Source organism: Leptodactylus fuscus, chromosome 2 (genome assembly GCF_031893055.1).
Source record: "Leptodactylus fuscus isolate aLepFus1 chromosome 2, aLepFus1.hap2, whole genome shotgun sequence".
NCBI classification, from domain to species: Eukaryota; Metazoa; Chordata; class Amphibia; order Anura; family Leptodactylidae; genus Leptodactylus; species Leptodactylus fuscus.
The window spans coordinates 261,589,059-261,733,237 of NC_134266.1; the positions used below are offsets into that span (position 1 = coordinate 261,589,059).

The window sequence follows — 144,179 nt, forward strand, 5'->3', positions numbered from 1 at the left end:
TGTACAAGCTCACAGGGACAGGGATTTAACCCTTCCCAGTACAAGAGGCTAACTCTTCAAAGTGTCAAAGTGGTCAAGGATGTCATGAATTCTGATGAGTAAAAAATGTTAATACTTCACGATATCCTCTAGAACAGCGATTCTCAAGGCCCAGTATACGTAGCCCTGAAGGTAGGATCAACTATACCAAGGGTACATGCAGTGAGAGCCTCTCGTCCCTAATGGTAGTTTGCAGGGTTCATCACTCATAAACTACAATTATATTCTGGGCTTCAGACCCCGGGGAGGTGATCAAACACCACAAACAATGTTATTCACAGAATATTTTCAGCATAGCTCCCAACCGTCCCGGATCTGGTGGGACAGTCCCAATTTTACACTGCTGTTCCATCATCCAGGATAGCTTATGGTTTTTCCCGCTATGCCCCTGGAGTGTTTTGTTGTTAACAAACTTTGTTAGGGTAAATACTAATTGGTATGACACTGACACTGGTGCCGGGGTGTTGGACCACTACAAATATAATACAGATAGGTCACAGCTGACTGACACTGGTTCCGGGGTGTTGGATCACTACAAATACAATAAAGATAGGTCACAGCTGACTGACACTGGTGCCGGGGTGTTGGACCACTACATATACAATAAAGATAGGTCACAGCTGACTGACACTGGTGCCGGGCTGTTGGACCACTACATATACAATAAAGATAGGTCACAGCTGACTGACACTGGTGCCGGGGTGTTGGACCACTACAAATACAATAAAGATAGGTCACAGCTGACTGACACTGGTGCCGGGGTGTTGGACCACTGCAAATATAATAAAGATAGGTCATTAGTATGTGGTCGTGTGGTTGATATGTTCTCTATATACAGTATGTACAGTATAATGTGCTGAATGCTATATGTTGTTCCTTTTACCTGGCAGATATACTGTGCACTTTGTCCCCTCTGACCTCACTCTCTATCGACCTGTTCCTTTTATATGTATGGCTCCATTTTTCATGCTGCTAATGATTTACTGTAATAAAGATAGAGCCCATAGTGCACAGCAAGTTATTGATAATACAGTTACTATAGTAATTGTACATTCTATACAGCTGGGCTTTTACACTGAAAAACAGTGTTACTCACCTCCCCTGAGCTCCGGTGCGACTACATGTTCTCTTCTGGCCTCCTGAGTGATGTCACAGTCCTCAGCAGTCTGTGATGTCACTCAGTAGGCCGGAAGAGACTCACCTCCCCTGGGCCTCAGTTAATTGTATGTGTAAACAAGAAGCACAGGATGGGCCATTCTCTTTTAACCCAAGGGTAACAGTAGATGGGGTCCTTTAGTAAATGAACAGGGGGAAAGGTAATGTAAAGAAGACAAGAGATTGGGGCAGTGGACAAGAGAGTAGCTCGAGGGCAGATGGGGCAGAGGACGGGTGTTTTTTTGTATTTTTCCTCTCTACTCACCCTCCTCCACCATCCAGCAATCCAACTACTACACAGTCTATCAAGCTATTGCTGATGAGGGAGGGGTGTAGACTGTAAATGTTATGGAGGTGCCGGAGAAGAAATTTTGTGGAAGTAGAGTCCAGCACTTGGCCAGCACTACAGGAGGCTCGGTGGGCGCATCTTACTGATATCAGAGCTGGGAGAAATTCAGGGATTTCTGAGAATAGGAAAAGCAACTCTTATGGTAAAATCTGGTAATACAGCAGTGAGCGAGCCAGAAATGAGCAACTGGGGGTTTTCATCAGGCTCCGGCTCTATGCCATGCACGTAAGCCTCTGATTCTGGGTTATAATGTGTTGTGTAGCAGAAGCTGGGAGGGCTCCTCTGCCTATGGGCCTAGTCCTGGTCGCATACCTTGCAACAGTGATAGACACACCCTTGCTTACTACAAAGTATATACACATATATTGAAGAGCCCATCTCTGTATTGTGACATCACTGTGTTTATTATCCCTGTACTGCATACCTCCCAACCGGATTTCTGCAGGACATTCACGATTTCAGTGACATGTCCCGCGGTCCTGGTTGGAGGGAGGTATGTCCCGATTTCAACTCAGATCTGCGTCTGGAGGACGCAGATCTGAGTTGAATACATACGCGGCTAAAGCAAGGAGCTGTCAGAGCTCAGCTCCTTGCTTCGCCACTGCACTCCGGCTAGTGGCTGTGTAGATGCGATGTGATGATGTCACATCACGCCTACAACTGTGTTAGTGAGACTGCGGAGAGAGCGGAGGGGGAGTGAGGAGAAGGTAAGTGTAATGTGTACACATTGAGGTGGAACATGAAACTGGGGGCAGATGAAGGAGAAGACGGCATGACATTGGGGACAGAGATGGGGGGACATGAATCTGGGGGCAGAGATGGGGGGGACATGAATCTGGGGGCAGAGATGGGGGGACATGAATCTGGGGGCAGAGATGGGGGGACATGAATCTGGGGGCAGAGATGGGGGAACATGAATCTGGGGGCAGAGATGGGGGGACATGAATCTGGGGGCAGAGATGGGGGAACATGAATCTGGGGGCAGAGATGGAGGGGACATGAATCTGGGGGCAGAGATGGAGGGGACATGAATCTGGGGGCAGAGATGGGGGGACATGAATCTGGGGACAGAGATGGGGGGGCATGAATCTGGGAATAGAGATGGGGGACATGAATCTGGGACAGAGATGGAGGGGACATGAAAATGGGGGCAGAAATGGAGGGGGGACATGAAACTGGGGGCAGATGAAGGGTGTATATGAAACTGGGGGAGAGATAGAGGGGGGACATATAATTTATGGGATTATACTGTGTGCAGGCACATGAAAAATGAAAGAATGGGCGGAGTCAACATAAAAGTGGGCGGGGATATATATGCCACGGCGCGTGGCACATTTTGTCCCTCTTTCGGTTTTCAAAAGTTGGGAGGTATGGTACTGTGACATCACTGTGTGTATTATCCCTGTACTGTGACATCACTGTGTGTATTATCCCTGTACTGTGACATCACTGTGTTTATTATCCCTGTACTGTGACATCACTGTGTGTATTATCCCTGTACTGTGACATCACTGTGTGTATTATCCCTGTACTGTGACATCACTGTGTGTATTATCCCTGTACTGTGACATCACTGTGTGTATTATCCCTGTACTGTGACATCACTGTGTGTATTATCCCTGTACTGTGACATCACTGTGTGTATTATCCCTGTACTGTGACATCACTGTGTGTATTATCCCTGTACTGTGACATCACTGTGTGTATTATCCCTGTACTGTGATATCACTGTGTGTATTATCCCTGTACTGTGACATCACTGTGTGTATTATCTCTGTACTGTGACATCACTGTGTGTATTATCCCTGTACTGTGACATCACTGTGTGTATTATCCCTGTACTGTGACATCACTGTGTGTATTATCTCTGTACTGTGACATCACTGTGTGTATTATCTCTGTACTGTGACATCACTGTGTGTATTATCTCTGTACTGTGACATCACTGTGTGTATTATCCTGTACTGTGACATCACTGTGTGTATTATCTCTGTACTGTGACATCACTGTGTGTATTATCTCTGTACTGTGACATCACTGTGTGTATTATCCCTGTACTGTGACATCACTGTGTGTATTATCTCTGTACTGTGAAATCACTGTGTGTATTATCCTGTACTGTGACATCACTGTGTGTATTATTCTGTACTGTGACATCACTGTGTGTATTATCCCTGTACTGTGACATCACTGTGTGTATTATCTCTGTACTGTGAAATCACTGTGTGTATTATCCTGTACTGTGACATCACTGTGTGTATTATCCCTGTACTGTGACATCACTGTGTGTATTATTCTGTACTGTGACATCACTGTGTGTATTATCTCTGTACTGTGACATCACTGTGTGTATTATCCCTGTACTGTGACATCACTGTGTGTATTATCTCTGTACTGTGACATCACTGTGTGTACTATCTCTGTACTGTGACATCACTGTGTGTATTATCTCTGTACTGTGACATCACTGTGTGTATTATCCCTGTACTGTGACATTACTGTGTGTATTATCTCTGTACTGTGACATCACTGTGTGTATTATCCCTGTACTGTGACATCACTGTGTGTATTATCCCTGTACTGTGACATCACTGTGTGTATTATCCCTGTACTGTGACATCACTGTGTGTATTATTCTGTACTGTGACATCACTGTGTGTATTATCCTGTACTGTGACATCACTGTGTGTATTATCCCTGTACTGTGACATCACTGTGTGTATTATCCCTGTACTGTGACATCAATGTGTGTATTATCCTGTACTGTGACATCACTGTGTGTATTACCTCTGTACTGTGACATCACTGTGTGTATTATCCTGTACTGTGACATCACTGTGTGTATTATCTCTGTACTGTGACATCACTGTGTGTATTATCCCTGTACTGTGACATCACTGTGTGTATTATCCCTGTACTGTGACATCACTGTGTGTATTATTCTGTACTGTGACATCACTGTGTGTATTATCTCTGTACTGTGACATCACTGTGTGTATTATCTCTGTACTGTGACATCACTGTGTGTATTATTCTGTACTGTGACATCACTGTGTGTATTATCTCTGTACTGTGACATCACTGTGTGTATTATCTCTGTACTGTGACATCACTGTGTGTATTATCTCTGTACTGTGACATCACTGTGTGTATTATCCCTGTATTATTAGTGCCCCATTCACATAACTAAATTCAGCATAATGATATATGATGCGGCAAGCTCCAGATTTAGCTCCAGCGTACCGTAGTCACACCATTGTGTAAGTCCAGGTCAGTAGAGCTGCAATAGTTCTGAAGCTTCCACCTTCACAAAGATCATTTCATTATTGACCACAGTGTCTACGGACGTTAGCCCTGATCTTGGCCAATACTGGGGGGTGCCAGATGTCAATCACTCATGTCCTTCCCCAGATAATGGCGGGCGCACATAAAGAGACCATCAAAATGCTATACAATGCTGAACTTTCCACTGCCATAAATGTGAGATGCATGGCTCCATGGCGTTATTAGGCGTGTTATATAGCTAGCCATAAAACCTGCTCTATGCTGATGAAGCCCGAGAGGCTGAAACAGATCTTTATTCAGATGTGTGTCTTAGGTTAGCTAATAACCAAGTCACCCATTGTCTTTGTAGCGCCATGTTTGCGGAGAGCTATTTGCATTCTATTCTCAGGGTGCATTGTCAAAAGACTCCCAACCATCCCAAAGGAGAATCAGTATTCACGGAAGGCTCCTCATGTCGGGTGATTTATGCTCTAGGAGACATTTACATTTAGGTTTTTTTCTTCTTCTACAGAAGAGAGATGTATTCTTGGTGCGTCTGCCCGGGGTTCGCTGATGCTGGAAAGCGGCAGCGCGGAGACAGCAGATTTATGTTATTTGCTCTGTCAATTTGTGGTTGTGAGACAAACTAAACACGCACTAACTTATTCTGTCCTGTCGTGCGGCTTTCCCAGGCGCGGACGAAGCATCAGAGGGAAGAGAACATTTTTGTTTGCTGTGGAAATTTTTAAACAAAAACAAGAATATATCGCCCTGGTTGTAGGAGGAAAGATGGAGGTGGGGAGAGATGACCACCAACATGGTCAGCTAAGGTAGAGAAGACAGGACTAGGACAGCGTGTAGAGGGGTTGTGCGAAGTGTCGGAATGGGGTTCCTAGGGTCCTTGGGGAAGCTCAGCCCCCTTCCCGTGACAGGGGTGAAGCTGCAATACCAGAGTAAGGTGACATGCACAGGGCCACGTGCGCAGGGCCGCCATCAGGAATTTTGGGGCCCCAAACAGCCTAAGTGTCTGCCCCCCCCCCCCCCCCCGCTGCCGCCATTTTAAAACTACTTTATTTTGCGACAAACCAATTCTGTATTACATTTACCTTTATTTAGCAGCTCTACAAGGCTTAATCAGGCCCCAGTTCCCTCTCCGCAGTGCCACACACCCGATGCCCCAACAATCCAACTCCCCCCCCCCCCCGTCCACCTTCTAACATCTTTCCACTGCCCCCTGTACCCATACCTCCCAACTTTTGAAGAACCAAAAGAGGGACAAAATGTGCGGCGCGCAAATTTAGCCCCACCCACCGTTATGTTGACTCCACCCATTCTCATTAATTTTTCATGTGCCCGCACACAGTATAATCCTCCTACAGTCACCCGTACATTATATGTCCCCCCTCTATCTCTCCCCCAGCTTCATATACACCCTTCATCTGCACCCAGTTTCATGTCTCCCACCCAATCTCTGCCCCCAGATTCATGTCTGCCCATCCATTTCTGCCCCCAGTTTCATGTTCCGCCCCTCCATCTCTGCCCCCAGTTTCATGTCCCCTCCATCTCTACCCCCAGATTCATGCCCTCCATCTCTGCCCCCAGATTCATGTCCCCTCCATCTCTGCCCCCAGTTTCATGTCCCCTCCATCTCTACCCCCAGATTCATGCCCTCCATCTCTGCCCCCAGATTCATGTCCCCTCCATCTCTGCCCCCAGTTTCATGTCCCCTCCATCTCTGCCCCCAAATTCATGTCCCTCCATCTCTGCCCCCATTGTCATGCCGTCCTCTCCATCTCTGCCCCCATATTCATGTCCCCTCCATCTCTGCCCCCATATTCATGTCCCTCCATCTCTGCCCCCATTGTCATGTCGTCCTCTCCATCTCTGCCCCCATATTCATGTCCCTTCATCTCTGCCCCCATTGTCATGCCGTCCTCTCTCTGCCCCCAGTTTCACGTTCCACATTACACTGACTGACTTACCTTCTCCTTCGTTCCCTCGCAGCTCTCTGCGCGCCTCTCTCTCACTGGCGCACAGTTATAGACGCGATGTGACGTCATCACATCGCGTCTACAAGCCAGTAGCGGAGGCGGAGAAGCGAGGAGCTGACACAGGTCAGCTCCTCGCTTCAGCCGCATATGTGACAGCGAGAGAGGCGCGCAGCGGCTGTCACGGGATGGTTAGAGTCTATACTATAGGCAATGTGTAATATATATTTCATGTGGAATGTATTCTCTAACCTGTTATATACATCAATGTGTAGTTGGCTGATTCGGGTCTAGTGTGTTAGCACATTGTATGCAAATACCTCTAACTAGTGAGGACAATGGGTGGAGATAATCTGATCAGTGTCTCCAAGAAGATGTTGGATGGTGCATTGTCCATAGTAGACAGGGAGTCTGCTCTCCTTGGTATAGGTGAGGGGGGAAGGATCTGTGACTCAGCCCTTCCCACCCACAGATATAGGTGTAACAGTTTTAGTATATAGTTGTAGCTGGAGTTAGTATGTGTTAGCCGGCCTGTGCACAGCTCTGCAGAGAGCCAGGATATAGTTACAGGACCAAGGAACCAAAGTTATCATTGGATTGTGACTTCTGTGGACTTATTGTTATTACGGTTGATGTGACCGCCGCCGGCTACTAACTTTGTGGATTACAATAAATTGCTGTTGTCTCCCGACCTCTTGCGTCCCTGTTGATTCAAAAGACCATCCGGAGGAAGACGTATACCTTTGCTCCGTGACAACTGGTTGGCAGCGGTGGGATCAACAGCGGACAGCGAGATGGACTACAGCAGCTCAGCGATTAATGGAGCCACAACCTCAGAATACAGGAACTGGACTATGGCAAGTCTACAAGTAAGGGCCCAGGAACTAAACCTGAGTTACCAGGGAAGAACGAAAGAGCAACTGATCGAGGCACTGGAGGAGATGACCCTGCAAAGCGACCATGAGGAGGGCTGCCCCCAGGAGACTGGAGAGATACGGGAGTGGCAGGTACAGACCCAAAAGAGCAGATGGGTTGTTTTGTATGAGGAGGAATTGGCAGTGCTGGGGCTAGAAGCAACTGCAGAGCAAAGGAGTAGAGCGTTACAGAGGGCTCAGGAAACGGAGAAGGAGGAACAGAGAATGGCGCATGAAAAGGAAAGAATGGCGCATGAAAGGCGAATGGCTGAGATAACTAAGAGGAATTATAATCAAACGCCGACCCCCAGCCCAACAGTGAGAGAACCACCATATGTCTCCCATAAACACTTCAAGACCTTTGATGAAGCGGCTGGGGATGTTGATGGATATTTTCAGGACTTCGAACACCAGTGCCACCTGATGGAAGTCCCAGAGAAGGATTGGGTCCGGTATCTGGTGGGGCACCTACGAGATGGGGCTGCGGAAGCTCTCAGAGCCATGGACCCTAGTGATCAGCGGGACTATGAGGCCATTAAAAGAGCGGTGCAGAAGTATTATGCAGTCACTCCAGAGACCTACCGAGTTCAGTTCCGCTCTTTGTCTTACAATGGGGGAAGCTCCTTCCACATGTTCGCCCACAAGTTGAAGCAAGCATGCAAGCGCTGGCTAGAAGGAGAGGAGGCTGTCACAGTCGATAAGATCCTCCAAGTCATACTTAAGGAACAGTTCTTTTCCCAGTGCCCCGCTGAGATCCGTGAGTGGGTGCTGGAACGGAACCCAGCCACAGTGGAGCAAGCTGCTTCTCTTGCAGATGAGGGCCTGACCATCAAGCCGCAGTGGAAGAGGTTGTTTGCAGAGGAGCGGAAAACTACCACAATCCCCCAGACACCCTTCAGCCAGCCACCCACCTTTCGTGTCCGGCCTCAGGATTACAATTCCCCCTCTACCCTTGTCCCAGCCCATCGGCCTCCAGCTATGAACAACCCTGTCCCTAGACAACGACCTACTGGAAGAATGCTAGAGCGCAGATGTTTTGGGTGCGGGCGGCCTGGACATTTGCAAGCTAGTTGCCCTGTTAACATGGGGGCACGGGCCACCGTGGCATCCCGGCCTATTCACTACCTGGGAACCACTCCTAGGACAGAAAGTTTGGCCCCATTTCCAGATGACTCCATGAATGACACATCTGTTCCACCTCCAGGGGTCTATGGGATTCAGCCTTCCGCCACACATCCCGCAAACCTTCAGCGGAAGCACGTGCAGGAGGTCCTACTGGATGGCCGAACAGTTGTTGGATTCCGGGACTCGGGAGCTTTCCTAACGGTAGCGGACCCCCGAGTTGTGCGACCCGAGGCCCTAGAGGAGGGCCCTGGCATTTCTATCAAGTTGGCAGGGGGTACTCAAAGACGTATTCCTAAAGCTACCGTGGAACTCGACTATGGTTATGGACCAAAACGATGCACAATTGGTGTGATGAGCGGGCTGCCGGCCGATGTTCTGTTAGGCAACGATGTTGGAAATCTACAGTGCCACTTTGTGGGAGCAGTGACCCGAAGCCAAGCTCAGAGAGACGCCAACATGGATCGACCGGATTTTCTGCCAGATGCCAGCCCTTCAAACCTACAACTTTACCATTCAGTACCGCCGAGGGAACCAACACCAGAACGCAGATGGGTTATCCCGGCAGGAGGACATATGAGCTATAGAGACTGATGTGCATTCCCCAATTTACCTGTGTAGGCCAATTGTGTCATGCACATGTTTTGAGAGGGGGAGGGGTTGTCACGGGATGGTTAGAGTCTATACTATAGGCAATGTGTAATATATATTTCATGTGGAATGTATTCTCTAACCTGTTGTAAACATCAGTGTGTAGTTGGCTGATTCGGGTCTAGTGTGTTAGCACATTGTATGCAAATACCTCTAACTAGTGAGGACAATGGGTGGAGATAATCTGATCAGTGTCTCCAAGAAGATGTTGGATGGTGCATTGTCCATAGTAGACAGGGAGTCTGCTCTCCTTGGTATAGGTGAGGGGGGAAGGATCTGTGACTCAGCCCTTCCCACCCACAGATATAGGTGTAACAGTTTTAGTATATAGTTGTAGCTGGAGTTAGTATGTGTTAGCCGGCCTGTGCACAGCTCTGCAGAGAGCCAGGATATAGTTACAGGACCAAGGAACCAAAGTTATCATTGGATTGTGACTTCTGTGGACTTATTGTTATTACGGTTGATGTGACCGCCGCCGGCTACTAACTTTGTGGATTACAATAAATTGCTGTTGTCTCCCGACCTCTTGCGTCCCTGTTGATTCAAAAGACCATCCGGAGGAAGACGTATACCTTTGCTCCGTGACAGCGGCGAAGCAAGGAGCTGACCTGTGTCAGCTCCTCGCTTCGCCGCCGGCTACTGGCTTGTAGACGCGATGGCTGAAGCGAGGAGCTGACCTGTGTCAGCTCCTCGCTTCGCTGCTACCGCCGGCTACTGGCTTTTAGACACGATGTGATCACATCGCGTCTACAAGCCAGTAGCAGCAGCGGCGGCGAAGCGAGGAGCTGACACAGGTCAGCTCCTAGCTTCAGCCGCATGTGTGTCAGCGAGAGAGGCACGCAGCGGCGAAGCGAGGAGCTGACCTGTGTCAGCTCCTTGCTTCAGCCGCGTATGTCTTCAACTCAGATCTGCGTCCTCTGGATGCAGATCTGAGTTGAAATAGGACATACACAATGACTGCTACGGGCGCCAGGGGGCTGGCACACGGTGGCGGGCCAAAACCGGCCCCCCCCCCATTTTTCAATTTGGCCGGGCCCTTGACGCCAGTACCAGTAGTACTGCCCTATCGGCGGCCCTGCACGTGCGTGTTGCCGGACCGTGATTGAACGCACCGCCACCGTATCCATGGCCTTATTCATTGAGGTCAGAGGCAATGGTCTGCAAAATGGACAGGAATAGGACTAGTCGTAAGTTTTGCTCGCGGTCCCATACACGACTAGCGTGCTCCCTGTGCACAAGATTGTATGTCTCCTTCTGTCTCTACCCCCTTCCCTCATAGACTGTAAGCCCTCGCGGGCAGGGCCCTCTACCCCACTGTGCCAGTCGGTCATTGTTAGTATTATATCTACCTGTATATTCTGTGTATTGTGTGTAACCCTCAAATGTAAAGCACCATGGAATTAATGGTGCTATATAAATAATAATAATAATAATAATAATAATAATAATACTACTAATGTATGAGGCCTATTGCTAGGTTCACACTAGTGTTTGGGTTTCCGTCCATCGGGTCCACTTGAGGACCCGAAAAACGTAAATCCTATACACTTAAAAATTGGTTACCCACGGTCTCTGCCTGGTTTATGCCGAAAACGGCAGAGCGAAAAGTTCTACTTAGGGTAAGTTCACACGGAGGTTATTGGTCAGGATTTTGAGGCCGTATCCGGTTCAAAATCCTGACCAAAAAGACGCTCGGGAGTTTTTTCCGGGAGCCGGAAAAAAGATACGAGATGCTCATTCTTCAGGCTGTTTTGCCTTGTGATTCGGCCTGAAGACACTCCCTCCCTCAGACTAGGCCCATTCATTGGGACTAATCCGGAGCCAAGTGCGTGGCTGGATGCCGTTGCAGTGCACTGGCTAGCAGTCGCGGCTACCCGGTTTTTGGAATAGAACCAGAGGCGGCCTAGCTCTAACTAGCAGATTGCATGTCCTTTGTATACGGATGGGAGATAATATACCGTAAGGTCGTACTGCAGTAAAACATCACATTGCACTTCTAATAAATAGATAATACTGTATATAAAGTTCCATAGTGGAAGTATAAAAACAAATCAACTCTAAAAATAAAGGACTGTGAAATCTGATAAAAAGTCACAGAGTTTTTTTGAATAAACATTTGTTATATAAATGTCACTAAAGCCATAAACATACAAATCCTTGGATTCTGCAGACTCATATGATCTTGCAAAAAAGCTGAGCCTCATATAGTACTGTCGTATGACTGGTAGAATGGTAAAAATGATTGGGGTCCTTAAAGGGGATGTCCAGGAAATGTGGGTTGTTTTTTTTTTGCAAGGGGCCCGGGGAAGAAACCGGCTTGTCCTGTACTGGCTTAGGTAAGTAAATATGCCGCCCTCCCTGGGGCTCTGGCATAGCGCCGCCTGAAGCAGTCGCTTCAGGTCACCTCATGGGAGGTGCGGCGCTGAATAACATAGATTTGTTATGCTGAGTTCACACTGACTTTTTTGGACTGGATTTTGATGTGGAAGCCGCCGCAGAATCTGCCTCCAAAAAAACACTAGCCGCGACTGGATGCCGGTACAGTGCACCAGCATCTAGTCGCGGCATTCTGCTCCGGATTAGGCCCAAATGAATGGGCCTAGTTGGGAGGTAATCTCGCGCCACAGACGCCGCGGCTGATTCAACCGCGGAATCCGCGTCATGATCGGGCAACTCGCTTTTTTTTTCTGCTCGCAGAAAAAAGATGTGAATGGCTCCCACTGAAGTCAATGGGAAGTGTTTTTTGGAGGCGGATTCTGAGGTGGATTCCGCGTCAAAATCCTGTCCAAAAAACTCAGTGTGAACTCAGCATTAGAACACAGGTAGAAGGGACTACAGTGCTCAGACTACACAGACTTTACATGTTGTCTGATACCATGGAGACATATAGTCTACATAGCAGCTGTAGAAGCAAAACGGTAAGAACATTTTATTCAGCATCTACCACAAAGTTGCTTCATTTTTCATTATATTTGCATTCTCAGCCACATAACCATCAAGTTTCGTAACATTCCCCATTGGAGCTGTAATGGCAGCCATACTGTAATGGAAGACCTATTGTAATGGCAGCCATATTGTCTGTTACTATGTTTTCTATAAACAAATATAACTGGAACGGAATTCCTGAATAGAACTTTCAACAGTTTACTTATAGGTGACACATTCAAGATCTAATATTCACTGGGGATATTCTTTCATTTGTTTAATTTTTGAAGAAAAAAAGTATTTTAAAAATTTCTTTGGTCACATACACAGTCCAGTCATATTAATGTGACCACCGCCAACTTTTGACATGAACATTAAATAACCAATCGCAGAAGGCGCGTGTCATCAGCCATCTGGGTGCACTCATCATTGTGGAAGGCACGATGGATCATCACAAGTATGCATCTATCCTTGCGGACCATGTTCACCCCTACATGCGAAGTGTTTTTCCTCAGGATGATGGCATCTACCAGCAGGACAATGCGACGTGTCATAAAGCTCGCAGTGTATGTGTGTGGTTCCAGGAGCACCAGGATGATTTTACCGTACTCCCTTGGCCAGCAAATTCTCCGGCTTGAACCCAATCGAGAATCTGTGGGACCACCTCGATCGGGTTGTTCACGCCATGGATGCTCAACCGCGTAACCTAGCGCAGCTGGCCACAGCACTGGAGTCTGCATGGCTCAACATCCCAGTGACCATCATCACAACATCCCCTCTCTTCCTGCACGTCTCGCAGCGGTCCGCTCTGCCAAAGGGGGTTATTCTGGATTTTGACAGGCGGTTACATTAACTTATATTATTACACCTATATTTTATCAGACACATACTTCTCTTACTCATCTTGTGATAGACAACTTTTCATACACAATTTCCTCTATGAAGGCAGATAGATTTTAATAGGTCCATTTGTGGGGTTTGATAGAATTTACTAATGTGGATTATCTGGCACAACCCAAATCCAATGACCAAATAATGAGACATGTAACGAACTGTCCATCCGAAATAAATCAGTGTCAGTAGGGGACTAATCCGCCATCACATATGATCCTGAATTATGACAAGTATTTCACAATATGTTGTTTACGAACGTGTGTCACGTCAGTCCCTCCAGGCAGGACATGTTATTACACACATAGGCTTAGAATGTTCTTCAGCTCAATGGCGAGAATTAGCAGCATCAAAGAGATGGGAACATGTTAATTTTTAATGTTGGAATTCAGGCGGCTTTAATGTAGTCATAACATCTCATAATGACTTCTCCAAACCCTCCCCAAACCTCTAAAAGTATCCTACTTAATAGGTGATAGCTTGATGGGCTATGAACCTGATTGTTCTAGAACATTAATGGCCATGGTGTAAATAGTCCGTAAGCCCAACTCCGCTTGTAAAATACATTTGTGCATAGAATAGTCATGGGATACCTGTATTCATGGAGCGATCTTACAAGATGTTCCCTTGCATGGGCATTGCTAGGGTTTGAAAGTTCCTCCATTGGTAATTGAGCTCCCAATAGTTATAATGATCCCGCAGTAAAAATGGTCTCCCAGTTTTCTCAATAACAGTCCGTGGAGTCTCATCTTCCTCTTAGTTGGTGGCCGCTATATGGGGAGGTGGGGTGGGTGGTTTGGGATATAACAGTCCGTAGAGTCTCATCTTCCTCTTGTTTGGTGACAGCTGGACACGTATTGGGCAGCGATCTCCACAGTGGCCTCTTCTTCTCCCAGTAGGATGTAGAGTTTCCTCTTCTCGTCTGCAGATATGAAGTCTGGGATGTGGGCAGAGAGTCTTTGGTAGTAGACAGCCCTCACAGCTGAGTATTTGGTGCAGTGTAGCAGGAAGTGGGTCTCGTCTTCTAGGGCCCCCTGGTCACAGTGCTGGCACAGTCTCTTCTCCCGTGGCTTGTACGTCTGCCTGTATCGCCCCGTCTCCATCTCCAGGTTGTGGGCGCTCAGTCTGTACCGGCTCAGGGTCCGTCTGTGTTTGGGGTGGTGTATTCTCTCCAGGTAGGTGGCCATGGTGTAGTACCTTTGCAGTGAATGGTACACGGTGAGTTTCTTGGAGTTATTTATTGCACTTCTCCATTCCTCGATGTACCGCTCTCTGTCTCTCTCAATGACTCCTTTTATTTGAGCCTTGTTCAGGGCATGTTGGGGGTTTTGGCTTGGCAAATGGCTGATGCTTGGTTGGGGGGGATCAGTTTTAGTAACATTGCCCACAATAGTTCCCTATTAGTAATAATGCTCTCCAATGTGCTCCCATTAGTAATAATGCCGCCATAGAGCCCTCAATAGTAATAATGCTCCCTCGGTGTATGCCATTAGTAATAATGCCCACACCTGTAACAATACTTCCTCAGTGTGCCCCCATTATTGATAGTGCCCACATAATAATGATACCCCAGTATTCCCCTATTAGTAATAGTAACTCTAATAGTTATAAAGCATCCCTTATAGTGCTCCATATTAAGTACACCACCTTCAACCAACAAAAGGAAATACCTCCAATTCCATTACACCCTTTTCTTGCCTTTGGCCTGCGCTTCCTGAGAAGACCTGGATCGGGTGGCCATGATGATGTCATCATGCTGTCTACGCTGTTGATATGCTGTCATAGGCTTGAGGACTAACGTGGCCGGTATGGAGGGGCAGGGAGTCATCAGGACTAAAATACCTCCTAAGCTAATAATAGTGACATGGGGTGGTCTTCAATAGGAGCAGAAACAAATCTTTGTGGTGACAAACTGATGAAGTAATGCAGAGAAAAGCAAATCATCTTTTTCTGGATATGCAAAAAAGCCTACAAGTGCATTGAGGGAGGAGCCTGATTTGCCATATTTGCCTATAGATAGCCACAGGTGCTTTAGCTATCCTCTGAAATCCATGCCCGATGCCACCAATTTAACCATGGCTGATATTTTCAGTCTCAGTCTGCCTCACTCCTGTTTGTTCAAGTCTAATCCTGGGCTGATTTGCATGGTCAGAGAACTAAAGGGGTTTTGCCATTACAGACACTCATCTCCTATTCACAGCATAGGGAATAAGTGTCAGAGCACTTGGGGTTCTACTGCTGAACCCAGGGCATCAGCACCCGGCCTACCCGGGCAAGTGTTGGGGCCCCAAGCTCCTGAGCGGGCCCACTTGGCATTGGCGCAGGGTACAGGGCCTGCAGCCAGCTGGAAATGGCTAGGATACTGGACCACCATGATAGCGGCCCGGGAAAGCTTGGTTCCCCGACAGCTGTACATACTGCTAATGGAGAGGGGCCTGGTGATCGGTGCGCCCCTTTCCAGTAGATACCAGCCCAGGGGAGGTAAAAATAAAAAAAATTATTATATTCACCTGTTCTGGGCTCAGCATCCTCTCCGGAGCTCTTCAGGCATCCTTGCTCTTCTTCTGTCTTGCGACTGAGGTCCCGCTCCTCTGGCCTCACTGTTGGAGCCTGTGATTGGGCCCCAACAATCACATGGTTGCGCTGGAATAATTATGTCATCGCGCCCCACGTGACCGCTGAAGCTCAATCCCAGGCCCCAACAATGATGTCTGGGGAACATGACCTCAGTCGCAAGGCAGAAGAGTAGCGAAGATGCCCCGGCTAGTTGAGGTAAGGTGAGTAAAAATGTTTGTTATTTTTAATCACTTCCCCTGGGCTTCTGATTATTATACTCGGGGGTTTGAGGTGACCCCAAAATATAATAATAGCACCAGCTCTAGGAGGGGCTCTTGGAAGCATATAATACTGTGTGGGGGCCACTGTGGAGTATATAATACTGTGTAGTGGCCACTGTGCAGCATATAATACTGTGTGGGGGCCACTGTGATGAATATAATTATGTGTGGGGGCCACTGCACAACATATAATACTGTGTGAGGGCCACTGTGAAGCATACAATACTGTGTGGGGGCCACTGTGCAGCATATAATACTGTGTGGGGGCCTCTGTGGAGAATATAATTATGTGTGAGGGCCACTGCACAACATATAATACTGTGTGAGGGCCACTGGGGAGCATGTAATACTGTGTGGGGGCCACTCAGGAGCATGAAATACTGTGTGGGGGCCACTGTGGAGCATACAATACTGTGTGTGGGCCACAGTGGAGCATATAATGCTGTGTGTGGGCCACTGTAGAGCATACAATACTGTGTGGGAGCCACGGCGGAGCATATAATGCTTTGTGGAGGCCACTCCTAAGCATACAGTACTGTGGGGGGCCACTCTGGAGCATGAAATACTGTGTGGGGGCCACTGTAGAGCATACAATACTGTGTGGGGGCCACGGCGGAGCATATAATGCTTTTTGGGGGCCACTCTGGAGCATACAATACTGTGTGGGGGCCACTCTGGAGCACGTATTACTGTGTCGGGGTCATTCTGGAGCACTTAATGTAATACTGTGTGGGGACCATGATGGAGCATATAATACTGTGTGGGGGCTACTATGGAGTGGCACCATTAGTAGTATCAGGCCTGGCTCACATGGTGGAATCTGGCACTGATTTTGCAGAAGATTCCTCCCTCATTCTGCCTCCTATTGAAACTAATTGGAGCAGGAAGCTGGAAAAAAAAGTGTCCTGCTGTATCTTGCTGCAGATTCTACAGCTGATCCGGAGGTTGTGGCTTGAGATGCTTCACTGGTTAGACTCATTCACTGAGTGGTGGAAAGCTGCAACAGAATGCTGATACCGCACATCGTGAGCCTCAAATTCTTCTTTACTTTCCGATGTCCGAAAAGGATGTATTTACTTCTACAAGATTGAACTGTATTAGGCTGCATTCACACTACGTAACGCCAGCGTGTATCACAGCCGTACACGCCGGCGTTACAGCAGGGCTGCCGGACACTTCCCATTCATTTCTATGGGAGCCGGCATGCGAGCGCTCCCCATAGAAATGAATGGAAAAAAGCAGTCCATTAATTTCTATGGGGAGCGCTCGCATGCCAGCTCCCATAGAAATGAATGGGAAGTGTCCGGCAGTCCTGCTGTAACGCCGGCGTGTACGGCTGTGATACACGCTGGCGTTACGTAGTGTGAATGCCCCCTTACAGTGCACTCCAATAGGTCCACCTCAGCAAAAAAACACCAAATTCCGCTTTTTTTTTTTTGCTGCAATGTGCTTGAGTTACTCTTAAATTGGCCCACTGGGGCTCTGTCACCCAAAGGCCCACACAAACCTGGAGCCGGCCTTTGCTGAATCCCTTAACACAATACACAATACAATAACACTTGTGCATCATTCATGGAGTTGAAGCAGGTCAACTTTCAGATCCTTATTCTCCTGATCGTTGGGGGTCCCAGCAGTCAAACCCCAAGCGATCTGACCCTCACCAAGGGATGAGTTTCTGGAATGACAAAACCCCTTTAAAAGACATGGACGTTTCTGACTGCCTGTAGCCACCACTAGAGGGAGTCTAAGAGCTTCCTGCATACTGTTTAATCATGTGTATGCAGTAAGTGGAATGCTCCCTCTATTGGTGACTGCAGGCAGTGCAGGGATGTAGCTGTTTGGGCTGCATAAACAGAAATATCACTTACGCCCTGATGTCTGAGCTTGGGGCAACGTCACAGACAGCTGCAGTAGTCCTTGTGTATGAAGCTCTTTCATTCTAAGGACTCCAGTGTATTTCTAGCATCGTATACATACAGTCATAGCCGTACACTAGACTGAACAGGTTACATAGCCTGTGGCACCTGCAGGTTGTCTCACCGTTGTTTTACGTGTACTTTATGTGGAATAATTACATTGTTCTTGCTGATAGAGCATTACTTTTACTGGTGTGAACCTGGTGACAGCAAGGATTTACAGAGACGATACATGGCTTTGAAGGATACTGTTTTTTCAGGACTTGGCTACTGTTGTCTTTGACTCATTTTATGGGTCACATCCCCCTGGTATTCAGCTAAACTCATCAGTTCAGGCAGTCAAAACTCACAGTGAAAAAAATATTGTATTACATAGTGTCCCTTTAAATGAATGATATTGTGGCTGTATCTGCAGCCATAACTATCCTGTGGGTGCTGGATATGCAGGGAACATTGTAATGGCATTATTATTACTATTGTCCATAGCAGACTTACAACAGGGTTACAACATCCAGCGTGCCCCCCCTACCCCCTGTAGACCCCATAGTATAATAATTGGAGACCCAGTGGGGATAAAAACATAAAAAACACTGTTACTTACCTCTCCCTGGCTCCGCTGCACTCTGCCACTGTCGGCCATCCTCAATGACGTCCTAGATGTCATGTGACCGGGGACTTGGACGCAGGCCCCGGTCATGTAACATCTGGGACGTCACACAAGGAGGCCCGGAGAGGTAAGTAACACTGTTTTTTATGTTCCCTTACCTCTCCTGGGCCTACGATCATTATACTCGGGGGTCCGAAAAGACCCCTGAGTATAATGGTGCTTGTGGGGACCATGGCCGGGTAGTTATGGTCCTGTCTGCGACCCAGTTGCAGCCATCAAAAGAGCCACATCTAGCTTGCGAGGCATAGGTTCCCGACCCTTGCTATATGGATGGAGTAATTAAATGGCGTGGCGAGGATCCAGAAGGTGGTGCAGGCTGCAACAACAAATGCCAAGGCAGAAGTTGTATTAGCTGTGATGGGTTGGCGGGCTAACAGATCCTGGATCCACGCCACCTACTTCTAACCACTCCATTATAGAGTCAACCCATTGGCCAATGCATGATGGGACCTCAAGGACCAGAAGTCCAGGCAACTTACTGCACCCTTGCAGATCAGCAGTTTGAAAGGGCCACAGTACTCTGCCAATCACTACAGCCTTCATTCTGTACATTGGTCTGTCTACCTTAGTGTGTTGTGGTGGCTTGCGGTATTGCAGCATTGAACTATTCAAGTGGACAGAACGAAATTGCAGCACCCTGCGCCACCACGACTGAGCAGGCAGCGTGCTGGTAGATGGATCAATGTAAATGGTGGGGGTGCTGAGTTGGACCGTGGCGGCTAACCTGCCACCACTATGCCATGTATGTCCCCGGCCTCAACGGTATGTACTAGCTATATCCTAGAGACAGGGGTGTAACTACAGGGTGCAGAGAGTCCTGGGCTCAGGAGTCTTAGGGGGCCAAATAAACACTGGCATCAGTATTGAGATTGCAGCTTCCATCTGGCCCATAAACCAAGGAGACCCACAGATGACTCCGACCAAACTATGGTGGATTAAACTCCTTAGCACCATACCAATCACTATCAAGAATTCTCTGCAGGGAGGAGGTAGGGGCCCCGGACAAAAGATTGCATCGGGGCCCACAAGACTTTTGTAATGCCACTGCCTAGAGACCTCCATCAAGTGTGTTCTTGTATCTCCTCAAGTAACACCAGTGATGTCAGCAACACCATGTCTGTTTTTATGATGTAATAACATCTCGAGCCACAGCGCCCCCTATAGGCCAAACATTCATTCTTGGTTTCATCTCCAAAAAATGCAGCAAAATCTGCAACGTGAAGCCTCGGCCAAAATCAGTTTATTTCTGTTGAAATTTCTATAACTTCCCCATTTTTTTGCCTAATCCGCTGCACCGCTCTTCAGAGGAATGGGACTGATTTTCTGCTTCCAAATCTGCCGCATGTGAACACCTTCTTAAAAAAAGTTTCATTAAACAGTAACCACCGAGGTCATGGCTAACGTTGCAGAGCCAAAAACAAAGACCCCCCGGGGTACTCGAAACCTATCACTATGGGACCGGACAGGTGAGCACATTATTTTTTTGGTTTTTTTAACCCTTATGCTCCAGATTTTTTTGCAATACGTCTTATCCGGGACCGTAAAACCTCCTCAGAAATAATGGCAGGCACCCCTGGTCCCTGTTTGTCAGTCAGGAGCCTTGGAAAGCTGGGTGACCATGGATGAGCGCCCGTATTCCTTGTCAGTCAGCTTTCCAAGACGCAGGAATGGCATGGAAATTTTTATTTTTTTGGCTTTTCAAGGTTTCATCAGTCATTAATCCCAATTCATCCTTGTTTACTAAAACTTCAGTGGTGTTATTCTGCACACCCCCTCCTCCTCCCCCCAGCACTGCGCCCCCTCCTCCTCCCCTCAGGCACTGCACCCCTTTTAATCACTGTTCTCTTTGTCCTGCAACTAAAAGCTCAGTGGGCGTGGCTTTGCCTGTTTTCGAGTTTTTCCTATTGGCCAGGACGCCGTTCTTTTTCCTCGTCCGCTCATTGGCCCGCTGGAGTAGTTACCAGGGGGCGTGACGCAAGTAGCGGCTTGGAGGTGATTGGTGGAACGGAACGTGAAGGCGAGGAGGCGGATCCCGGCGGAATGACAGAACCCGAGGTAGAACATGTAGTGGGCGGGGTTGTAACTAGGTGGGTGTGGTTATTTACTTAATATGGTATTGTAGGCGGGGCTGTGGGTGTGGCCTAGACGTAGTTTATAAGTATGAGCACTGTGTAGGCGTGGTAAAGCGTGTCAGCCCGTCCCCTCCGGCCCCTGTCACTCAGTCTAGCCCTCCTCCTCCTCCTGTGCCCGGTCTGTGCTCTCGGGTCGGCCCGCAGTGCACAGCTCGCCGGCTGCTCTCTTCTCCCCGAGCCACAGCTGGAGCACCGGGCGGGGGGGAAGGTGACACCATGAACGGAACCGAGAGCAGCGAGTATGTCATCTGCAGCAACTGCCACAAAGTGCTGAGGAAGGTGAGAGCCCAAAACTCCTGCAAAAGCAGCTCAACCCCCATTGAACTGTCCTAAAGAACTTCTGCCTAGTAGCAGCACAAGTCCTGGCATATTCCTGCAGAGGGCATGCTGGGACTTGTAGTCCTGCACTGTATTGTGGCCACCTACAGCTCGCCCTAGACGTCAGGTCCACCGTAGCGCCCTCCGTCATCGCCATTTTCATCGCCGGTGGCAATTTTTGCAAAAATCGGGTAACGTTTCATTGGCCAAAACCGATCAGATTGTAGTCCATTGCATGTCGGGGGAGTAAACAACACAATGGGGGTAAAATATCGAATTTTTGCAAGACCGGTTCGCCGAAATGACCGTAATGTCCGCCTTCCCGTGCAAAATTCTCTGAAGAATTATCATTACGTAGGTAACGGTAACCATTACCAAACGGGAATAAAAATGCCTATTCGTATGCAATGGATATTTTTTGGTCTTGGCGATCGCCACGGGCGCTATTTAGCGGTATGTCTATGGCCAGCTGTATACCTGCCGTATATTACATGTCGTGTGTGACGCCATCCTGTTGCTATGTGAAAATGTCTTCCTTCATCCAAACTACCCCCCCCCCTTCCTCCTATAAACCGAAATAATCCCCTACCGACCTTGGTACCCTGTTGGCACCCTGTGGGCACGGGCAGATTTGCAGCGGTCTGGTTTGTATGAACTGCGTAGAACCAGCTCGACCCATATTTGCAGCCGAGACGGGGTTAATGTTCCATTATGGAGCGGTGCGCCATGATCTATACGTTATATGCCAACGATTCGCATTTTGCACCCCTATAAAATAATGGAGGAAGGGGGTGGTATTTGGGGGGACGTATACTGCTATGTTAAGGTTGCGCCCTCACTTGTATATTCTTGTATGACATGTGTTTGTGATCCGCAGAGCTTGCATTCTAATTTGGATTACCTCTCTTTAGCCCAAGGTCACCGGGAGTCGGCAATGGGATTCGAACCGGCGACCTATCCCTAGGACTATTTGCATGTATCTAAGCTGCGGCTTTGTGAGCGCTGGTGTTCTGTGACAGTTATGCAATGGTCATGGCTTAATCCGCTATGTGACATCGAGATGTAGCAGAGCTGAGTTAGTGCTTACGGTATGGTAAGGGGTTAACTAGCACGCTCAGCTCTGCTACATCTGTAGAGTGCCGTTTATCTCACCCTCCGGCTGTCACAGAGATTGCAGCCGGCGCTGTTGTTTCGATGATGAGGTTGAGTCTTGTTTTTCTGAGATGTCAGGTAACATACCCGCTCGCTACACGCTCCCGTCCATTATCCTGCTTTCCCGAGTGCCTGACGCGTTCTTGTCACTTACCGTTTTTTTTCCTCGTATACTTTGCAGGACTTGAACATTTGCAGGTACAAAAGGGAATTTACCTATAAAATAAAAGATCCTTGAGTCGTCCTCTACTGCGAAAGAGAAGGGTTGTCACCAAATTTATGAGTACCCAGGGGTATGCGGCTGTCTATGACGTTCAGAACTGTAGGAAAGCTGGGTGACCACTATAGATCACCCAGCTTTAGAGTTACAGATATAGGCTTTGAACGGTAAAGGGCGATTCCCTGGAAATTTTAGGATTCCGAGACATCTTTCCATGGACTCTAAGGGTTAAAAAAAAAACATGGCTGCTTTTTAAACCAAAACAGCACCTTACCTGTCCGTGGGTTGTATCGGATATTGCAGTTCAGCTCCTTCAAAGTGAACGGGTTGAGGCGCAGTACCACGAACAACCTGCAGACAGGTGTGGCGCTGTTTAAGGAAGCAGCCATGTGTTTTTAACTCTGTACACCCTGTTTCCGTACAGCGATGGCTTTCGTATTTACAGCGCCTGAATTCTACGGAACAGGTGACGAGTCTTAAAAGGTGGAATTCCCCTTTAAAACCTTAAGGGATTGTCCAGAGTTCTGTAAAGGTCAGTCAATAAATAATGAAAAATTTTGCAACTTTTTTTGTTTATAGGCTTTGTGTTTCAGTTCCTACATTTTTAAGATTTCCGCTGGCGATAACCGAGCGGGAACAAACCAGAAACTTGTTATATCAGATCGGGTTAAGGGTATAGTCACACACGGCGGATTTTGCTGCAGAAATTTCGATGACTGAAAATCGGTTCCATTGATCGGAACGGGGCTGTGGCAGCAACTGCGTAGGTTCCTGTGAATTCCGTGCAGGAAAATGGGAAAATCTCTTTCCCTTAACCGGGACCGTTGCAGCATTTTATCCCACAGTGTGTTCTTAGACTTAAAGGGATTCTACCATTAAAACCTCTTTTTTGTGGATAAGACGTCGGAATAGTCTTTAGAAAGGTTATTCGTCTCTTACCTTTAGATGTGATCTCCGCCGCGCCGTTCCTTAGAAATACCGTTTTTTTTACCAGTATGCAAATTAGTTCTCTGGCAGCGATGGGGGCAGGCCCCAGCGCTGAAAATGCGTGGGAGCTTCCCCACTGCAGCTTGAGAACACGATACTGCGACGCCTCTACCTTCGTCTGGATCCTCCCCTTCTCTGTCGTCTTCATCTGACGCCTGCGCAGTTGGCTCTGCCAGTGACACACCAGCAGAGCTGAGTGCGAATGCCGGCTGGCGGACATTTTTGGGAGGCCGCTCCTGCATTGAACTACAAGAGCAAGAACGGCCTCCCAAAAATGGCCGCCGGCCGGCATGCGCACTCGGCTCTGCTGGTGTCTCACTGGCAGAGCCAACTGCGCAGGCGTCGGATGAAGACGACAGAGAAGGGGAGGATCCAGCCAAAAATAGAGGCGTCGTAGGATCGTGTTCTTGAGCAGCAGTGGGGACACCCCCATTGCATTTTGAGTGCTGGGGCCCGCCCCCATCGCTGCGAGAGAACTAATTTGCATACCGGTAAAAACCGGTATTTCTAAGGAACGGCGCGGCGGAGATCACATCTAAAGGTAGGAGACGAATAGCCTTTCTAAAGGCTATGTCGACGTCTTTTCCACAAAAAAAGAGGTTTTAATGGTAGAATCCCTTTAAGAAGCTGTTCACACTCAGGAATTTAAAATGGTCTTCCGCTTCAAATTCCTTATCAAATACCGGTACTGTAGAACATTTGTCGTGAAGAACAAAATTACAAAGGTCTCTTAAAGGTAGTGTGTCACCAGACACCAGCCTATCAACCCAGCCCTGCAGATATATAGGTTAAGGTTGTCTCTTAAATGGAGTGTGTCACCAGACCCCAACCTATCAACCCAGCCCTGCAGATATATAGGTTAAGGTTGTCTCTTAAATGGAGTGTGTCACCAGACCCCAACCTATCAACCCAGCCCTGCAGATAGACAGATTAGAGTCACCTGATTCAGATGATGTTTCCCCCTTGTGAACCGCAGCCTCCGTTGCCAAGATATCACTATTTGAACCTGAGCTCTATAGATCGATAAGGGCGCCGCCATTACTATAGAGCTCATTTGCATATTGATAAAACAGCCATAACTCATCAATGGAGGCACCGATTCACGAGGGGAAAACACCGTCTGATTCAGGTGACCCTAACCTATCTATCTGCGGGGCTAGGATAATAGGCTGGGGTCTGGTGACAATCCCTTTAAATTTTATATGGTGTGAATATTATCCAGGAGTGAGGCTCAGGGAGGTTCGGGCCTCCTGCACGCTACAAAACATTCCTGCACACGCTGGCACAGTGTTCGGATCTTGTTTATGTCCGTGGTACTTGCTCAGACACATCCTAATTACCTTCATTAATTTCTGATGACTGTTTTTGGCTCATTAGTCACCATGGAGATTCAGATATTGTTTATTTCACACGTTTGCGCCCGAACCCTCATGGGGTCTCAAATATTGACAGACGTTGTCATCTGAACTTATATTTAATTTAATATCATTTTATAATTATTATAAATAATATATTATATTATATTTTATAATTAAAATAGATTTAGGATTTATCACCTGTTATTTAGTCTGTGCCAGCGTGGCGTACGGAGACGGGCAGGGAAACGCGATTGGCGTATGAGGCCGTAACTGGATGAGGCCAATGTATCATCAGAAACAATAGACAGTTTACATTAAGATTTATGTTAAGCTTATTTTTTTATGAATTTTTTTTTTTTTATTTTATTTAAAAAATAATCCCGAATTCTTGCCATTTTCACTCTGACCACTAATCCTCACAATAGTCCGGAGCTTCCCGTTCTGTAGAGATCACTTCTCATCAGTCATCAGGATTACAGTGACAGCTAACATAGGGTCCAGCATTCACAATAGGTTATGCTCACATCCTCCCCCTCCCTTGCACAGTGACCACTGAGCACGCCCACTACATCCTCCCAAAAAATCAATTATCCCTGTCCAGACTGCAGTTTGCTATAATCCAAGTGGCTGCTGTATAGTATCTGAATACTGTTCTGACAAAATTGGTTCTTCTAAGGTTACGGACAGGTAATCTTTGGTGTCTTGATACATTCGTTGACTTCAGTTGGAGAGTGTTGTGGGCATGCTCTGTGACCAGTTTAATGTGTGAAAGTGACGGCGGCGTCCCAGAGGATACCCACATAACTGGGGATATGGCCCTCGTTGGATGGCGCCATTAGAGTCCATTGAGCCACCCAACGTAGAGGACTATCCTCTTGTTTCACGCTTCTTTTGATAGCTACAGTACCGATAGCTATCCTCTGGAATCCCTCACGTGCTATGAGTGGAGATAAGGGAGTAAGTTGGGGCCAAACTTTTTTTGGTATTGACTTATCCCTCTGAGAACAAAAGGATTGGACATTGTACAACAAGCCAAACTCTTCTTTCCTTGACAGCTGCCATTGGGGAAGACTAGACTCAGAAGGTTTCATCTCAAACCCTCAGGTGATCTTCTGGTCCTGATCTTCAACGGTTGCGGCCAATATTAATCTTATGCCTGTGGCTACCTTTAGGCCCTGTTGTCATTTGTTTATATGGACACTATGGTGGGGAGTGCTGCCAGGTCAACAAAAACGCACACGAGCAGCACTTGCGTAAGGACAAGGACATCCAACGTGGTCATTTCTGGTCCCTCAGCCTGTTTCTAGGTAGTCGTAAAGAACTCAAGCTTTGTATTTAAGGTTTTCTTAAGATACTATTGAAGTTGCAAAGATTACGTTAAAGGCCAGAAGTAGGACAGTGCCACTTTTGGGCATGAGTGGTGTCTGCTATTGATTCGCCAGAAGACCTCAGTATGGTTTTAGGGTTGAATTGGTAGTGTTTGAAGATGGAAACCTCTTGGTTTTCATGGAATCGGTAGAAAGACAGAGAGGTTTTCTAAGTGATGGTATGCAGGTCAGGTTCTTGGGGTCAGCGGGGTTACTGATAATGGGTCCATTGTTTACCGTAGACATATACAACTTCTCCCGATCACTCCTAAAACTTGTCTTTCTACCCCCACTCACCAGTAGATATAGATCTTTCACGAACTAGCCAGGGAGGAATATGCAAATACGTTTCATGAGGGGTGAGAGACCATTGGTGTGGTTTCGGAGGAGTACTATGGATAGATGAGAAGCCATTGATGTTGGTCATGTGGGGTACTGTGACTAGGCCATTGACATGGGTACTATGACCTGACGAGAGGCCCTTGATGTGTGTCAAAAGGGGTACAATGGCTTGGCGAGAGGCCATTGAGGTGGGTCAGAAGCGGTACAATGGCTTAGTGAGAGGCCATTGAGGTGGGTCAGAAGCGGTACAATGGCTTGGCGAGAGGCCATTGAGGTGGGTCAGAAGCGGTACAATGGCTTGGTGAGAGGCCATTGAGGTGGGTCAGAAGCGGTACAATGGCTTGGTGAGAGGCCATTGAGGTGGGTCAGAAGCGGTACAATGGCTTGGTGAGAGGCCATTGAGGTGTGTCAAAAGGGGTACAATGGCTTGGTGAGAGGCCATTGAGGTGGGTCAGAAGGGAGACTGGTTTGGTGAGAGATCATTAATGTGGGTAAGGAGGGGTTTTGTAGATAGGTAAGAGGCCATTGACGTGGATCATGAGTGGTACTGTGGATTAGCGAGTGGCCATTAACGTAGGTCAGGAGGGGCACTATGTCTCTTCAAGGAGACATTGTACTATATTATGTTAATGGTTGGTGGAGTAGTAGGTTACACCTCTACTCTACGCAATTACTTTATAATTAGGTACTTTACGTCTTAAGACCCGTTGACACATAAGAATTATAGATCTGAGCCGTTGTGAGCCTTCATAACATTGAGTGGCTAATAAAAATGAAATGCAAAAACTTCAGTAGAGATTGGTAAAAATATTGTTTATTGATCTGTAAATGGTTGAGTCTGAATACACACATGCACTGCTGGGGTGGTAGGGGTTCAGGTGAATGACTTTTGGCCTAAAGATAGTCTCATGACTCTGGGTAGAGCTTTCTCCTGTACTCGGTATTTGGTACAGATCGTGAAGACCACTCAAAAACTGGCGCCTTCTACCTAAAAATGACAGCTTCCACCAAAAATGAAGAGTTCCTCCATTTCTAGAACTCTTGAGTTGTCCTCCTCTTGAGCTGTTTTGGTAACAACCAATGTCGTTACTTGTACACCTTCTGTACTGGTTACTATCAGGCCTTTAAGGACTTGTGAAGAGTGAATTTGGCTAGTTATGTAGTAGGATCTCTTGGAACCAGTGGATACCTTTTCTTCTCGGGATATAGATATGTGGGCAATGGCACCACACCATCTCTGGGGGCACGATGTAGCAAACCGGGCCCACAAAATAAAAATTTGGATGTCTGAAGGAAACCCAAGTGGAGGAACCTAGTCTTTGCTGTCATTTCTAGTTGTACAACTTGACAAGACGGGAGTCCATGGACTTCTACTTGATGGTTGGATTCTCTTATCTTAGACCTCAAAGATCATTCGGAGGTGAAGGTATGTTGTCATTTCACTTGGGGTTTTTCCATTGGCTCTTTCGAGGGCAGCTGCGCAGAAATATTTACTGCATTGTGTTAAACATTAGTATCTCAAAGTCCAGACCAGTGAAAGTTGCTGGGAGGCCGAGCCCCACGTCTAGAATGTCGGACGCAGGTTTTGTTGCGCAATGCCTCATTGTGGCGTGTGGCTTCTCTGGTGTAGATGTTTGTGGTTGGCCATTGGCACGTCGTTACACACCAGGGCTTCTACTGAAGATTGTAGATGGAAATTTCTGCTCTGCTTTGCTGTTTATACTTAGGAAATACCAGCTTCTGTATAGTTCTGCTTTGATTCCGGACCTAACAAGACCGTAGATGGTATCTGGAGCTCTTTACGCTGTTTTGTATACAGACCATGATACATAAAAGACCTACTGGGCTACTTATGTGAATATTTTGGTTTCTCGGCTAGGTTCCTCCTTCGTTGCATATAGACCGTTCATCCTATGGCTATGTTTTAGTTTTATCTAGATTTCTCCTTGTTTTGCTGATACGAATTAGATGGTTCTTAGCAAATTCACCTAATAACCCCAACGTATCAGATCGTTGGGTGGAGTAGGTTGGGTAGATTAGTTCTTGGCCAAGTCTTGGTGTCTTCTTCCAGTTGGCATTGGAGGTGTGCGAGGCTTATGTTAAGTAATTTCCATGTATGAAGTCTTCTAAGAAGTCATGATGATTTGGACAAAATGTAGGCCTGGCATTGACTCAACAGGCACTTGGTCACGAACGCAGATCTCCAGGTATGACAAGAATTTCAGTTCTGAGGTCCTCAGATCACTCTCTATCAAGACACTTGATGGTTCGGCAAATAAACTATCCATCTAGAGCCCTACTTGTATATAGTCTAAGCTTTCTTGGCTAGGTGCCTCCTTGCTACTTGTCCTATTTTTTATTGTATTTTTAAGTTTTACCCAGCATTTTTCGTTACTTTGCCCACAGACTTTAGATTGTTCTTGGCAGATGCCATTAACTACCACAATTGTCGTCATCTGTCGGATAGTTTTAGGTTTTTGAGTGGGTAGAGGGTGGTGTCGGTTGGGTAGAAGAGTGCTTGACCAAGTCATGTTGTCTTCTTTCAGTTGGCACTGGAGAAGTATGTAGGAAGTCTTCTAAGGCCCGGTTCACGTCTACGCAGGGGTTTCCGTTCGGGGAGTCCACTTGGAGACCCCCCGAACAGAAACCTAATCCACATAGAAAAGTGTTTGCCTAAGGAAACCCACGGACGCCGTAGACTATAATGGGGTCAGTGTGGTTTCTGCTTGGTTTCCACATGAAAAATGCGGAGAGAAAAGTGTCACTTACAGGAGAGGGGAACGGAATGGCCCAAACGCAGATGTGAACCGGGCCTAAGAAGCCTTGGCTGTTTAGGCAACATGTAGGCCTGGCATTGAATTGACAGCCACTTGGTCACCATCGTAGATCTCTAGGTATGACCAAAATTTTAGCTCCGACATTTGTAAATTGTTACTCGTAAAGTCATGCCTTGGTTTGGTCAGTAAACTTATCAACTTAGACTTAAATCCGCCATACAATTTAGATAAATGTAGGCCGAATGCTCTCTTGGCCGCCTGATATCTTACTCTACATACACATCGACTCTCCGAGAAGAAGAGCCTCGTCTGGTAGAAGCTTCTGTCCATGTGAACAAAAGTTGAAATCTAGATCTTGGGGGAGAGTCAGGAGCTCTATATACACATAAGATGGTTAGGTGTTTTTGTTGAAATGGATTGGGGGGAAGGCCAATTCTTGTAGAGTGTATGCCCAACTTTAGATGTTCTTCCTCATTGCACAGGTGAGAAACCATTGACTTACAGGCATTATCAAAGGGTGTAAAAACACCTTATCTAGATAACCGCTTGATAACATTGTTTTACTGTAAGCTGTAAAACGAGTTACTTTTTGCACCCTTGCTCATTGTACTGACCTCTAGTGGACAATACTTGAAGTTCAATACTTTCATGACTATTGAGAATAAGCCATAACTCCACCAAAATGTGAACCATTGTCTGATGACTTTGTCACTTTACAAGGGTCTACAAGATTAGAAAATCATGGCTGCTTCCTTTTAAAAACAGCGCCACATCTGCCTAATGGTAGTGTCTGGTATTGCAGCTCCATGAATGTGGTTTAGCCTCACATTCACTTCAGTAGAGGTGAGCTGCAGTACCAGGCATCACCCATAGACAGTTGTGGCAGTGTTTTTTGGAAGAGGACATTCATGTTTTTGTACTTGTGGACAACCTGTAGCCATGCACAGTCTGTGTCCTCTAGCCCAATATACTGATTCCTTGCGTCTAATAAAGAGGGGGTGTCTTTGACCTCTCTATTCTAGAGGTCTTTAGGTCGTCCGAGCACTGGCATCGAGGTCAAGGAGACAAAGTCCAGTCTGTGGTTGCCCTTAATTCACTTCTTGCACTTGTGCCGGGTTCCCTTTAACTAGGCAGATGTGCGCTGGAACAGCCGTTTCTGTGTCACGTACTGACACCACATCAGGTGGTATTCTGTGGGGGTGAGTGACAGGTGGGGGCTGAGCAGAATTTAGTGCAGCACTTGTTCTAAGTTGAGCCTTGCAAGGAATCTTGGTGGTGACCTCTACTGAAAAGGTTAACTCACCCATAGTCTCCACATTCCAGCGTCCTTCATAATCGTATTGGAAAAGAAAAAGATTATCCACTTTATTCGCTGTGCGAAGGGTCAGCTGTGTAATCTGCGTTATATAGCGACGGCCGTCTCCCTCTGCCCAGCTGACGTCATTCTTAAAGGGCATGTCCATCTTTGAACACCATTTTTTAAAAATCTACTTAAATACATTACAGTAGACGTCTTGTACTAACACTAAGCTACAGCTTGCATACCCCAGAGCTGCATTAGCAATTCTGCTTGCTCCAGAGCTGAAATCGCACAACTTCCCTTGCTGCCTCTTCAAACAGAGCTTTTTCTGGTGACATGGAAAGTGTATAGTAATCCGATGTAAGAACTACTAACAGTCCCACTGCATTACTGGATCTCTGTGTCAGAGTTGTGACTACAGCTCCTGAGTAGGTGACGTAAATCATAATACTGTATTCCATTACATCCAGCAGAATTGTGAATGCAGCTCTGAAGTATAATACTGTCCATATAACTCAATAGGATTTGAAGCTATGTTTGAGCTGTTAGGGGTTTGCCGGACAATAAGTGCGTCATCGGTTTTCAATGAGGTCCAGCAGAATTGTGATTACAGCTCTGCAGTGTAATACAGGCTATATGTAACTAGATGCTATCTACTGTATGTAACATAATGTATTAACATACATATTTATATATGTAGCTGTTCGGAGTGTTGTCAATTTCCAATGACGTCCATCAGAATTGTGAATACAGCTCTGGAGTATAATATGCACTATATAATATATTCCTTCGCCGATGTAAGTGAATCGCTTCATATTGTGAATGGATGATGCCGTTACTACAACTTCTAGTCGCTGCATATTTTTGCAGTTAGGAGTCTCAGAACCCTCGAGGTCACAATGTGGCTCCATTCACTTTCTTATGACGTCTGGCAGAATTGTGAATACAGCTCTGGAGTATAATATGGACTAAATAGTATATTCCTTCACTGATGCAAGTGAATCGCTTCACGTTGTGAATGGATGGTGCCATGATATTTTTGCAGTTAGGTGTCGCAGGACCCTCGAGGTCACAATGTGGCTCCATTCACTTATGACGTCTGGCAGAATTGTGAATACAGCTCTGGAGTATAATATGGACTATATAGTATATTCCTTCACTGATGCAAGTGAATCGCTTCACGTTGTGATCGGATGATGCCGTGACTACAACTTCTAGTCGCTGGATATTTTTACAGTTGGGAGTCGCAGGACCCTCGAGGTCACAATGTGGCTCCATTGACTTTTTTATGACCTCTGGCAGAATTGAGAATACAGCTCTAGAGCATAATACAGACTATATAGTATATTCCTTCATTGATGTAAGTGAATGGCTTCACCTTGTGACCGAATGATACTGCGACTACTTCTAGTCGCAAAAGAGATCGACCGCTGCTGAATATTTTTTCAACTAGAAGTCGCAGTCGTGGGACCCTCGGGGTCACAGTGTTGCTCCGTTCACTTACGTTGGTGAAGGGTCATGGGCTCAGTGGTAATATGGGCTGTATCGTTTGTCAACAACTTAAGAAGAGAACTTGTCATGCCAAATCTTTTTGGGTGCAGGAAATTACCCTCACACAGGCCGATTTTGCACCCTTTACGGTCCCGGTAACTTGTTTTTAGCAGGGAGTACAGTAGTACAGAGGCCCCAGCTTCCTATCCCTATCTGCTTTATCGTCCTTTGTGAAAGAGTTGGGGGGTAAAAATGTTTTTCTTGTGGAGGCCTGGCCGGGTGCCAGCAGCAATTGTTTGTCAAGCCTTGCTCTGCCTTTGGCAGCTGGATCCTATGTAAAAGGATCTTGTTGTTGAAGTGAACAGTTGCAGATAGAAGGATTTTGCAAATTTTGTTTTTTTCGACTTTTTTTTTTTTCCCTGGACGCCAGGGCCCAAAAAACAAACAAACACCTAATAAGAATGTTTTTTAGTCTCCTGTGAAAGGAGGGTATATGGAGAGATTTCTTCGCCTTGGCCCTTGGGATCAGGTTACATATAATGCTTTCAAGGACCCCATATTGGACTGAGCAGTCCAGGGAGGAGGAGGAGGATGGGGGTGGACTGTGCCTCGGAGTAACCCTTGCCTCCCCGGGCCTCTAGCTGCATATTTTTATGACTTGTTTTTCTCTTCAGGAATGCTTTCTATTCATACTGTAGAGGAGGCGCCAGGGCTGAGGGACTGGCACTGCTGAAGGGTGTCAAGGAAAAAAGATAAATGGCTCGCGCAGGGGGGGATTGCTCAATGGCAGGAGGCCTGAGGTCGGTGCAGAAAAAAAGTTATACATGTGGGATCAGATCAGCCGCAGTACAGGAGATAAACAACATGGTGGAGCTAAAAGACCGCAGGGTTCCTCGGCTTTAGGGTAGTGGTCTTCAGTGTTTTGCACAACTACAACCCCCATCATGCCGTGTTAGGTGGAGAGGGCAGGTTTTGCTGGGAGTTGCATTTTTCCAACTTTGCATGGTATGTGTTGCTGTACTGTATCATGACTCTTTTCTGTGATGGCGCCACGCCTGTCCACAGGTTGTGTGTAGTATTGCAACTCAGCTCCATTCAAGAGAAGCCGTCGTGTATTTGTAGTCATGGCTGCAGGGAATTAGGGGTTACATAGTACAGTTAATAAAAAGACTTGTCCATCAAGTTTAACCAGGGGGTCTCTATTAGGCATTCCCCGCCAAACAAGGCTTAATATAGCGACTGTTTTGCATAAAAATTGGAACAACTTTGTCAACTTTACTTATCTTCTACTGATCTGGAGTTAGTGTTATACTCCAGAGCTTCACTCACTATTCTGCTGGTGCAGTCACTGTGTACATACATTACATTACTTATCCTGTATTATACTCCAGAGCTTCACTCACTATTCTGCTGGTGCAGTCACTGTGTACATACATTACATTACTTATCCTGTACTGATCCTGAGTTACATCCTGTATTATACTCCAGAGCTGCGCTCACTATTCTGCTGGTACAGTCACTGTGTACATACATTACATTACTTATCCTGTACTGATCCTCAGTTACATCCTGTATTATACTCCAGAGCTGCGCTCACTATTCTGCTGGTACAGTCACTGTGTACATACATTACATTACTTATCCTGTACTGATCCTCAGTTACATCCTGTATTATACTCCAGAGCTGCGCTCACTATTCTGCTGGTACAGTCACTGTGTACATACATTACATTACTTATCCTGAGTTATATCCTGTATTATACTCCAGAGCTGTGCTCACTATTCTGCTGGTACAGTCACTGTGTACATACATTACATTACTTATCCTGTACTGATCCTGAGTTACATCCTGTATTATACTCCAGAGCTGTGCTCACTATTCTGCTGGTACAGTCACTGTGTACATACATTACATTACTTATCCTGAGTTATATCCTGTATTATACTCCAGAGCTGTGCTCACTATTCTGCTGGTACAGTCACTGTGTACGTACATTACATTACTTATCCTGTACTGATCCTGAGTTACATCCTGTATTATACTCCAGAGCTGTGCTCACTATTCTGCTGGTACAGTCACTGTGTACATACATTACATTACTTATCCTGTACTGATCCTGAGTTACATCCTGTATTATACTCCAGAGCTGCGCTCACTATTCTGCTGGTACAGTCACTGTGTACATACATTACATTACTTATCCTGTATTATACTCCAGAGCTGCGCTCACTATTCTGCTGGTGCAGTCACTGTGTACATACATTACATTACTTATCCTGCATTATACCCCAGAGCTGCGCTCACTATTTTACAAGTCACTTTTGTAAATAATCAACAAACATGTCATCCGTCACACTACATACTGCTTAGATAAGCTGTCCAGACCGCTCTGACCAGACACTAAACCAGCAAGGACTGCTGAGTAATTTCAGCCCTGAAGCCTGCAGAATTGTGAATGCTGCCCTGTTCAATAATACAGGCTGTAACTCAGAATGAATGCAAGATTAGCAATGCACTTTTTATGAGGATTTATCGCATTTGTTGACTAAACAATCCCTCAGCAATATATATGGCATAGAAAACATCAGGGCATGCTGGGGGTTGTAGTTTCGCAACAGCTGGCGACCTCTACTGTAAACCTGCCCAGAAGGAGAGGTAACCCTGAGCGTGCCTCAGTCTACTCGCACAGTCTCGCTGAGGTCAGTGCTTACTTCAGGCTCTTGCATAAGACAGCGCGCAGTACAGATGATTATTATATCTGTGTCGCTCTCGCCGCCTCCTGCCTTCTTTTAATACCACAAGTCATATTCTGCTGACTGCGACGATTTTGCACGCACGATAAAGCCGGGCACAATAGACGGACTGAACAAAAAAAAAAGAAAAATTCTCTGCCCAGTTACTGGTGGTGTATACCAGTAAAGCCACAAAGCCGTGGCAACTGGAAACCAGTATACTGTAAACACATTAGCGGGCGAGACTTGCTTTACTGACCTCTGACCTGATTATCTTACAGAAAGTTCCTTGCCAAAAGCAGCAAGAGTCATGGAAGACGCTGCCGTCTCCGGTTACTTTCTGCGTGTTATATCTGGTTGTGGGAAAGCTGAGTAGCAGCAGGAACGAAGATAATGGTCTGTAGTCCTATACGAAGTGAAGCCCCTCGCCCTGACATCCCTGTTTTAGTAGATACTAATTCTGGAGCATCTTTTCTTGCAGTGTTCCTCTGTTATTCCTCCTGGAAATGTGCGAATAAATTGTGTTAGGGCCCGTTCGCACGGGCACAGAAGAGGCGGATTATGGCGTGTAATCCATGTCCTATTCCGCCCCCCACAAAGGTGGTCTATGTAGACCGGCATGTTGCCACTCACGGAAAAAAGAAGCGGGCTGCCCTTTATCGCGGCAGCAACCTCCGGAGTTGGCCTATTCACTTAAGCCGACTCCGGAGAGGGAAGCCACGACTATCGTGGCAGGCGGGTTTTGACCCGAGAGTGATGCGGCTCCCCGAGTCACTCTCTGTGCCTGAATGCCTAGCCTAGGTTGTTACCCTAATGTCTATGGATAATTCGTGACCACGTCCTTGTCACTGGTTCACATTGGAAACACCCCAAAAGACCTGCCATTTTGGGGATGCTCTGACCTAGCCGTTTGGCCCCTACCGGAGTCACTCAGAACCTTCCGCTTGCCCATGTTTCCTGCTCCCCACGCATCAATTGATAGTTATTGCTGCCTAATAAATCGAGGACGCCCTCGTCACCAGATAATCTACGTTATTCGTGTCACCCGTCAGTGGTTTTAATGTTATGGCTGATCATGAAATTCTGACAGGAAAACAAAATGGCGAACATTGACTTCGTGACCGTGGTAACTCTAGGACCTGGTCGGCCGCCAGCTTGTTTCATCTGATCTTGTGGAAACATGTGCGGACTGATACGTCTCGGTTAATAGATTACCGCGATTGATTCCAAGAACAGGTGACGGTGGGAATGGTCGCAACCTTTGCCTCCCTCCGTTCCAGTCTGGGGCATCGCATGGGGCATAGGAAGCGCCGGAGGAGGGAAATCCTCTCTTCTATTTTGTGTCGGTTCCTCTTGGATAAATAATCAAACAAGCAGGAAATGCGGCCGACTGAGACAGCCGCGCCGTCGTCTCCTTCAGGATAATGGTTAACGTCTTCTAGTACTGCCTTGAGACGTTTTAGTCAACTTTTTCTTTGACTGGAGCTTTAACTTCGGGCCTGCAATCTATTGCTGAAACCGGCGACCAAAAAAGTCCTGTACGTCTATCTCCTCCGATTTTACGGACCCCATTATAGTCAATGGAGTCCCTCGGGGTCTGTTTGTATCCGCTGTTGTATAGGTCCGTCTGTCTGTCATTCCTTCAACAGCAGAGGTGACATTAACCTAAGATTGCTGGATTATCAGGATTGGGAAAACCGCCGTTTTGGTGAATAAAGTTGAGCTGCAATACCAGGCACAGCCTGTAAATAAGAGTGGCGCTGTTTTTGGGGATAAAAAGTATCTCAGATTTTTAGTGAATTTGCTCCAAAGCTTGTTTTAGACCTATAAAAATCATTGTGATGTGAAACTTGGGTTAAAAACTTATTTACGGTAATATTGGAGATGTCTGGTTCACAAAACCCATTTCCTTACACCCTGTTAGTAAATTCGGAATTGAAACAGGTGTCCCCTTCTCTTGGCCGGAGTGGGCCGCAAAGAGTGTCTGTCACCCTGGAGGACCTGACCTGTCCTGCTTTATGGAGACAACCCATTGATGTGAATAGACACTATGTAATTCTTAGTTTGTCCTGTGGTGGCGCTGTAAGTAAATTGAACACTTACTGCCAGGTTTCCCTAGAGATTACAGCTGATCACTGGGGTCCTAGTAGAGGGACCCCTTGTGATGGTGTTTTTGTGAGTGGACCTGTGTTGTCCAAAGTGGAGTTCCCCTTTAAGAAATCTTCAGACTAATGGATTGCTTTCTCTTTTTTTCCTCTTTTCTCTCCTTCATTTGCTAAGCAGTGTCCTGAATATATTCGGCCGTTGCTTAGCAATGAAACGCGGTGACCAGTGGGTGGCATAGTCATTCTCCATGATCTCACAGAGTCTCTTAAAGGGATATCTCCATCGAAGGGAGGGACATCCCATCTGAAAGGGGGGGGCATCCGACCTCTGAAACCTGTACTAATCCCTAAAATGTCGGTGCCATATTACGGCCACAACTCCGGAACTAACCACATCATAATACTGTGACTTCAGGACGGTTGATTGACACTCTGGTTGAGATTTGCCCCTGAAATAAGGATGCATTACAGCCGTCTGAATACGGCCTTAAGGGCATTTATAAGACTTGGACTTTTAGTCGGGCTCACGGTAAAATCTGCAAGTGCGATGGTAGTAAAATACCATTTCGGTTGTACAAATAGTTCCTTAGGAGAAGTCATCTCCCCTCCGCCCTCACATAGCTGTCATATTTTTGGTTGCCCCTCTAAAAAAAAAAATTGTAATTGAATAGTCCCTGCTCCACTTTGAATGTGAACACCAGTGTCAGATTGTGCGGACTTTGCAATAACCTGTAAGAAGATCCCCCCCCCCCCCCCCATGGTTATTACACAGGAAACCCCTCATCCATGTATTGTTTTCTCGACTTTTTTTGGGCCCATTTTGCAGTCGCACACAAATAAAGCTATAAAGACCGTTTTTCACTTTGGAGGACCAAACACTTTGATATGTGTCATGCCTCCTTTGCCCTGTGGGGGTGCTGCAGGGAAACTGAAAACCTGCTGTAGGATTCCGTAAAAGACTACTTTGATCACGAGGATCGCTGCCATCATTGGGACGACTTGTGATCGACTTAAAATCCTGGGGGCCCTGTAAACTGAAAGTAGGGTTATCTATAGTCCGTGAAGGACCGCATTTTACATCTAGTTATATAACACTATTGCAGAATATATTGTTTCTTATCTGACAAGGATTCAGGACGGCAAAAGTTCATAAAGTTCTCTGAAGTGATTAATGAACCGGCGAGAGCCATAATCCTGCCATATAATGATCTCGTGTCTATCTGCGATTCTTGCTGGCGCAGCAAAAACAGCCAGAGGAGATTGTAAAAGCTCAGAGGAGCTGTTATCTGCCTCATACACATTGATACATACATAGTGTGAATAAACTACAGCACGTATCCCTGTAACACACTGCACTGTACGTGCACAAAAACACACGCCACCAGGAATCATCTACCAACATCTGCCGTCTGGGCCGTGGTACTTTTAACCTACTTCACCTTTAAGATGAATCCTCCAAGTTCTTAGTTGGGTTCGCCCTTAAGGGTGGGAATGTTTTGTAATCCATCTTGAAACATAAACATTAGCCCTGGTGTTTTTGAATTTGTGGACCGCACAAAAAAAAATTTTCAAAAAGTTTTTTATCTCCAGTATTCTGGGGTCTAGAATTTTGTAATTTTTACAAATACCTAAATTCTGATATGTCAAGTTTAGAATGGTGGGCGCCCGCCAAGTGCTGAGAATCCCACTGATTGCTAAAAATAAAGGGGAGAAGCGCTCAGCTGAGCATTGGGCTCTTTCAACTGTAGTTGACTCTTCTTTGATACACGGAATTAATGATCTACCTGCTGATAGATGTCTTAAAGGGCACCTTTCATCACCTCCACCAACTCCAGCTCTTTGCATCCTCCAGTAGTCAATACTCCACTGATTCTGGCGTAGTTGGAATTTTTTCTCTAGCCCCCACCATTCCTGAGTAATCGTGCTATTCGTTTCAGCAACCGATATGCTAATTCTGGTCTCTACTGGTAGGTGGGCGGTCCTAGACTGGCACAGAGAGTCAGGGACCTCCCACCGCACAGTAGAGAAGCTTAAATAGCACATTAGGTGTTGATCGATTGCTCAGGATTGGTGAGGGCTAGAGAAAAAATTCCAAGTGCGACTAAATCAGTGGAGTGGCGCCTATTAGAAGATCCAAAGAGATGTAGTTGACAGATGTGGTGAACTTTAGAATAATGTCACCTGAATGCTTGTTCGGCCCACAGTCTAGCCCGACTCCCCCATATATCATGCACACTTGGTCAGGCAGTATGTGTACTGAGTTGGGACAGTCTTCTTTTGAGAAAGCTAGTCCCAGCGATTATGTTGGTGGGCCAAAAATTGCCAGTATTCCAAAAAGATGTTATGTGCAACACTGAAGGAGTTAAAGATTTCGTCCTATCTGGACCACTCCGTCCATATGCAATATTAGAGCATATAGTTGTTCTGGATAGGGGTCAGATCTTTCGTGAAGAGGGATCTTGAACAACTGAGAGGCGCCCGAGTGTCTTGGACATTATAAGGGTTGTCTGGTGTTTGTGGTACTAGCATGACTGTGTATGAGGCTGCAATACCAGACACAGCCTACGTACAAGAGTGGAGCTGTTTTTGAAAGCAGGTACAACTCCATGTAGAGTGCAGTGCGATGTGATCACTATTTGCGCCCCCTGGAGGGACGTGTGGTAGAAAATTCCCAGTTCAATTGGTTGAGTCTGTATTAACCTCTGCGCAGATGATAAAGCAGTTCTGTGAAAACACTTTAATGTATGCGCAGGAGGAGACAACACCAAGGCCTGCAAGTGGTAACATATACTGCAATCATACCTGAACGAACCGGAGACACCATCGGGAGGCCAATCCATCTTCTGATGGAGACATCCATCACCTTATTTAACCTGTGTCCACCCAGTCACGTCAACAAGTCAGGATATTGTTCTGCGCACGAACCGAAAAATCAACGTTCCTATTAGGAGAACTTACTAGGGTGTTGCTTATAGGAGCTCTCCTGCCGTATTGTTAGGTAAACCATCAATGGTGGACCACTACGACCTACGGCTACAATCTCGCGAAAGACTATCTTCACTCAGAACCTAGAAGTATTAGACGTGATAGCGGTTATCTTCCATATTTCTCGCTTTCCCAGTGTCACACTCGGGAAGATTAAAGGGATTCTACCATTAAAACTTTTTTTTTTTTTTGCGGATAAGACATCGGAATAAACTTTAGAAAGGCTATTCGTCTCTTACCTTTAGATGTGGTCTCCGCCGCGCCGTTCCTCAGAAATACCAGTTTTTACTGGTATGCAAATGACCTGTGCGCCTGCACAGTCTACTCTGCTCTGCTAGAAGTTACGAGCCTGCGCCGGAAGACATTGATCATGATGCGGCGGACGAAGAAGGAGGCGGCGCTTGGAGACGCTTTTCTGGCAGCGGGGGGGAACGCCCTCATCGCAGTTTGAGCGCTGAGGCCCGCCCCCATCGCTGCGAGAGAACTAATTTGCATACCGGTAAAAAACGGTATTTCTGAGGAACGGCCCGCCGGAGACCACGTCTAAAGGTAAGAGACGAATAGCTTTTCTAAAGTCTATTCCGACTTCTTATCCACACAAAAAAAAGTTTTAATGGTAGAATCCCTTTAAGAAGCTGTTTGTTGAGGTCCTCGAAGTGTAGAAGTGTTCTGTGGGCAGGCGGTTGACGTGGATGGGATACTGCGACCAGCGGTTATATTGAATGCCACTTCTATTCTAAAGACCTCAAACAGCACCTTATATCTTAGCTTCTTAGGCCTTTGAGAGAGTGAAATGTTCTGATGTCTTATCTGAATTTTCAGACCTGTCTGAAGACATGTTGTAAAGCGAGACCTTGCTGTTGAGAGATCCAAGTAAGCTGTGCTGACCAGGATGGGATCTACCTGGACGTCATAGACATGGTTAACAAAGAATCCAAGCTGTAAAATTTTTTGCATTTGGTTTGCAGTCCTCTTGGTAAAGGTAAAGAGGTGCTTGGGGCACGTAGTGTAATTTTTTTTTACAAACCTACAAAAGATTTACAACGTTCTTAGAAATGTCACCTTATATACGTCGTGCCCTGTAGCATATAATAACCTATAATGTATCTCCTGGTTGTCACTGACTGTTCAAATTCCAAATCCCAGCCCGAGTTTCCTGGTTTCGGTCTTCCGTACCACTGGCGACATGTCTTCCCTACCACTTGGTTGCTGTAGTCAATCACTGGCTCAGTGGTCACTTACAAGTGGTCGGTTGCGCCATTGCTACAGAGGAACCAGAACTTCTACCGTAGTGACGTAAACGACTACCCACTCGTGACCGCCGAGACTGGAATAGAAGATCTGCGCCGGGAAGCTATGGCTGGCATAGCTTGGTGTAACCAGCTTTCCTAATTTTGGCTTTGAAACCAGAAAATATCTTTTAAAAGGAAATTTCAACACCTCCACTGATTTCAGTACCATTGAAATTTTTTATCTAGCCCTCACCATTCCAGAGCAATCAGTTCAGTTGGTTTTTGCACCCAATATATTAATTAGGCTCTCAACTGTCAGGCGGGTTGGAACAGAGTCTGGGACCACCTACCTGATAGTAGAGAACCTAAATGGCATATTGGATACTGAAAATTACCAACACAGATTGCTCAGGAATGGTGGGGGCTAGAGAAAAAATTCTAACTGTGCTGTAATCAGGGGCGCCTCGCCAATTTTACTGTATATTCTATATGTGGTCTTTAATTTTCATTGACATCTTTTGAAGAATACAAAAATATACTGTGACCAGAACTTTGTATACATTGGAATGGTTGTGGGAATCTCGACAGGCCCCAAATAAGCCGGAAACCGCTTTTGGTAGTCATTTTTAGATATTGGTTATGAGTTACCTCCTCCTTATGGCCTTCAATATATATCCTTTTACATTGGCTGTATACTTGCGGCTGGAACTTCTGGATCCCCTAACCTTATCGCTAGTTCCTTGCGGATTGATTGTTTGCGTTCTTTTGGCTCCCCACCAAGCACCTTCGCAGGCGACTTATCAAGAAATTCTCAAGTCTTTTTGGGGAGGAGAAGGTCCTGGACAAATCTGATGAAGCACTTGCGACAATTCCCGTGGCTTGTATTTATTTGGCAACTCACAGCAGACTTTACACTGCAAATTGAATTCCTGCCTGGGAGATTGTAATCTTTTCTGCAGTCAGCGTTTACGAGATAAGGAAATATCGCCAGGTTATGCGCCGCTGTAGAGGCTCGGGGAATAACCGGAGACATTGTCTTGTGATTTGTGACCCACAATCTTCTGTCTCTCTGTTAATAACCACCTCCATAAACTGATCTGGCGGCCTAGGTGAATCTCTAATTTAGGTGTCATTTTTTTGGGGAAATTCATCTTGATTTTTTCTATATTACATTGTTATTTTTTGAAATTGTGACAGAATGTGATCCATTAATAGGCCTTAAGGGGCCCAAAAATATACCAGTTCTTGGTGGGCACAGCTGTCTGTTCCTCCATGGACCCACTGATTTCCTTCAGTGATCCCAGGCTGCAAAACGGACAGATATAGGACCTGTCCTTGGGCGAGCGTATATGGCCATAGGAATTAATGGGCCAGTGTGCTAACCATGAAAATCTCAACCAACACGCTGAAAATGTACACATTCAAGTACATGAAGAAAGCAGAATTCTGTGATTGGCCTTTGCAAACAGGGGTTATTGTGGTGCCCATAGCGGTAACTCTTGTGATAACACTTCCACTTGTGATTAATGGGGTTGAGCCAATGCTGACTTTTCAGGATCGATTTTAAAATCTGATTTCCGATCATTTTTCATTTGAACCCGATCTCGATCCCAATTCCGATCCCAATGCAAGTTGACTTCACCAAGAAGTGGGCAGTAATGGGTGTTTTTTAGGGGGGCAAGAATAGTAGAGTGTATGTTTTGATGTGCCATATCATCAAACTTAAAGGGGATGTCCAGGAATTCCAGAAGCAGAGAAGGTGGAACAATAAACAAAAATCGTACTTGGCGGTCCCTCACGCATTGGGGTTTGTACCAGCGGAAATCCTCACCACACATGACAATCAACGGCCTAAGGAAAGGAACCAATGACATACAAGAGACCTCACTGATTGGCCTCAGCAGTCATGTGCGGTGAGGACTTTTGGCGGCACAAGCCTTGGCAGGCACTGGACCGGAAAGGACACCGGAGGACATGTGAGTTTGATTTTTTTTTATTTTTTGTTACAATTCACTTTCCCTGGCTTCTTGCACAAGTACTGAGATCCTGAACAACCTTGTACTTTTGACCATAATATTCATTTGGAATTTTTTGTATAGTCCAAAGTGATACAAATTGCCGCAGCAGGTCTCTAGGACCTTGACACGGGTCACAGGGCTATAACCTTATGATGTTGATATGGGATATAAATTTATCACGATTAAACTTCTCACAAGACTAATCTTTGAGAAAGGGGTCTGGTTTCGTGCCCATTGCGGTACCACTTCATCCAGGATATTGTTCCTCATGGCACTTTAACAATGCTATATATGTCTAGGTGGCATCTAAGTAACCTATTGAATAAATCCTATTCATTTAGTGGCTTTATATCGAATTATATTAACATTTCTGTTCTTCATGGAGCCTTCTTTGATCACAATGAGAGTCCCACACTGAACTGGCTACAAAGCGAAGAAAGTTTTATTGCATAACCGATGACACGCATGCCTTAACCAAGCTGTAAATGGTTTCCACTAAGTCATAAAGGCACATTAATAGGCTCATAATATACCTTATTCTGTAGTTGGTCTGAATGTGTGTGCCGAGACATGTACCGCGTCTGTGCATTCCCTCTTATGGGGAGATTACTGTAAATGTCTGTGCAAACATGCCTATTAGGATAAGTGCAGCAACTATCAGATAATATTACTAAACTTTAGACTTAAGTTTCCAAGGGAATGGCCCATTAGGCACGTCAGAAGAGGGGGGGGGGGGGTATTCTGACGTCACAGACATTGCTTGGACATGCTAAATTTTGCACTTCTGTGGTCACGTGTTGACATTAGAAGTACAAAAATCAGGACTATACATTAAAAAATACAAGACTTTTTGTGACCTTTTCGGGTCCACATCTATATATGACGCAGCGTTGAGCGAAAAAGTGGAAATTCCCTTATTTTTCCAGTTTCCATCTCACTATGGTTTGGAAATACTTTTGTTTTTGCTTTCTGGAAGAGGGTATTTTTGTTTTCTTCTCTTTCAATAATTGGTGATCTTCAAGGAAAGTAGCAATAAGGTAAGACCCAAGTTCTGGTAACAGGAGCCATATTGGCATGATGTGATTTCTCCATCATGTAGATCGGTGGTCTCCAATGGGAGGCCCAACATCGATTGGGAAAGGAATGCTCTTGGCATGCTTAGGTTGTCCTCACGTAGAGGCCAACTTCAAAGGTCATGTAGACCTGTTAGCCTATGTTATCTTCTCTATTCTGTCACCTTATGAGTCTTGAACGAGTTCCATTAGTCAAACATTGGAGGTGATGTGAAGTTCAACAGATGGGTGGAATAGTCTTTAGAGAAGAACCATCTGAACTCTTTAATCTGGCCACCACTCAACGAGACCGGAATGATACAAGTGAAAGAGAAATGGATGGGCTGATAGTTTAGAAAAAAATCCCTTATGTTAAAAGGTGGATTTCCCCATTATCTTGAGGCTGGGGTTGGGTGGTTTCCTTTGTTATCTTTACCGTGCAGATATTGATCAAAGTTCTTCGAAGTTGTGAAGGTGACAATGGATTGATGTTATGACTATAGCGAGCAAGGAGACTCCTTCCAAAGTTGAAGAGGTCGGTCGGTTTTGTATAATCTGTGTGCTGAGCAATAGAATTTCCAAAGATATTTAGATGGTAATATTACCTGGACACCTGTAATAGATCAGGTCTTCAGTGGTCTGGTTTCAAGATGGTTTCATGACTATTGTAGATTCAGTTGACTTGTGTACTTCTAGGCATACCAAGGTGGTCATATACGTTAGGTAGATGTCTACAGAATGGGATAGTCTGACTAATATGGGAGTTTCCCAACTCTCCCTGGATGGCACCATTGGGTATGCTGGAGTCCAACATGCTCAATCCTTAGTTCCCAAGTGAGGTAGACCCTTCAACGAGTGTTTTTTTTCCTCTCTCCCCATTAAAAACATGCATGCTCAGCCACGTGTAATGGTTTGGAGCAAAGTTGCGTTTGGGTTGTCCAGTCTGACGTAGTCTTTGCGTTAGCAGAATGTGATGACCTTTGATTCCTTTGCGATTTGCACTGTGAACCTTGTGTATGCTATATAATATATACTTGTAAGAAAACCCACACAGGTCCAGAGCGCTGCCTCGGCAATTTTGTTTTTACTGTCTTTGCAAGTTGCAGATTCTCTCTTCCTAAATGCTGATGAGGATGTTTTTTGCTTATTACGAACATAAATTTTCTGATGCACGTACAGGTGATAAAGCATCGGCGTGAGTTGTCGGGAGTCTATGGCTTGGATTTAACCCCTTTATGACCGGCCTCCTTTAGACCTTCGTGACCAAACCATTCTTTATTACATTTTCCTTCGTCATGTACCAAGAGCTATAACTTTTTTTTTTTTTTTTTTTCCATTAATGTGACTGTATGAGGACTTGTTTTTTGCTGGACAAGTTGTAGTGTGCACAGTTATGGTGGGCCTACTGTATATCTCATTGATGAACTTTTATGGACCCTGGGAAGGGATAGATAAAAAGCAGCAATTCTGCCGTTGACCTTTTATGCTATAAATTTTACAGCTTAAATAACCTGGATCGATACAAATAAAATGGATTCCAAATTGGCCTTTTTTAAAGGGATCCTATGATTGGATATCCTTTTTTTCTGACTAACACGTAGGCATAGCCTTAAGAAAGGCTATTCTTCTCCTACCTTTAGATGTCTTCTTCGCGCCAACGTTCGGTAGAAATACGGGTTTTTTTGTATGCAAATGAGTTCTCTCGCAGCACTGGGGGCGGTCCTCAGCGCTCCAACAGCACTGGGGGCGTCCTCAATGCTACAAGAGAACTATTTAGCGCCGCCTCCATCTTCTTCTGGAACACCTCTCCCTGTGTCGTCTTCCATCCTGGGGTTCAATCTTCTAGGCATGCGCAGTCGGCTCTGCCATCGGGCCTCGGGCAGAGCCGACTGCGCATGCCCGGGCCACAAGAAAATGGCCGCTTACACCAGCTTGCTGTGTAAGCCGCCATTTTCTTGTGGCCCAGGCATGCTGAATCGGCTCTGCCCGAGGCCTAGAAGATTGAACCCCAGGACGGAAGAAGACACATGGAGAGAGTGTTCCAAAAGAAGATAGAGGTGTCGCTGGAGATTTCTCTCGCAGCATTGGGGACACCCCCAGTTCTGTGACAGAACTCATTTGCATACCGAAGAAAACCGGGATTTCTACCAAAAGGTGGCACGGAGAAGAGATCTAAAGGTAGGAGAAGAATAGCCTGTCTTAAGGCTATTCCTACATGTTAGTCCTGTCCAGCCCTGCTTTACACAGACCACCCACTGATTTGTATGGACACTGTGTAATACTTAGTGGTCCCTGTGGGGGTGCTGCAGAGCATACAGGTTTCTAGACATGACTGCTAATTTTAGGTGGTTCCGTCAGATGATCACCTTATTATCAAGGTACCCTTTTTACCACATCGGAAGGGTCTAAAGCAGAGAACCCCTTTAATACATACGTACCGATAAACCAGATGACTTGGCTACGTGTCGTAAGTTTCAAGAAAGTTTTCCAAAGACAGCAATATAGAAACGTAACAAATAAAAAGTAAAGTTCCCGTAGGGTCATTACACGGCTCATCTCCACTTTCTGTTTTTGTCCTTTTAAAAATTCCCTACTGTCCGACTTCATATTCTTCTGCTTAGTAGACAAATAGGTTACGAGACAAAATGCCAAGAGTTCACATAGCAGAATGAGAGAGTAATATTAAAAGTTCACATGCTGCGATAGCCTAGATAATCCTAAAAAGCAAAATCCCTGTGGCGGTCAGCCAGCCGTGTCCTCGGATGGTCATGTGGTTACGTTTTATGTGCTGAATGCACTGTGTTCCACATAGGCTTCACTTTTTTTTAACTTTTTGGAAAAAAAGAATAAATAAAAATCTCACTCCTGGAACCCCCACGTCTTCCATGCCGATCCATTCTTGTGACATCATGTCCTACGTCATCGTGTGATATCGGTAATCTTGCTGTTCGTGCCTTCTTAGATACTGTCTCTCACAAGGACCTTCTAAAAGGAGAAGCGCGACCGTCCTATTCTGTAATTTATCGGTGAGCTTGTGGCGTCACCAAACACTTAGGGGTTAATTTCCTCAGAAACCCTTTGCACGCTTTCTTCCACTCGACAGGGCTTTGACACCGGGTTCGGGGAGCTGACTAATTTTAGTTTTTATGACAAACCGCATCAAAACAAAATGAACTTCGCTTTGTAATGGAACATTTTGCACGATCAGTTCTGTGAAAACAACCTAGGACAGCAGCTATGTAGACTCGTTTTTTTTTTTGGTTTTTGCTTTGCATGCAAAATATATACATATATTTTTTTTTAATGATATATACGAAATTCGTTCAACTTCCGAAGAGGGGTCCACTTTTTAAAAATGTAAAGGTTCTCTCGGAAATTTCGCTGGAGTCAAGAGTCCTGAAAGAACGTTGGGTTCTGCTTTAAAAAGAGGTCTCGTAAGGTCAACCTTATGCCATACGGACATCATATACGGTTGGTCCCTTGCTTGGGAGCCAAAGTGGAGATCCACAAAGTAAAGCTTGACCACACACTTTAGTTTGAGAACAAATGCACGGCCATACTGAACGGTGGTCATGAGGAATAGTCGTTGGCCAAAAACAGTTGAAGATGTTTGGTGGTAACGTTAGGACACCAGAAGCTGTTGAAGATACTTGGGCACCTTAAAAGTTGGTGGCTAAAGTGAAGACACCAGAAGCTTCTGGAGATGCATGGGCACCTTAAAAGTTGGTGCTAAGAGGTTCTCCAGCTTTCCTGACAACACATGATTGGGTCGAGAAATACGGAGAGCTTATAGTGTCAGATCGCTTGGCATGATCCACGCAGATGACTTGGGCGGGTGTCTTCTTGAACTTTGCTGTTGATGGTATATGATATTCCATCTTTTGCTATAATTTGGGGTAGGCAACCATTGGAGATCCCTTTTCCTGGACTGATGTAAACCGGTGGAAATTTTGGTTAATGGCCAAACCAGAAATGAAAGGATTGCTGCACATTGGTGGCTTCTACGTTGTTTTCTGGGCATCGAATTATATTTCCCACCCAACCCTTTCAATAAGAAGACCAGACCCAGTACTTGACTGACTCCGTTACTGAAACCCCCCTAATAATTGTTTTTTTGGCCTGCTGTACCCTACGGGGACCTCTGCAGGAGAAGTGTAGTATTACATGGCGATCATTAACACAATATATGGACGGATGCTGGGGGTTTAGAAAAGACAGTAGCTTAAGGAGATATAACCCCTTATAAATTAGTTTTCATCCCTCTTTTTATCCTTCTGGTTATACCTATACATTTCTGTAGGCTATTGTTTGCTGTTTTATTCCCCTCCGTTCTGCGTGTGTAATTGTTGCACATATACTGCACTTCAAGATTGCCCACATAATGCTAAAAACAGCAGAACATGGCTCTTAAAAGGAGATGTGGTCACGAAAAAAGGGAAGTTTATTGGCCAGATGGAATTTAGTAAGCTTATATAAATAGTTACATTACACACACGCATATATATATATATATATATATATATATATATATATACACACACATACACATATAGAGAGTGTGTGTGAAAAATATATATATATATATATATATATATATATATATATATATATATATATATATATATATATATATGTCCAGCCTGTTGGAATTCTATGGTTTTACGTATCAAAAAACTTTTGGTCCTTGTAAGATTAGCTAAATACAGCTTCAGATGGACAGTTTTGTCACTTTGCTGGTCTGGAGCATTTAGGCATGTGTTATCATGTCAGTGAGGAAAGACATCAGCAATGATCTTAGAGAAACATTGTAGGAAGGCTGTTTCCAAACAAGTTGAAGTCCAACATTATATTAATTAATTATCAGCAAGTGTGATCACATCTATAAGGCTTCGTTCCCATGGAGTAACACGCCGCTCATTTAGACACGTATACACGTGTCAGAGCGTGGCGCTTCAAAACAGGTCCCATTTATTTCAATGGGTGCTGGCTTACGTGCGCTACACGTTGAAATCAGTGGAAGGCTTTGTAACACATTAATTTCAATGTGTTACGCGCGTAAGCTGCCACCCATTGAAATCAATGGGATCTGTTTTGAAGTGCCGCACTCTGACACGAGCGGCGCATTACTCTGTGAGAACAGAGCCTAAAAGCCTAGGTTTTGGCACTTTGCTGGTCTGGAGCATTTAGGCATGTGTTAACATGTCAGCGAGGAAAGACATCAGCAATGATCTTAGAGAAACATTGTTGTGTGGCTGTTATCAAACAAGTTGAAGTCCAACATTCTACATTGAGCAAGATTATTAACAAGCGGAAAACTTTCAAGATCATTGACTGAAGAGTGAACATCCCAGCGAAGTCACCCCAAGGTCAGGCTCTGCGCCGCTCAGAGAAGTTGTAAGAACACAATCTAAGACTCTACAGGACTTCATTCAGAGTCGTAACCGTACCATTACAAGAAGACTGAACAACGTATGCTTTTATAGATGTGATCATGTTTGGAAGGATTGCTAGAAGAAAGTCTCCTTGTTTCTAAAAAGAACATTGCGGCGTGGCCTTAAGTAATGGCTTTGTATGGTGTACAGGTTTCATATACAGGCAGTAGTTCAGTATGCATGAATGTATGACACGATGCCCCCTTGTAGTTAGATACGTCTGCCATGCCCCCTACTGTTCAGAGCATGTTCCCTTGACCTCCAGATAACCAGACACCAGGGCCATACGGAGCTGTGATCTTCATCTTGTAGCTCTGTCAATGCCGGTTATTACATTATATTTACTCACCGGGAAATAGCTGATACGGCTTAATCTGCTTCCTGATAACACGCTTGGTTGATACGGTATATATTAACTAAGCTAAGATTTAGATATACCGAGTCCTGTTGTATTGTAGAGCTCAGTTTATTTTCCTCCTAGTACCGGACCTTTCCATTTCGTAGACCTACCTTGGCCTATGTCACCCATTGACTACCATAGTAAAATACACATTGCATAATACATTGTAGGTGTGTGTTTTTGTAAGTCAATGGAATCCAGTGGGACTTGGAGTTCCAAGGTCCTCATGTTTTGCAAATGGGGCCCTGACCCAACCCAATGGGGTCTAACTGCACTTTTGCTTGCTCTGTTAATACCATACTTGTTCAGTCTTCTTGTAATTGTACGGTTACGACCCTGAATGAAGACCTGTAGAGTCTTAGATTGTGTTCTTGCAATTTCTCTGAGCGACGCAGAGCCTGACCTTGGGGTGACTTTAATGGGATGTCCACGATCTTGAAAGTTTTCCACTTGTTAATAATCTTGCTCAATGTAGAATGTTGAACTTCAACTTGTTTGGAAACAGCCACAACAACAATGTTTCTCTAAGATCATTGCTGATGTCTTTCCTTGCTGACATGCTAAATGCTCCAGACCAGCAAAGTGCCAAAACTTATGCTTTTATAGATGTGATCACACTTGCTGTTAATTAATCAATCAAGGGCATAGTAGCATTTGGCCGCTATTTAAGGGTGTTCTCCTGCCCCCTGTGTCTCCTGGACAACGGCTTTAACCTCTTAATCCCTATGGAACGAGTAAGAGTACACTTTTCACACACCACGCCTGCATTTGGGCCTAGTTTTTGTTTCATAATAATTGATTATATAGTGCGCCGGATAAAGAGGTAATCATTAACCCTTTTAAGTCATTTGTTTCTCTATAGACTTCGTTGTATATCATTGCTATGTATATAGCTGATCCACCATTGTTCGGCATCGTAACGTTGCAATTTGTGCAGCGAAGCCGTGGACCCAGTACTTGGATTTTCTCAGTATCACAGCTAGGTTCTTTGTTTTTTTGGGGGGGTGGGGGTGGGGAGATAATACCGCTAATGACCTCTTCACGGGAATAGCAATAACCCGCTATCAGTCGACCTTGCCGCCTCTGCCGCCACCAGAGATTTCATGTACTCTGATAACGGTGTAGTTGGTTTTTAGGAATCCTAAGCAGCAGAAGAAGAAAAATAACTTTGGCATTTCTATATTGTCAGGAATAATAGGAGCTGAGGAGACGACTTCTCTGCCCACCATGCTTTATACTGTGGCACTGCTTAACGTTTCCTGAAAAATTTGTAGCAAAAATGAACAGAATTTCCAAATGGTGGGAAAGATTTTTTTTACGTCTTGGGCCTCTTTGCACAGAATATCAGCACAATCCATCATTTTGCGGTTTGACCTATGCATTCGCATGTTCTTGTCTTGGCACACCCCATCTAAGGACAATTTAAAGGGGAGGGGGTTCTTTAAGACTAGTAACTTGGGACAAGTCTATCCCTCGCAACACTGGACACGTAGAAGCACAGGTGCATCCTGTCTAACTGTATCCGAGATTCAGTGTCAACTATGAGCGCGTATATGTTTTTATCCTGATATGAAAACTGTCAGCAGGTAGGATGTGTGCCGGGTATAGATAACGTTATCATTTTGGCATTGTGCGAACATGGAGTCGGGGTATTCCTAGGTTATTGAACAGGGCTGCAGGGGTTACTGAGGCCCTCTGACTGAGCCCGTTTATAGCAGTACACCAGATCTGTTAAAAGCTGCTTACTGATGGTTTCCAGGAAGCAAAATGAAAAGAATTCAACTAAAACCCCCCCCCAGAAATAACAAAAACAAACAAGGAGTAGACAATGGTGAATGTGTAGGGTCAGACATCAGAAGTATACCCACTCATCTAACAGAGGGACATACATAGTATGTGTACCCCATCCCACGGACAATGCAACATCTGGAATTTAGCAGGTTTCTGCATGGCTCCCTTATGACATATTCCAGGAATGTCCCGGAGACTTCACTACTTGTCCAAGATTCCCAAGAATTCTACTTTCCCAGAGTTCTGAACATCGATATGGACCTCCACTTCGTGTGGTGTCAACCTCCGGTTGGTGTCGCCCATTCGTCGTGGTGGTTCCTTACTTTTCATTCGACCTGTACAACCGCTGTAACATCTACTTTCCGATTTACCTCGATCTAATCTTTCCTGCTGTGCTTAAAGGTTAAACCATTCCGGAAGATCTATTACTCCCAGAAGCCACCGAGCGTTATCTGTTAATTCTGACACGACCAAGGGCAAGGTCATGGAAGCGACTTGGCTCAGGCCTCCCGTTTCTGCAGTGATATCATACAGAATATTGTGGAGGCCAGACCACAGCTCGTATCTGGATTGTGAAAGCTTCTCTGTTACCACAACCCACTCGTATCGGAGCAAAATGCAACTCATTGTCGGGAGAAAAAAAAAATCCCTGACTTGTCACTTCACTGCCGCTGTAATCTAAGCTGTGGAAGTTTCCATTCCCAGAATCCTTTATGATAAAATACAGGCAAACGTTCCTTCACATGCAGCAATGCCTTTGGGATTTCTTAGAACACTGGCTCGGATCGAGGGCCTCTAACGGGCTTTGAGTAGAGGTGGTTGTGGTGGTGGATTTACCTCCAAGAAACCCCATGATGAATGGCTATAGAGGAGGAACTACAGGGGTCACCCTCTTCCAATACTCCATGAACCATTTCTGGTCCTCACATGTCCATTGTAGACCCTTTTGGTGGTGGATGAAGGTCAGCATGGGTGCTGTGATGGTCCGCAGCTACATAGACAAGGTGTTCTGTCATACAGTACCTCTACCTCTAATGGAAACCTTTCCAAAAGACAACTACATGGAGAAGACCAACCCAATAGTTTAGACTTTTTTATATATTTAAGTCTTCTTCATGGAGAAGACCACCACTCTCAAACTGTATATAAGGCAGGTTCTCCGCCAAGGCTCTCCCAGGGAGGCGAGGGATGTGTTAAAATCACAAAAACCTATGCTTGGTACTCCGGTATGGCGTTGGGTCCCCTGTTCCATTTCATGTAGACACTGGCTGGGCCAGAAGTGAAATGGCTCAAGTCACCACTGCGGCCAATTACTGACCCCAGTGGTCACATGTTGTTGGGTATTGGTGGCCTCACTAATATGTTGCTGGTACCAACTTTTGACCACTGAGGCTCACGATTGGGCTGTAGGAAAGTTGGAGTTGGTGGTTTGGCCGACCGACTCTACAGTCCTGCTCTTCGCACAGAGAGCCATTGATGGTGACTTCTTGGAAATCCAAGTGATTGGAGCATATTTTTTTATTAAAGGATTATTCCCACCTTATAACGTGATGTCATTCTCCGAATATGTGTCATCACTTTGATGGTGGTCCGACTTCTGGGACTCCCACTGATCCGGATGAAAGTCACGTAGCCCTGGTTTAACACTACGTCCCGTTTTTTCCCACACCGCTTCGCTCCTGACCACCCAAATGTGACCCTTCTATGTATAGGCATAGGCGATATAGGGCTACACGAATGCTGAATCGCCTACATTCTTAAGATCGATGGGGCCCCAAAGGTCAGACTGGTCATAAAGTAATGGCCCATCCTAGCAAAATGACACAAAGTTTCCTGCCGAGTTATTTGCATCTATATCTCCGAGAATCCTGCAAGTCATTGTGGTGAGGACCTTTATCAGTACACAGCTCCTGTATGACAGGTGTTCATATACCGCACTCTCTTACCACTTTATTATCTCGGGCAACCCGAGCTGCAGATTGCGAGACTGTTCTGGGCCAGAGGTCATTCCAGGTCCCTGCACTTTTCTCTTATAAACAGGAAGGTGTGTCCCTGCCGTCCAATAGCGCACGGCCTGGGGTTAAATGGTGAGCGTGCCAGCTGGCGGCTGTTTTTGGGAAATCTTAAAAAGTTATGCTGTCACTCACCTACGGTAGCAATTCCATTTTTTTCTTTTTTTTTTTTCTTCTTTTTGAAACAATGCCACCCTTGTCCATTGGCTGTGCCTGGTATTGCACTTGTTTGGATGCACTAAAATACCAGACACTGCCATGGACAAGGGTGTCATTGTTTTTGTGTCATCCACCACCCTCAGGATGAAGGGGGGTACTTGGCGTCCTAACCCCATCAACATTGGTCTGGGATTGTCCTTTTTAGAGGGTATTCTGAAGGGGTCTTCTTTTCATCTCAAGGTCATCTAGAGAGTGGTTTTAAAGAGTCTCTCTCTCCCTGGAGGACCTGTCCTGTCCTGTGATACACAGACCACTCATTAATTTGAATGGACACTGTGTAATACTTCATTTCCCCTGTGGGGGTGCTGTAGGGAAACTGAACACTTACTGCTAAGTTCTACCACCGATTGCAGATGATCGCTGGAGATTCTATTTTATGATCAACTTCTCGTCAAAGAATCCTTCAAACCCATAGGAGAACTTCTTTAATTTGTACCTTCTGACAACAAGCATGGACTTAGTGTTGTTTTTTGGGGGTTGTAACCGCCCTCTGTTTTCCATGGTGCTGACATTCCGGCCTTTTTGTATTCCCTAAGCCTCAGTGTTGAGTCAGCCGTGCCAAATCAAGTTCACCAAAGGCCATGTAAATTATATGGCCGCTGTTTACCCAGTAGGGCTGGATGGCCTATAGTATGCCAGGTCAACAAATAATCTGGATGAATAAAAGGATTAAAGCTGGCAAGAAAGTGGACCGGCTTATCTCTTTTTCTTTTTTTAATCTTGCTGTGGAAGTTTGTAGTAAGAGTAATGTCAACACTTAAAGGGATTCTATCATTGAAATGAATTTTTTTGGCGATCACACGTCGGAATAGCCTTTAGAAAGGCTATTCGTCTCTTACCTTTAGACGTGGTCTTCACCGCACCATTCCTTAGAAATACCGTTTTTTACCGGTATGCAAATGAGTTCTCTGGCAGCGATGGGGGCGGCCCCAGCACTGAAAATGCGATGGGGGCTTCCCCATTGCTGCTCGAAAACACGCTCCAGCAACGCCTCTATCTTTGACTGGATCCTCCCCTTCTTTCATCGTCTATCTATGCGTCACCTCCGACGCCTGCCCAGTTGGCTCTGCCAGTGAGACACCAGCAGAGCTGAGTGCGCATGTCGGCCGGCGGCCATTTTTGTTCAATACAAGTTCAATACAGGAGCGGCTTCCCAAATATGCCCGCCAGCCGGCATGCGCACTCAGATCTGCTGGTGTCTCACTTGCAGAGCCAACTGAGCAGGCGTCGTAGGTGATGCAAAGATAGACGACGAAAGAAGGGGAGGATCCAGTTGAAGATAGAGGCGTCGCTGGAACGTGTTTTTGAGCAGCAGTGGAGACGCCCCCATTGCATTTTCAATGTTAGGGCCCGCCCCCATTGCTGCGAGAGAACTAATTTGCATACCGGTAAAAAACAGTATTTCTAAGGAACGTCGCAGCGGAGACCACGTCTAAAGTTAGGAGACGAATAGCCTTTCTAAAGGCTATTCCGACGTGTGATCGCCAAAAATATTCATTTCAATGGTAGAATCCCTTTAAGGGTAGTGTGGTTAAGGTGGCCCTGGGTTTGAATCCGACCAAAGGCAACATCTGCATGGGGCTTGTGTCTTCTTCCCATGTCTACATGGTTTCTCCTGCATTCCAAAAGCATACTAATAGGTTACTTGTTTTCTAGGAATTCAACCACTTGGATTACCACTGTTACAAATGCCGCCAAAGTGCCAAACACAACTTTTTTTACACCACAAAAATGGCCTAGGGGTTTAGTAAATCCGCCCCACTATGTATGAGAGGAGTCGCTCCTCCAACATATTATAACCTCACCCCTGCCATAGTGTGGGGAGTAGTAATCCTTCTCTATACAAGTACAGACATCCCCTCCCCATAGATCGTGTCCATGTGATAATTAATTGCTGGGAAGGAACCAAAAGTAAAATTACTAAAAAATCACTTTCCAAAAACCCGGCTCTTCTCCTGACATGTCTTTTGTAGTTATTATACACATTTCCCCGTTCCTCTTTTATTCCTCCTGGAAACTATGAGTACAGTGACAGCTGGTCATTACAATTCCTCTGATCAAAAATGGTCAGGGGTGTATCTCTACCCACTTTAATGGGATCCTATCATTGGATACCCGTTTTTTTCTTGATAACTCGTAGGAATAGCCTTAAGAAAGGTTATTCTTCTCTGCGCCGCTGTTCAGCAGAAATCCCAGTTTTCTTCAGTATGCAAACAAGTTCTCTCGCAGCACTGGGGGCGTCCCCAATGCTGCGAGAGAACTCTCCAGCACCGCTTCCATCTTCTTCTGGAACAGCCTCTCCCTGCATCTTCTTCCATCCTGCGTTTCAATCTTCTAGGCCTCTGTCAGAGCTGACTGCGCATGCCCACAGGCCACAAGAAAATGGCCGCTTACACAGTAACCTGGTGTAAGCATCAATTTTCTTGTGGCTCGGGCCTAGAGGATTGAAAACCTGAACGGAAGAAGATGCAGGGAGAGGCCGTTCCCGAAGAAGATGGAGGCGTCGCTGGAGATTTCTCGCTGCATTGGCGACGCCCCCAGTGCTGTTTGAGTGCTGAGGCCCGCCCCCAGTGCTGCGAGAGAACGCATTTGCATACCGAAGAAAACCGTGATTTCTACCAAGTGGCAGCGCGGAGAAGACATCTAAAGGTAGGAGAAGAATAGCCTTTCTTAAGGCTATTCCTATGTGTTAGGGAGAAAGAGGGTATCCAATGATAGAATCCCTTTAATATTGTCCAATGGTGTAGGGGCACACTCTGTTAACACGCTCTTTTCAAGTTATACATACGCTTCCAGGAGGAATAACAGAGGAATGATACAATGCAGAGTTATACGTTAAAAAATTCTTCAAAATGTATAATTTTGGGGGTAATGGGACCACTTTATTCTTTTTAACACTTTTATTTGTAAAATGAAATGCAGTCGTGCGTATCTGAATTGCGTTGTAAAGCAGAACCTCTCGTGCACTTCCTGTTTTGTCTGTTGTTTCCTTTCTAAATTTATACAAAACGGTCCCACTTTTTTGCCTACCAAGCAAAATGAACCGTCTTGTATGTTTGTACCTTTTGTAAAGCCCTTAGATTTTGACCTTCAAGTTTTATTGTTCTTTCTAAATATTTTGATTTTTTTTTCGCCACCCACAAAATTTTTTTGCTTTTCTTATATAAAGCCCTTTAGTCTTGAAACTCATTAAAAAAAAAAAAAAAAAAAAAATCCAGTGAAGAGTTATGGCATTTATTTTCATAGTCTATCGCCATCTGGTGTTCAAAGTGTATAGTAATGTGCACGTCCACCTATGAGCTTAGTGCTGGTGGACGCACATGCTCAGTCACTTTCCTCACAGTTCTTAGCATAGCGATCCTTTGTTCATGGCAGGGCAGCCAATAGAAAAATAAGTTTTTTTGCCTGGTAGGAGCAGAGTCTGTGCAGTAGGTGGCGGTATAGCTGAAAAGAGACAGAGATACTGATTCTTTTTGACACCGATTCTGTACTGTGCTTGTCCCTAGCAGCAGAGATTAGAAAAAGCCCCACCAAAAGTAAGGAGATTTTTTCTGCTAGAAAGACCACAAATTGGGCCTTTTTGGGAGGAAAAATAGTGTTGTCATTTAAAGAGGGCATTTCACCACCACCTTACATCCTTCTATAGACGCCGCTCCATTGATTCTAACACAGTTGGCGTTTTATGTCTAGCCCCCACCATTCCTGAGCAATCACAGGTGGTAGTTTCAGCACAGTTATACTCTCTGCTATGAGGTGGGCGGTCTCTATCTTTTTGCTCCAGCGTAGGACTACCTACCTGACAGTAGAGGGCATAATTGTGCAGAAGCTAGATGCATTGATTGCTCAGGAACGGTGGGGGCTAGAGAAAAAATTCCAACTGTGCCGGAGTCAATCCAATTTGTCATTCCTCTTTTATTCCTCCTGAAAATTTATGAAGAAATCAACAACTGGGTGCTACCATTTGTTTTGACTGAGGGGGTCCTTACAAAGCCCTAACTGGACAGCTTTAGACTGTGTAGTGACTTGACTCATGCAGGAGGGCAATGTTAACGCCCAGTTGTCACTTTATTCTTACATTTCCAGGATGAACAAAAGAGTAATGGCGCAGTGCAGCAAGAGCAGACATGGTCTCTTTTCTCCTTAAAGCCACAATGGTTGTCACTGTGTGAACAAGGCCGTAGGGTTCTGTATAAGTATTGTATCACAGATGCACTTTATCGGCACATTGTCACTTCATAGCGGTCAGATAGACATCTTTACATTATTCAGTATTTTATAAGCCCTTTTGTCCATTTTATTTTAGGATAAGAAAATCATATTACCCCAACCATCAAGAGGACCAAGTGCCTATATACCCGAGAAAGAGGTAAATACCTTCAACGGCTTCGTATATCACAATCGATCTACAGAATCAATCTTCTGATCATGGCCGTGCCCTATAGATGTGATCCAGATTTAATTTATATAGTAAATCTACAATAATTCATGGTATCATCTGTAGGGGTCCTATAGGGCGATATATGTAAGTTGTTGTCTGTCAGTCCTTGTGGTCCTGTGCATGTACTGTGTGTGTACTGTGTGTGTGTTTACATGTATACTGATGGATATGGAGGAAAGATATGAGGAGAGAGATGAGGAGGGAGATGAGGCAGAAGAGAGAGATGAGAAGGTAGGGAGAAAAGAGAGATGAGAAGGTAGGAGGGGGAAGAGAGAGATGAGGAGGGAGAAGAGAGAGAGATGAGGAGGGGGAAGGGAAGGGGGAGATGAGGGAGAAGAGAGAAGGGAAGGGGGAGATGAGGAGGGGGAAGAGAGATGAGAAAGGAAGGGGGAGAAGGGAGAAGAGAGATGGGAAGGGGGAGAAGAGAGATGGGAAGGGGGGGGAGAGAGATGGGAAGGGGGGGGAGGGAGAGATGAGGAGGGAGAACAGAGCTGAGGAGGGGGACGAGAGATGAGAAAGGAAGGGGGAGAAGAGAGAGATGAGGAGGGAGATGAGGCAGAAGAGATAGATGAGGATAGGGAAGAGAGATGAGAAGGGAGAGATAGATGAGGAGGGAGAAGAGAGAGATGAGAACGGGGAGGAGGCAGAAGAGAGAGATGAGGAGGGAGAAGAGAGATGAGAAAGATTGGAAGTATAGATAGACACGAGTGAGAAATAATTTTGATAGACAAGAGAGATTATTGATTAGCTAGATATGAGACATAATAAATAGATGTGAGAGATATATGGATTGATTTTATTTTTTTTTTTATATCCGTCTCTCATATCTATCTTTTTCATTAATGTATTTATCTCATGTCTCTCTGCGTGACAGAGAGGGATAGGTACGGTAGATTAGATGCCATAGATCTGACAGACATAAATATGATAAATACATAGATAATATAGATGGGCAGGTCTCCTGGGTATTCTGTTCACCATCTAACTATCTGTTATCCATCAAGTCATGATCATTTCATTATAATTCTTTTATCTCTCTATACTGTACATATATATAATATACACGTATACATATAGCTCTAATCTTCGAAGCTTTACAATGACGCAGCGCTTTCTCCTGGTGCACTTATATAAGGAAGGAAATTGGAATAGGAAACAGGAAAGGGATGAGCATCAAGGAAAACAGAATACATTATTATCCATCCCTGCGACCTGCGGGACGTCACGCTCGCTCAGTGCACGCTATAAGTGAAAAGCTTTGAGCCCCAGGGTCATGTAATCTTTGCAATTTTTTTAATTTTATATATATATATATATATATATATATATATATATATATATATATATATATATATATATATTTTATATAATATTATTTTTATTTATATAATATATTATTATTTATTTATTTTTTTAATTCCTTTATAGCCATTTCCCCCAGTAAGTGATATCAGGGGGGTTACAAGGATTTATTAACCTGTTCCTTGCCCACTTACATGCCACCCCTTGCTTCTATCAGCGTAGACTGAACTTCAGTTGGTCTAGGCATGACCAGCACCTGGTGTATACTAGAGAGTAACCCAGGAGCAGGCCTCAGAGGAGGGAGGCTATTGATCTGTGACCCTTGTGTGCCTTCTACCTTGGAGGGTATTCCATCTGGTGTATTATCTGGGCTTTTGTTCTGTCTTTGAGCCCTGATCGTTTCTTCAAATATGGTAATAGGTGATGGCTACCTAGAGCCCTGCTAGGACCTTCCACCTAAATATCCTAAGCACAGTTCTTCGCCCTCTCTTGAGTAGAAGGCAATGGCAGTGTAAGCCAATATGTACAAGACTCTGTTCACACTGGTGTTTTCCCATTCCGTCATTGATTGCTGTATTTTTATTTATTTTTTTTTTTTAAAGGTATATTTTTGGACACTGAGATCTCTTCCTACTATCTAAGGGTGAACATTGTGTGGTCTGATGACTAGTGCTCCAGGGGTCACTGACTAGTGTTTCCTTTATGTGCAGTTCTATCTATTTAGTGGGTGGTCCTAATCAGTGATTCAGCTGTCAATCACTGATTAGGACCGCCCACTGGACTCCTAAGCAGAGATCTAAATGGATAAATGACAAGTTTTGCTAACTCTTTCCCCATAAAACTATATATCAATCTGCTCGGCTCCTCCTGCTCTATAACATGCCATCCCCAATAGGACCACATTTTCGATGCGACAGGTTCCCTTTAAGCAGAGTGGTTGCATTGAGAGGCTTTGTTGCTTGTCTTCTCATCCATCTCTTTCTTCTCCAGCCTCTGATCAGGGTCACTGGGTTTGTCTGGCTAAGTGAACATACAGTAGTGCTGAGCTTGCACTCGCGCCGGGTGGAGAATATGGGCTCTGTGTTTGCATTCTTGCTAAAAATAATCCCGGCTGAATAGAGAGGGGGGGAAGTGGGGGGGGGGGGGAGCAAGTTTCAATTAATACACAAGCTTTTATATGTCAAAAAAAAAAAATGTGCAGAGAATATGGAGTTCAAGTGTCCCTTTAAGGCCCCCTTTTGTAGTGGGTTTCAGGAATCCCTTTCTTTTGGGATGGCGAGTCAGCGGGTTCAGCCTCTGGATACGGATCTATTTGCCGGCATTCCTTGTATATGAAGCATTGGCAGCCTGTTTTATGTCTGTTCTGCATTGGGCTGCCAGCATTGAGCTATATGATATGTACTGTGGGGGGGGGGGGGGGACTGATAGTCCGGAACATTCAGTAGTCTGGACCCGGTCAGTACCCAGAATGGGAGGGTGAAGGGGTATCTGTATAGGTCTATATTAGAGATGAGAGACATTGGATAGAGAGACATTAAAGAGAGAGATGGGACATTAGATAGAGTGAAGAGAGATATTAGAGATGAAAGACATTAGAGATGAGACATTAGAGAGAGATGAGAGATATTAGAGATGAGATATTAGATACAGATAAGAGACATTAGAGAGAGGGAGATGAGACATTAGATAGGGAGAGATGAGAGACATTAGATAGGGAGAGATGAGAGACATTAGATAGGGAGAGACGAGATACATTAGATAGGGAGAGATAAGAGACATTAGATAGAGAGAGATGAGCGATATTAGAGATGAGAGACATTAGAGAGAGGGAGATGAGACATTAGATAGGGAGAGATGAGAGACATTAGATAGAGATGACAGACATTAGATAGAGAGATGACAGATGAGACATTAGATAGAGATGAGAGACATTAGATAGAGATGAGAGACATTAGATAGAGAGAGATGAGAGACATTAGATAGAGATGAGAGACATTAGATAGGGAGGGATGAGAGACATTAGATCAGTGGTTCTTAACCAGGGTTCGATCGAACCCTAGGCCATATGCACGGTCCATTTTGTGTACCAGTAAAAAAAAAAAAAAAACCATATACCTATGTCTTGAATTTGGGGGGAAAAAATCATATTTGATTTATCACTAAAGAAGGGTTCGGTGAATGTGCATATGAAACTGGTGGGTTCTGTACCTCAAGGAAGGTTAAGAACCACTGTATTAGATGAGATGAGACAATAGGGTAGAGAAAGCAAGGCATTAGATATGAGATAGATAGAGAGATAGATAGATAGGAGATAGATAGATAGGAGATAGATAGATAGGAGATAGATAGATAGATAGGAGATAGATAGATAGGAGATAGATAGATAGATAGATAGATAGATAGATAGATAGATAGATAGATAGATAGATAGATAGATAGATAATGAGGTAGGTAGATAGATAGGAGATAAATAATGAGGTAGATAGATAGATAGATAGATAGGAGATAGATAATGAGATAGATAGGAGATAGATAGATAGATAGATAGATAGATAGATAGATAGATAGATAGATAGGAGATAGATAGATAGATAGATAGGAGATAGATAATGAGATAGATAGGAGATAGATAGATAGATAGATAGATAGATAGATAGATAGATAGATAGATAGGAGATAGATAGATAGATAGATAGATAGATAGATAGATAGATAATGAGGTAGGTAGATAGATAGGAGATAAATAATGAGGTAGATAGATAGATAGATAGATAGATAGATAGATAGATAGATAGGAGATAGATAATGAGATAGATAGATAGATAGATAGATAGATAGATAGATAGGAGATAGATAGATGATGAGGTAGGTAGATAGATAGGAGATAGATAATGAGGTAGATAGATAGATAGATAGATAGATAGATAGATAGATAGACTGATATATGTTAGAGTGAGATGGATATTGAATAGATATTCCATAGACAGCTGAGATAATTCTATATATCAGTGTTCTCTCATTTCTGTACATTGTGGTTTCTAGATCCCTGAACCCTCTCAAGAAGGCAGAAATTTCCGGAATTTGCTGAATGTAAATCTGGTTTTCTCTTGAATGTAAATCCTGCTGCTTAGCGAGCTGTTTATGTCAGGATGTCGCTGCTTTCCAGGGTCTTTGAATATTGTTCTTTCTCTTGTTCTTAGTTTAGCCAAACCAACGATATGGTGACATTCATCAACCGCCTGGTGGAAGAGTACAGCACATCCGGCCGCCTGGACAACATCACCCGAGTCATGAGCCTCCACCCACAGTATCTGGAGTCCTTCCTCCGCACACAGTTCTATATGCTACGTATGGATGGACCTCTGCCGTACCATTACAGGCACTACATCGCCATCATGGCAAGTACTTCTCTATGGCTATTGGGGTTGATAAATCCTTTAGTTCATTGCCCATCTGCAGATACACTGAGAGGGTTCCTGTTGTTCTGGCTCTCAGATCTAGATTTTTTTGAGAATGTGAAATTGTTAATACCTGCTTGTGCTCAGCCAAACCCACCACAGTGTCCCCCACACAATGCCTTATCATACAGTGCCAGCCACAGTGCCCCCTCAAATAATGCAAACCACAATGCTCCTCACAGTGCCCCCTTACACAGTGCTAGCCACAGTGCCCCCTTACACAGTGCTAGCCACAGTACCCCCTTACACAGTACTAGCCACAGTGCTCCCTTACACAGTACTAGCCACAGTGCCCCCTTACACAGTACTAGCCACAGTGCCCCCTTACACAGTACTAGCCACAGTGCCCCCTTACACAGTACTAGCCACAGTGCCCCCTTACACAGTACTAGCCACAGTGCCCCCTTACACAGTACTAGCCACAGTGCTCCCTTACATAGTACTAGCCACAGTGCTCCCTTACACAGTACTAGCCACAGTGCTCCCTTACACAATACTAGCCACAGTGCCCCCTTACACAGTACTAGCCACAGTGCTCCCTTACACAGTACTAGCCACAGTGCTCCCTTACACAGTACTAGCCACAGTGCTCCCTTACACAGTACTAGCCACAGTGCTCCCTTACACAGTACTAGCCACAGTGCTCCCTTACACAGTACTAGCCAAAGTGCCCCCTTACACAGTACTAGCCAAAGTGCCCCCTTACACAGTACTAGCCACAGTGCCCCCTTACACAGTACTAGCCACAGTGCCCCCTTACACAGTACTAGCCACAGTGCTCCCTTACACAGTACTAGCCACAGTGCTCCCTTACACAGTACTAGCCACAGTGCCCCCTTACACAGTACTAGCCACAGTGCTCCCTTACACAGTACTAGCCACAGTGCCCCCTTACACAGTACTAGCCACAGTGCTCCCTTACACAGTACTAGCCAAAGTGCCCCCTTACACAGTACTAGCCACAGTGCCCCCTTACACAGTACTAGCCACAGTGCCCCCTTACACAGTACTAGCCACAGTGCCCCCTTACACAGTACTAGCCACAGTGCTCCCTTACACAGTACTAGCCACAGTGCCCCCTTACACAGTACTAGCCACAGTGCTCCCTTACACAGTACTAGCCAAAGTGCCCCCTTACACAGTACTAGCCACAGTGCCCCCTTACACAGTACTAGCCACAGTGCCCCCTTACACAGTACTAGCCAAAGTGCCCCCTTACACAGTACTAGCCAAAGTGCCCCCTTACACAGTACTAGCCACAGTGCTCCCTTACACAGTACTAGCCACAGTGCTCCCTTACACAGTACTAGCCACAGTGCTCCCTTACACAGTACTAGCCACAGTGCCCCCTTACACAGTACTAGCCACAGTGCTCCCTTACACAGTACTAGCCACAGCGCTCCCTTACACAGTACTAGCCACAGCGCTCCCTTACACAGTACTAGCCACAGTGCTCCCTTACACAGTACTAGCCACAGTGCTCCCTTACACAGTACTAGCCACAGTGCTCCCTTACACAGTACAAGCCACAGCGCTCCCTTACACAGTACTAGCCACAGTGCTCCCTTACACAGTACTAGCCACAGTGCCCCCTTACACAGTACTAGCCACAGTGCCCCCTTACACAGTACTAGCCACAGTGCTCCCTTACATAGTACTAGCCACAGTGCTCCCTTACACAGTACTAGCCACAGTGCTCCCTTACATAGTACTAGCTACAGTGCTCCCTTACACAGTACTAGCCACAGTGCCCCCTTACACAGTACTAGCCACAGTGCTCCCTTACACAGTACTAGCCACAGTGCTCCCTTACACAGTACTAGCCACAGTGCTCCCTTACACAGTACTAGCCACAGTGCTCCCTTACACAGTACTAGCCAAAGTGCCCCCTTACACAGTACTAGCCAAAGTGCCCCCTTACACAGTACTAGCCACAGTGCCCCCTTACACAGTACTAGCCACAGTGCCCCCTTACACAGTACTAGCCACAGTGCTCCCTTACACAGTACTAGCCACAGTGCTCCCTTACACAGTACTAGCCACAGTGCCCCCTTACACAGTACTAGCCACAGTGCTCCCTTACACAGTACTAGCCACAGTGCCCCCTTACACAGTACTAGCCACAGTGCTCCCTTACACAGTACTAGCCAAAGTGCCCCCTTACACAGTACTAGCCACAGTGCCCCCTTACACAGTACTAGCCACAGTGCCCCCTTACACAGTACTAGCCACAGTGCTCCCTTACACAGTACTAGCCACAGTGCCCCCTTACACAGTACTAGCCACAGCGCTCCCTTACACAGTACTAGCCACAGTGCTCCCTTACACAGTACTAGCCACAGTGCTCCCTTACACAGTACTAGCCACAGTGCTCCCTTACACAGTACTAGCCACAGCGCTCCCTTACACAGTACTAGCCACACCGCTCCCTTACACAGTACTAGCCACAGTGCCCCCTTACACAGTACTAGCCACAGTGCTCCCTTACACAGTACTAGCCACAGTGCTCCTCACAGTACTAGCCACAGTGCTCCCTTACACAGTACTAGCCACAGTGCTCCCTTACACAGTACTAGCCAAAGTGCCCCCTTACACAGTACTAGCCACAGTGCCCCCTTACACAGTACTAGCCACAGTGCTCCCTTACACAGTACTAGCCACAGTGCTCCCTTACACAGTACTAGCCAAAGTGCCCCCTTACACAGTACTAGCCAAAGTGCCCCCTTACACAGTACTAGCCACAGTGCCCCCTTACACAGTACTAGCCACAGTGCCCCTTTACACAGTACTAGCCACAGTGCTCCCTTACACAGTACTAGCCACAGTGCTCCCTTACACAGTACTAGCCACAGTGCCCCCTTACACAGTACTAGCCACAGTGCTCCCTTACACAGTACTAGCCACAGTGCCCCCTTACACAGTACTAGCCACAGTGCTCCCTTACACAGTACTAGCCAAAGTGCCCCCTTACACAGTACTAGCCACAGTGCCCCCTTACACAGTACTAGCCACAGTGCCCCCTTACACAGTACTAGCCACAGTGCTCCCTTACACAGTACTAGCCACAGTGCCCCCTTACACAGTACTAGCCACAGCGCTCCCTTACACAGTACTAGCCACAGTGCTCCCTTACACAGTACTAGCCACAGTGCTCCCTTACACAGTACTAGCCACAGTGCTCCCTTACACAGTACTAGCCACAGCGCTCCCTTACACAGTACTAGCCACACCGCTCCCTTACACAGTACTAGCCACAGTGCCCCCTTACACAGTACTAGCCACAGTGCTCCCTTACACAGTACTAGCCACAGTGCTCCTCACAGTACTAGCCACAGTGCTCCCTTACACAGTACTAGCCACAGTGCTCCCTTACACAGTACTAGCCAAAGTGCCCCCTTACACAGTACTAGCCACAGTGCCCCCTTACACAGTACTAGCCACAGTGCTCCCTTACACAGTACTAGCCACAGTGCCCCCTTACACAGTACTAGCCACAGCGCTCCCTTACACAGTGCTAGCCACAGTGCTCCCTTACACAGTACTAGCCACAGCGCTCCCTTACACAGTACTAGCCACAGCGCTCCCTTACACAGTACTAGCCACAGTGCCCCCTTACACAGTACTAGCCACAGTGCTCCCTTACACAGTACTAGCCACAGTGCTCCTCACAGTACTAGCCACAGTGCTCCTCACAGTACAAGCCATCATGTCCCTTCATGCACCGTACCTTGTTTATGCAGTATCAGCCTTAATACACCTTCATACCGTGCCAGTCACATATGTCACCATTCAGTGTCACTCCGTGTCCTCTATACAATGCCCTTCCCTATTCCAAATCCCTTGTTTACTCCCTTTCCTAAAGAAGGGTGAGCAGCCATAAAGCTGGCACTTATGTGGAATTTCCCCGACCCCTGTCAGAAGTTGGCACAGGTAGAGGGACTTGCAGCAGCCATCTCTTTTGCCAAGAAAAATGGGCGTCAGCTGTGAAGCATTGAGCATCTCTGTATAATGGACATGTCCTGAGAATACACCAGATCTCTGTAACCTATGACTAGATGGGTATTTGAGCTTCACGACTTCACTTCCTTGGCGCCATCTATGCTGAACTCAAGCCATGCTCCTTTCTTTTGTCATGGGGTGCAAGTGTGCCCCTGTTCATACCACACTGACCACTAGTTCCTTTAGTATGTCATAGTCACCGTCGCGCTTCTCTCCTCAGGCGGCAGCTCGGCACCAGTGCGTGTACCTGATAAACATGCATGTGGATGAGTTCCTGAGCACGGGAGGATCCTCGGAATGGCTGAGCGGGTTGGAATATGTGCCACAGAGGCTAAAAAATCTCAACGAAATCAACAAGCTCCTCGCACACAGACCTTGGTTAATAACGAAAGATCACATACAGGTAATGGCGGCAGTAAGAGATGGTTCTAGGAAATGGGAACAGCACATGAGTTGTACAAGATAGCTGGTGTCTTCTAGAAACAGCGCCACTCTTGTCCATAGGCTTCATCTGGTACTGCAGCTCAGGTCCATAGCAAAATAACTTGCTTTATGTGCATAGATTTGAGATGGCAAATTTTTTGTTCCAGAAATTGGTGAAAACGGGAGAGAACAACTGGTCGCTGGCAGAGCTGGTGCACGCTGTGGTACTGCTGGCTCATTACCACGCATTGGCAAGCTTCGTGTTCGGCAGTGGCATCAATCCAGAGAGAGACACCGAACCTTCCAATGGGCTCCACCTAGTGGTGAAAAACAAGCTTTGCGTTTGTGACCTTGCCAATGACAACAGTATAGAGAACACGGGCCTGATGAGCAACAGCACCGAGGTCAGTCAAATGGAAAATAGTCATATAGGTGGTCGTAAACAGGCAGAGGGTTATCGGCAAGACCAGTCCTGGTCTCCATTCCCCCTCATACTGGGACTCGCTGGGGTGGAAGTGGGGAGGATCACATGACCACTGACACCAATCAGGAACCTCATTGGTAACTGGTAAGGAACCGGAGACGTGTGCATGTGCTCACTAATCCCTCTCCAGTGATCCCTGAGGCCAGTGGTCAAGTGCGCCTCCCCGATTCTGGTTTTTAAAGCGATTCTACCATTAAAATCAAATTTTTTCTTGTTGACACGTAGGAATAGCCTTAAGAAAGGCTATTCTTCTCCTACCTTTAGATGTCTTGTCTGCGCCGCCATTTGGTATAAATCCCGGTTTTCGTCGGTATGCAAATGAGTTCTCTCGCAGCACTGGGGGCGGTCCACAGCGCTCAAACAGCACTGGGGGTGTCACCAATGCTGCAAGAGAACTCTCCAGCGCCGCCTCCATCTTCTTCAGGAACTGCCTCTTCATGAGTCTTCTTCCGGCATGGGCGGTCAAACTTCTAGGCCTAGGGCAGAGCCAACTGCGCAAGCCCACAAGCCACAAGTAAATGGTCACTTACTTACTGTGTAAGCAGCCATTTTTCTTGTGGCTGCGGGCATGCACAGTTGGCTCTGCCCGAGGCCTAGAAGTTTGACCGCCTGCGCCAGAAGAAGACGCGTGAAGAGGACGTTCCTGAAGATGGAGGCGGCGCTGGAGAGTTCTCTCACAGCATTGGGGACGCCCTCAGTGCTGTTTGAGAACTGGGGCCCGCCCCCTGTGCTGCAAGAAAACTCATTTGCATACCGACGAAAACCAGGATTTATACCGAACGGCCGCGCGGAGAAGACCTCTAAAGGTAGGAGAAGAATAGCCTCTCTTAAGGCTATTCCTACGTGTCAACAAGAAAAAATTTGATTTTAACGTAGAATCCCTTTAATGGATCTCGACTGGTGACTTATATAAATGGACCCGATCCTTTAGGGGGCGGTGACTTATATACTCAAAGCTGATAACCTTCCATCCTTCTTAGAGCACAGACTATGAAAGTGAGATCGAAGCTTTGATGGAAAAAATGAAGAAACTTCAAGAAGAACGAGAGGAGGAAGAAGCCTCCCAGGAGGAGATGGCCACACGCTTCGAGAAAGAAAAGAAGGAGAGTCTTCTAGTCGTCTCCGGAGGTAAGTTCTGCGAAAATATCATGGTCATGTAAATGAATAAGATGGGCATACTCCTTTAAAAGAACCTACGATTATAAAATATGGGGCGGCCATCTTGGCCTAGCTGCTGTGAACAGCATTCAGAAATGTGCTTTACGGCAGTCACATGGACCATAGGAACCTGAAGTCTTTGAACATGACTTATTGGGGCTAATTCGTCAGCTTTTTTGAAAAAAAAAATTTGCACCAAAATTTTCAACTTTTTTCTCTTTTGAGTCGCCCTCTTCGCTTTTCTTGAAAGTGGCCATAGATTTATTATTATATATGCCTGAAATGTATACCTAACAAGCTGGGGTAGATTACAGTGGTGGAGGGTGTCCCTGATGCCCCTCCTCAAAAATAAGGCACACCTATGGCCAGCACAGGAGATAGGAAGACTGGCGTGAAAAACTCTGGTCTTCCTAAATTTCCCCCATTAAGTTCTATGGAAAAGTTGTGGGCATGCTCTGTGACGAGGGTGATGAAGTAAATTATGACCACCTATTTTGAATGATGGCTCCTGTGTTATCCATCTATTTTATCTTTCTATCTATATGGGTGTTACCTGCCATTGTTATCCTACCTGTGATAGAGAGATGACTGCTGAGAAGTGATCTCTACAGAACAGGAAGTAACAGACTTTTATAATGGAAAACTAGAAAAAAATCCTCAAAAATACTGTACGTTTTTAACTTTAAGAACTTGATTAAAACAATTGGTCATGGGCTTCAGACACATTGAAATTAAGCGCTTTTTGCACTATGCCGAATTTTCGTTATATAACATGGCCATATCCCCTGTGATGAGTCTAATGCAAGATAAAGATCTAAGGTGCAGCCTCTCACCATTTACCTTGAACTTGGTTATACATTGAGTTATGTAAGAACTTCTCATGACAACCAAGGACGCTTTTTTTTTCATGATTTGCAAAACCGAGGGCTCGGTGGATATTGGATTGGGTAACCTTTGCTATGTAGACATTTATCGTTCAGTTATCTCCCATCACCATAGAGATTGTGCCGCTGGAGGGGGATCACGTGTTTTATAAATGGTTAAATATTAATACAACTTAAAGGGTAATCCAAATGAATAATTTACAGTCGGCCATTCCCCAGTCTGCCTGATAACAGGGAACAATAGACTGTATTCATCTGCACTGCCAATGCCGAGGTGACTTAGAATTGAGATTCTGCCATCTTTAATTGCAAAATTCCAACGAAAAGCAGCGCCGATGAAAGGAGGTAAGGAGGTTGAGTTGGTGGAGATAGTGACAATCCCTTTAAAGGGATTCTACCATTAAAATCCCATTTTGTTGTCGATCACACGTAGGAATAGCTTTAAGAAAGGCTATTCTTCTCCTACCTTTAGATGTCTTCTCCGTGCCGCTGTTTGGTAGAAATCCCGTTTTTTTTTTCACTATGCAAATGAATTATCTCGCAGCACTGAGGGTGGGCCCCAATGCTGCGAGAGAAATCTCCAGCGACACCTCCATCTTCTTCTGGAACGGCCTCTCTGCGCGTCTTCTTCCGGAGCTTGGTTCAAACTTTTAGGCCTCACGCAGAGCCGACTGCGCATGCTGCGGCCACAAGAAAATTGGCTGCTTACACGGTAAGTAAGCGGCCATTTTCCTGTGGGCATGCGCAGTCTGCTCTGCCCGAGGCCTAGAAGTTTGACCCCAGCGCTGGAAGAAGATGCGCAGAGAGGCCGTTCCTGAATAAGATGGAGGCGGTGCTGGAGATTTCTCTCGCAGCTTTGGGGTCCACCCCCAGTGCTGCGAGACAACTCATTTGCATACAGACGAAAACCGTGATTTCTACCAAACGGCGGCGTGGAGAAGACATCTAAAGGTAGCAGAAGAATAACCTTTCTTAAGGCTATTCCTACGTGTGATGTACAACAAAATGGGATTTTAACGTTAGAATCCCGTTAAGATAGTGCTGTGACTTACTGCTGGGGTAGGAGGCAGGAAAAGCTGCACTTACGTATTGATATTACTGTGGCTCTCCTATACTAGTAAAATAACATCTGATTCTAGATTTGTTTCTAAACCTTTTAGCCAGGGGGTATCCTCTTCTTTTTCGTAGTAATTTATGCTACACATTCTCTGTATCTTATTGATATAAAACTGTTATTATCCCTTTACGTCCCACTTGGTAATAGCTGCTGGATTTGTCCCCTTCATGCAATATTTGCTCAAGTCGACACCGGAACAGATTGCGATTTGCAGGACCTTCCTCTTTTTATGTAACAGTTCTCATTTTTAGCTTTTATTTACCAAAGAAAACTTGTATTTCTGGATTTTTGTTTAGCTTCTTTTTTTTTTCTGTGCACTGCGCCGAGGTCAGCTGTAGTTCATATTGAGCTGTGACAGCCAAAAATCACTCCAATACATAAAATGGGTGCCACAATGGGGGGGAGTTCACCCCATTAAAGGGTCGGTTCCGTTTCAACAATTAAAGCTGTACGATTTTCCCATATACGCTCTGTATCTATTCCTCACGGTTTTCTAGATCGCTGCTTGCGGTCTTTCATTCTGCTTAATCCCAGTGGATCAGTCCATGGTCACGTAATGGACACAAAGGTGCGCGGCTTGTTACGGTCACAGCTCCGTTCTTGTAACTCTTGTATAACGTTCCATTAGATGACCCTTAGAGGATCTTTACGGGTTCTGTTTGACCATGGCTGTCGGAGCTGGGTTACAGACTCCACAGCCCTGGTTATGTATATCCACTGTAAGCTGATGCCCCGGGACCCCTATGTAGAATAGGTAACAGGGCCTCGCCTCGTGCTCTTATATTACTAGTACCTTCTTATGGGGTCTTTGACCTCCCAAATGCTGTTGACCTATTTCTATTTATATAATCCCAGGGGTAGGTCTGCTTTAGGCCTGGACCCCACATGGTGTAAACACCACTGTTATACAGTCACAGCAAATTTTACAATAAAATACGTGCAGCAGACACGCTGCGATTTCCAAAGCCGTGATGTCAATTATACCTACGGAAACGGACATCATGGCTGGTTATCAGGAGGACACTACATGTATGAGAAGATAACCCAGACACAATAAGGACATCATGGCTGGTTATCAGGAGGACACTACATGTATGAGAAGATAACCCAGACACAATAAGGACATCATGGCTGGTTATCAAAAGAACACTACATGTATGAGAAGATAACCCGGACACAATAAGGACATCATGGCTGGTTATCAGGAGGGGACACTACATGTATGAGAAGATAACCTGACCACAATAAGGACATCATGGCTGGTTATCAGGAGGACACTACATGTATGAGAAGATAACCTGACCACAATAAGGACATCATGGCTGGTTATCAGGAGGACACTACATGTATGAGAAGATAACCCGACCACAATAAGGACATCATGGCTGGTTATCAGGAGGACACTACATGTATGAGAAGATAACCTGACCACAATAAGGACATCATGGCTGGTTATCAGGAGGACACTACATGTATGAGAAGATAACCCGACCACAATAAGGACATCATGGCTGGTTATCAGGAGGACACTACATGTATGAGAAGATAACCCAGACACAATAAGGACATCATGGCTGGTTATCAAAAGAACACTACATGTATGAGAAGATAACCCGGACACAATAAGGACATCATGGCTGGTTATCAGGAGGGGACACTACATGTATGAGAAGATAACCTGACCACAATAAGGACATCATGGCTGGTTATCAGGAGGACACTACATGTATGAGAAGATAACCCGACCACAATAAGGACATCATGGCTGGTTATCAGGAGGACACTACATGTATGAGAAGATAACCTGACCACAATAAGGACATCATGGCTGGTTATCAGGAGGACACTACATGTATGAGAAGATAACCCGACCACAATAAGGACATCATGGCTGGTTATCAGGAGGACACTACATGTATGAGAAGATAACCTGACCACAATAAGGACATCATGGCTGGTTATCAGGAGGACACTACATGTATGAGAAGATAACCTGGACACAATAAGGACATCATGGCTGGGTTTCTGACAAGTCCCAGACTGTACAAAGTTCTTGCCGTCGTAGTCAGATTCATTGGCCACCGATCAAGGCAACAGATGCCACCACTAAGAAAGTTAGAGAAAATTTGTAAAACTGCAAATTTTGTAATTATTTCACATTTGCAAAATTTTTTAACTTGTCTATGAATTTCTATATGGTTATGTTCATGGGAAAACCCCTTTAAGAAAGCTGCAGCCGGAGCATGCCGTCCATCCTTTTTTCACCGCAGACTTTTTTAGCTGACAGCATTGAATCTTCAGTCAGGAGTCAGAGATCACGGCTGAGAGCGCCGTCTTGTCAAGATAGAACTGGTTTTTGCTAACACCCTAACTCCGAGCGCTGTTTACTGATCACATTGCTGATACGTGTTTCGTGCACATGTAACGTCAACATTTCAGGGAACGTGGACGTCTGCTTCCAAGGACAGCGATACATATTGGGTTTTCCCACTGTAATTACTCTTCGTGTTATGACAACAACCTGGCGGGTCGACTGGATCACATGGGATCCCGAATTTATTGATGGCGGTGGATCTATATTTTTACAAAGCACAGAACTGAGTCACCCTAACCCCCCTCCTTTTTCCCATCAGGATCTGTGAAACCAGCAAATTTTGAGGATTCTAGCTATTTTTATACGGGAATACTATTTTTACATCTGTGTCTCAGGTGCGTGCGTGATGTATGCAACCTGCAAAGGATTTTGCCTTTGGCAAGGTGGCGGTGTAAGTTTATAGAGAAGGTGGAGCCACATCCTTTATCTTGTATTGTATGGATTTTGCTTGGAAATCTTATGCCGCTTGCCCTTAGAAACAGACATCGGTTTAGCTCCACCCTGTTGTCAGTCATGTGATTTAAGACTTGCGTTGCAGCCAAGGGTGCACACAAGAGGATGATTTTATGGCATGACCGTGCAGTACTTGGACATCTCATTGATTTCAGTGGACATCATGCAATACTTCATTCTACCTGCGAAGGCGCTGCAGGATAATTGAGCACCTACTGCCACACAGTGTTAGGGATCCCAGCAACAATACAATAAATATTAGGGTTTGTGTAACAAGAACAGATGGACCGCTCCTGTTATAGGGGATCATTTACCGTCTAGAACCGAGGTGATAGCCACTACAGTGGATCTTATCGTAGCCATATTGGTTGTCTCCGGGTTCTCAGATAGATAGAACTATTCTTCCTTCTAGTTAACCCTTTGCAGAATGGGGGTTTGATTAGTTAATGAAGCGGAGGACATGACGCATCCCTCGTGATTGTATTAACAAGTGACGCTTAGCAGCTAGTGAAGGCCATATGGCGGCCGTGTTCTGCATGGCTCGCAGGAGCTGTCTGAGCATCACCACCAAGGTCAGATGCAGTCAGCCAGGGGGTAATTAACTCCATGGCGGTAGTTACACAATGTGGCCACCTGCCCCTCCAGGAATAAAGGGCGCTCTTTATAGATAAAGGAACCTTATTTGCTTAGTAACACATTGTTAGAGCTCTAGAGAATTGCCTGGCTACTGCAAACACCACATTCACATCAGCACTGACTACCTAGACACCAGTCCATAAACCTGACATTACCCTGACATCTCCAGATGATAGATTCACTGCACCTAGTGGTGAGAAGAGCATTAAAGGGTTTGTCCACCTATGAGCACTGACTTCTATATAAGTATCATCTGCATTAAGTATTGGGTGATTGTGACCATGCATTACATTACTTATCCTGTACTGATCCTGAGTTACATCCTGTGTTATACTCCAGAGCTGCACTCACTATTCTGCTGGTACAGTCACTGTGTACATACATTACATTACTTATCCTGTGTTATACTCCAGAGCTGCACTCACTATTCTGCTGGTACAGTCACTGTGTACATACATTACATTACTTATCCTGTATTATACTCCAGAGCTGCACTCACTATTCTGCTGGTACAGTCACTGTGTACATACATTACATTACTTATCCTGTATTATACTCCAGAGCTGCACTCACTATTCTGCTGGTACAGTCACTGTGTGCATACATTACATTACTTATCCTGTATTATACTCCAGAGCTGCACTCACTATTCTGCTGGTACAGTCACTGTGTACATACATTACATTACTTATCCTGTACTGATCCTGAGTTACATCCTGTATTATACTGCAGAGCTGCACTCACTATTCTGCTGGTACAGTCACTGTGTACATACATTACATTACTTATCCTGTACTGATCCTGAGTTACATCCTGTATTATACTCCAGAGCTGCACTCACATTTTCTGTATCGTTCTCTTGCAGCTTTCGACGACGATGTGGTTTCCATGTCAAATGCCTCCCGTTATATAACAGATCCCGGATTTGGGTATAAAGATTTTGCAAGGCGAGGAGAAGAACACCTGCCCACATTCCGAGCACATGTACGTACGCTTCATCTGTACATACACTAAAAGCGGCTGCACCTGCGCTCCCTTATTCATGATACAGAGCTCCATACCTCCAGCATAGAATTAGATAATAACATTTTGCCACCACTAGGGGCAGCCTACTACATTATCGAGTTCAAGGTATGCATTGGGCTCCTTAGCTTCCCCTAGTGGTGGCAACATATATAAGCTTACATCTCAAATTTGAAGCTTGCTACCACTGAAATGGAGCGTCTGCTGTGACGTAGGGCTGACCTATACCCATTGTAGCTATGATAGGACAAGAATGTGGTCTTGGCGTGGTACTGTGCCACCATGACTGCTGTGTAAGTCTAGGTCTAGGCCAGGCATTGCTCATTGGGGAAAATGGATTTCCAAATCGGCGTTCTTTCTCCTGTAAGACAGCTATCTCTACTGCCACCTAGTGGAATTAGCTATATCCACTAGGTGGCACTAGAGAGAGCTTTCGTACCAAAAGTGAACTAATCTGCATAGGACAAGTCTATAAAACAGTCAGTCTGACGATGAGAATATTTACTAAGCCAGAGTCAACAGTCAGGGCAATAAAGTACAGACAGATCTTTCTCCAAGCAAAGCAAAGTTCACGTATTCATCACGATTAACAAGTTTACACTTCACAGTCCCATCATGTGATGCGGGTACAATGGAGGTGATAGATATTGTGAAGAATAGGGCAATACGTCTGCATCTCCTTTTATGATTGTTGACTTGAGACCCATAAAAATGTCCTTGTCTTTGCCTTTTTGGGCTACACCTTTAAAGGAATGCTATCTCTAACAAAATGTGTCTTATTTAAAGGGGACACTTCATCATCTCCTCTGATTCCGGTGCAATTGGATTTTTTTCTCTAGCCCCCGCCGTTCCTGAGCAATCATTTCTATTAGTTTCAGCAACCAATATGCTAGTTAGAATCTGTCAAGTGGGCGGTGCTTGGTTCTCTGCTTTAGCTCAAGACCGCCCACCTGACAGCGAGGGCCTAATTAGCCTATTGGGTGCTGAGACTAACAGGACTGATTGCTCAGGAACACTGGAGGGTTGAGATGAAATTCCAACTGAGCTGGAATTGGTATGTTGGATTTCGATAGGCCTGATCCTTTGTTCCCACCAGAAAAGTCTTGTCAGGGACTGCACACTTGACTGATCATGCAAGTCTATGGGGTAGTCAGCAGTAGGAACAGGGACCCTTAGACTCTGGTCACGCTATCGGTCCTCCCCAGATAACCCCACCGCCTCCGTCTTTATCTGCTGTCTTCACTTTTCCTTATATGACTTGGTGGAAAAGACCTTTCACCATGTCCTTAATCTCTTACCTACCAGTGTTGATAACGTTCACTTTACTGCCTGCTGTAAAATGAGCCGCTGCTTTGATGCTGCGCAGCCAGTAGTTGATACCTTTTTTAATGGCTAACTACAATGATAACAGATTGCAAGCTTTGGAGGCTGCTTAGGCCTCTTCGTCAGGCAGAGTTTAAGCACAGTCATGTGACTCCTCCACTCTGCTCCATAGATGGATGGATGATAGTTTTAGGTCACGTGGTCTGTGTTCTGATCTGATTGTTTCTGTGACGCAGGACTACTCCTGGGAAGACCACGGTTTCTCACTGGTGAACAGACTTTACTCCGACATCGGCCATCTACTAGACGACAAGTTTCGAATGGTCTATAATCTCACCTACAACACCATGGCCACTCATGAGGACGTAGACACCACCATGTTGAGAAGAGCCTTATTTAACTATGTTCACTGTATGTTTGGAATCAGGTATGTAGTTTATCTGCTTTATATTATATTTCCATATTCGTTCTATCATCATGTGTAAACCATCTTACAGTATAAAGGTGATCTGATCGGTGGGGGGGCCAACACTCTGGACCATCACAAATCAGCTGCTCAAAGCAACAGTGACGATCTGGCGAGATCGTACGGCGCTTTGCTTTCCACAGTGAGGAGGCCTTGCCTGATTTCCACCTACAACTGTTCTGTGGAGGTCCCAGATGTTGGATCTGCACTGATCAGATATTGATCTAGTGGCGTAACTAGGAATGGCGGGGCCCCGTGGCGAACTTTTGACATGCCCCCCTCCCCCACTCCGACCGACGCCGAAGACTTCGACCAACCCTCTTCTACGCATACCTGCGTACTCTATTATGCCCCATAGTGGCCCCTGCACGCAGTATTATCCCCCATAGTGGCTCCTGCACACAGTATTATCCCCCATAGTGGCCCCTGCACACAGTATTATCCCCCATAGTGGCCCCTGCACACAGTATTATGCCCCATAGTGTCCCCTGCACACAGTATTATGCCCCATAGTGGCCCCTGCATGCAGTATTATCCCCCATAGTGGCCCCTGCACACAGTATTATGTCTTATAGTGGCCCCTGCACACAGTATTATGTCCCATAGTGGCCCCTGCACACAGTATTATGTCCCATAGTGACCCCTGCACACAGTATTATGTCCCATAGTGGCCCCTGCACACAGTATTATCCCCCATAGTGGCCCCTGCACACAGTATTATGTCCCATAGTGGACACCCATAAACAATTATTATACTCTGGGGTCTTACGTGCAGGTAAATGGCATGTGATGATTAATATCGGGTCTTGATCTGCTGTAGACTGTACTTGTGCACTCAAGTAAACAGCTGAGTTGCTAATTTTCTGTGTCTGACCTGATTTTCTCCAGGTACGATGACTACGATTACGGGGAAGTTAATCAGTTACTTGAGAGAAACCTTAAGGTTTACATTAAAACTGTGACCTGTTACCCTGAACGAGCCACCAAACGCATGTATGACGGGTACTGGCGCCAGTTCAAGCACTCTGAAAAGGTGAGTGGTCGCCCCTATCTCTGATGCTACAAAAAAGATAAATGGAAAGGTTATCGTCTGCATCCCTGGTGGTCTAGGGCAGTGAAGAGGTTAATGTCGGTAGTTCTGGTGGCCGAGGTTAATTCTATTATCTCTGAGGGGATATCGGTCTCACATGACCTACCAGGCTTTCCCTGGACAGAGAAGATATAAATTCCATTTGGTTACTCGATTTGGACGACCTAGCTAAGATGGCGGCAGAGAAGGAAGATCACATGACCTTGAGGATCGGACGAGAACAGGAGACAGACCATTATGAGGGAATATGGGTCTGAGGTAACTGATGACTAGGAAGTATAAAAAGCCTAGCCAAGAACAAAAGGTGTTTGGTTTGTGGGGAGAGATTAGACAGATAGGAATCATCTGAGACAGAATGAGAGAGATAGGGAGAACAAATTCACGGTGTAAAGTAAAAGTACCGGGTCCAAAATCCAAGATCAGACTATTTAGTCATGCCGCGTTGCAGTGTTTTTTGCATATCTGGCGTAATATGGTGTATCTTTTTTTCTCTCTGCCAAACGCCCCCAATGAAGTTATATACTCTACACTAACAACCACCGCCACCAGTAAGAGTGTGGGCATACTCCAAACCCCTTCTTTGTATGTTTGTAAGGAGTGGGATCCTATCCGAGCACCCAACATTCCCCTGAAAGGAGCGCCGCTGAAATTCTCACCACAAAAAGAATGTGGGTGGCAGCCGTGTGACAAATAGTAGTAGCATCAGCAGGCCACAGTTGTCCAGCAGTTACACTAGGCCGTGGAATAAAATTTTGGAGGCAGCAGATGAGATTAAGGAGTGTATGAATCACACATCCTCTCAGATGATGACAGTGACACCGTGACTTTAAGCCAGCATTTAGCAAATTCAGCGCATACCTTCATTACCATACATTCTTCACTTTCCAGACACCGACTAGTTTGATACTCCGCAAAAAGGGATCAATTTTGGACTTTTTTAATTAACCACCGGCTACCATGCGTTTACCCGTAGCCATATTGGTTGCTGTCACTTTGACGTGACTGTGCTAAAAAGCCTCATACCGTATATACTCGAGTATAAGCCGAGGCCCCTAATTTTACCACAAAAAAACTGGGAAAATTTATTGACTCGAGTATAAGCCGAGGGGGGGAAATGCAGCAGCTACTGGAAAATTTCAAAAATCAAAATGGTCGGAGTTTTTGGGTGCAGTAGTTGCTGGGGAAGGGGAGGGGGTGTTTTGGTTGTCTGTCTGCCGCTTCCCTGAGCTTGAGGACTGGGTTTTTTCCCCTCACTTGGAATTCGGCCTGGCTGTATATAGGGGATCTGCAGTGCTCCTATTAACCCCTTCCCGACGGAACAGGAGCGCTGCAGATCCCCTATATTCAGTAGACCGGGCACTGTCAGACACAGGGATACCTAACGGCTTATACTCGAGTATATACAGTATATATTAGGACTCCTAGGGGCCCTCTCAGCATCATACACAACTTTTTCGGACAGCTTGGACTTATTGGCTTATCATAAACCAATATGGACGCAAATCAAAATTTTGGTCCTAATTTTGAAAGATTTGCTACCGTTTTTTTCACTGCCAACCTTACACCTCTTCTCTTGTGTTTTTCAGGTCCACGTCAACCTGCTCCTCATGGAGGCCCGTATGCAGGCGGAACTTCTGTACGCCCTACGCGCGATCACCCGTCACCTGACCTGAGGTCTTGCATGTGATCACTGACGTGCAACGCGACTTCACCTTTTCAGTTCCATAACAGCAGCCGCCTGTCATGTAGCATCAAACATATATGCATTTCTAGTGTCCATGCTGGCCAAAATGTGGCAGTAATGTGCAATGAATGACCCGTTGTATTTCTACAATGCTCTATCTAATGTTAGCGAAATGGCACTACTATGATGTTTGAGTTTTTTTGAGGTTTTTTTTTTTATATATACTTTTCAGCAGTAACTAATCCACACTGCTTCGTCGGAAAGTTTTCTTTAGATACAGGATTCAGAATTTTTTGGATTTTTTTTTTCTTTTTCTCCTTTTTACAGACATACATTTGTATATGTATAACCAATCTCGGTTTGCCTTGTTCCAGTTACGTGTAGTGCTTTGTTTTATATGGGGGAGGGGGGGGTGGAAAAAAGGAAAAACCTAGAAAAATTTTAAAAAACAAAACAAAACAGGAAAATAAGCTGTACTGTCTAAATTTTCTATAAGCTTTTTGACCAGTGGTTTTTTTTTTTTTTTGCCAAATTCTTGGTTAAAAAGCTGAATCTGTGCCATACAGTTGTAGATCTGTACGTACCGTATGACGTTATAGTTCCGCAGCTTCCGCGTCCGTGTGATCTCTTAGAATATACCCATTCTGCCAAAAAAAAAAAAACTTTTTTACTGAATGTGGATAGTAGCTGCTGGCTAAAAAAAAAAAAAAAAAAAATGTGAAAAATATCCTTATCCCTTCTGGAATATTTTGCAGCATCCTACTGAAGCGCGAAGCTTGGCGATTATATTTGATTTCCGAATATTGTAGAGAGGACTTTTCAACCCTTATCGTAGCCGAAAGACTCTCTAAGCCATGATGGTCTTTTTGTTTTTTGTTTTTTTGACATAGCAGTATACACATAATACATACATAAGCTAATTAAAGGGGTGCGAGTCAGTGGTGGGCAATGGGTAGGTGACCCGGACCCTCTAACGAGCTCTAGGATTATGGTAATTTAGTAGTGGGAACCAAAGTAGTCACTTTATATAGTAGGTTGGCCTTTGACCCTATGGACATCCTATATTGATGGCGGTAAATTCCGTTATAACTGTAGGGTGATCATCTGAACTGGGACTTTAACACCCTAGGGGTTTGGGGGTGGCTAAAGTTTAAGAAAAGAGTGGCACTCCGTTCAAGCATGGGGTTCCCAACTTCATTCTGTGCCCACACTGGCTGGCCCCAGAAGTGAAGCAGCTCAAGTGACCCATCACTGGCCTCACAGATCACATGTTCATGACATGACGTGGTGTCACTGGTAGGCACCGTAGAAGTCTGAGACTAGTGGTTCACCATCTCTCGATCAGCTAGTGCAGGCACAGAATGGGACTAGGGACCCAATGTTGGGTACAGAGGACTGGGGGTAGGTCAGAATTGCTGCTTTTTTCATTTTTAGCCCACTCCCGGTTTTCCACGTTGCCTGAAACCAATGATGGTTTCTAGATTAACCATTCTATACCTTACTAGGTTTGGACTTGGGAGTGACCCTTGTACAACCAGAGGTCTTTTTCCTGATTCTCAGTCCTGACTTATATATGACAGTTCGTTGCTTAATCCAGGCATGACCAATGGTCTGTTTAACAATCCAAGCATGGCCACCAATGGTCTATTTAGCAATCCAAGCATGACCACCAATGGTCTGTTTATAGATCCAGGCATGGCCACCAATGGTCGATTTAGCGATCCAGGCATGACCACGAATGGTCTGTTTAGCAATCCAGGCATGACCACCAATGTTCTTCTTTTCTGACACAATCAGTGGTCTTTTTGCCTAATCAATACACAACTGGTGCTCTTTCTTGACTCAGATGTGATTTGACTGTACCCAGTCTGAACTATACACGACTGTCACCCTCCTTGCCCAACTTTAACATGACCATCAATAGTCTCTTTGCTATCATAGACATGACCAGGGGTATTTTGCTAGGCTCTTAGTCTTTAGGTAACTCATGGTCTCCTGCCTGTTGTCCCACACCAAGGTATGACTGACCCATACATGGCTGTCACCCTTTTTTCTAACTCAAGCAATGACCATCAGTGGTCTCTTCACTGGTCAAGCTTACATAAGATCTCCTTTCTGATCCATGCTCATCCTGACCAAGACATGATTGACATAGCCGAGACCATCAGTGGTCTCTTTTCTGACTTTGACATGACCAGTGGTCTCTTTTCTGACCCATTCAAGGACTGCTACTCATTCCTGAGCTATCTGTTGCTCAACCTAGTCATAACTGTTAGTGCTTTCTTCTGACCCAATCGTCTGTGTACTGATCCAAGCTCATCTCGACCAAGAATTGATTGACAATTTCTTGTCTAGCCTAGGCATGACCATTAATGGTTTCTCTTCTGATCCATGGGCATCCCAACCAAGACTTGATTGACAATCTCTTGTCTAGCCTAGGCATAACCAATAATGGACTCTCTTTTGCTCCATGGTCATCCCAACCAAGACTTGACAGTCTCTTGTCTCGTCTAGGTATGACCATTAATGGCCTTTTGTTTTCTGCCCCGGTATCCTCTAGTTTGGCCCCCACAACAAAGATATTGCCCACCACTGACCACTCATCCAGATTTTACAGGAGTCGCTTTGCTTTCTTGACGTGTTCTTTCTGTGCAGCCAGCCATTGCCTACCTAAACCTAAATAATGTGCCATATTAGTAGACCCAGGGTGTCGGTGTCAACCTATACCAAAAGAAATATATAAAAAAAGCTACTGTGATATTTACAGAGATATATGTAAAAAAAAAAAGCTATGTATATGATATAAATCTGATATAGGAAATAATAGGGGAAGGCATTTTCCAGCGCACACCAGACTTCCTGCCCCGCAAAGCCAGACGCTGTATTGTAAGGGAATGCAGGAAACAAACTGTTTGCACTCCGGTAACATATAGTCCTGGCACATGTGACCATATCTTGTGAATATAATTCTATAGCTTTTTATGGGGTTGGTAGTTGACATACTTGGTATTACTCTGTAACTGTATAGCTGTATACATGATGTGCACTTATGTCACATATACACAGTGTAGGCCTATATTATGTGTGCCAAGCCAGTGTATCCATGAGGTCCTGTTGCAATTATACCAGTTGGCCAGCGTGGGTCACCATTGAGGCACTTGAAGGGGTTGTACAGGACTTCAAAATGGCTGCTTTCTTCTTCTTAGGAAGTGACCACGTGTCCTTCGGTCACATGGCCATGCCGTAGCTCAGTCTTATTCATTTGGCACTGCCTTGTAACCAACGAAGAAGAAAGCCGCCATGTTTTTGTAGTCCCACACCACCCCTTTAATGAGCCAAGATTGCTGCTTAATTTTGAGCTTAGGCGACATTCTCTTGAATCGGTCCAGCTCGCAGGATAAAGTCCTACACTGTGATGGGATTACTCTAAATAAGTGACCCCCTAAAGTAATCCTTAGGAGAGTTCATTACCCATAATGCAACTCCCTTTCAGATTGGTCTGAATACCAGCAAACCAGAGGTGCACTGTCCTAGCACTGCTTAAAAATTTATCTACTTTAAAGGGGTTGTCTAACTGGGAAAAATGGTGGTAAATGTCTCACGAAAGAAGTGATGCGTCACTGACCCCTAGACCACCAGGGATACCGATGCTTGCTTCTTGATCTCTCACCTTACTGATCCCCTTGCCTATCCTGTTCCTTTTTCTATAGAGACAGGAACAGGAAATACCACTCTTTGCCACCAATTTATTCCCACTGTGAAACCCCTTTAAGTTAGGTTGCTTACTTTTTTTTAAAGGGGTTGTCTAGTTTAGAATAATTGGGTTAATAGATGGGAGGACCCCGGTTAGGACCTCTATCGATTAGCCAAAATACAGAGCAGGTACACAAAGTGTCTGTACATGACATAGACAACCTTATGATTGGCACCATGCAATGCTTCATCTCCCCTGCGGAGGCACTGCAGGGAAATGTAACACTTGTCGCTGTGTTCTCTTTAGATAAGAGCAAAGCAGTGTCCGCACAGCAGGGATGGCTTCTAATAAGTCCATCCTTAGAGTATGAGGGAGGGTGAGAAAAACACCCCGGGGGGGGGGGGCTGAATATAGCAAGGACCTCCCCCGCTCTTGTTATGCCAGCGATGCTCCCCTAGTTGTGCCAAAAAGCAATAAGCTGCTGTGCCACTGCCCATGCAATAGCGTCCGCCATGGTGCCAGCCACACTTATTCTTATAGTGAAAGTATTAAAACACCCTCCCAGTGAATTTTTTTATTTTTTGTAATTTTTTTTGTAATTCTGTAGCTGCCTCATACAATAAAAGGGTGTTGGATAAGGAAAAGCTGACCAAAAAATATAAAGTTTTGCACATACTTACAGCGCCCCCATCGGGCCGGCGTCTGTCGTACTTGATTGCTATATTTGTATGTTTTGGTTTTTTTTCTTTTTGGATGTTTGAGATGTTTACTCCAGATCATTTTACCTTCATTCATCAGTGTACTCACGATGGCTCCAAGCTGTGATATTTCGTATGCAATGTTGTAAGTGAACAAAGGTAAAGTGCAATATTAGAAGGCGACCACCTTGCCCCCTCGTACGACGCTGAAGTGCCCTTCGTAATCTCTTCTTATCATCCACCACCAGGTTGGTGGCGACGTAGAATATTGTTTTTGTGGTTAAATTTTTATATTTCAGAAAAAAAAAAATAGGTTTTACAAAAATTTAACGCCAAAGCCATCGATCATGAGCCTTGCCGAAATGTATCTGAAATGGGAACGATCTGGATTGTGGGTTTGGTATTAAAGGGGTTGGCCAAGATGGTCGTATCAATGGTGAGTTTGGTGAGGGGCCGACACCCAGGTGTGATATCGCCCTTCCAAATATCTGCTGATTGGCGAAGGGGTGTTGTTGGGTTTCGGGCTCTCAAACCTCTCCCGTTGATGACCTATCCTAGGGTTGATGTGGTCTATGATATTCCGACCAAACCCGGAGTTGGGACATGGACTCACCATGTCTACCATCTTGCTTTGTAGTCATGTTTTTGGCCAGAGAGAAGCAGGGACTCTTAATATCGTGAGTGGAGTCCCTGCTCAGGAAATACGGTCAACATCTGGTCCATATCTCCTGAACCAAAGGCGTCCATGTTCCAGGACATCTATATGAAATCTTGGACAACTCCTTTAAGTACTGTGACTATATCAATAGTATTGGGATACCAAGACTGGAGAGATTGGGTTACGGACCACTCCTTTTGATATTGAAGGGTCTCCCTGAAGTATGGTCGTTCTACAACTGACTCTCCTACCCTGGTGGTCCTGAAGAGTTGGTAGCCATGTTTGTTGCCAAAACAAGGGGTTCCGATAGGACCAAACCTCCACCTATCAGGCTAGCCTGTGCTACTAGAGCATTTAATAAGAATTTGTCCAACGTACCCCAACTTTTACGAGCGATGACCTATCACTTGGTTGGTTCTTTGACCCTACTAAATAGGTCCATAGACTTCGCAAACGGCCACACCTGTCCTCGGTAGAGCCTTATTCACTTCAATGAATTGAGCTGCAGTACCACACACAACCTTTGGACAGGGGTGGCGCTGTTTTTTGGGGAAAAAAAAGAGACATTCTTTTAATTTTGGACAATCCCTTTAAGATTTGCGACCGATTCATTCAAAGAGTCTGATTGGTGGAGGAATAGTCCGCTCTGACCCCCCCAGTCAAAAAGGTGCCATTACAAGCGCCACGATAGGATGGAAAAGTTGGACAAGGGAAGTAAAATTTGAAGGGGTCCTCCATGTAGATGTAGTGGAGTTGAGCACTGATCAGTATGGGTGGCCTTCGTTCTGTTCCCAGTCATTGGGCTGGATTGGACCCCATTCGCAACTATGCCTGTGTGTGAACGAGGCCTAAGAGAGTTCATTGGTTCCAGTATGTTTTAGTGTTATGTAAACTCATAATGTGACAGATGGGGGACAGGTACAGGTCGGCTTTGGCCATGATAAATATCGGGCACACAATATTTTATAGACCTGTAGATATTTAAAGGGGTATGAGATGACTAGCCAAAAACGGCGGCGCCCTTGTTCGTAGGCTGCAACTTGTATTACATCTCAACCTTGATTTGGAACAAAGCTGCAATACCGGGCACAGCCCATAGCTAAGGGTGGCACTGTTTCTGATATGAAAAAAAATTCTAATATTCTACCCCTTTAAAGCTTGACTTGGCGAGCGGAGACCTCCTACTGATCACCGAGGCTGTAGTCCTTACCAACTCGTCACTCTACAGCCGGAGGTCTGCCTTACGTTGCAGCATATCGTCGCCGTGTTGTTAAAGAAGCTCCAACGGCTGAAGTTTTATCATTTGCTTTTCAGACTTTATATTGTTACCGTGTCATGTGACTGATTTCTAGCAGTAATACGATTACTGTATTTCAATGTATTCGACATCTTATAGAGACTCTGTATTTTATGTAAATAAAGAGAATTTTGCAGAACTGGATGAGTCTTATGTCTTCATTTTGTTTGGCCGGATGTAAAAACTTTAGCCTTAAAGAGAGAATTTGAGACTAAGCTATTGAGGATCCTTAGGATGGGCCATCGATATCAGATCCGTGGGGTTCCTGGTGTTTGGACCAGTGCCGTTTCTTCTTCCCAGCTCTGTACGTTGCCTAGTGGCTGTACCTGGAATTGCAGTTCAGCCCCCTTTCACTTGAATGGAACTGAGTTGCACACAGGCCATGTGATGTCGCATGGCCTGCGGCGTTCACTGTAGCATTGCTGCCACTTCAGCCAGCTGATCTGTGTGGGTATTGGTGTTGGACCCCCATCAATCAGATACTCATTGACTTAAAAAAAAATAATACACTTTGATAGAAATGTGGTCTGTTTAGATGCTAAGCCCTCAGAGGCTTCTTTTGGGTAGTGTACCTCTTGCTGAGAGATTCTTGACTCTAAGGAAGGTCCTGGACTGTAAAAGCAGTAACACTAACGCTTTCTACAAGAAGAAGGATCAGTGGTTAAAAGAATGAGCTTTAAAGGAACCTGGATGTCTTGTCAGGGGTATAAGTAGGATGGGTGGCACCCCTGAGCAAGTTTTTGACTGCGGCCCCCACATGGCATAATGCCCCCTGTACCGATTCCCATACAGAATAACGCCTCCTTTACCTGACATTGGCCACCATACAATATACTGTTCCTTTTCACTTAGGCCTCCAGGGGGTGCTGCATACATTACATTACAGTGTCAGAATGAGGCATCTGAGGCATAATATGTGGTGCCCCCTGGAGGCCTAAGTGGAGGCAGAAGGACAGAAGCAGGGTTAGTTGAGTAAAAATCATCTGATACCCACTGGAGTAATCCACCTGCTAATGGCAAACCAAAAAATGCAGGGGGCTGGCCGGACCCCAAAGCAGCGGCTACTGGCGGTAGTTACGTCCCTGTTACCCGAGAGATGTACTAGATTAGAGATGGGTAGGGTTGAGCGATTGTGTTCGGAAAAGATCGGATTCCGATCGGTGATCGAGAAAATTTCACGATCGCCATCGGAATTCCGAACACGATCTTTTTATGTGGGATCGAGATCGGTGATTTTTCCCACAATGCTTTGCTTAGCCTTCACACTGAGTATACGCTGTATATTCAGTGAGAAGGCTACGCTGCAGTTCCATAGGAATGAATGGAAGCAGCCGGCACACAGCCTTAACCCCCTGCGCGCTGGCTGCCTTCATTCATTCGAATGGGAGGCTAAACTAACATCTCTAGCCGCTACTTATCTCTAGAGATGGCTGCTCCGGTGCCCTCCTTCTTCTTGCCTCGCTGCCCCGCCTCCCAGGTTAGTGTTTAAAGCGCTAGGTAGGCGGGGCTTGTGGCTTAGTGTGGGCGGGTACAGGGCGGGGAGACGTGACGTCTCCCCTCCCAGTACCCGCCCACACTCCTAACCCGCCCACACTCTCCTAACCTGGCAGGGAGGGGGCAGCGAAGAGAGAAGAGCAGCGTGGAGCAGCAGCGAGGCGAAGAATGAAGGCACGGGGCACAGGACCAGCCATCTCTGGAGGTAAGTGGACACCAGGGGGTAGGATTGCTTTTAAAATCCGATCTCCGATTAATAAAAAAAAATCCCATTGACTTGCATTGGGATCGGAATTGGGATCGAGATCGGGTTCGAATGAAAAATGATCGGAAATCGGATTTTAAAATCGATCCTGAAAAGTCAAGATCGGCTCAACCCTAGAGATGGGTCATTGATCCATAGATTCACTCTGTCCACCATATTGGAGTTGTTACATTGCGCAAATCTTAAAAACGAAATAATTAACTTTAGCAAAACTTTGCAAGATGAAGGGTTTGGGGGAGATTTCCTTATTACTATATTGGGTTGATACCTACAGTCAGGAAGCCACCGAAGTGCCAAGGTTGAGATCGCGGTGTACTAAATATTCATCCAAAGGTCAAATAAAGCAGAACCCCGCACAACCCCGCACAACGCTGCGCTGGAGGTGAACAATACTGCTTCGAATTAAAGTAACACCCCAGGAATTTTCATTTGTGGCTCTATAGTAATATAATTGTGGGAAGTGTAACATCACTCTTATTACATGCACTGCCCATCCACTAGCAACTTCTGGCACCTGGAGGATTCTAGAACAGATAATCTGTGCAGGGTCTGGGTGTCGGACCCCCACTGATCAGATATCGATGACCTAACGTGGATAAGTCATCAGTATGGAAATTCGATTTGGGGCTGGAAAATGCCTTTAAATAATACTTCCTGCTATTTGTGTATGCTGTGTGCAGAATCTTCGGTGTATTTCTATGACATGTAACAGCACAATGTTCTTCCCTGTCTCCTGCTTGTAAGAACTGACAGAGAGGAGCTCGTCATAAGCAAGTGAGAACATTGTGCTGTTACATGTCATAGAAATACACCGGAGATTCTGCACACAGACTAGCATCACATAGGATACACTGAAATGCTGCTGTGAGTTGGGGGACATGTCAATGATCTATTACTGCTGCCCGAGACAAAACTTTGAGAAGAGCAAGTGCAGTGTGAAGGAACTCTGACCCCTCTGTCTCTGCAAAGGCAGAGGCATCCTGATAAGTATAGGCTGAATTAGGGGGACCATATAAAACGGGAAGAAAATGCCTGACTACGAAGGGTACATCAAGTAAAACTGATACACAGGGTTATCTAAAGGGGGATAACAAATCTTACCGATACATGCCCTTTACCAGTTAGGCTTTATTCCTAGAGATGAGCGAGTAGTATTCGATCGAATACCTCCCCGCCATAGGTATTAGTGTAAGCGGCCAAACACCAAGGGGTTAAACGCATCGAATATTCGATGCACTTAACCCCTTGGTGTTCGGCTGCTTTCACGAATACCTATGGCGGGGAGGTATTCGATCGAATACTACTCACTCATCTCTATTTATTACTACTATACACTGCAGTCCGCAGGGCTCCATTTATAACCTGTGTGGAGGGCAGCGGAGGAGGCCAGAACTCTCATGTCTCTCCTGCTGGCGCTCTGACTCCTGGTCACATGACCGACTCTACTCTACTCAACAGGCCTGAAGCTGGAGTAAAGCTGAGTCGGTGACATCAGTGAGAGTTGGAACGTTGCAGTACAAAATTAGCAACCTACAATCATACCTGGCAGTGGCGTAACTAGGAATGGCGGGGCCCCGTGGCGAACTTTTGACATGGGCCCCCCCCCCCATCCCAACTGATGCCGAAGACCTCGACCGACCCCCTCCTCCGCACTCTATTATGTCCCTTACTGGCCCCTGCACACAGTATTAACCCCAATAGTGGCCCCTGCACACAGTATTAACCCCAATAGTGGCCCCTGCACACAGTATTAACCCCAGTAGTGACCCTGCACACAGTATTAACCCCAATAGTGGCCCCTGCACACAGTATTAACCCCAATAGTGGCCCCTGCACACAGTATTAACCCCAATAGTGGCCCCTGCACACAGTATTAACCCCAATAGTGTCTCCTGCACACAGTATTAACCCCAATAGTGGCCCCTGCACACAGTATTAACCCCAATAGTGGCCCCTGCACACAGTATTAACCCCAATAGTGGCCCCTGCACACAGTATTAACCCCAATAGTGGCCCCCGCACACAGTATTAACCCCAATAGTGGCCCCTGCACACAGTATTAACCCCAATAGTGGCCCCTGCACACAGTATTAACCCCAATAGTGGCCCCCGCACACAGTATTAACCCCAATAGTGGCCCCCGCACACAGTATTAACCCCAATAGTGGCCCCTGCACACAGTATTAACCCCAATAGTGTCCCCTGCACACAGTATTAACCCCAATAGTGGCTCCTGCACACAGTATTAACCCCAATAGTGGCCCCTGCACACAGTATTAACCCCAATAGTGGCCCTCTGTGGACACCCATAAACAATTATTATACTCTGGGGTCTTTTCAGACCCCAGAGTATAATAATCGGAGACCCGGGGAATAAAAACATTAAAAAAAAAAAAACACTGTTGCTTCTTACCTGTTCCCCGGCTCCTGTGCTGTGCTGTCCTCCTGTGCTGACCATCGCTCGCGTCCTTCGTTAATGACGTCGGACGTCACATGACCCGGGAAGCATGCCGGGTTCATGTGACGTCAGAGACGTCAGACAACAGTAGGACGGAGGCCTGGCAGGATCGCGGAGAGGTAAGTAACAGTTTTTTATGTTTATTACCTCTCCTGATCCGCCGGTCATTATACTCGGGGGTCCGAGTATAATGATAGCCCCTGTGGGGCCCGCGGTGTCACTTGCCGATCCCGGCCCAGCCAGGATCGGCAAGTGAATAGGGCCCGTAACAGCCTATTTAAAAAAAAACCGCAGCAGTAGCGGCTGTCACCGGGCCCCCTAATGGCCCGGGCCCTGTGGCAGCTGCTACTGCTGCTACCACGGTAGTTACGCCACTGATACCTGGGCACTTTGAGGACTGCAAAACTGTCCTGTACCATGGATGCCTTATTCCTTATTTTATGGAATCAGCCTGGCGTTTTACCACTATGTCTTCAATTCTATAGGGTATGGGGCACTCGTCCACATTAGGGAGAGTGTTCGCCTACATAGGCAGTATGGAGACTTACAAGTCATTCCTGCTCCGCTAGGGATTATGGGTAAAAAATATGCAAATCTAATCTCCTGGATGGAATTAGGAGAACAGAGTGCACTGTGTATACCACCCTATAGAGGGCGGCATCTCTCACTCTGTTAAATCAGTATCCCTACACTATGCTGAGGAGGCCCAATAGGCCGAAACAGCGCTGTCCATAGTTGGGAATCTGTTCCTTTTGGGACAGAAATACTGATTTAGCAATTAAATCCACATTATGATTAAAAGACTTTATAACTGAGTCGTTCATGATGTTAAGGATGCCGCCCTCTATAGGGTGGTGTACAGAGTGCACTCTGTTCTCCTAATTCCATCCAGGAGATTAGATTTGCATATTTTATTCAATTCTATACAAAACATAAAATAAAATAATCCTTTAATAGTCCCACAATGGGGAAAAACACCCTCTCTTCCTGTGATATACTGTATGTTAGATGCAAATATCTCCACCGTATTTTATTTCTGGACCTTCCACTTTCCTCGTAGCTCAGTCTTGTCCTTTTTAAGCCAAAAAGATTTGGGGTACGATTTTGTTATTACAAGAGGTTTTGATATTTGGCCACCAGAGGGCGATGAAGAGTTTTCAAACATATATACAGTATACTTCGTCTGCGTGTTGTTGGTATCGATGACCCGCCTATATTCAGCAAAACGCTACCGTTGATGGCTTGCCTGCTCTGGCATTTCAGCAGCTCTTAAGCTGGCCTGCTGCTGAACTTGTTCCTCGCGCTGTGCCTGTGATTGTTCCGGCATCTCAGCAGCTCACTAGGACGCCATATAATGAGCGTGTTGTTGGCGTTGATGATCCACCTGCTTTGGTGTTTCGGCAGCTGTCAAGCTGGCCTGCCGCTGAACTTGTTCCTCACGCTTGGCCCGTGATTGTTCTGGCATCTCAGCAGCTTGCTGGGAAGCCATATTTATAATATTAGTAGAATTACAGGAGTGTTCAATATTGTTCCATACTGAAAATACGACTGCACTATAAGACAGTGTTTTCCAGGAAATATGGCCGACACACAAACTGGGAAGCCGATCTAACACCAATATTGCATCTCTTCTGATCCATGTAGTTTTTGGAGAGTAGATCATGACCGTAAACTATAAAAAAATAAAATGTATCACTATCTCAATCAATATTCACTTATGGCACAGTGGGCTACTGTTTTGCTGGTGTCGCTGTCAGCAGGCAGTGTTACACCTATGTCGGACACTAGGTGGCAGCAAACACAAAGCCAATACAAGGAGACGGTGTATATATGATTTTCTGCAACTGATGTATGTTGGTTTTATATATGACCAGACCTTGGCTCACTTAGTTGTATATGTGTAATAGGTGACTGGATCCATTAGCAATGTCGCGCTCATATTACATGGAGTGTGATGAAGGCATTTGCAGTAATATAAATCTAGAGCACCGTAAACTGTTCAGAATTAACCTCTTAGGCCCTGGAAAGTTCAGTCTGTATATCATCCAGATTTCCCAGGACAGATTCCTCTTTGTACATTTGAGGGCTTTTTGCAGGCCGAGTGTTTCCAGTGGCGCCATCTTGGTGTATTTATCATGTATTACTGTCTCCTAATCTTGGGAAGAAGGAGGGGTAGGTTTATTTTACAGCATTACACGACATGTAATTGGAGATATTTTACATTTTTATTTCTCCATTAATGGAGCTGGGTTGGGACTTGTATTTTGCAGGATGAGCTCTAGTTTTTTAGCCTGCATTTACACGACTGAGTTTCAGCCGGTATGTCGGGAGAAGGACTCCAAGCTGTATACTTATCTATGATATTAGGAGTCCATACCTCTCTGCTACTGTATATACCGTCCTATACTATAATCACTATGTCACTATACTGCTATATAATCACTATACTGCTAGGAGTCCCTCTACTGCCGTAAGGTTACAGTAACCCAGGGGAATAAACTACCACCACCATCAGGTGGCAAAAACCTCCATTAACTTGTGAGACTGTGGGGCCATACTATATACTTATGTTATACTACATGGTAACATATGGGCCCATTATACTGTATGGAGGAATGTGGGGGCCATTATACTACATGGTCACATACAGGCCCACTATACTGTGTGGAGGAATGTGGGGCCATTATACTACATGGTAACATACAGGCCCATTATACTGTGTGGAGGAATGTGGGGCCATTATACTACATGGTAACATACAGGCCCATTATACTGTGTGGAGGAATGTGGGGCCATTATACTACATGGTAACATACGGGCCCATTAGACTGTGTGGAGGAATGTGGGGGCCATTATACTACATGGTAACATACAAGCCCACTATACTGTGTGGAGGAATGTGGGGGCCATTATACTACATGGTAACATACGGACCCATTATACTGTGTGGAGGAATGTGGGGCCATTATACTACATGGTAACATACGGGCCCATTATACTGTGTGGAGGAATGTGGGGCCATTATACTACATGGTAACATACGGGCCCATTATACTGTGTGGAGGAATGTGGGGGCCATTATACTACATGGTAACATACAGGCCCACTATACTGTGTGGAGGAATGTGGGGGCCATTATACTACATGGTAACATACGGACCCATTATACTGTGTGGAGGAATGTGGGGCCATTATACTACATGGTAACATACGGGCCCATTATACTGTGTGGAGGAATGTGGGGCCATTATACTACATGGTAACATACGGGCCCATTATACTGTGTGGAGGAATGTGGGGGCCATTATACTACATGGTAACATACGGGCCCAGTATACTGTGTGGAGGAATGTGGGGCCATTATACTACATGGTAACATACGGGCCCACTATACTGTGTGGAGGAATGTGGGGGCCATTATACTACATGGTAACATACAGGCCCATTATACTGTGTGGAGGAATGTGGGGCCATTATACTACATGGTAACATACAGGCCCATTATACTGTGTGGAGGAATGTGGGGCCATTATACTACATGGTAACATACGGGCCCATTAGACTGTGTGGAGGAATGTGGGGGCCATTATACTACATGGTAACATACAGGCCCATTATACTGTGTGGAGGAATGTGGGGGCCATTATACTACATGGTAACATACAAGCCCACTATACTGTGTGGAGGAATGTGGGGGCCATTATACTACATGGTAACATACGGACCCATTATACTGTGTGGAGGAATGTGGGGCCATTATACTACATGGTAACATACGGGCCCATTATACTGTGTGGAGGAATGTGGGGCCATTATACTACATGGTAACATACGGGCCCATTATACTGTGTGGAGGAATGTGGGGGCCATTATACTACATGGTAACATACAGGCCCACTATACTGTGTGGAGGAATGTGGGGGCCATTATACTACATGGTAACATACGGACCCATTATACTGTGTGGAGGAATGTGGGGCCATTATACTACATGGTAACATACGGGCCCATTATACTGTGTGGAGGAATGTGGGGCCATTATACTACATGGTAACATACGGGCCCATTATACTGTGTGGAGGAATGTGGGGGCCATTATACTACATGGTAACATACGGGCCCAGTATACTGTGTGGAGGAATGTGGGGCCATTATACTACATGGTAACATACGGGCCCATTATACTGTGTGGAGGAATGTGGGGGCCATTATACTACATGGTAACATACGGGGCCATTATACTGTGTGGAGGAATGTGGGGCCATTATACTACATGGTAACATACGGGGCCATTATACTGTGTGGAGGAATGTGGGGGCCATTATACTACATGGTAACATACGGGCCCATTATACTGTGTGGAGGAATGTGGGGGCCATTATACTACATTGTAACATACGGGCCCATTAGACTGTGTGGAGGAATGTGGGGGCCATTATACTACATGGTAACATACGGGCCCATTATACTGTGTGGAGGAATGTGGGGGCCATTCTACTACATGGTAACATAAGAGCCCATTATACTGTGTGGAGGAATGTGGGGGCCATTATACTACATGGTAACATACGGGCCCAGTATACTGTGTGGAGGAATGTGGGGCCATTATACTACATGGTAACATACGGGCCCATTATACTGTGTGGAGGAATGTGGGGCCATTATACTACATGGTAACATACGGGCCCATTATACTGTGTGGAGGAATGTGGGGCCATTATACTACATGGTAACATACGGGCCCATTAGACTGTGTGGAGGAATGTGGGGCCATTATACTACATGGTAACATACGGGGCCATTATACTGTGTGGAATGTGGGGGCCATTATACTACATGGTAACATACGGGCCCATTATACTGTGTGGAGGAATGTGGGGCCATTATACTACATGGTAACATACGGGCCCATTATACTGTGTGGAGGAATGTGGGGGCCATTATACTACATTGTAACATACGGGCCCATTATACTGTGTGGAGGAATGTGGGGGCCATTATACTACATGGTAACATACGGGCCCATTATACTGTGTGGAGGAATGTGGGGCCATTATACTACATGGTAACATATGGGCCCATTATACTGTGTGGAGGAATGTGGGGGCCATTATACTACATGGTAACATACGGGGCCATTATACTGTGTGGAGGAATGTGGGGCCATTATACTACATGGTAACATACGGGCCCATTAGACTGTGTGGAGGAATGTGGGGCCATTATACTACATGGTAACATACGGGGCCATTATACTGTGTGGAGGAATGTGGGGCCATTATACTACATTGTAACATACGGGGCCATTATACTGTGTGGAGGAATGTGGGGCCATTATACTACATGGTAACATACGGGCCCACTATACTGTGTGGAGGAATGTGGGGGCCATTATACTACATGGTAACATACGGGGCCATTATACTGTGTGGAGGAATGTGGGGGCCATTATACTACATGGTAACATACGGGCCCAGTATACTGTGTGGAGGAATGTGGGGCCATTATACTACATGGTAACATATGGGCCCTTTATACTGTGTGGAGGAATGTGGGGCCATTATACTACATGGTAACATACGAGCCCATTAGACTGTGTGGAGGAATGTGGGGCCATTATACTACATGGTAACATAAGAGCCCATTATACTGTGTGGAGGAATGTGGGGGCCATTATACTACATGGTAACATACGGGCCCAGTATACTGTGTGGAGGAATGTGGGGCCATTATACTACATGGTAACATACGGGCCCATTATACTGTGTGGAGGAATGTGGGGCCATTATACTACATGGTAACATACGGGCCCATTATACTGTGTGGAGGAATGTGGGGCCATTATACTACATGGTAACATACGGGCCCATTAGACTGTGTGGAGGAATGTGGGGCCATTATACTACATGGTAACATACGGGGCCATTATACTGTGTGGAGGAATGTGGGGCCATTATACTACATGGTAACATACGGGCCCATTATACTGTGTGGAGCAATGTGGGGGCCATTATACTACATGGTAACATACGGGCCCATTATACTGTGTGGAGGAATGTGGGGCCATTATACTACATGGTAACATACGGGCCCATTATACTGTGTGGAGGAATGTGGGGCCATTATACTACATGGTAACATACGGGCCCATTAGACTGTGTGGAGGAATGTGGGGCCATTATACTACATGGTAACATACGGGGCCATTATACTGTGTGGAGGAATGTGGGGCCATTATACTACATGGTAACATACGGGCCCATTATATTGTGTGGAGGAATGTGGGGGCCATTATACTACATGGTAACATAAGAGCCCATTATACTGTGTGGAGGAATGTGGGGCCATTATACTACATGGTAACATAAGAGCCCATTATACTGTGTGGAGGAATGTGGGGCCATTATACTACATGGTAACATACGGGCCCATTATATTGTGTGGAGGAATGTGGGGGCCATTATACTACATGGTAACATAAGAGCCCATTATACTGTGTGGAGGAATGTGGGCCATTATACTACATGGTAACATAAGAGCCCATTATACTGTGTGGAGGAATGTGGGGGCCATTATACTACATGGTAACATACAGGCCCATTAGACTGTGTGGAGGAATATGGGGCCATTATACTACATGGTAACATAAGAGCCCATTATACTGTGTGGAGGAATGTGGGGGCCATTATACTGTGTGGCCCTTATTCTGCACTTCTAGCAGATGTGCCGCAGCAGAAGTCATTCAATGGCTTGTCCAGTTCACTTTAGCACATTACTATATGGCTGACACTCCACCCCTGAGGGTAAACCCACCGCCAAAATTACGTAGAGTCCATATAAAGCAGTAATAGTTATGTGTATATAAGGGGAGGATTTCTATTTACTCCTTATCATGGACCATATGGAATGTGTTATATCACAGGTGCGGTGTAACTCACAGGACACTGTACGGTATATTGTGGTATATGGCTGACATTTCCAAACCCCCAGTATACGGATCTTTCATTTTCAGCCGTTCACCTTCGGTAAGTAAGGCAAGCAAATGAATTAGTGGGCAAAAAAAGGATTGGTCATACTGGCTATCAACATGTCCGATCCTTGACTATTGACTATCAGGTTTATTCCTTCATTGAGATACTCTGCGGCGGATTCCTGAACGTAGCCTTCAAGTGTCCTTTCCCTTTTTCTGATCCTATGCAGATGAATCCAGCCTTATCCTGCACATCCTTATCAAATATCATTCTCTGGCTTTGCACACTGCAGCATCATGTGAACAATCCCCTAGGGAGCAGTTAATGCGTCTCATCATGTTGTTAAAAATAGCAAATAGAATCAAAAGGAAAAAATGCAGTTTCCAACTTATTTGAAAGTGACGGGTTATATTTCAGAGTAGACTGGATCTGATGCCAATAACTGCCAACGCCCGCCGCTGAGTCATGTGCCGGTGCAGACGGCGTGAGAACGCACAGGCAACTCCAGCCTGGAACCCTGCAGAGCTGAAATCGTCCCCGTGGTGTCACCTTTACCTCTGTAATACGAAAAGTGACTGATATTACTCATAGACTAGGCCCGGCTGAGCTCAAAAAGCTGAAATCTGCATTTCCTAGAGGAATTTTAGGGAAATGATGAAGCCTTCGAACAACGTGAAGGAGAAATCTCTGTATAAATAGATTCCTTGTTCGGCAGATTTCGCAATAAAAACAAGATTGTGAATAAAGCTATTGAATCTGGATCTGCGCGGAGGTTACATTTTACCGAGGCAGCTGGGATCCCTCTAGATATACACCCTGCTATACAGGGCCGGATCAGGCTCCTAGGCAAAGTATCCTCTACAGTTTTCATATATGACCGCCAGACAAGGCACAAAATAATACCGCCATAGAGTGCACTAGTAATAATACACATATAGAGTGCCCAGGCCCAGATTTACAAGCATCAGAGATATTCGCTAGGTTCGTCTGGCAGATTCGTAGTACTGCTATTATTATAGCAGGGGAGGTGACAAAAACAATAAACAGTTATACTCACCTCTCCTGGGCTCTGTCACAGCCTCCGGTGTGTGTCCCCGTCCTCTTTCACCTTCTCAATGACATCAGGAACTGCTGAGGGTCGGTTACAGGCCTCAGTGGTCCCTGACGTCATTCAGAAGACTCCAGAGGCCCAAGGAGGACAGGGACATGCACCAGAGGCTGCGGAAGAGCCCCGGGGAGGTGAGTAGCACTATCTGTTATGTTTATACACCTCCCCTGGGCTTCTGCTTAATATACTCTGGAGAGAGTATAATATGGATTCATTGGTGGTGAGTTCTAAAAAAATTGAAAAATTCGTAACAAACCCTACTCAGAGACTGAGGATATGCATAGATTTTATTAACCATATAAACGGGACGGTAACACAAATTTTTGCAATAAACCTGCCACATGTGAGGATGGTACAGGCCAAGGGCATTTGCCCCTTTTGCCCTTCCTATAACCCAGCCCAGAAGGAGGAGGACCTGTCCTCTATACTTAACCATCTAGGACATAATGTACTTGTATACTTCACAAAATAAAGTTAAAGCATCTTTTCTTTTTGATTTGGGGTGTTCCTCTATTATACTTACAGGAAATGGGGTGTTCCTCTATTATACCTCCTGGAAATGCTGCAGGAGACTTTAATAGGCCAAATCTTCAATGAACAATGGTCAAGAATTGCCTACCCCAGGATCTGGTTCTATACTGTAACGACTGTGAATCTGTGGAATAACCTATCTCCGGAGCTGGTTCTATACTTTATGGACTGTGAATCTGTGGAATAACCTACCCCAGGAGCTGGTTCTATACTGTAACGACTGTGAATCTGTGGAATAACCTACCCCAGGAGCTGGTTCTATACTGTACAGACTGTGAATCTGTGGAGTAGCCTGCCCCAGGTACTGGTTCTATACTGTACAGACTGTGAATCTGTGGAATAGCCTACCCCAGGAGCTGGTTCTATACTTTATGGACTGTGAATCTGTGAAATAGCCTTCCCCAGGAGCTGGTTCTATACTGTACAGACTGTGAATCTGTGGAATAGCCCACCCCAGGAGCTGGTTCTATACTGTACAGACTGTGAATCTGTAGAATAGCCTACCCCAGGATCTGGTTCTATACTGTACAGACTGTGAATCTGTGGAATAGCCTACCCCAGGAGCTGGTTCTCTACTGTAAGGACTGTGAATCTGTGGAATAGCCTACCCCAGGAGCTGGTTCTATACTGTAAGGACTGTGAATCTGTGGAATAGCCTACCCCTGGAGCTGGTTCTATACTGTAAGGACTGTGAATCTGTGGAATAGCCTACCCCAGGAGCTGGTTCTATACTTTATGGACTGTGAATCTGTGGAATAGCCTTCCCCAGGAGCTGGTTCTATACTGTACAGACTGTGAATCTGTGGAGTAGCCTACCCCAGGATCTGGTTCTATACTGTACAGACTGTGAATCTGTGGAATAGCCTACCCCAGGAGCTGGTTCTCTACTGTAAGGACTGTGAATCTGTGGAATAGCCTACCCCAGGAGCTGGTTCTATACTGTAAGGACTGTGAATCTGTGGAATAGCCTACCCCTGGAGCTGGTTCTATACTGTAAGGACTGTGAATCTGTGGAATAGCCTACCCCAGGAGCTGGTTCTATACTTTATGGACTGTGAATCTGTGGAATAGCCTTCCCCAGGAGCTGGTTCTATACTGTACAGACTGTGAATCTGTGGAGTAGCCTGCCCCAGGTACTGGTTCTATACTGTACAGACTGTGAATCTGTGGAATAGCCTACCCCAGGATCTGGTTCTATACTGTACAGACTGTGAATCTGTGGAATAGCCTACCCCAGGAGCTGGTTCTCTACTGTAAGGACTGTGAATCTGTGGAATAGCCTACCCCAGGAGCTGGTTCTATACTGTACAGACTGTGAATCTGTAGAATAGCCTACCCCAGGATCTGGTTCTATACTGTACAGACTGTGAATCTGTGGAATAGCCTACCCCAGGAGCTGGTTCTCTACTGTAAGGACTGTGAATCTGTGGAATAGCCTACCCCAGGAGCTGGTTCTATACTGTAAGGACTGTGAATCTGTGGAATAGCCTACCCCTGGAGCTGGTTCTATACTGTAAGGACTGTGAATCTGTGGAATAGCCTACCCCAGGAGCTGGTTCTATACTTTATGGACTGTGAATCTGTGGAATAGCCTTCCCCAGGAGCTGGTTCTATACTGTACAGACTGTGAATCTGTAGAATAGCCTACCCCAGGATCCATTAAACAAAATAAATGTGTGCATTGCCCCATGGGGTCAGTGCTCTATAAGTGAAAAAAAACCCCCCCCACAGTGAATAAATAATATGATGTGTACATGAGGTCTAACCGATAGGGTGTGTATCATTATTTGGGTCTGCTCTGATTGGACAGTGTAAGAGTGGAAGGGACATGTCAACTGTCCATTGAATTCTATATTTCCAGGAGGAATTACAGAGGGACAACACATAAAACTCTCTTCAATGCAGGTATATCCCACACCCTGACCCCTCTTGATCCATCACATGGGTGGGTACATCGTGACCTTCTCGATTATTAGGTTTTCGTTGCACTTAAGTTTCTTTATCTATCCAGACATTTCAGAAATGTGAAGATTTGACCACCGCAGGAACGTCTCATCTCGGCAATGAAAAAGCGGAGTGTTTGTGCGCCTCAGATGAAAGTCATGTGAATCCTATTATGGTAATACCCCACAAACTGTAACAAATTGCAGCTTGTAATGTAATCTAATAATCTGCTTCATTAGCTCGGGGCCGTGGACTATTCCAATTACAGAGATTACAGCGGATCTCCAGACTGCAACGCTGTAGATCGACTTGATTTGGAGAGACAGGCAGAACGAGATATATGACCTTATGGGGGGACACGGGGTCCTGTCTGGTAGGGGTTAAAGGAGTTGAATAAATTCGGATAGAACCAAATGTGAAATTATTATTCAAAGAGTACAATAGGTGGAGGCCCAGGGGAGGTGGAAAAACTAAAAAACATTCGTAATCACCTGACCTCAACTCTTCGGACTTCCTCACAGACCAAGAGATCCCGTCTGACGAACCCCGAAGTATACCAATTTACCGCAATGCATGTCGCAGTGGCCATTTTAGTTTGTCCGAGACAAATACCCAATTGTTAGGTTTTGCTAAAGACCAAACAATTTGGGATATTTAGGTGTAACCTAGTGGTTCGCCCTCTTCAATACCTGCTGGCTAAACAAGACTTCCCAATACACATGCACTCTCAGTTTGGCTGAGCATGCATGTGTTGTCAACAAGGGGAGTAATAAGTACCTTGTAACTCGGAGAATAAACGAATCAGACGTTAAAGTTCAACATATCTGATTCCCTAAAACCATTTATTAGGGGAGAATCAGGAAAATCCCTTTAAAATAGTCACACATATTAGATTAAAGGGGTTTTCCAGGACGTTCATATTGATGACTAGTATGTTACTGGTGAGGTCCGACCCCTAGGGCACCTGATCAGCTTTTTCAAGAGGTTCCGACGCTTCTTTCATCTGTCGACGATGTCATATACATCTGTCACATGGTACACTGGCAGTTCAGTCCCATTCAAGGGAAAGGGACTGAACTGCTCCCAACCGTCCCACATTTAGCAGGAAAATCCCGCTTTTAAGCTCCAGTCCTGGCAGCTCTCTGCATGTCCCGCTCTGTCCCTGAAGTGTTTTACTTAACAATCTTTCCCCGGGGAAAGCTTCACTATTGTACAAGAACCTTGTATGACATCACACGGTCACATGACTAGGTGGGCGTGTCAGTGTCCCATGCAGTCAAGAGATGGAGAGATGTGTAGTCGTCTAAGGTACTGAGAATGGAGGGGGAATGTGAGATGCAGGGTGGAGAGAGAGTGTGTGGGCGAGAGTGTGTTTCATTTTACTGGGGGGCAGAGATGGAGGGGAGGACATGAAACTGGGGGAAGTATGAAACTGGGGGCAGAGATGAGGGGGAGCATGAAACTGTGGGCAAAGATGAGAGGGAGCATGAAACTGGGGGCAGAGATGAGGGGGAGCATGAAAGTGAGGGCAAAGATGAGAGGGAGCATGAAACTGGGGGAAGAGGGAGGGACGGCATGAAACTGGGGGCAGGTGGAATGGGATATGAAACTGGTGGAGATGAAGGGGTAGATGAAACCTGGGGCAGATGAAAGGGAATATGAAACTGGGGGAGAAATGGAGGGGGGGAGATGAAACTGGGGGTAGATGAAGGGGGGTACTTAAACTGGGGGGACATTAAACTGGGGACAACTGGAGGGAGTCATTAAATCGTGGGAGTAGCTGGAGGGGGACCTGTCTGCCTCTAGTTGCCCCCAGCTTAATGTCCCCCTCCAGCTCCCCCTACGGTTTAATGTCCCCTTCCAACTGCACGAGTTTAATGTCCCCCTCTAGTTGCCCCCAGTTTCATGTCCCACTCCAGCTGCCATTAATTTATTGCCCCCCCTCCAACTACCCCCACTATTAATGTCCCCCTCCAGCTGCTCCAGTTTAATTTCTCCTTTAGTTTCCCCCAGTTTAAACTGGGGCACCAGGAGAGGGACTTAATACTGTGGGGCAGTTGGAAGGGAACATTATAATGCGGGGACATATAGTGTACGGGTGACTGTAGGAGGATAATACTGTGTGGGGCACATGAAAAATGAAACAGAATGGGCGGAGTCAACATAAAAGTGGGCAGAGCTAACTTTGCAAAAATGCAAAAACTGTAAAACCTTTGCCCAGTTATTCAACATTTTATTGGCGTATTTTTTTAGTGTTCCAATGGCGCATTTCTGTACTCACCAATGCCAAATGTGAATGAGACCTAACAGACAACCCTTCGCTCCCATCCCTTACAATAACAGACCACAAACCAGAAAACCAATGTCTTAAGTTACTTTATTTCCTTGTAATCATACAGGTGGGAAAAAAAAGTTGAACATATTGTACATACAGGACATGGCCAATGTCACATGACAGATTCCACAAGAGGGCACAAGCACAGGGGTCAGTTGTAAGAGGTCTGTACTTTATTGCTGTGCAGTATGGATGTCGTAACGCACCGTCATTCCTGAATGGTGAAGGCTATCCTATTGCTTAGTAGCTCATGTCACGCAACACGAAAGTCAATGCTGCAAAAAGCGCGACCTGTCGGCCACTAAAGCTGGAAGGTACTCTAGTATGCGGATGTTGCTATGGAAATCTAAACAGGCCCGCGCCCTCTACTACGAAGGCGGCCATTTTGTGGGAGTAATCTACAAGCATGAGATATTAGTATACAAATACACCGGTGTCTAGCGGTTGGCGTTTGCCTACAAAATACAGAGGAAACACCTTTAGGAAAAAAACATAAGACTAAAAAAAGGGGGAAAAAACATATAAATATAAATAATACATTAGTCCAAAATGACAGAATACATATCGGAGATATATAGGCAAGTTTTACAAATTATTTACAAGCATAATCGTATCTTTCCATGGGCTATACTCGCCGGATATACGGATTTGGGTTCGATATCCACAGCACTGACTGAGCTCGGCCTACCAGAGACAAAACAGTGAGACACATCAAATATGGCGTCTTTACGTGGACCCGATGGTAACAAAGACTACCCCATTAGTAATACAAGATCAGACAAAGCATGGAGGATGCAAACATGACCCCAGTAATTCATTGCACGTACGGATTAGAGAAAACATCATCCTCCATAGTATACACAAGAGTTGGGAATACATGTACAATAGGATTATCTTTACAGAGGTCGAAACCTGGTGTCGCCATTATACTATAAAATTCGGAAATTAAAAGGAAAACACCCCTTTCGCACGGCTCAAACTTTCACTTCTAGAAGTCTCTGAGCCGTATCAAAGGGGCTTCGAAAGTTTCATAGACCACTGGGATCCCAATCTTTAGTAGGGGCTTGGCTTTATGACCCCTACTATGATTTAGTGTCACATCTAAAACATAAGGAAGTGACATTGTTCTTTAAGGATAGCACAAAGCGGAATGTGCTGTCATGTGATGTCATCGCTTACATCAATTTACATATGATGGCTGGTATATTAGAAGACAAAATATAGTCCTGATGTTTGACCCCATTGCCACATTACGGTTAATACGTTTTATAAAAGCCATATTATAATGTGATGCTTCTGCAATACATGGTGGAATCTGATGACATCACAGTTGTATAAATGGAGTAATCTGATGACATCATAGTTATGTAAATGGTAGAATCTGATGATATTACTGTTTTATAAATGGGATAATCTGATGACATTGCTGTTTTATAAATGGGATAATCTGATGACATTGCTGTTTTATAAATTGAGTAATCTGATGACATCATAGTTATATATATGGAGGACTCTGATGACATCACTATTTTATAGATGGAATAATCTGATGACATCACTTTTATAAATGGAATAATCTGATGACATCACTATTTTATAGATGGAATAATCTGATGACATCACTTTTATAAATGGAATAATCTGATGACATCACTATTTTATAGATGGAATAATCTGATGACATCACTTTTGTAAATGGAATAATCTGATGACATCACTATTTTATAGATGGAATAATCTGATGACATCACTTTTATAGATGGAATAATCTGATGACATCACTATTTTATAGATGGAATAATCTGATGACATCACTGTTTTATAAATTGAGTAATCTGATGACATCACGGTTATATATATGGAGAAATGTGATGACATCACAGTTATATAAATGGAGGAATCTGATGACATCACTGTTTTATAAACGGAATAATCTGATGACATCATTATTTTATAGATGGAATAATCTGATGACATCACTATTATATAAATGGAGGAATCTGATGACATCACTATTTTCTAGATGGAATAATCTGATGACATCACTATTATATAAATGGAGGAATCTGATGACACCACTATTTTATAGATGAAATAATCTGATGATATCACTGTTATATAAATGGAGGAATCGGATGACATCACTTCAGTAAAAGTTAGAAAAGCCTATGTATTGCAAAAGATTACTGCACCCCTACCAATCTACAGCAAGTGATAAAGTAATAATGAAGAATATAGTTGAGATTATAAGTAAAACCCTAAAGTTCTATTGACCCCCGCTATATACACATATAAAAGGACAAATAAATGGATACAAGGAACATACACCGTCCTATATCTAACCAGGACATCCCGTGTGACACAGTAAGCAGCGAGGACACGTATGATGGCTAATAAATACAGGGGAGGTTTAAGAAGTTTCCTTAAAAAAAGAAAAAAAATTCAAGAAAACATAAAAACGGATCAAGAACAAATATCTATCGTCATATCTCCGGTTGTACAGAAGACATGATGTTAAAGTAAAGGGATTGTACAGGGCTACAAAAACATGGCTACTTCCTGCAGTCCACAGGTTGTGTATGGTATTGCGGCTCATTCATTTCAGTTGAAGCGGAGTTGCAATACCAGACATAACCCATGGGCAGGTGTGGCACTGTTTATGGAAGCGCCAGTGATTTGGAATCCTATACAATTCCTTTAAGGCCTAAACTTGCAGGCATTTTCTTGGGCCACGATCACACTATAAAACCCACCAACGATCAGTAGGAATTTATTTCAAGTCTATGACTAGTGATTGTATTCACATTTGCAACGGTTTGCTAGTGTCTGTCATCACATGTCCATCATGGATAGATAAAATTTAGGAACACGCTTTTTTGAGCGCCTCATCTGAGGTATAGGAGGAACTAAAATGGCTGCTCAAACTACTTTGGTCTCATTTTTGAGAAACGAATAACAAAGGGGCGTGGTTTATGAAAATTTACATTAAAGGGGGCGTTCCTTGGCAAAATGGGGGCGTCATGTTTGGCATCCAGAATATGTATAATATGATGGATGGTGAATATCATTTTTAGATATAGCCTATGTATGTTTACGGGATTCAATGAAATGGACAAAACTTTGCGAGGACTCACCTAGGAAGATTGCGGGCGACTAACCAATCAGATCACTGCTAGAATCTGATTGGTTGTTACAGGCAACATCTCCCTTTTTGCAATTTTTGCGCAAGTCTTTTTTCTTTTATGCCTACCTTGCCATTTTCCCGAAAGGAGCCATGGTGTGGACTGGGCCGCCAGCCATGCCAGACTGATGCTCAATAGCTGGTGTAGATCTCAGTGCAGGCGCATGGCCGAGCGGAGGGTTGCACCTAATTATGTGTGTTTCGGCATAAATGAGGTGCAGCCCCCGTCGGTACAGGAGACAACCCTTATATGGCTCTCAAACTCTGCAGTATCTAGTCAGTGACTAAGCAATCTAAATTCGGATGAAATCTTCAGAACAAAAATTTTGAAACTATCTGCAGATGCCATCAGATTCTCTTGACTAAGTATAAGGGTAAGTTCACACAGGGTTTTTTGGTCAGGATTTTGAGGCTGTATTCGCCTCAAAATCCTGACCAAATAGATGGCTTCCATTGAAATCACTGGGAGCCGGCTCCCGGAAAAAGAAGCGAGGTGCTCATTCTTCAGGCCGTTTTGCCTCGCGATTCGGCCTGAAGACACTCCCCCCTCCTGAATAGGCCCGTTCATTGGGCCTGATTCAGACCGGCATTCAGTCGCGGCTACCCGATTTTTGGATCGGAACCTGAGGCGGCCTCCGCCTCAGGTTCCGGTCCAAAAAACTCCGTCTGACCTTACCCTATGAGAGCAAATGTCTAGTTCGGATAGTCCCGTGACCGACTACTAAACAGTATTTCGGAATTTTACATGAAAATCTTAAAAGTCAACCCAGAACCTCAAAATCTGTGTAAACATGGCTAGATCCCGACCCACGTGTAGAATATAAAAACGGAATGTGGAATATAACCAAAGAGTCTGGAATTTTTTTTTTAAAAAGCCAATTTTCCCATTAATAGGGGTATAGCAGTTGTTACCGAGCCCTGTACCCCGAGGGGGCCCAAAGGGGCCTCTGCCACATAGAATATACTTCTATTCTAAATAGCACAAAGTAGGAAGAGGCCCCATTTTAGGATTTACATCCCCGGAATTACACCGCCTATTTGGCTCAGTATGGTAATATTCTTTTATTGGGATAAGGGGCCGATCATAATGTCACTACAAGATCAAATATGGCCGTCACAGAAAAATTCAACTTGTACAATTTATTTTTTTTCAATCTTACAATCACAACAATGGAGGACGATCTGGTGGATCTTCAACAAGTCCTCAAACAATGCCAAAATCATAGCAAAGGCCAATACATGTAGCAGAGTACAGGAACACTGACAGTCAGTAAAATTTACATATTTATTTTATTGACAGGTTGCTCCCAAAATATTCCCTTATTTTTTTTATTTTTTTTTGTCTACATGAATAATTTAATTTTCCTGAATTCAACAGGACATTCTCTTTCAGTGCAAACAGAAGTAAACCAAAAATAAATAAAAAAAGGATCGAAACACGAGCGTAACATGAGAAGTAAAATACAGGAGCTTTTATCATCGCAAAATGTTGATTCCAAATTGAAATATTTTGTAATTTGTAATACTGACATGTTTTTTTTACATAATCTATAAGGGTTGACCGTATTCATAAAACTGTATTTTTTAAACAAAAAAAAAGTTCTAAAAATGGGAAAAATGAGAATAAAAAAAAAAAAAAGATTTTAATTTCAAATAATCAAGTTGAAATTAAATCAATTAAAATTTGTCCTAATTTTTTTTAATTTTGTACAATCATAATGTATGTCAAATCAATTAAAATTTGTCCTAATTTTTGAATTTTGTATAATCAGGATGTATAGCAAATCAATTAAAATTTGTCACAATTTTGAATTTTGTATAATCAGAATGTGTATCAAATCAATTAAAATTTGTCCTAATTTTTTAATTTTGTGTAATCAGAATGTAGATCAAATCAATTAAAATTTGTCAAATTCCCAAAATCAAAATGTTGTATTTTAGATTTCTTAGAGTAACACTGATGTATTTCAACAGAATGGAAAAACTGGATTTTTAAAACAAAAAGTTTAAAAACTAGAAAAACAATATTTTAATTGCAAATAATCAGAGTTCAAATTAAATGAATTAAAATTTGTTATAATTAAAATAAAAAAGGACCCCTTCGGTTTGCAGCGTTGCGACAACAGCTGCTTTAGGATTATTTTGTTACTAGTAACATCTACAGTGAATGCGTTCTCCATTTTTAAAGAAGGTATAAATTCCCCGGAAACAGAAAGACCGCCATTTTGTTGAATCAATATTATGTCTTTCCGAGAAATAGTAATTTTTTTTTTTATCCAAAAAACAAACATACCTCCCTTACAATTTACAGAACTTTGCGACCTGCCAAACAAATACTCCTATAAGGTTACGCCATTCCCTAGAATGCCAATTCCCTGAATTCAGTCTACTCAACTGAATCATCCCAAATTAGGCCGACTTTCAGATTTTCACCGAGCCATAAACCATTCGTTCACCACGTGAGTTGTTATGCCCGCCACAATAAAAAAGAGAAATTAGACTGAAAGCGCCAGCTGGTCGTTCCTATATACCGTAAATTTACCATAAAGCCAGCATTACCATGGCATCTAAAGGAATCGAATTCCCGTGGACTGACGAAAAATGCCGATAAGCAGGATAAAAATAAATGGAAGTTTCATAGAAATTCCACAAGAATTCTGAATGACTTGCAGTAAGGTGCAAGCACACCTATCAATCAGCAGTTGGGTCGACGGCTCTTATTTCACGATACCCGTCAATTTTCGTAACCCTCGGACTGTCCAATGAACCTTTGGAAAACACTGCTCCCTGCAAACGATGCCATCGAGAACGAACCCCCGAATGCGCCAAACACAGCTGAGAACCCCAACATGAACACCCCCCAGACACCACTTAATATGTCGATACCAACATCAGGTATGGCACAGATGGTATAATAGGGGAAGCTGGCCATGTCGCAGAGGAATCTTGTTGGCAGCCTGAGTATGAGACATACAACTGACAACGCATTGTTAAGGATTCGTACAAAGCCACAAAGAATGTTTGCAAAGACACGGAGGACATCACAAGGAATGTTCAGCAAGACTTTGCTTAGGGCGAAGATGTAGGTGGTGAGCGCCGTCCAGATCCAATACAGCCGTCCAAAGATCAAATTACAGACTTGTTTGAAAAGGAACCATACCAGGCACAGGAAACTCTTGATAATTTCATATATAATACAGAAAAGGAACTGGAAGAATCTTGAAAATGCTCCTGGCGTCTTAACTGGTTCCTCCTCAGTTTGAGTTGAGGCTTCAGAGGTTGATCTCAGTTCTGGGTGGAGGGCGCCACCACCACACTGGTTAGAAAACAACTTGACACCACCAGAGAGTTGGTTTTCCAGTTCCTCCACGGTGACCTGTTCCAATCCATCAACATCTCCAGTCCTCTTAATAACCCCCAAGGACCAAGCTTCTGGGGCGTTACAGCAAGCCGCAAGCCAGACATACTCTGGAACAGTCACTTTATCATTGATTTTAGTATTAGATGGGACGGCCCCGGCAATAAGGTGAAGGTTCTCTCCACTCTCGCAGTGAGGCAACAACTTCTCCTTAATCAGAAGATCCACATCTGCGGCCCATTTCTCCTTGAAGTCTGGTGTCAATGGCACAGAGCTGGTGAGAGCTGGTGGAGCTTTGTGGAAGAGTAGACCAGGCTGGTGCTCTGCTGAGGCATAGTCTTCTTCTAAGGCCTGGTTTGTTCCTAGACCAGGAACCTTCTCTGTCACGTCAGAACCTTTGCTGACTTCATCCAAACTGCTTTTAGAATCGTCCACCTATAAAAAAAATCAAAAGATAGGGACTGTAAGTAAATGTAAAAAATAGAATTTTAAGTAACCTGAAATAGCCAAAGAGGCTCCTCTGTGAAAGGTACTTCAGTACAAGGACATACTTCAAGAAGCATGGCAAACATCTACAGATAGGACATTACACCCAGAACAACAGATGGAATGTGGCCTACACCTTCTTAAGAGGGTAGTATGGTTTACAAAACCTAGTTCAAATACCCTATTGGCAAATTCTGATTTAAATAGGTTTTCCAGGATTAATACTTGATGACCAATCCTTAGGATAGGTCATCAATTGAAGATCGGTGAAGATCCGACACCCGTGACCCCCACTGATCATATGTTTGAAGTGTCTACAGCATTCTAGTGAGGCCTCTTTACTAGTTACCAAGCACAGCATCGTATAGTGTCTGTGCTTGGTATTGCAGCTTGGTCCATGGGCGTTAGACCCCCAATCTTTAATTGATGCCTATCCTAAACCCCTTTAGTAGAGAATGAACCCTCTCATTCAGGATCTTCATTTATGCCAGAGTAGACAGTCACTACAAAGAGTGCCCCACTATCTGGAGGACCAAAAACTGTTCATTTCAATGTGAACTCTGCAATGCTTTGTTCTGCCTGTGGAGGAGCTGTAGGGAATTTGTACACTTGCTACAAAGCGGATTATTCTAGTTACTACATACAAATCTAGATATTACTAAGTTGTTATAAAAGTAAAATAATGATTCTACCAAATTTGGTCGACGCTTTATCTGAAACGTTTTCAGTCACTGGAGGCGCTGTTGGGTTAGTGTATGTGGGAAGTGTTTGCTACTGCTAGTGGTGACAAGTGGTACTGCAAGCAACAACAATGCAATATTATTGTAGGATAGTAATCTCAATAGATATTTTTTGCTTTTTCAGACTATCCTAATCTCTTGCTGTCTTTCCTGTTTTGCTTTATTCTGTGTGTTCTTAAAATACGCAGAATTTCTAAATAAAAGCTGATCGCAATGTCCATGTTCAGATAAGGAAGTCTTAACCCCCCCTCCCCCACACCAGATTTTAGCTTTTCTCCTTGGCTAATGACCTTGAAATATGACAGAGACACTTAAACGCTCTCCTGAGTGACAGCGTGGTCAATAACAGCCTTTAGCAAAAAATTCCTAATGCTTCCCCCTATGAGCAGCGAAGCGTGCTAACAACAGGAACAGGCCGCGCGGTGCGGCACAGACTGATGGATGTCCATTTAACGCAATTAGATAATGTTCTGAAATGCAGCTTACACAATCCCCGCGTCACCGGGGACGTCTCAGATGTTGACTCGGCAGCTTGGGTATCGATCCAGGAACAATTGCGGTATAGGCATCAAAAATGCTCGGTCCGTTGAAAAACAAAATTCATATTTTTGAAATTATTTCTCTCTTTCTCTATTTAGATTATATGTTTCTTAAGAAATGATAAAATGGCTTTGGAAAATTACCATCCAATGCTTCATTTTTGGCCAATTTATGGTCACGATTTCCTTGTTTTTGAGCGATGGGCAGAGACGGGGGCAGAGGTGGGGGGACAAGAAACGGGGCAGAGATGGAGGGACAAGAAACTGAGGGAAAATGAAGGGGGGGGACAAGAAACTGGGGGCAGAGATGGGGGGACATGAAACTGGGGGCAGAGATGGAGGGACAAGAAACTGGGGGCAGATGAAGGGGGGGGACAAGAAACTGGGGGCAGCGATGGGGGGACAAGAAACTGGGGGCAGTGATGGGGGGGAAAGAAACTGGGGGCACAGATGGGGGACAGGAAACTGGGGCAAGAGATGGGGGGACAAGAAACTGGGGGCAGAGATGGGGGGACAAGAAACTGGGGGCAGAGATGGGGGGACAAGAAACTGGGGCAAGAGAGAGATGGGGGGGACAAGAAACTGGGGGCAGAGATGGGGGGACAAGAAACTGGGGGCAGAGATGGAGGAACACGAAACTAGGGGAAAGAGATGGGGGGGACAAGGAACTGGAGGCAGAGATGGGGGGACAACACATATAAGCGGTTCAACGCCACCGCCAACCCGCAGACGAAGTCGCGGGTAACTGCTAGTATTTTATAATACCAGGACTGATGTGTAGTCAAGACCGAATAAACAGACTGTAATGTGATTCAGAAATCTGTATACGGAATGACCAATGATGACAGGTTACTGGATCACGCCATCATAACACATTAATATGGAGTCTACTCCGATGGCTCATACATTTTCTTTACATGACATGGTATTCTATATATAATGCTGACATTAGGTAGGTAGAAGAACCTGAAATCATTCGGCAAATACCAGACAGCTTAGTGCAAGGTATAATAAGTGATCCTGCAATACCAACCCAAGCCACAAACAAAGAGTGGCGCTGTCTCAGCAAAACAGTAGCTAGGTTTTCCTAATCGCAGGCAACTTCTTTACCCGTACACAGGTTTATAGACTGTTGTGCTATGGGGACACTTCTAGAAACCTTGACAATTGAAGTGTATACAGGAGCCTTGGCGCAATTTACGGGACCTTTGTTCACACTAATCCTACCTGAGGGGTTGAGTGGTTACACGGTATGTGCCTCGCCCTGACTACAGCCGCTGCTCCTGGCTGGCGTAAAGCTGGCACAATCTTATATGTCAACAAGGGGACAAAGGAGGGACTATGGAGTCACACATCTGTATACTAAAGACTTTTGGTACTAAGTTTTTAATTTATTTGGGACAACTCATTAAATATTGCAGATCTAACATTGATAGCTTATGCTAAGGATAGGCTGAGATGTCCCTGCACCATTCCGCCAACATTCGCGGAAAGCTACGAGACGCAGAATGTCTTTGACGGACGACAGGAGCGAAGATGTGATGAATTCCCCTTGTTCTAAGAACTCTTACGGGGATTTTTGGTCTGGAACCTGAGACGGAGGCCAAAATACAGGTAGCTGTGACTGGATGCCGATGCAGTGCACCGGCATCCAGTCGCGCATTCCGCTCCGGATTAGGCCTAGTCGGGAGTGTCTTCAGGCGGATGTTGCGAGGCGAATCCGCCTGAAAGAATGAGTATCTCGCTTCTTTTTCTGGGACAAATGGGTCCCAGAAAAAAGAACTGACCTCGCGACATCCACTTGAAGACACTCCCTCCCGACTAGGCCCATTCATTTGGGCCTAATCTGCAGCGGAGTGCGCAACTGGATGCTGGTGCACTGCACCGACATCCAGTCACAGCTACCCGTATTTTGGTCCGGAACCTGAGGCGGCCTACACCAAAAAACCCCGTGTGCACCCGACCTTACAAATATGGCCGTCACACAGATATTTTTCACTCGTATGCACAAGGTCCAAAGGAGATATCAGTAATATGAAAATAAAATCGTAGGGCTTCAACTTTAGACGCAAATCCCTTAAAGGGAAAATTTCCATAAGTACAAGTTACAAGTCTCTCGTATGTTCGCCGCCTGCGGCCCTGAGGGCGAGGAGTTATACTTTTCTCCAAATGATAGGTAAAGCAGAATAGCAGGCATGTGGAGGAGCCCAACCCTCCAGCGTCCGGCGTGCACAGATCATAGCGTGGCCTATTAACAGGCTGCAGAATGTCAGTGTGTACACAGGAGGGTGTAGACGCTTATATAACACTGGTGAGCAGCAGGGCTTGGTATGTGGCTATTATACATCTACTAATATGGAGGTAGCCATTATAATATGTGTATACTATGTAATTACCTGATGGAAAATAAGGCCTCGCTCCGAAAATGTAGGCGAGACTCCTGTAGACAGGCGTATTATTACACCTTCATACAACCTAAAGGACCATCTAGCAAAGAATAGTTCTGTAATTTGGAGTCATATGAAATCCCACAAATGGAGTGTGTAGTACAGAACCACAGGCCCACATTTATTAAAGGGGTTGTACAATAAAAAGCTACCATGCCTGTCCACAGATTGACTTTGGCACTGCAGCTTTATGGAAGTAACAAGTACTGAGCTGCAATACCACACTCAACCAACAAACAGGTGTGGCGCTGTTTTTGGAACATAGCAACCAAGTTTTTCTGATCTTGGACCACTGTTTTAATATTGGTGGCAGCAAACTATTAGGGTAAGTTCACATGGAGTTTTTTGGTCAGGGTTTTGAGGCCATATTCGAAATCAATGGGAGCCGCTCAGGTCTTTTTTCCGGGAGCCGTTTCTTCTGGCTCCCGGAAAAAAAAAACGAGGTGCTCATTCTTCAGGCCGAGTCGCCTCGCAATTCGTCCTGAAGACAATCCTTCCGAACTAGGCCCATTCATTGGGCCTAATCCGGAGCGGAGTGCGCGGCTGGATGTCAGTGCAGTGCACCGGCTTTCAGTCGCGGCTAACCTGGTTTTTGGTCCAGCCGCCTCAGGTTCCGGACCAAAATACCCAAAATTCTGTGGTCGGATCTGCATGGAAATTTTGCGAGGGAAATATTTCCATCAAGCAGAAAGATTTTCCATTTCAATTCACCTTACTGGGAGGTGTGGGTGGAAAAGAAACGTCCTATTGGAATGAATCGGAGGCAAATTCTGCTACAAAAATTCCAATGAGCGAACTTACTCTTATACCTCTTTCTTTTTCCAGAATTCACTCAAGGCTTTGGCTGAAAATCAGTGCAAAATTTGCAACAAAAAAGGCCGCTTTCTGCAACGTGTGACCTGTAAAGTACTTTTACAGCTTTGACCATGCGCACATCTGTTTTCTTTGATAGGGCATTAGGACAAATGTTGCCAATTTATGTGCAAAACTGGTGCAATTTTGGGCCAATTTTACGAGACTTGATCACCTGAACATTTATATTATATTTTGTATTACATAATAGTTTCTATATTCTCTATATACGTTAATAGGAACCCCATGTAGCAGTGCCGAGGAGCATCGGCGGTCACACCCATCCAGGGCATTCATATCAGTACACCAGCAAACCACATAACTTTTGGAAGAGACTGATATCTCTGTGCGGCCAGAAATGGGCACCAGCCAGGTGCCTGAGCTCATCTAACTGATTCATAAAACTTTAAAGGAGACATGACATTTCTTAATATTTTATTGCATGGGCACACGGCCCCAGCAGGTAGCACAAAGTCTAGCGACTAATCTGGGCCATTTAGAATGCAGCATGGCTACGGGCCGGCATAGATGCACAGCCCACCAATGTACCCTACCGGAGGGTACACCAAATTTAGGAGGAGGTGCTTGACTAGTTATAAGTTAGGCACATTCCATGGCAGAGCAGGGGTTTGCAAGACCAAAACACTGGTCAAGATAAATCAAATTATTGAGTGTACGCCAGATATTTGGCATAAAAAAGTTGATAACCATCAACTTGCGACTTTTTCAACTTGAGTTGTGGCAATAATTGTCGAAACTGGCGTTTTTGTGCCTCCCATGTCACTTTCATGACATAAATTTAAGCTAAGGCCCCACGTAGGGAGCTGCAGCAAAAAAAAACACTGCGGGAAAAAACATGGCGGCAATGCAACAGAAAGTCCGTAGAGGTATTGAATGAATGCGGCCTGTAACACAAGTCCAAAGTTGGCTCCTGACTATATAAAAGCTTACCTTACTGCCCATAGCAACCAATCACAGACCAGCTTTCATTTTCCCAGAGCTGTTTAGAAAATGGAAGCTGAGCTCTGGTTGGTTGCTATGGGCAATGAGGCCTACTTTTCTGTCCTGAAAAATGAGGCCTACGTATACAAATTTATCAATTGTCAAATCTTTATTTGTAATGTATTTAGTGACCAAATTGTGGTCTAGCTGGATCCTAAAAGTGACACTACCTTTGGTTCAGTTATCTTCTATAAAGGGGTTAGTACATTTAATACGGTCTCACATATCATTAGAAGGGGCGGCCATAAGGGACATGTTTAGCTTTGAAAATGGATAATTGGAGTCATGGCTACAATAACACTCAAGAATAAAAGGATAAAAATCTGGTACACACCAGTAAAAGGATAGTGACACAAACATGTAACTCTATCTATGCACCAAGGGCTGCGGCCACATCCAAGGACGCTGGCATGGAAATCTGTTGTCTTTCTCAATAACCGCACCCGTATAAAAATAAAAGGATTATTTCCTCCTACCGTACTACAGACACAATGCTGGAATTTCCCCAAATGCCAAGCGAACCAAGCTTAGCTCACCATAATACCCTATGGGTCAGTAGGCCCACGGAAAGTCCAGTTGTGGCCATAATACGTACACCAATTTCTGGCAGAAACCGGGTGAACCCCATTACGCGCGTATCACATTGAAACCAATAGGGGAAAAAAGCAGCCCATTCATTTCAATGGGGAGCGCACGTATGCCGGCTCCCATTGAAATTAATGGGATATGCTTTGTACGCGCTGATTCTGAACGTGTTTTAACGTTCAGAATCAGTCAATGTATACTCAGTGTGAATGCACCTTGTGATAGGGTTACGTCTTTGGGATCCCCAAGCGGACCCAAAGAACGGAAGCCTGAATGCTAGTGTGAACATTGCAACACAGGCCTTGGGGCTATAGTATTTTTGGGTTCAGTGGCGAATTTATCAAAGTGCCACATGCGCAAGGTACGTTTTTATCAGCGTCTATCTTCATAGGATTTTCAATATAACTTACAGTTTTTTTTAAAAAATGCAGCTATACAAAACACTTTATCACAAAAAATTGCAATAAAAATTGTAGAAATTTTTAAAAAATTAGGTTAAAAAGTTGGGTAAAGATCAAACTGCAAAATGAAGGCCTCACTTATTTTATTTTTTTTGCCACGCCATGGTCACGTTAATATCATGGGAATTATTGTACGTGCGACTTGCAATAATTGTGACTGTATTGGAATTCCTGCCACGGTCATGCAACATTTTCCATATGTAGAGAAATAATCGGGTCACGTGATATACCGCTGCTTAACAAACAATCGCCATGGATCCCTAGCCTAAGGCCTCATTCACACAATATCACAAATATCGAAATAGAATTTGCACATCTCTGTTTTTGATGCAGAATACTTTTGTCTGAATGAAGCCCTACCGTCTATCCCCGACAGTACGGATACATTGTCACCACAGGCAGTAACTGTCTATAAAGCTCTTAGATTTCCTAGGTGTATATATCTGTACAAACAAAGCTGTGTGGGGCAGAGCTGTAAAATATCATTGTACTCTCTGATACTCGGCTCATCACCAGCGAGTACAATGACAGCAGCAGCGGGCGCGCAGCCAGCAGGAGGAGGCAAGGCGTGGTGACAATGCCTCTTGTTCACAGCTGACGTCAGGCAAATCTGTGACAGTAGATACAAGCACTTAATTCTTTTCAGCTGATCCATCAGGAATGTATTCTCTGCCTGTCACAACATGCTGCCTCCCATCAAAGCAGCTCAGCCCAGCAGTCATCTGCATGGCCATAAATAGGAGAGACGGGCGTTAGAGCTTTTATACCCCCCTACTTTGTGATGCACTGTATTCCATAATCATTGCAATAAAATATATACATAGAACATAGAATAAATGGATACAATGTGTCACAACAAGAGGGAGGACACGGTGATAGAGGTCTCTGTATACTATCTATACACGACTATGACTACACTGCTGTACAGGGAGGGTTGCAGATCTGCCCCACGGAGCAGAATGGAGGCTGGAATTTGCAATACGTCATGTAACAGGAGGAAAAAGCAAGAATGAATAAAGATAAAAAATAAATAGAATAAAAAATAAATAAATAAATAGAATAAAAATAAAAAATAAAGATAATAAAGTAAATAAAAAATAGAATAAAAAATAAATACAATGCATACAAATATAAACTGAAGCTAAAAATAAAAAATAAAGAGAAAAATACATAAAAAAATAAAAATAAATACAATAAATAAAAAATAGAATCAATAAAAAAATAAAGATAATATGATAAATAAAAAATAGAATAAAAAAATAACATAAAAATAAATACCATGCATAAAAATAAAAAATACATAAAAATAAAGATAAAAATAAATACAATAAATAAAAAATAGAATCAATAAAAAGTAAAGATAATACTATAAAAAATAGAATAAAAAAATACATAATAAAAATTAAAGATAAACAAATACAATAAATAAAGATAAAAATAGAATAAAAAATAAAAAACATAAATACAATAAAAATAAAAAATAAAGATCAAAATACAATAAATAAAAAAATAAAGGTAAAAATAAATACAATAAGTAAAAAATAAACACAATAAATAAAAATAAATGAAGATAAAAATTAAATATAGATATAGGATTATAGCTGATTAAAAGGGCCGCCCCACTGGGACTAGGAATTTTCAGAATCAGACCCTGTTCACACAACTGTTATATTTTTTACCATGTGGATTTGCATTCTGTGTGGTATCCATTTTTTTCACAACCTCCATTGATTACAATCCGCAACCTCGGTCAAAAACCAGAGCCCAACCCATTTTTTCATGGGTGACATCACAAAGCCACATGTGAATCTAGCCTAAAACCACCCCATTCAATTTGCTGATCGCTGCAGATCCAGGAGCTGAAATCACTGACAATCAGATCTTATCACCAGGTTGTGCTGCTGCACATTTCCATAACAGCAGCCACTAGAGGGGAAATGTAGTATTACATGCTATCCATTCAAAGGCATGGCCATAGTCATGTTCAGTCCGCCAGAACACCAGCTGCTCTGACTCATGGGGGGACCATGTCTATGAAGACCCCAATTGGCGATATTAAAGATTGTCCAAAAGGAGAAATCTCTTTAAGGAGATCATATCCAAGAAGGCAGTATTTACATTGACCCATTTTTGTTTATTGTCCCTATCTAGGTCAAAACTAGGCATCCTGATCTTCCTGGTTCCTGGTTGAACTGGACTGGTTGGTGTGGGGATACAACGCTGCACAACCCTGTATGTCAGTCAGTGTCTGTGCAAAGTTGTCACAAAGGATCTGTTATCTATGACATCAGTTCTGTTGCCTTATACAGTAGGTAGTAACATTCAACTGAATCAACTTACCAACCTGAGAGCTACAATTAGCAATCCATGTTGATACTATGTATATGAATAGATACTATTGTGATACCTTTGTTTGGAAACAATGTTGCAACCACATCCTAGTGCACCTGCCCCGACTACACGGGTATACATTACCATGGGCCAAACTGTACACTGTATACACAGTGTACACTCTGTATACATCACATATATACCCTCTAAAGATGTGCACCTGCCCGACTACACAGAACATACATTACTATGGGATGGATTAAAGGGGCAAAGTGTAAATTATATACTCACTATTATACACAGCTCTAGTGCACCTGCCCCGACTACACAGATCATACATTACTATGGGATGGATTAAAGGGGCAAAGTGTAAATTATATACACACTATACACAGCTCTAGTGCACCTGCCCCGACTACACAGATCATGCATTATTATGGGCTGGGTGGAAGGGGCATAGTGTACATGATATAGACACAGATCTGATGTACATCCCCGACTACACATATAGCCCACTCTATGGCTGTACATGGCCCTTTGTGCCAGTGCAGACTGTACAGAAGATGATGTCATGTATTGCAGTGACACACAGGGTCTCCCATCTCCCCTCCCATTGTCTCCCCGTCCCCCCTCTTACCTGGGGCTCCACCATCCAGTCTCCCCATGCGCCCCCAGCATCCTCCTGGTATGTGAATGCAGAATACACCGGGATCTTGTGCTCGGTGCTGTACAGGGTGGCATAGTGCTTGTCCCCCTGGTACCTCTGGCAGATCTTGACGTTTGCAGGGTGGCTGAAGCCCTGGGGTGGACTGCCCTGGTGGAAAAAGTCATTGCACTCCGAGAAGCCATCCTCACCCTCCTGCACCAGCCGGGCGTGCAGGGCACAGGGCAGAGCCAGGCACAGGAGCAGTACGGCCGCCGTCATGGTCCCTGCGCTGCACACACTACCTGCCTGGCCGAGGATGCAGATACTGGCAGAGGAGGAGAGAAGAATTTGGGAGGGGGAGGAGGAGGAGGCGGAGGAGGACTGGAGGAGCCGCTCCCCTGCCGCCACCACACGTACAGGAGCTGTGCTGCAGTATCACTGACTGCAGGCCCGCACAGGCTGCTGGGAGATTCCTCACTGCTCACTATCAGGATGCAGCCTGGCACTAGTGCAATGTACCCTGCTGTGCCAAACCTGCTGCACCAGGCTGTCATATGCCAAGGGGATAGGATGCCCTGGCAACTGGGTAATGTGTGTATCAAGTGCACCTGTGCCAGGAAGACTAGCTACTGCGGGCTTTACATCTGCCTGTGCCAGGGGGATAAGCACCAGCTACCCTGTGCTATGGGTAAAGTGTATATATGGAGTATCTGTGCCAGGAAGACTAGCTACACCAGTCTATACAGCTGCCTGTACCAGAGGGATATGTACCAGCTACCCTGTGCTATGGGTAGGGTGTATGTGAAGTCCCCTTGTTCCATGGGTACTAGCCACACCAGTCTATATAACATCAGGACAGCTGCCTGTGCCACAGACCTGCTGCACCAGACCCTTATGTGCCAGTGGCATAAATACCAGCTACCCTGTTCTATGAGTAGGGTGTATATATGGAGCACCTCTGCCAGGGAGGCTGTCTACACCAATCTATATAAGAGCAGCTGCCAGTGCCACTGCCCTGCTGCATCAGGCTCTCCTGTCCCAGGAGGATAAGCACAACTACCCTCTGCTATGGGTAAGGTGTATATATGAGGACTTGGCTTGCCATGGGTACTATATACAACAGTCTACATACTATCAGGACAGGTGTCTGTGCCCATCACCTGCTGCACCAGACTCTTCTGTCTCATGGAGATAAGCACTGTGCAATGTGCTGTGAGAAATGTGTACTGTATATCAAAGAGCACCTGTGCCAGGGGTATTGTCTACTCTAGTGTATACAATATCACAACAGCTACCTGTGCCGGAGGAATTAGGCCCTAGCTACCCTGTGCTATGGGTAATGTGCTGGCTACACCAGTCTATGTAGTATAATGACAGGTGCTTGTGCCAGGGACCTGCTGAACCAGACCATACCCCAGCAAAAGGCAGCTGCGACCTTGTCCTTCAGATAGTGGGTATTTTCTAAATCATATGTGGCACAATATCATAGGTGACTGAGCCAGAGCCCTTCATAGTTATAGGCATATTTATGATTCTGTTGTATGAACCTTCATAAACGTGGCTTACTTTGCAAACTGGCAGGTCTTACAAGGCATGAATGCAAGAAATCTACAAGGAAAATTTAAAGATAATACTTCAGAAATGGAGGATGGCGGTGAGGTAAGGTAATTTTACTGTGTGTTGGCTATTGGGGATGATAGTGTACTGTGTAGGGGCCTTAAGGGAATAAGCAGACATTACTCTGGGGTCCAGCATTAGGGGCATTATACTGCATATTTGTAGTACCGATATGTATAGTCCTATAGTATAGTATGATGTAATAAGCATATATTTATAAAGGGTATTTCATGAACCTCTCTAATAAAAAATATACCCCACTTGATGCCAACCAATTCCGTCACCCTACTCACCACATACACGCACGATGTGGCTCTCTACTAAAAATCTAAGTCTGAGTCTTAAGATTGCGTCTTATCAGTCGGGTCCTATTGGTCCTAACAAAATTCTTGAGGTAATCGTGTATCTTTTCATTTACATATTCCTCAGTCCTTCAAGATACACGTTTTTCATAAATCTCTTCTTAAGACCTTTTCGCCGCCAGATATCTCGCTCAATAAACCACCTCCCCCTGTGCAAGTCAAAGAAAATCTAGAATTTGAGGTTTATCGAATTGCGTAGAGTTAGGGGTTTACGCTAATACTTAGTACAGTATGTGATCGCTTTGCTCTATGTTGACCATTGGCTTACTGGAAATTGGTTTGACTTTTAATTTAGCTCTGACTTTACTTCTCGGACTGGCCTTTGGCTTGCTACTGGAAATGCGCTTGTCTCCTGATTTTGGTTCTGACATTACCTCTTGGGCTGATTGTTTTGTTGGACAGGCGATGTGAGTACATGGCCAGGTAGGTATAAAAGTTAGGGTTTTATTTATCCCAGCCATGAACAGCATTAATATATGGTTATTTGGGACACTAGGCCACTAAGGATCACTGTGGGCGCTTTATTGCCCCAAATAGCCTTGACAGGTTCCCATTAAATTGCTTTCTAAACATTCCCTCCCTCCTAGAAGTAACATGATCAGTCCTTTCTACTAAGCTGTAGAAATGTCCTACAATGGTGACAGGTCCATGTAAGAAGATGACATTGGTGGACTTGGTGATCTCCATCCATCAATGATTTCCACCATCAAGAAGCTTGATGGAATTCTGAAAGCCCTTTGGCTTTAAATGTGGTCACGTACGTCATCGTCTCGCATGTATCTGTGATGTGTCCAAAGACCATTGGACTTCTAAAGCTGGCCATAGACGTTGGATACTAACCAACCTTCATGGTATATTAGGTTGTCCTGATTTCCACCGAAAGCAGATGGAGGAGAAGAATTGAGCAAGTTGGGTTTGAACTTGTATGATCATTTGGTTCTCAGGAAGGTAAGTCACCACCTTGTTCCTAGTCACAACACATGCACGCATGGCAAATGGGGGATTGGGAGGAATCACTATCAGCCAACTAAGGGTTCAGCCAACAGTTATGTGATGTTGATGGCCAGCCTTAGGTTCACACTAGCCAACTAAAATGTGCCTTTGGTTTCCAGGACTGACCCTTGGTTCACATCTGTGTTTGGTAATCCGTTCGGGAAGTCCACATGGTGACCCCCCAAATGGACTACTGAACGCATTTGCAAGCGGTGTGCAGTGAAAGAACACGGACCCCATAGACTATAATCGGGTCTGTGTGCTTGCCATGAGATCTCTGCATGGAACATGTGGACAGAAAAGTAGATTGTGAAATACTTTCCTGTCCGCATGTTCCCTGTGGAGATCTCATGGCAAGCACACAGACCCCATTATAGTCTATGGGGTCCAAGTACTTTCACTGGCACATCTGCGTTTGGTATTCAGCTCGGGGGGGGTCCCCATGTGGACTCCTCCAAACGGATTACCAATGCAGATGTGAATGAGTCCTTAGATACCAGTTCACTCTAAAACATCTCCTTTGCTTTACAGGTAATTTCTGAAGGACAGAACTGGTTTAGCGTGTATTTGCTTTGGATGGAATAGCCCCGGGTATGCTCCACATTATGCAGGTTCCTGAGTCAGTAACTTCTTTTGTTGAATACCAAATGAGGCTTTTTTATTTATATCTTCTGGGCCGCACCCGGTCGGTATGCAATACTTGTCTCCATAGCTGGAAGACGCCCAGTAACACAAGATGGCTGATTCTCCTAAGTGAAAACACCAGTCAAAAATGACTTACACTATTATTTCTGTTAAATTTGAAGGAGTGAACAACAACACCTTAGGCCAGGTTCACATCTGCGGCCGAGTTATGGCTGTCAGAATATGACAACTCTAAGAATTTTTTTTTTTTTGCAAAGTTTTGAATTTTTTTTTTCAAATTTGGTATCCCTAGAAGTGTATTGACCTATAGAATACAGGTGACGTGCCATTTTGGCTGGACAGTGAACGCCGAAATAAAAACAAAGCCCATAAAAAAGTCGCACAATCGCAGTTTTTCTCCAATTCCACCCCATTCCATTCCATTTTGTTTCTCAGGTGCAGCTTGGGACTGTCCTTGTCAGGACAGGAGTCAATTTGGGGTTCGCAGGGCCAGTTTCCGAGGGTGAGCATAGGGATACCTAGGCCTATCGCTTGGCGAACCTCTTGAACATCGGATGGGGTAAGATCTAAATAGTTATTTTGTGCCCTGTGATGTTATCTGTACCAGCTGCTACAAAACACTAGGCTAGCACTTTATCCTCACAGTAATTGTATGTTGTATTGTTTGGCTTTTAAAGGGGTTTAATTAAATGTTAAGTTTTAAAAGTTTTTTCAGCAGTGCTGCTATAGTATGGAAATCCCAGATTACACCTATTGAATAAAGTTAACTTTTAAATCAATAGAGGATCTCCCAACATCCTCATTAATATTCACTGCAGTGAGATGACGTCACAGAACGATGAATACTAATGAGCCACGTAAAAGGGGCTGAAAACTTTGAGACTCTGTATTGTGACATCACTGTGTGTATTATCTCTGTACTGTGACATCACTGTGTGTATTATCTCTGTACTGTGACATCACTGTGTGTATTATCTCTGTACTGTGACATCACTGTGTGTATTATCTCTGTACTGTGACATCACTGTGTGTATTATCTCTGTACTGTGACATCACTGTGTGTATTATCCTGTACTGTGACATCACTGTGTGTATTATCCTGTACTGTGACATCACTGTGTGTATTATCGCTGTACTGTGACATCATCATGTATATTATCTCTGTACTGGGACAGTGCATATTATCCTTGTGTATTTGTCTTCTGTACATGTTAGTAGAGGTTCTCAGCTTGGTAGAGTATTAACCCCGAGTATGCGGTATATTACATTATGACCCAATTTTTTCAGCTCCCTTAAAGACCAGTCTGACTGTGTATACAACACTTGGAGCAGGCACGTATGACTGTATAACAAGGTCTGACAGGGATATCTGTATCTTTGGTGCACTGCTTTCTCTACATGCTCCTCTCTCATCACATGGCACACGTAGCTCTAACAATGCAGCGCACGTTTCTGGAAATGACCTGAAAATGTGATTAGAAGCCTGAGCCCGGGCTAAATGTAAGCGGCAGACATCATACTAATGGCTCACCAGACATCCCGCCATGACAAACGCCCATGGCTAGCGGTAGATTGGTCTGTGGCTGGAGGCATTAGTCAGGGATGTTCAAGGCTCGATATCTGCTTACCATAATATCCTGAGGTCATTATATTCTCCATGAATAATTCACGTTATGGCCGCCGCTCTGTGTATATCTGCTAGCCAGCCACATGTTTTCTACAGGAAATGTAATCTTTTATTCTGCAGACCGTTTCCCTAGAATAGTTCTCAAGAAATGAGGTACAAGATAGCTTTGATATAAACCTGCAAGACATTGAGCACCGGCGAGCACATAAAAGGCATGCCAATAAGAAATATCACAGAAAATACAGCAGGAGCCATAACTGCGGGAGTCTTGTTAAATTCTACATTGTATTCAGCTGTTCACCTGCGTTTGGGAAAGCTGGGTGGCAACAAGAGACGTTATGTCAAGCTGGGCCTCAAAACAAGAGCTGGATCAGGTCATCCTGTATTGTTTATAGTATTGGGACGAGAGACCTTCTAGACCCCCAAAGGCTGCTGAAAACCCGCAATATACACCCCTAGTGGCAGTCAGTATGGCCTACTAGGATCACCACCTAGATATCTTCTAGAAAAGTTACATAGTAAGGTTGATAAAAGGTAATATGTCCATAAAGTTCAACCAGGGTTTGGGAAATAACATAACCGTCTATAGTGTCCATAACCATCATCCTTTTTTTAAGCTGTGACTACCGTGATCAACTGCTGGGTAGGTTATTACACAGATTTACAGTCCTTACACTATAGAACCGACTCCCGGAGTAGGCTATTCCATGGATTCAAAGTCCTTATAGTATAGAACTAGCTCCTGGGGTAGGCTTTTCTACAGATTTACAGTCCTACAGTATAGAACTAGCTCATTTGGTAGGCTATTCCACAGATTTACAGTCCTACAGTATAGAACTAGCTCATTGGGTAGGCTTTTCCACAGATTTACAGTCCTACAGTATAGAACTAGCTCATTGTGTAGGCTATTCCACAGATTTACAGTCCTACAGTATAGAACTAGCTCATTGGGTAGGCTTTTCCACAGATTTACAGTCCTACAGTATAGAACTAGCTCATTGGGTAGGCTATTCCACAGATTTTCAGTCCTACAGTATAGAACTAGCTCATTGGGTAGGCTTTTCCACAGATTTACAGTCCTACAGTATAGAACTAGCTCATTGGGTAGGCTTTTCCACAGATTTACAGTCCTTAGGGTCCGTTCACATGGAGTAAACGCACGTGTATTTTGGCAAAATACACGTGTAAAAAATACACGTGTAAAAATAAGACTCCCATTGACTTCAATGACATTTTACACATGTAATTTGACGTCTATTTTGATGTGTATTTTGACGTGTATTTTTTACACGTGTAAAAAAATGTCATTTAAATCAATGGGAGTCTTATTTTCACACATGTATTTTGCCAAAATATACACGCGTTTACTCCATGTGAACCTTACAGTATATAACCTTACAGTATATAACCAGCTCCTGGGGTAGGCTATTCCACAGATTCACTGCATGTAAATAATGTGCATTTCTCATAAGGACTTGAAGGACAAGGAGTGTAGTGGAGAAGGGGAGTCAGTGGTCGCCATACAGGTGCTCATCCCCAACACCCACAATGGTGAAGGCGGGTTCACACCTGTGCCCGGTCTCTGCTTTCGGGTTTCCGTATTCTTCCAAGAGAAACTGGACAGGAGAGGAAACCCAGCAGTCAGTTTTCAAACTCATTCAAGTGAATGGGTTTGCAAAGTGACCGCCCGTGAGCGTCTTCTGCTCTCTGTGGCGAAACCATTTTTTTTTAACTGGACACAGATTTGGACATGCAGGACTTTGTGTCCGGTTAAAAAAACGATTTTGCCACGGAGAGGCAGAAGACGCTCACAGGCGGTCACTTTGCAATCCCATTCACTTGAATGAGTTTGAAAACTGACCGCCGGCTTTCCGTCTCCTGTCCAATTTCTCTCGGCAGTAGATGGAAACCCGAAAGCACTGAGCCACTATGCTGGAAATTAGTGTATGTCATTTTTTTTTTTTTTTTATCAGGGACAGCACGCAGGACATGTGAATAAGCTCTCACCTCTGCAAATTGCAGCAGTAATGACAAACCTGCAATCGACTCAGTTTCGGAAGATCCTTCTAACAAAAACAGGGATTGTTGTAGGTGCTTCAAGGACTTCTTGCTATTTGGTGTCATAGTGGTCAGTGTGTCACTCATTGCCCTGTATGTATTTCAGCAATGTGTCAGCGCTATAAGATGATTCTTTGTTAAAAATTCAGAAATAATAGATGATGTTTTTTTTGCAAATGATCTCTTGGAGCTGTATAAAGCATCACTTAGATGACACACGGCCTTTGATCCTGGTCCGTCTTCTGTCACACTTGGTGACTCCATAGATTGTTCTTCTAGTGTTCTGACTAGTATTACATAAGCCCTGGTAACTCATTTGGTCTGAATACCTTTGGTGAACCGAGCAAAAATCATACTGGTATAATACTGTATGTTTGTGCAAATATTATTCGGTCATATGTGTCCACAACAAACTGATAAAATGGCTCAATTTTCCAACCACCTGTCCCCGATGCTCCGGTGTCTCCCATCTTGGTCCAGTGTTGCTGCTCCTGTGGTCTTGTTCCAGCAGAAGTCCTCACCGCACATGTCCAATAACGCGAAACAGCGGTCTAAGGAAAGGACATGGGACATCACAGGTGACTATGTGGGTGACGTCCTGGTTCCTTTCCTTAGGCCACTGATTGGTCTTAGTAGTCACGTGTGGCAAGGACTTCCACTGGAAGAAGCACCAGGGCGCCGCTGGACAAGACAGTAATAGGAGCCATCAGAGCACCGGAAAAGGTATGTTTTTTCATTTTTTTAATTTTTCACCAGCCTCCTTGCGTAAAATTGTATATCCTAGAAACCTGTTTACAGCCAAGGCCCCACGGGACGATCCGCAGCGCTAAAACACTGCGGGAAAACCATGGCGGGAACGCATCGCGGTTCTTCCTGCAGCGCTTTGAATAAAAAGTTCACAAAGTTTTCCTCCGCAGACTTTCTGTTACAATTATATCTATGGGAAAGCTGCCGGTGTTTCCATAAATATAATTGATATGCTGCGATTTCCAAAACCGTGCCGGTTTTGGAAATCGCAGCATGTCCGTGCTGCGATTTTTACCGCAAGGTGGGCATGGGATTCGCATTAATATACTGTAAAATGCCGTTATTTTTCCCACTACGTTTCCACCGCAGGCAAATCGCAGTGTTTCCGACCTGTAGGGCCCCGGCCTAAAAACCAGCTAGTGTTTGGCTGCAGCGATCACATGACCCTGTGTCAAGACACCATCTCTGGACCAGGACGTGGAGAGTTTGGGGTAACAGGTGAGGCTAGGATATGTAATCTGAGTATGGAATTTTTTACATTTTATTTTTATATAGCAGGCTGATCCTATTTCAATATGATCTGGTATGTATGGAACATTCCTTCAACACAGCCTTAAAGGGATTGTCTAAACCTCATTTTGAAAGGAAGCTGCCCTGATGTTCAATCATGGCACCTACTCAAAGAAATGGGCAACCATACACAGACTGAGTCATTGGGATCTGCATTTTGGTTGGTGTAGGTCGGTCATGAGTGGGACATCCTCCTCTCTGACCTATATCTATATGCCCTCAAAGAGATGGTGATTGAGCAATTGTTTCTAGAGGGGAAGGTCTGCCTTTGGGAGATAGTTGGGAGGACCCCATAAGCATTTACATGGTCACGTGAAATCAGCACATTCTATAGCCATACATGGAACGTGTATGGGCGTCTTACGCGTTCCTCTTCCATTGTCTTCAGCCCCGCTTCACATATGGATGGAATTATAAGTCTGTGCACTCTTAATTGAATTTTCTAGATCACTGTACATTGCGTTTCTGTCTACACTTGTCCTCCTCTGGGTGAATACTGCCAGGCTTATTTAATAACCAGGCTCATTGACCAAAGGAGATAACTGTATTATAGAAGGTTCTGACCTATGGGATGATATACAGACATATCCAGACATTGGCACTAGGAGTTATAGACATGAACGTCATCTGTGCTGAAATTCTGATTCTACCATAAAGAGTATATATGGCAGCAGTGGCGTAACTAGGAATGGCGGGGCCCCGTGGCGAACTTTTGACATGGCCCCCCCCCCAACCGACACCGACGCTGAAGACCTCGACCGACCCCCTCCTACGCATTCCTGCGTGCTCTATTATGTCCCATAGTGGCCCCTGCACACAGTATTATCCCCCTTAGTGGCCCCTGCACATAGTATTATGCCCCATAGTGGCCCCTGCACATAGTATTATGCCCCATAGTGGCCCCTGCACACAGTATTATTCCCCATAGTGGCCCCTGCACACATTATTATACCCCATAGTGTCCCCTGCACACAGTATTATCCCCCATAGTGTCCCCTGCACACGGTATTATTCCCCATAGTGGCCCCTGCACACAGTATTATCCCCCATAGTGGCCCCTGCACACAGTATTATGTCCCATAGTGGCCCCTGCACACAGTATTATCCCCCATAGTGGCCCCTGCACACAGTATTATCCCCCATAGTGTCCCCTGCACACGGTATTATCCCCCATAGTGGCCCCTGCACACAGTATTATCCCCCATAGTGGCCCCTGCACACAGTACTATGTCCCATAGTGGCCCCTGCACACAGTATTATCCCCCATAGTGGCCCCTGCACACAGTATTATCCCCCATAGTGGCCCCTGCACACAGTATTATCCCCCATAGTGGCCCCTGCACACAGTATTATGTCCCACTGTGGACACCCATGAACAATTATTATACTCTGGGGTCTTTTCAGACCCCAGAGTATAATAATCGGAGACCCGGAGGAATAAAAACATAAAAAACTACTGTTTCTTACCTGTCCCCCGGCTCCTACGCTGTCGGCCTCCGCTGCCGTCCTTCTTCAATGACGTTGGACGTCACATGACCCAGGACGCAGGCCGGGTTCATGTGATGTCAGAGACGTCAGACAACTAGGAAGGAGGCCTGGCAGGATCGTGGAGAGGTAAGTAACAATGTTTTTTATGTTTCTTACCTCTCCCGGGCCTCCGATCATTATACTCGGGGGTCTGCAAAGATAGTGATAGTGTTTGTGGGAACCGCGGTGTCACTTAACGATCCCGGCCCAGCCAGGATCGGTAAGTAAATAGGGCCCGTAACGGCCTATTAAGAAAAACAAAACGCAGCGGTAGCGGCTGTCACCAGGCCTCCTAATGTCCCGGGCCCTGTGGCAGCCGCTACCACTGCTGTATGGCAGGTAACACTAAGACAGTACGATAAGACTCAATTCACACTATCAATGTTAATTCATGAAAAAGTAGCGCATGCTGTCCATTTACATGGATTGGAAATACTGCTCTGTTTTCACGGGCCAAACCCCTCCATTGAAATTCAATGGGTCCATGAGTAAAAACCCTGTACTGGTGCTGAGCTGACCATGTGGTGTCTACAGCTCCTACAAATGCTTATGTGTAACCTTGGTAACAGACTACAAACACACCCTGTGTAGTCTGATCCTCAAGTCTCCCTTTCTCTTCCATTTATAGCTAAAACAAATCTTAGTGAGAGGTTATGGAAGAGGGTAGGGATTAATATACAGAAGACTAGGCCATAACCCTGGAGACACATAGGGTGCACAGAGCTGTAGACATAAAGGAGGAGTTAACAAAATTGCTTTATTTTGTATTTCAAATAAACGGGAAGAATAAAGTAAAAAAAATTGTTAGAATTAAGAAAAAGATGGGGGTTTTTTTTATACCTTTTGGAACAATAATTTCCACGTCTGTAAGCCTTGATATGTTTCTTGAAGATTAGTAACACATATTAGTTTGATAAGACAACGTTCGTGCACCACCCGGGAGAATACATTCTTGCTTCCTTCCTTTTGATATTTGGACGCTTTATTTAGATGACTCAGAACTGAAATTTATATGTATTTGTAGGAAGGAAAAGTGAAAACACCCTCTTCTATGAAAAAAACAAAAAAAATACCAACCCTTATCCTCAGAGCTCTGGATGCCTATAATGTGACACAAGGCATCAGACAGTCGGAGGAATGGAACAGCTGACCAAGACATTTCACACATATTTTTCTGGATTTATTTCTGAAATAACACTCGGCTTCAATTGCTCTTTGGGTAGCACCCTCGCTGACTCCTCTATATGTCAGGCTGCAGCATCCCAGAGCATGCTGCTAAATGTTTAGGTTGTCTTTGTTACCTCCAGGTTGCCTTGTGTGTCTTGTCTTTTGTAAGTTTATTGTAAATCCAATATGTCCGCCATTTTACTGTTTATATGCACTTTCATATAATGCTGTACTACCTCATGACCAATCACAGGCCAGTGCACGGGGTTCTAGGAAAGGGTTTATATTCTCCAGTAGCTGTTGCCAGCTAGTCCAGTCCAGATCCAGAATCTAGTTGCAGAGAACAGAGTTCCAGTATAAAGTTTGCAGCAACCATCTTGCATATGTCTGCTGTGAGAGACAGCCTTAGGGCTCGTTCACACGGTGTACGGTGATGTGGCACGTGTACGCCGCAGGACCCTTTGCGTGCCGTACACGCTCCCATTGATTTCAATGGGAGAGGGGATCATATGCGCCGCGCTAGTTTGCGGCCATGCATTTATTCACGGCCGCAAACTAGCGCGGCGCATACGATCCCCGCTCCCATTGAAATCAATGGGAGCTTGTACGGCACGCAAAGGGTCCCGCGGCGTACACGTGCCACATCACGCGGCATGTTACACCGTGTGAATGCACCCTTAGTATTCAGCGGAGTTCCTTCAGTCTTCAGCTCGGGTTCTAGGAGTGAAGCCACTTTATTCCAACGTACATCCGGCTGCCCTGGAGTTAGTGAGAGAATTTTAGGGGTTCCTGGGCGACACCTGTGTTTCCGTCTCAATAGGAGTTACAGAGGTACCTGACAGGAGTATTGAAGACGGGCCTGCTTTCCAGGAACCTGGTTTCCCGAACAGGACTCTTAGCCCCGCTTCATCCCCTAGCTAATTTAGGGAGTGGTATGAGAGGAGAAAAGTATGTCAAGTACTACGGTGTCTATATTGCCTTGGCTAAACTCTTAAGTCTTGGACATAATGCATTGAACTGTTAGCTGCATACATCTTGCAAAGCGGCTGGAGCACCCGTTGGCGTTATTCAATAAAAGTTATTTGGTTTACCCTGTAACCCTGGACTCCTGAGTCGTTGCCTGCATCAACATTGGGGCATCTCTTGAACAATATCCATACCGGCTCAGCATCGAAAGGTCCCCTCTCCAACAAGGAGTGCCCTGGGGGAGAAAACAAGGACTCTACCGCATCCAACAGGTAGTTCTGCAGGACCCCCTTGTCTGCACAGCCTTGTGGTAGGGTTTCGGAGTGTGTGAGTAGCGTACTAGGCCTAGCAGGCAGCACAACCCGTGTCGTCTTGATCCCCTCCACTGGGTTTCTGCAAGGCCATACCTTCTCTGACTCCTCTATATCTGATTCCTGTTGTTCCCATGGAGTGGGACATCTAAGGACCCTTCTAACAAAAAGGGATTATCCTAATGGACAACCCCTTTAAATTGTACTTTTTAGGAACATCTCTTTTCGCCATGTTGTTAAGTTTTAATTCTTTTTATGGTGCATTCTGAAATATGATAAATACTATGTAGGAAGTCTGGAGTAAAGGCGGATAAAGCCCCGTACGACTACTGTAGGTTCTCTGTTTCTTCCATAGCCTGTGAAATATCTACAGTATAAGCAAAGTCGAGATATGGCAAGCGAATTAATTAATCCAAGGTTAAGAAAACTGTAAGAATCTTCCGTCTGTGAGTCTCCTGGTAATGTCACAACCTTGTGAGCAAAGATACAGCGTTTCATGATTTACATACAGGCCCCAGAGGAGGTCGGTAAAATCTTTCCTGGGCAAGATGCCAGCTGGGCAGACTTATTAACCAGCTCCGTATTTTATCGCAATTTACTGTTTTCTAAGATGTAGTTTGTTTCTAAGACTTATTAGAACGTATCCTAAGGGTAGGACATCATTACTTAAAGAGGTATTCTGCTTTTCATGACCTCATTTATATCATACACTTCTCTAATATACATGTATTTAATATTTTGCTCACGCATTTTTATGGTAGCCTGTCTAAAGAAACCAAATTGGTACGGTCTGTGAAATGAATCGATAGGAGAACTGAAACGGGCTAAACATGGCGTCAGTCGTGTGACCCTCACACAGGTCATGTGACCCGTGATATTCAGTTAATTGTCCAGGAGTCAGCTTGTTAGTAAGAACACATACAGTATATTTATGCTTAAAACATACAGTTCTGCCCTTCACCTCGCCAAACAAGCCTATTTCATCTTTTCTCTCTCAAGTAACCCTATAAGGCTTTTTGAAACTTTTCACTCCTTACTCACTCCCAAGGTGCAGACGCCATTCACAGACCTTAGTGCTGATGACCTGGCCACTTATTTCCATGACAAATTTGATAAGATCCGTCAGGAAATAACTGCTCAAGCTCCAGGTGGCATTGATCCCCTCTCCTACCATAGTACTGATCCCCTCACCTAGCATAGTACTGATCCCCTCACCTAGCATAGTACTGATGCCCTCACTTACCATAATACTGATCCCCTCACCTACCATAATACTGATCCCCCTCACCTACCATAGTACTGATCCCCTCATCTACCATGATACTGATCCCCTCTCCTACCATAGTACTGATCCTCTCACCAACCGCACTTCAGACTGTCCATTCTCATCTTTTGAACCTGTTACAGAAGAGGAAGTCTCCCAGCTACTTTCTTCATCTTGCCCTACAACCTGCAGTAGTGACCCCTTCCCCTCACACCTTCTCCAATCTCTGTCGCCTGCTGTCACGACTTACCTTACTAAAATATTTTCCCATCCTCTTTCAAGCATGCTGTCACAACCTCGCTATTGAAAAAACCCTCCCTGGACCCATCCTGTGCTGCTAACTATCAACCCGTCTCTAACCTCCCCTTCATATCTGAAATCTTGGAACTCCTGGTCTATATTCGTTTGATCTGCTATCTCTCTGCTAACTCTCTGCTTGACCCCTTACAATCTGGTTTCCGCACTCTGCACTCTACTGAAATGGCCCTGACAAAAGTCTCCAATCATCTCCTGACAGCTAAATCCAGTGGTGACTTCTCTCTTCTTATTCTTCTGGACCTCTCTGCAGTATTTGACACTGTTGATCATCAACTTCTCCTCACTATGCTCCGCTCAGTCGGCCTCAATGACACTGCGCTCTCCTGGTTCTCCTCTTATCTCTCAGACCGCACTTTCAGTGTATCATTTGCGGGCTCTGTTTCTTCCCCTCTTTCCCTTGCTGTTGGGGTTCCTCAGGGCTCAGTCCTAGGCCCCCTCCTCTTTTCTCTCTACACAGCCCCCATTGGACAAACCATCGCCAGATTTGGCTTCAGGTAACATCTTTATGCTGATGACACCCAATTATACACATCTTCCCGTGACATCACCCCTGCACTCATATAGAACACCAGCAACTGTCTCTCTGCTGTCTCAAATATCATGTCCTCACTCTATCTGAAACTAAATCTCTCCAAGACTGAACTACTACTGTTTCCACCATCTAACAGATCTGTCCCTGATATATCCATTGTAGTCTCAGACCTTACTAAAACTCTTAGGAAGCATGCCCGCTGCCTCAGGATTGTGTTTGATTCAGACCTTTCCTTTACCTCCCATATCAAATCACTTATGCATTCATGTCATCTCCACCTCAAAAACATCTCCAGAATACACCCTTTCCTTACCATTGGCTGCCTATTCATTACAGAATACAATATAAACTTATCCCCCTCATCCACAAGGCTCTCCATAATGCCGCACCTCCATACATTTCCTCCATCATCTCTGTCTACCGCCCAACCCGTGTTCTCCGTTCACTCAATGACCTAACACTTACCTCCTCTATTATCAGAACCTCCCACGCTCGTATACAAGACTTCTCCCGAGCTGCACCACTTCTCTGGAATGCTCTACCCCGGACAATCAGATTAACTCCCAAATTCTACAGCTTCAAGCACAAACTAAAGACACATCTTATCAGACAGGCCTATCACAATTCCTAATGTAAACCCTTCCGTACTATAATTAGAATCCCTAAAATGAACCCTTCTCTGTCCCCGCTCCCACATTTCCCCATATGATATGATGCCATTACAGGCTAACTTTATAGGTCCAAGCTCCATCCACATGTTAAAGGACATAACTGTTGACAGCTCATAAAGTTATGTTTGTGTAATGACAGTCACCGCTATTACAAAACTGTCTGACCTCTGTATAAGCAATGCCGCCCCTGCTACCTCTTGTGTCACCCCCTCTACCTCATAGATTGTAAGCTCTTGTGAGCAGGGCCCTCAGTCCCATTGTGTGGAGTGACTATTTCTTTGTAATTTATCTTTTTGTCTGTACTTGAACCCTACATATTGTACAGCGCTGCGGAATATGTTGGCGCTATATAAATAAACATATATTACTACTACAGCGTCCTCTCAGAAGGAGATCTTCTATTCTTCTTCCTGTGTCTCCTCTCTGTTATTTTGCACCTAAATGGTCAGTAGAGTCCTGTGTAGAGCCGACATACAGTCATGGCGAAAAGTTTTGAGAATGACACAAATCTTCTATTGTCACATGATCTGCTCCCTCTGGTTTTTCTGTGTGTTTGTCAGATGTTTTTATCACATACAGAAATAGAATTGTAATCATATTCTGAGTAATAAAAGCTTATATTGACAGTTAGAATGAGTTAATGCAGCGTTGCAATATTTGCAGTGTTGACCCCTCTTCTTCAGGACCTCGGCAATTCTCTCTGGCATGCTCTCAATCCACTTCTGACCCAAATCCTGACTGATAGCAGTCCATTCTTGCACAATCAATGCTTGCATTTTGTCAGAATTTGTAGGTTTTTGTTTGTCCACCCGTCTCTTGATGATTGACCACAAGTTCTCAATGGGATTAAGATCTGGGGAGTTTTCAGGCCATGGACCCAAAATCTCTATGTGTTGTTCCCTGAGCCATTTAGTTATCACCTTTGCTTTATGGCAAGGTGCTCCATCATGCTGGAAAAGACATTGTTGATGGCCAAACTGCTCTTGGACGGTTGGGAGAAGTTGATCTTGGAGGACATTCTGGTACCATTCTTTATTCATGGCTGTGTTTTTAGGCAAGACTGTGAGAGAGCCGATTCCCTTGGCTGAGAAGCAACCCCACACATGAATGGTTTCAGGATGCTTTACAGTTGGCATGAGACAAGACTGGTGGTAGCACTCACCTCGTCTTCTCCGAATAAGCTGTTCTCCAGATGTCCCAAACAATCGAAAAGGGGATTCATCAGAGAAAATGACTTTACCCCAGTCCTCAGCAGTCCACTCCCTCTACCTTTTGCAGAATATCAGTCTGTCCCTGATGTTTTTTTCTGGAGAGAAGTGGCTTCTTTGCTGCCCTCCTTGAGACCAGGCCTTGCTCCAAGAGTCTCCGCCTCACAGTGCGTGCAGATGCACTCACACCTGCCTGCTGCCATTCCTGAGCAAGCTCTGCACTGCTGGTAGCCCGATCCCGCAGCAGAAACACTTTTAAGAGACGGTCCTGGCGCTTGCTGGTCTTTCTGGGGCACCCTGGAGCCTTTTTGCCAACAATGGAACCTCTCTCCTTGAAGTTCTTGATGATGCGATAGATTGTTGACTGAGGTGCAATCTTTCTAGCTGCGATACTCTTCCCTGTTAGGCCATTTTTGTGCAGTGCAATGATGACGGCACGTGTTTCTTTAGAGATAACCATGGTTAACAGAAGAGAAACAATGATGCCAAGCACCAGCCTCCTTTTAAAGTGTCCAGTGGTGTCATTCTTAGTTAATCATGACAGATTGATCTCCAGCCCTGTCCTCATCAACACCCACACCTGTGTTAATGGAGCAATCACTGAAACAATGTTAGCTAGTCCTTTTAAGGCAGGGCTGCAATGATGTTGAAATGTGTTTTGGGGGATAAAGTTCATTTTCTAGGCAAATATTGACTTTGCAAGTAATTGCTGTTAAGCTGATCACTCTTTAAAACATTCTGGAGTATATGCAAATTGCCATTAGGAAAACTGAAGCAGTAGACTTTGTAAAAATTAATTTTTTCTTTTTTTTTCTTTTTGGTAGAGTTGGAAGGGACCTCAAGGGCCATCGGGTCCAACCCCCTGCGAGTACAGGTTTTCCTAAATCATCCCAGCTATATGTTTATCCAGATTCCGCTTGAAGATTTCCATTGATGGAGCGCCCACCACCTCCCGTGGCAGCCTATTCCACTCTCTCACTACCCTCACTGTCAGAAAGTTTTTCCTAATGTCTAATCTGTATCTCTTTCCCTTTAGTTTCATCCCATTGCTTCTTGTACTTCCTTGTGCTAATGAGAATAGGGGAGATCCCTCTACACTGTGACTACCTTTCAGATATTTGTAGACTGCTATTAAATCTCCCCTCAGCCTTCTCTTCTGCAAACTAAACAATCCCAGTTCTTTTAGCCGCTCCTCATAGGACATGGTTTGCAGACCTTCCACCATTTTGGTTGCTCTTCTCTGGACTTGCTCCAATATATCGATGTCTTTTTTGAATTGAGGCGCCCAGAACTGTACACAGTATTCCAGGTGTGGTCTGACCAGGGAAGAGTACAGCGGAATAATGACCTCTCTTGATCTAGATTCAATGCTTGTCTTAATACATCCCAGAATTTTATTAGCCTTTTTTGCAGCAGCATCGCACTGTTGGCTCATGTTGAATTTGTGATCTACTATTATGCCCAAGTCCTTTGTATCATTCTCAAAACTTTTGGCCATGACTGTATACCGCTATACGGTCCCCATGTAGTGATAATATTGGTAATACCTGAGTTTGGGGCCTACTTGGACTTGTTCGTTCCCCTGTGCTGAACCCTTAGCTACGCCTCTGCCAAGGATGCAAGTCCGTATGAAGATGAGTGACTGCTTCTATAGTCAATATCAAAGGTGTAACTTGAACCTCCTGGTCCCCAATAGATAAAATCTATAATGAGGCCCCCAGTTAACTTGTGACATCTATAATAATGGTATCTTGTTATGGTGTAGAAAGGTCTTGGGGTCTCCTCAACCTTCAGGATCCAGTAACAATTCCAACTTCTGCACCCCCTACAGCTATGTCCTGGTGAATGTATTGACTGCCATTACTGGTGGTCATCTTCTGTAAGAGTACAATGCAAGTTATAATATAGGAAATGACATCATAACAGAGAATAACCAAGATATACTCATTGGACAATGGGCAGAGGAGAAGATACCAAACATCTAGCCGTGTCTGAGGGAGCTAAATCCCTATAGGTGATCTTTGAATAAAACAGCATGGGGTTCACTTATTTTTGTGTTTTTGAAATGAACTAAAACCAATTGTATTTCCATTTTGCTTAATTTTTCCTATAACATATCCCAAAATAGCCCAGTAATGGACGTCTTATGAAGACCTCCGTGTTTTTTATTCTACAGGACTGTAATTCCTAAACACTGTCATAGTAGACATTGAGCAGAGCCGGGAAGTCCGCGGCCTAATGCACAGAAACGTACAGATGATATATGGGAACCCTGAGACACTTTCTAACACACTGCAAGCTATGACTGGATCAGATAAATCTTCTGGATCTTTGGTGTCAAACAATGTGGAGAGCGATTCTTATTTACTGACCATGTAGACCTATAGCTAGTCCTGCTCTGAGACAATAATATGCAGTCTAGACAATGCTCTGTGAGGAAGCCTACCGGCATGGATGACACTGCCAGGATAGCAGAGATGGCGGCTACCAAGGGGCCTAACAGCTAAGGAAACCTAATGTGCAATGTGGGATGACTATGGGACATCATAATGCCTGGATGTGACATCATTATAATTACTTTCTTCATATGCTGTGATGTCACCATTGGTATTATCCCTGTACTGTGACATCACTGTGTGTATTATCCCTGTACTGTGACATCACTGTGTGTATTATCTCTGTACTGTGACATCACTGTGTGTATTATCTCTGTACTGTGACATCACTGTGTGTATTATCTCTGTACTGTGACATCACTGTGTGTATTATCCTGTACTGTGACATCACTGTGTGTATTATCCCTGTACTGTGACATCACTGTGTGTATTATCTCTGTACTGTGACATCACTGTGTGTATTATCCCTGTACTGTGACATCACTGTGTGTATTATCCCTGTACTGTGACATCACTGTTTATTATCCCTGTACTGTGACATCACTGTGTGTATTATCCCTGTACTGTGACATCACTGTGTGTATTATCCTGTACTGTGACATCACTGTGTGTATTATCCCTGTACTGTGACATCACTGTGTGTATTATCCCTGTACTGTGACATCACTGTTTATTATCCCTGTACTGTGACATCACTGTGTGTATTGTCCCTGTACTGTGACATCACTGTGTGTATTATCCCTGTACTGTGACATCACTGTGTGTATTATCCCTGTACTGTGACATCACTGTGTGTATTATCCTGTACTGTGACATCACTGTGTGTATTATCTCTGTACTGTGACATCACTGTGTGTATTATCCTGTACTGTGACATCACTGTGTGTATTATCCCTGTACTGTGACATCACTGTGTGTATTATCCTGTACTGTGACATCACTGTGTGTATTATCCTGTACTGTGACATCACTGTGTGTATTATCCCTGTACTGTGACATCACTGTGTGTATTATCCTGTACTGTGACATCACTGTGTGTATTATCTCTGTACTGTGACATCACTGTGTGTATTATCCTGTACTGTGACATCACTGTGTGTATTATCTCTGTACTGTGACATCACTGTGTGTATTATCCTGTACTGTGACATCACTGTGTGTATTATCTCTGTACTGTGACATCACTGTGTGTATTATCCCTGTACTGTGACATCACTGTGTGTATTATCCTGTACTGTGACATCGCTGTGTGTATTATCCCTGTACTGTGACATCACTGTGTGTATTATCTCTGTACTGTGACATCACTGTGTGTATTATCCCTGTACTGTGACATCACTGTGTGTATTATCTCTATACTGTGACATCACTGTGTGTATTATCTCTGTACTGTGACATCACTGTGTGTATTATCCCTGTACTGTGACATCACTGTGTGTATTATCCCTGTACTGTGACATCACTGTTTATTATCCCTGTACTGTGACATCACTGTGTGTATTATTCCTGTACTGTGACATCACTGTGTGTATTATCTCTGTACTGTGACATCACTGTGTGTATTATCCCTGTACTGTGACATCACTGTTTATTATCCCTGTACTGTGACATCACTGTGTGTATTATCCCTGTACTGTGACATCACTGTGTGTATTATCCTGTACTGTGACATCACTGTGTGTATTATCCCTGTACTGTGACATCACTGTGTGTATTATCCCTGTACTGTGACATCACTGTTTATTATCCCTGTACTGTGACATCACTGTGTGTATTATCTCTGTACTGTGACATCACTGTGTGTATTATCCCTGTACTGTGACATCACTGTGTGTATTATCTCTATACTGTGACATCACTGTGTGTATTATCTCTGTACTGTGACATCACTGTGTGTATTATCCCTGTACTGTGACATCACTGTGTGTATTATCCCTGTACTGTGACATCACTGTGTGTATTATCCCTGTACTGTGACATCACTGCATACAACATTGAAAAATGTTGCCAGTCAATTACGTAAAGTTTCTAAGGGTGCATTCACACGGAGTAAGGTGCCGTGTGATGTGGCACGTATACGGCGTGTGTGACTTTGCGCACCGATAAAGCTCCCATTGATTTCAATGGGAGTTAGTCTCGTATAAGCCGCGTTACTTTGCGGCTGTGATTTTGCGGCCACAAAATCACGCCTGCAAAATAACGCGGCGTATACGATCCAGGCTGCCATTGAAATCAATGGGAGCTTTTATGGCACGCAAAGTCTCACACGCCGTATACGTGTCACATCACACGGCACCTTACTCCGTGTGAATGCACCCTTAAGGTTTTCTTTTTTGTTTACTTTTGTAACAGCACAAAAAGTTCTGCAAAAAGTTTCCGGCATGTTTTTCACATGCGGGTGAATGAGGACACCTGACAAGAGGGCTTCATTATTATTATTATTGTTATTTATATATATAGCACCATTAATTCCATGGTGCTTTACCTGTATCTGACTTTTCTGCTGTGATCCAGTGACGGTTGAGAGTAATGGACATTACATAACAGTTAACCCTTGCTTGGCTAGGACTATCCTTTTCTATACAGTATGCCACTTATTTAGCCTAGGGAATGTCAACCTATGTATAACCGCCTGATGCTATCCCGCTATCAGTGCTTTACTGCCCTCTGCTGTCCACAGCTCGCAACTTCCACTTAGGCTTTGGTCATAACACATTCAGGACATATGTGCAGTGAACATGTTTCATGTGTGCGCCTGTAGACTAAGGGAGCGTTCACACTACTGTCGTTGTCCGACAGGTAGTGTCCGCTCCTAGTGTCCGCTCAAAATCTGGCACGGACATTAGGAGCGGACACTAGCTGTCGGACACTGACGGTAGTGTGAACGCCCCCTAACCTATACGGCAGCGCTGCCCCTCCCATGAGGCGACCTGAAGCGACCGCTTCAGGTGGCGCTATGTCAGGGCCCCGGGGAGGGCGGAATTTTTGCTTACCTAAGCCAGTGACTGGCTTAGCGTCACCGAGCGGTGGATTGGGGACGCTGCTGGAGCAGCGCTGCTCCAGTGGCCTCCCCTCACGCTCAGGCAGAGAGCAGGTCCTCTCCCTGCCTGCTCATGCCGCTCCGCCATGCCCCCTTCGCTCTGCCCCACCCCCTCCGCCCCGCCCCCTCCTCCGGAGGAGGGGGGGGGGCGGCTTTCTGTTGTCCGCCTCGGGTGGTGACAAAGGTAGGTTCACCCCTGCTATACGGTATGGTATAAATGTTTTGCAGGATAATAAAAAATATAGTTCACTGCTCTTTTCAAACAAACAAACAAACAAACAAAAAATGTATGTTGTTGTGTGCTTGTTGTATTGTCCTAAGGATGGGGCATCAATATGTAAGTCCCAGAAAACCCCTTTAAAGGGCGTTCCAACTATTCCATGTGTATAGAATGTGAACACAAACTGCGGACCTGAAAGGAGACTCTCTGTTGGCCAAATGGGAGAGGTTGTTAATATAAACCTTCTCAAGGGTTAAAAAAAAAGAATTGGTCTAAGGACTGCTGTTCTATAGAGGGTTTGGACTATATTTAGGGGTCTGGACTTGGTCTCTATATTACTTTGGGGTTCGGATCCGGGGCTGTATTTGTTTGAGGGGTCAGTATTTGTTTGGAATCTCTGATTGGGATCAGTATTTCTTTACATGGTCTGGGGTCTGTACATGTATATAGATTCTATGTTCTTTATTAGTTTAAGGCGTCTGGTCTGGAGTCTTATTATAGACATAACTTTATGTTCTTGGACCCCAATGCTAAATCTTTAGTAGGGCCCCTAATTCAATTAAAATATGTTATTTATAATATGGATGTCTACTTATGTGGCGTAAGGACTTTGGTGCCCCCTCAGATGCCAGAGCTACGCCTCCCAACTCTCCAGGGTTCCGGGTCCTATCCTGTTTTCCTTGTCAGGGGGCATTCACATGGAGGAAAGTGGCGCTGATTCTGGCACGATAACTTGTGTAAGAGTCAGCACTGAAATAAAGACTCCCATTGACTGCAATGGTTTCTGTTTTCCACGCGGAACCCATTGAAATCAATGGGAGGCTTTTTTTCAGCGCTGATTCTTATGTGAGTTATCGTGCCAGAATCAGCGCCCCCTCAGGCTGGGTTCACACCTGTACTGGCTCTCCGTACAGGATTCCGTTCCTCACTCTGTTTGAAAAATGAGGAGAGAAAATCAATGCAAGCAGCGCTTTTCTCTCCATATTTTTCGCACTTTTCAGGCGGAACCCTGTGGACCCCATTATACTCTATGGGTCCACGGGTTTCTGCAGGTAACCCCTTTTTTGAGTGGGTTAGGTTTCCATCCCAGGGGTCCACTTGGGAAACCTGAATGCAAGTTTGAACCTAGCGTCAGTGGAAGGTATGTCCCTACTCCCACTCCCTACTACACCCTGTCTCTTGCTCCTGGTGTCTTGGGATTAGTAGGTGCAATGTTGTGACATCACTTACATCACACCTGTTGCTCCCTGGAGCCTCTGGGTGCAGAGGCAGAAGAGAACTAATGGGGAAATGGGGCGAGGTGAGTATTTGTGTTTTTTGTTGTTTTTTTATCCATTCTACTGTAGGTGCACCAGGAGAGGAACCGTATATATACTGTAGGGGCACCAGGAGAGGAACCGTATTAT

The 144,179-nt window shown here is 44.9% G+C and overlaps 2 protein-coding genes across 3 annotated transcripts; one reads left to right on the plus strand and one right to left on the minus strand.

Moving 5' to 3' along the window:
• Positions 1–20,938: 20,938 nt before the first annotated feature.
• Positions 20,939–86,939, plus strand: SESN3 (sestrin 3). 2 transcript variants are annotated; one of them, XM_075266132.1, is made up of 10 exons: positions 20,939–21,129; positions 58,445–58,507; positions 63,082–63,279; positions 67,559–67,741; positions 67,929–68,165; positions 69,226–69,373; positions 75,733–75,851; positions 77,450–77,640; positions 78,568–78,712; positions 80,356–86,939. In XM_075266132.1, exons 1-10 carry the CDS (start codon positions 21,067–21,069, stop codon positions 80,440–80,442), a joined length of 1,434 nt encoding a protein of 477 aa, XP_075122233.1. In that variant the 5' UTR covers positions 20,939–21,066; the 3' UTR covers positions 80,443–86,939. The 2 variants fall into 2 exon arrangements, with proteins under 2 accessions (XP_075122233.1, XP_075122234.1); XM_075266133.1 differs by lacking the exon at positions 58,445–58,507.
• A 22,231-nt stretch (positions 86,940–109,170) lies between these two features.
• Positions 109,171–120,952, minus strand: ENDOD1 (endonuclease domain containing 1). The gene is made up of 2 exons (XM_075266097.1): positions 120,526–120,952; positions 109,171–110,880 (listed from the first exon to the last, which is right to left on the minus strand). Exons 1-2 carry the CDS (start codon positions 120,811–120,813, stop codon positions 109,822–109,824), a joined length of 1,347 nt encoding a protein of 448 aa, XP_075122198.1. The 5' UTR covers positions 120,814–120,952; the 3' UTR covers positions 109,171–109,821.
• Positions 120,953–144,179: the final 23,227 nt, after the last annotated feature.

Excerpts from the sequence above, each read along its gene's own strand:
- ENDOD1 (XM_075266097.1), bottom strand. The coding sequence starts at position 120,813 with ATGACGGCGGCCGTACTGCTCCTGTGCCTGGCTCTGCCCTGTGCCCTG. Across the intron at positions 110,881-120,525 it reads ACTGGATGGTGGAGCCCCAG|GTGGACGATTCTAAAAGCAG; the intron begins GTAAGAGGGGGG and ends TTTTTTTTATAG.
- SESN3 (XM_075266132.1), top strand. The coding sequence starts at position 21,067 with ATGAACGGAACCGAGAGCAGCGAGTATGTCATCTGCAGCAACTGCCAC. Across the intron at positions 21,130-58,444 it reads GCCACAAAGTGCTGAGGAAG|GATAAGAAAATCATATTACC; the intron begins GTGAGAGCCCAA and ends ATTTTATTTTAG. Across the intron at positions 78,713-80,355 it reads AGTTCAAGCACTCTGAAAAG|GTCCACGTCAACCTGCTCCT; the intron begins GTGAGTGGTCGC and ends TGTGTTTTTCAG.